Source organism: Giraffa tippelskirchi, chromosome 2 (genome assembly GCF_054371585.1).
Source record: "Giraffa tippelskirchi isolate mGirTip1 chromosome 2, T2T-mGirTip1v1.2.pri, whole genome shotgun sequence".
NCBI lineage: Eukaryota > Metazoa > Chordata > Mammalia > Artiodactyla > Giraffidae > Giraffa > Giraffa tippelskirchi.
Window position 1 is genome coordinate 83,497,687 of NC_137276.1, and position 144,179 is coordinate 83,641,865.

Consider the following 144,179-nt stretch of genomic DNA (forward strand, 5'->3'; position numbering starts at 1 on the left):
ATCACAACTAGAGAAAGCTCACATTCAGCAAGGAAGACCTAGTGCAGCTAAAAATCAATCAAAAAATAAATGGGTCTAATGGCAATTTTATTAAAGAAAAAAAGAACTATACACTGAGAATTACAAAATACTGGTAAGATAAAGACTTAAAGAAATGGAGAAGAATTCTATGTTCATGGATTAGAAGACTCAATATTGAGATGGTATTTCTTCCCAAATTGATCTACAGTTTCAATAAATCCCTATCAAAATCTCATCAGACATTGTTTTGGGTAGAAATTGAGAAACTGATCCTGAATTTTAAATGGAAATGTAGAGAACTTAGACTACCCAAAACAGTCTGTATCCATATCACCCTTAACGCAACTTATCTCATCGGATCTTGGAAGCTAAGCAGGGTCTGGCCTGGTTAGTACTTGGATGGGAGAATAGCCGAAACAATTAAAAAAAAAGAAGAAGAAATCTGAAGACTTAAACTATCCTATTTTAAAACTTGCAAACAACAAAGTCCTACTGAATAGCACAGAGAACTATATTCATATCCTATGATAAACCAAAATGGAAAAGGGTTTATATATACATATATATTTAAACATATACATATGCATAACTGAATTACTTTGCTGTATAGCAGTAATTAACACAACATTGTAAATCAATTATATTTCAATAAAAAAACAAGGAAGGCCTTTCAAAGGAAATAGAATTTGCTATAAAGCTACAGAAATTGAGCATATAGTATTTACACAAAGATACACATGTAGATCAATGGAACAGAATTGACAAAATTAAGGGTTATATTTACATTGTGTGGGTTTTACATTTATAATCAACCAATTTTTTACTAAGATGCTAAGATTCAATAGGGAAAGGGTAATATTTTCAATTGGAATCCATATGCAAAAGGGTAAATTTAAGCTCTTATTTCATGTGCACGCTAACTTGCTTCAGTTGTGTCTGACTCTTTGGGACTCCATGGAATATAGCCCGCCAGGCTCCTCTGTCCATGGAATTCTCCAGGCAAGAATAATGGAGTAGGTTGCCATGCCCTCCTCTAGAGGATCTTCCCAACCTGGGGATCAAACCCAGGGATTGGACCTATGTCTCTTACGTCTCCCGCATTGCAGGTGGATTCTTTATGACCAGCGCCACCTGGGGAGCCCTCTTATTCCATACTACATACACAAGTTAACTCAAAATGGATCACAGACTTAAATATAAAAGCTAAATATATAAAAACTCTGGGCGAGAACAAAGGAGAAAATCATCTTGACTTTGGAGTAGGCAAAGATTTCTTAGATTAGACTGAAAGAACATAAACTATAAAAGAAAATTTTGATAAACTATATTTCATCAAATTAAAATGTTCTACTCAAAATGAAAACAGCCTGAGAGAAAATATTTGCAATACCTATCTCTAATGAAAGATTGTATACAGAATACACAAAGATATCTTACAACTTAAATAATAAGAAACCAAAGAAGCTAATAAAAATGGATAAAAGATTTGTAGACACTTCACAAAAGAAGATATATTCATGGCCAATAAGCACATGAAGAGATGCTCAGCATCATCAGTTACAAGGGAAATGCAAATTAAAAAAATCACAGTGAGGGACATCCCTGGTGGTTCAGTAGTCAGGACTTCGTGCTTCCACTGCAGGGGACATGGGTTTGATTCCTGGTTGGGGAACTAAGATCGCACATGCCACCATGTGGCCAAAACAGAAAAAAAAGAAGTCACAATGAAATACCACTACATACTTCTTTGAAGTCTAAAATTAAAGAGTGACAATACCAAGTCCTGGCAAGAATGTGGAGCAACTGGAACTCTCAGTGAGAAAGTAAGACATGTAAACACTTTGGAAAACATTTTGGCCATTTTAAAAATCAACTGGACTATATATTTACCATATGAATCATTCCTGGGTATTTATCCAAGAGAAAAGAAAACAATGTATCCATACAAAGATCTGTACACAAATGTTCCTACAGCTTTATTCATAACAGTTCTAAACAGGAAGCAGCCCAGTTATTCTCTGACACTGAATGGATGCACTGTGGTGAAACTCAATGATGGAATGCTAATCAGGGATACAAAGAAATGAATTACTGAAAGAGCAACAAATATGAATTTCCAAAAATACTTCAACGAGCAAAAGAGGCCAGGTTCAAAAGACTAATTCTGCATAATTTCATTTATATGAAGTTTAAGATAAAGGAAATCTAAAATTTCGAACAAAAAGACCGAAAACAAAATCCTCCCGCAAACCCGAACAACAACAAAATAACAGCCTAGGGCAGGAGATGGGTAGGACTCAACTTCAAAGGGGCAGGAGGGAATTTTTAAGGTGATAGAGTTACTCTTCATCTTGACTGTGGTTGTGGTTATATGACTATGTACACTTGTCAAAACTCATCAAATTGTTTATTTAAAATAGTTTATCTTGCATTTTATTGTCTAGATTATACTGTTATGGAAGGATGTCCATGATTACTGTAGATTTGTAGAAAGCAAGGTGAAGAAGAGTATGTTTAGTATGATCCCATTTATGTTAAACACCCCCCCCAAATGTGTATATGCATGTGTTTCTTAATTGTATGAAGAGAAAACTGTTGGCAGAGATTAACTCTGCAGAGTAGGGTTGAGGATGAGTAAGGAGATTTAGATTTTATATTGGAGTATAGCCAGTTAACAATGTTGTGATAGTTTCAGGTGGACAGCAAAGGGACTCAGCCATACATTTACATGTATCCATTCACCCTCAAACTCCCCTCCTACTCAGGCTGCCACATGGCCATCTTTTGAATCATAGACCTGCCTCAGTGAAATCAAATAGATGAATCAATGAATAGGAATAATTTGTGTACAGCTTCAATGTAGTTTGTTCTAGAAAAGGAGCTTTTTCTTCCTATGGCCTCTAACTCACTTAAGTACAATGGGAACAAAAACATGGGATGTGGTTTTTTTCCATAGCCTGGAATCTAGTTCTACCACTAACCAGATCTGAGATCTTACACAGATTACAAGATCTCTCTCTGGCTTCTCTACACCTATTTCCCTATCTGTCAAATGAGCAAAATATTTGCTTTCCCAAGACTTACTAGGATAGTTGTGAGGATTTAATAAGATAAAGGGGGAAAAAGATTTTGTAGAAGGTGGTTCAACTTATCTAGGTGACCTCTCAGGTCCTAAAAATCACCTAATCTTTTCCTAGGGCTTTTGGTCGAGAAGTGCTCACTATGGGCCAGGTCCTAGTTAAGCAATGCATGTATTTCACCTTGTTTCATCCTCACAACAAGCCTAGGACTTGTTATCTCAGGTTATGTTTACAGATCAGAAAACTCAAAATAAAGAATGTGTTACCTATGTGCAAGCCCTTGTTCATTTATCCATTGAGTAACAGTATTAGGTACCAAAAGTACAACTAAGGCGAAGTCCCTCCTCGCACAGATCTTACCTTTGAGGGCAATCTGGCTTGAAGGTCCTCAGCTGTGAATGGCAAAGGAGGGATTCTCTTTCAGTTTTTTTTTAAAAAATTATGTATTTGTGACTATTTTTATTTTTGGTTGCACTGGATCTTCTTTGCTGTGTGTGGACTTTCTCTAGTTGCGGAGAGGGGGCGCTAGCCCCTAGTTGTGTGGGCTTCTCATTGTGGTGGCTTCTCTTGTTGCTGAGCACGGGCTCTAGGCACACGGGCTTCCATAGTTGCAGCATGTGGGCTCAGTAGCTGAAGCTGGAAGGCTCTACAGCATGGACTCAGTAGTTGCCGTGCATGGGCTTAGTTGCCCCTCTAGCAGGTGACAGCTTCCTGGCCCACGGGCTGAACCTGCGTCCTCTGCGTTGGCAGGCGGCCTCTCATCCACTGTACCAGCAGGGAAGTCCTCTCCTTCAGTTCCATACCACTCAGCTTCAGGCTTTAAGAACTGTAACCTTCCTGCCCCGTGGTTTTTGGATTCTTCACCTTATGTCCAGGGCTTCACAGGTGACTCTGAGGTAAAAAAATATCCGCCTGCCAATGCAGAAGACTCCGATTCGATCCCTGGGTGGGGAGGATCCCCTGGAGAAGGAAATCACAATCCACTCCAGTATTCTTGCTGGGCAGAGGAGCTTGGCGGGCTATACAGTCCATGGGGTTGCAAAAGAGTTGGACATGACTTATCGACTAAATAACAACTTTATATCCCACATGTTGGTTCCAGAACACTGATGTCTTTTCTTTTTCTCCCCCTGAGATTCCCCACCCTGTGCAAGCAACATTCTTGAATATCCAGGGGTAGAAGCCTCTGTTAACCAGTTTTTGTTGTCCACCCCTCCCTGCCCCCCACCCCCACCCCCAGCTCCCCAAGGTGTGATTATCTGAGCAAAGCAAACCTCCAGGAAAACTGCATTCCCAGATGAGTCAGCCATCATCACAGTGATTACCTAATGCTGAGCTGGACAGGTTCAGGAAGCTGAAGGCAGGGAAAAAGCCAAAACTCACAAGTTTGGAACTCAAGGTCACTGGAAGCCAGGGGTTGGCTGTGTTTCTGCAGCTGGTGCCATTTTTACTTGCTCATTCTCTCTGGAGAGCAGGATGGGGTAGCCTTCAAGAGTCCCCTTTAAAAAGATGCTGGCCTTTCTGGGAAGAGGTTCCTTCCTGATCTTTTCCAGAGAGCGTTTACCAAGGCCAGTCAACAGGGACAGAGTCAGGTGGGGAGAGGGGAGAGGAAAGGGCAAGAGGGTGGCGATAGACAGGAGGATGAGAGGAGTGGTTACTAGGAGGTACTTAAGCTCATGTCTTAAGCTGAAGTCTCTTCTTGTGTCCAGGGCAAGACCATAAGAATAATAAATTGATCCTTGTGAAGAGTCAAGACATGGTTAACAATGGCAATAAACAGAACACATGGGCACCAGTGTCGTTGATTTTTTTGCCTTGCTAGATGTAACGCTGCATAAGCTAAATGTTACCCATCCCATGCTGTGTTTCTTAGGAAACTTCCTGGCTTGTTGTCAGCTTGTAAGGAGAGTATTTCCAGTCTCCATTTGGCAGAGACTAAGCACACAATAACCCAGGACTCGTTTGTGTAACTCTTCTCCACAACCTGGGTCCTCAGGGCACCCTGACCTGCGCTCTCTGGCTGTGTATTGCTCTGACCCAGCCCCCACGCTGCCCAGATACGGGCCTCCTGTCTCTATTCCCTCAAGCTACTCTTGATTCACAAGTTACTCCCAGACTCAGCAGTAAAGACAAGTTTTCAGGTTGCTATTTCCCAACCTCAGCTTTTTGGGAGTTATTATTTCCTGGTGTCTCCCTACCAGCCCCTGAAATAGACCATCCCATGTCAACTCACTTTATTCTCTCTTCATCTCAGAATAAAATATCAAGGAAGTCTTCCTCAATCACTCATTTACTTTTTATTCCTTTCTAGATACTCAACTTATTATTTTGAAAACTGAGAAATAAAAGGAAAGAATTAAGTCCCTGACTTCCTTATATGAACTGTACCTCAAGGTCACTGAATAATTAAAAAGGGTAATTTTCTCTCTAGAGAAAGTGTTTTGCTAATGAGTGAGAAGGAACGAGAGAGTTAATAGGTTAATGGGTGTAGGTAATGCTCATCAGTGCTGCCAAAATCACAAATAGGGACAGCCAGATGTTATGTGATGGAAGTATACACCACTACTTATGAATTAATCTTGACAAGATATGAACCCAAATCTGATTAAGCTCCTAGATCTAACTAATTTACAGGAACTGCGGGGATCAGTGACTCTACAAGAACGTAATCAGGAAAACTTGGGAAAGTTGTTGGACAAACAACTCTGATTTTTAATTTCAAGAGAAAAAGAGGGGAGTGAGGAATCTGTAGATTAAAAGAGACTTAAGAAGCATGTCAACCAATTGCAACGTATGGACATTATTTTGATTCAAATTCAAACAAATGCACTATGAAAAAAATTTAAGATAAGCAGGGGAACATAGACATTGACTATTTTTAATGATATTAAGGAATTACTTTTGTAGTGGAATAATAGTATTATAGTTATTTTTTAAAAGAAACCTTATATTTTAAAGATGTTTTATTTTAAAAATATATTAAGTGTTACGGTATCTTGAATTTCTTTCAGTATAATCTGGAGGTCCATGGGGGAAATGGGGCGCAAGTGTAAATGAAAATCAGATAATGGTTTAAGCTGAATGATAGGTGCGTAGAAATTCATTATGCTGTTTACTTTTGTACATAATTGAAAATTTCCACAACAAAATGATAAAACCTGTAAGATAAACCCCTGGAAGAATGGACATGGAATGTATAACTTCCCAACCCTTGGAAGAGATAAAAATGAATAAGAAAACAAAAGGCAAGAAAAGGGAAAAAGTTGCGAGGAGGGGGAATCTAAAACACATTTCAAGGAGAAAACACAAAACAAGATGGCAGAAACATATCTAAAAGTGCCAGTGATGATAATAGATGGAAACAGCTAATTAATCTATTAAAATATAGATTGGGGAATTCCCTGGGGGTTCAGTGGTTAGGACTCATTTCCCTGGAGAGAGCCTGGATTTATCCCTGGTCGGGAACTAAGATCCTGCAAGCCAAGCGGGCTGCCTTCCCCCACACCCAAAAGACACACACACACACACACACACACACACACACACACACACACACACACACACACTACAAGAGAAACCCCTACACACACACACACACACACACACACACACACACACACACACACACACACACACACACACACACACACACACACAAGAGAAACCCCTAAAAGAATGCAAAGGAGGAAAATGAAGAGATAGAAAACTATCTACTAGGCTAAACAAATGATAAGAAGCTGAAATTAGGTAAAACAGTTCAATAAGATAAGAATGAAATGCACTGAAAGGAATTAGTAGCAAAGTGACCACTGGTGATCGTGACAAAAATGGTTTGGGGTCACAGTGGGGACTCAACCAGATTGTGTGTGACATGCAGTGAATGGGAGAGAAAAAAGGAGAAAGGCAGAAGGAACAGTAAGGGCAAGTGGAGGAAGTACATTCCTAGTTGGGAAAGAGGGGTTACTTACCATTTGTTTACCGATTGGAGCCTATGTAAATATTGATGCCATGAAGCCAGAGGAGAGAGCCAAGGAAAAGAAATGGGAGAGAACTGAGGGGAAAGCAATTGTGGGGAGCAAGGCTGAGGATGATAAGATCCAAAGCACCAGGAGAGACTTTACCAACAGACAAGAAGAAAACACCTTCTATTTTATTTCTAATTTATTAATTGGTCCATTACACAAACAATACATGAATGCATACTCAAAAACATCAAACATTACAGGTAAAGCTAATGCACTCCACCAAACTACTGTGAACAGTTTGGTTAGTACCCTTCCAGACCTTCTCTATACATTTTTATAATACATAATTAGGTACTTAAGATGTACACTATACAGTATTTGTGTGAAGGGGTTGTGGTATGTGTTTTAACATCAGTGGTACCACGTGTATTTCATGTATTATCCTATTTTTCCCGAAACTTTTAAAAAACTTAACATTGTATCTTAAGAGATCTTTCCATGTCAGTGTATGTAGGACTCTCAATTCTTTTTCACTGATGCCTAATGATCTATAACAAGTACCATGTATAACATGTACCATGCTCCATTCCCTAGATGCATATTTTGGTTTTTCCAGTTTTATAGTTACAACCAAAGGAACAACAGACATCACTGTAGAAGCTACATTATGAATAAAAGTGTGTAAGGTGTGTTTCATTAAAAATTAGAAATATTGGGTCATAGGGCATGTGAATTTAAAATTGTAATGGATACCACTCGGTTGTCTTTAGAAGCGGCTGTGCTAATTTATATGCTCACTGGTAAGGTAGGAATCCTGTTTCCTCACACTCTTGATTTATAATTTAAATATTTTGCCAATTGGATCTGAGATAATCTCTCGTTTTAATGTGCATTCCCCTTATTTAGCTAAAGTTGGGCATCTCTTCACAACCTATTTGTAAAACTTCTTGCTTATGTACATTTTCACAGGGATATTTCTAAATGTGTATGTGACCAAAAAGCATGAGTCCTGCTGGGATTAATTTTTGAGTTAAAGATCTAAAATTATTTTCTCCCAAATGGTTATGTTGTCTTAGTACTATTTGCTGAATAATCCATTCTTCCCTTATTGATTTGAAATGTCACTTTTATCATTACTCAATATGTGTTTCTTTCTGGATTCTCGGCTTTATCAGATTTAATTTTGGTATTAGATACCTGAGTTACTAACTTGGTTCACTGAATGGTAGCTGATTTTGTCAGCTAAGATAATGAATGTGCTGCTTATGAGACAATAGATGATATAATTCATGACACAAGAATTCTTTTTATTTAAATCAATTCTATTATCTACAAACTTAGAGTATTAAGAAATGTGTAAACTTCTCTTTCAGACTAGTTCCTTTCTTAGGGGATACCTTGCAGGCTAAATATACAGATGGAAGGTCTTTTTGCCAGGTCCCCTCTTTCTAGAAGTATTTGATGTTAATGCTTTTTGGTGATTTAAAGTTGTTTCCTGGTAATGTCAAAGGGTTTCACATGGCATGGCAAAATTACTGTTCATTTATAAGAAAGTTTCATTCAACAAATAAAATGAGGTCCACAAATCGTGAGATATATTTTGAAAAACAATGTGACGCTCCAGCTTTTACTTTTACATTGGACCATGAGCTCCTGAAGTGTTTTAAGTCATGCCTCATCTTTCCACTCCCAAACGTTCCATTCAGGCTGCAGGCAGTGCCTGGCTTGAACTAGAACTGAATTTCATTTCAACAGTGTTCCTATAAAATAAAAAAACAAAACTCAAGTTTCTCAAAAAAAAAAACTTTAGGGACATAACAAAGTTATGCATATTTATTTTTTTCTGTCCATCTGCCACCTGATTAAATTATATATATTTTGTAAATTTTTATTGTTTTCTTAAAATAGGAACACTAGAATTAGACACTGACCTGACAGTTCACACCCAAGTGTGAGAAAAATGTTCCCTTGCTGTTCATGGACTGCCTCAGGTATGATCTATCTATAGATACACTGCTTGCCTGCTAAATGACAGCAAGAACTGAGATCTGGAAAACATTCTGAATTGCAGTGGGCAAGCATACTTTATGGTTGTTATACAGAAGTATATCAGGCATGCAAAAGAATGAATTAAAAAGGTAAATTCAACTTTTTATGGGAAAGCAAAAGTATGACATTTGCTATATTTTAAAATGCAGTTATTTTTATGATCCAAGTTAGCACACCTTTTCCTTCTTTCAGAGGAGTAACTTTGGCTCTCATGGGTAATGCCTTAGTTCATAAACTTCAATGCTCTGGTTAATAGCTCAACGTAAGACATTAGACCTTGGGAAAATTTCCCAAACTATTTAATCTATCAGTTTCTCTTGATGAGAAGGAAAAATAAAGCAAACTCACACCATCCAAGAATGTACAAGTTCTGTGAGCCAAGTAGATTGTGCCAGTGCAAAATAGCAGCTTCTTACTTTACCATTATCAATCCTGAAAGGCTGTCTTACTTTTATTTTTGATGATCCTGTTAAAAACAAAAAGGACATCCAAGACCTTTAACTTTCTTTGTATAGTGCCTCCCTTAGCATTTTTATTTGTGAACACAACATGCCAGTCCAATTGTAGACTACTAAGGAAATCCTTAAGAAGCACTTTTGTAAGAATCTCTCTACTGATGAATATATGCTTATAAAAATTCTGTGACCTGCTAGAGAAATAAATGAAACCAGAATGCATTCTGGAAGGTCAAAAAGGGAAAAAATAGGATACAAATATACATCTCTAAATAATAAACTATTAGTATTGCTAAAATATAGAAACACGGATTACTAGCCAGGAGGAGGTGGAAGAAAATGTCATTTTGCTTAGGCAGGGCCTCATAAGGCAGAAAGAAAACTGAACTGAACTGTGTCAAAGAATGAAAGGCTATAGCCTAGCAGAACCCATTCTGATTTGGGTTGTCAAATGTCTGCAATGGAGGGAGAACCCATATTATCCTTTCTGGGGAGGAAGACAGCTCTGAGGGACAGACCTAAAATTCACCCTTCTGGGACACTCTAATCCCTAGTAACTAAAAAGGGCTAAATTTGGCTTACCTTTATGACTGGATTTACACAAAGGCATTAAAAGACAGCCAAGGCTGGTCTAGTCCCCCCTACCCTTTAAATCTTTGTAATTCCTTAAACAGGAAACAAAGACTTTCATAGAGATATACGGAAGCAAAAGTCTTACTCAAACTTTCTAAGACTTAAGAGTTCTCTCTGATCTTTCCTTGGAGCAAGAGGCACCTGATGCTGGGAATGGAATGTTCATCATGGAGGAAAAGATGATACACAAAGACTCATGACTAACTCCTTCACGAATGTCAGGAGATCGCCTATGTAATTTTGCCTATCCATCATTTCTTTTACGTAATACTATTGTCCTTCCTAAATTATGTCAGCTTCTAATTTTAGCCCCCAATGACCTCTTATGTACTGCTGGAATGATTACTTTTCCTGAAATGAAATTCTGATTACAATCCTGTTGCTTAAATTCACTAAATCATTCCTGCTTTATTAACTGAGGCCAACTACCCAGGTGAGTGAGGCAGTCACTGCCTGCCTGCCTCCTAGGAAACAAACAGTTCTGTAGCTACCCAAGCTTTGCTTATACTCTCCTTTGAGCACTGTTTTACTTCTGTGACCTTCAAGACTCAGGTGTCACCTCTTTGAGGAAACCTTCCCTAACAAAGCCATCCTTGGTGCATAACAGATCTTTATTATTGCCATTGTCTCTCTTGGTTTATCTATACCCTTAATTAAACTCTGAATGTTGAGGGGTGGGCTTTGTCCTTTTCAAAAGATTATTAAAGAGAATTGAGTCACATCACAAAGTGCCTGCCACTGAGCTATAACTACCTTAAAAAAAAAAGACTTCATCTTAAAAATTTGTTTCCAGAAAATCCAGTGGTATTTTCATTCTGGTTCTACAAGGAAGAATTTTCATGAATTTTCCCCCTTCCAGTTTTTTTTTTCAAAGGTCCAGAAGTGACTAGTGTTTGAAACTTGGAGAAATACCCTCATCTCTGACCCATGACAGAATAATGAGTTTTAATTATCCATCACTGAGGGCTTGATGATAAAGCATTCCTGTCTTTATACTTATTATGCTTAGTTCAGGACATTGGAAATAGAATTGGCAATATCCAGCTATTTTTGGACAAAAAATTATGAGCTAAAATAATCATGTATTTTATATCTCACAACCCCTTTTTGGGGGGTGTTACAGCAAGCTATAAAGTCACATTGTAGCTAAAGTAATTTTTTTGGGGGGCAATAAAGTTTGTACACATCGCCATATCAGAAACAAAATGTCCTATGATTTTGCAGTTGGCTTAACTAAATAAACAGAAAACTTCTGTGGTACCCTGGCCTATGAGCATTTCACTGAGAAAATTACAGATGGCATTCATACAAAGACTGTGCTCCTAAACTGGCATCTTAGTAAATTAATATTCCAGCTATTTGTAACTGGAGACCCTAAATATCAGAGGTAAAACTGAAATTTAAAGATTTAATAAATTGGAGGAATGCTTGATGTTGTTTTAAAATACAGTCTATCTGATGCAGACAAGCATATAGCTTTTCCACCCTAAGTTGTCCCTGACTTTGGAGTGGGGGACTTATGAGAGTAGGTATGGGTGTACAGGCTTCCTTTCACAGGTCCAAAGGCAAGGAAGGGGAGTTGGGAAGCAAACGACAGGCACTACTATAGTTTTGCATTTTTTGAACATGGCACCATTAATTATCTTCTCATGTCATTAAATTGAAAAGTCTGTTAATATTTAAGCCTCAGTACATTTTTGCCAACTTACTTTTTAGACGTTCACAGGAAGCTTGCCTTTCTACATTAGGTCCTGCTATTTAAAGACAAATAATTTTGTTAAATATTAATTTGTATTTCTTAGATTACTAGAGGTTGAACCCTTAGAAACTGCCATTTATTTCTCCTGTGAACTATTCATGTATTCCACTGTGATTTTTAAAAATTGTAATAGTAATAATTGCGTTTAATTACCATTTTAAACATATTAATCATTTCCTCTGTGACTATTAGGAATTATAGTGTTTTTCTACTCCCAACACCAAAATTGATATTTTCACAAAAATCCCAGCCTTTTCTAATACTAGTTTTTCTCCACCTGTATTAAATATACTGTTCGCACTTTAGGGGCACACCCGGCAAGCCTTTTGGTAAACATTCCAACACGGAAGTTTCACTTTCTAGCTCATCTGTTACAGCTCTACTTAGCAATCTCACTCCATTATCTTCGGGATGCTTCTTCAAGCCTAAGGACTTAAGTTCCTTTAGTTATTTCTATTAACATTAAAATTCTGTTTTTAGTGAATACATCCTGCAGCATAACTAGAATATAAAATAATTGCAAGTTCCATGTACACTCTGATTTTATGCATTTAGTTTGTGGCTTAAGTTTTTATTTTAAATAAAGAACATTTATCTTCTTTTAATGCAGAGAGCTAATTATTGATTCTCAATAACTCCTGATTAGCTAGTTGGCTATAGATATAGAGCATGTTAATTTCTACAGGCACCTTTCTGAATTCAAGTAAAAGTTTTGGTAGACAAGGATTTCCTACTTAAATGTCATTGACATAATATGAATATCTAGTACAAATATTGCTCACTGTTCTTGCATTCTTTAAATTATTTTACCTTGAAGATTTAAGAACCATCCTTAAGTCATTAGTAACAGGTTTTCATTGAAGGAATATTTGGAACTGTGAAAATACAAATCTAATCAAATTAAATTTTGAACACATATAGAGCCAAACATTTCAACAAAACTGCAGTTTAATTTCAGAAAATGTGTTAAAATATATATTTATACATCAATTTCTGACATACACTTAATGTGTTAGTATACACAAAATGATGCTTTCTCTTGAAACTGTATTTATGAAATGTACATTTTAATTTAAATACTCAGTATACACTGCACTTAATCTGCATGTTGCATTTATTAAATACATTAAAATCTGCAATGTAACAAAACGTTTTCTGCATACGAAATTCAAAACACCATTTTAAATGAACAAAAGATGGCTCACTTCATTTTTATTTTTACAACTAGTGTATAATACACTAGCTCAGCTCCACCACACTACCTGTTCGTTCTTTTTTATTTGACATTGTTCACAGACTAGTACATATTACAATAAGAGTGCTGGATAAAAACATGAGGTACGAAAGTGGTTCAAAGATTATAGGTCATGCAGATCATGCTAGACAGCAAAGAAAATTGTGACCGAGAAAACACTAAATAAAAATACATAAAGAATGTGCATTATAAAAAAAAAAAAAAAAAACTCCATTACACAGCTTTGCTTCTTTGGTTACAAAGTAGGTTGAACAATTTCACAGCTTTTTATTCCCACCCGAAAAAAGTCATACGAAATGTCAAAAAGCAGAGGAATCGTGGCAATTTCTCTATTAGAAAGTAGAAACAAATGAACAAAGTTTTCTTCATCAAAATAGCCCAATTATTTATTATATCACAATAACTGGTGACTACCTGTACAGTTGCACTATGTTCTTCATACTTACACTATACAAAATTTACATTCAAGCTGGGTCTTTACTACTGAAAATAAATACCGAAGGTAAATTGCCATTAGTGTTAGAAATATGCCAGGATTCTTTTGTTCAATTATTGCCTAAACGTTTTATCTATGAAATGCAATCCTGTCTTTCAATTCCTTTACTGATACTTATAATTATTCAAAAAAATTAAAAAAGTTCTGTGACATTGTTCATGTACATTATGAAAATAGCAGCCCTGTAATAAATAAAACACAAATAAATGAAAACTTATGTAGGCAAATGTTACTGATATTGAAAGAAAAGTGGCTCTTTAGATGAACTTTTATAATGTGATAGGAAGGCTCAGGGTAAATCCATGGGTAATAAGAAACATGGGCGAGCCACCAAAGCTCTTAAAAGACCCCGCTCGTGCGCACCAGGTAAAATGCAAACTCTGCTCACTTTAATACACCTCATCTATTACTCCCCTTGCGTACTGATGACAGAAACTGGACACCAACAGCGCTGTATGACATCTCAAAGAGAGGAAAAGCTCTTGTAGAATGATTGTCTAATACTGAAAGGGCCAAACACACAACCGAAGCATGGCTACTTGCTTTTGTATAAAGTGGGAAGAACACCAGTGGCACACAAGGGTAGATTGCTTTCAGTTTTTTTCTTAATGAGGCAAGAAAGCTTTATGCTGAGGAGACATTCGGCTGCTGTGGAGGTTGCGTTGGCTGCGGAGGCTGTGCTATCACTGCTTGCTGTTGAGAAGTGCTACCAGGATTGGCCTGTTGGGCTGGGAGTTGGGATAATTGATCATTGTTTGAAAGAGATTTTAACAGTGCATTTTCTCGTTCAAGTAAAGAGTTTCTTTCAACTAATTCTTTTATTTGTTCCTTTAGAACTTCCACTTCTTCTCTTACTGCATACATCAAATGGCTTTTCACCAGATCCTGTGAAAAACAAAATTAGGAATGTCAAAAAGAGTGAAAGGGAAGGAGTTGCTATCTGGTTCTCCCCTACCTGGTGCCTTAAAAACACAAGACGATTTCATGCTAATTTTCCTGCTTTTGCTTTTTATGTTTCTACTGTTTCCTGACCGACTCTGATGAAGATGGGGTGGAAAAAATCTAGTTCCCAACTGGGGAAGCAAGTCCAGAATTTTCTTTTCAAAGTCTGGAGTGATTTAAAAAATAAATACCAGCTCCTTAAATTGTCAATTAATAAAGCTTAGAATTAAAGTTTAAAATCATATACTTAGATGTCAGATGAAGAGAACAAAGGAAATTAAACTGATATTAAACTAGTTATAGTAATGCTTTAAGAAATAAAGTGACCTGCAATTCCCAACTTCAAAATCTTAGGATTAAAAAAAAAGCAGACTAATGGCCTTTATTTACAACCTATTTATGGTTTTAATAACTTGAATCAAAATATTTTTAATAATGTTGAGTAGAAATCTTTAAGAAAAACAGAAAAACTGATAGTAACAGCAGCAATCAGAACCAGAGTCAACAGAAACAAGTCTATTTATTAAAGCTGAGTAACACACTCTCTATCCACTGGACCACCAGAGAAGTCCAGGTCTCTAAATTATTGTTGATGCTGAGATATTCAGGGGATCAAATGCATGTTGATTATATATACCCCCCAAAATGGTCCTTATCAATAGTGTAACATGAAATGTGGTATTTCTAGACTAAAAATTCTCAACGGTTTGTCATTTTCAACTAAATCTTATTATTGAAAAATATACTTCGGTCATCTTGGTTTAAAGAAATTAGATACTTGTTTTTTAGGACTGATAAAACCCAAGAATGTATGAAATGAGAAGACTATAAGTTTTTACTTACCATTGCTTGTTCTATTTTGTTGTCAATGGCTACACCACCTCCCCCAGATGCACTGGAAAAAATTAGAATATTTCATTAAATTATTCTAAAAAAATGTAAGCTCCCTTCCAACTCTTAAAGTAAATAAAAACATTTGTATTTTGCTTAAAACCAAAACAGTAATTTAAAATAGACTATTAGTCTATTTTCAGAATTTCATACTCAGAGCTCTTATTTTGAAAATGAGTATCTCAGCAAATAGATGAGTTCTAAAAATCCTTTGTAGCTTCACTATTTCCAACTTGCCTATGGAACATATATGCTACTTTAAAAATCAACTCCCAGTTCTATTCAGTTCTCAAATCAGTGACCTTAAGATATATTTCAAATGAGCAGCATCTGCTCCACATCTCTTCATTTACTAACAATATATTCTAATTGCCTTTCATGCAGAAATTTCAGTGGTTACTTATTGCAGTAAATTCAGATGATTACTCCTCTTCTATAGATTTTTATATTTTTAATATCCGGTTTTTAAATTTTAAAAACTGGCTTGTAAAAATGATTCAGAGGGCTTTTGGGCAAACAGTACTTGGAGGGTTGGTTAACAAGGAACTCAACTGTCTGGCAGACCCGCATGCTTTGACTGTAGCTTGCTACCTGGCAAAAATCACCAACTAAGGTATGTGGTTTAGACCAATTTTTCCTAGAAATAATTGGAAACAGTCTAGCTGGTATGTACATCTCAAGTTCAAATATTATTTTAGCATTTACATGATAATGACACAGAAGGCTGAATAATTATCCTCTTTGGCAGTTTATATTTTCCTATGTATATAGCAAGGACCTATATCCTTTTCTTGGTGCTTTCGTAAATTTTCAAGAACAGTTACTAGATTTTCTTGTAAATATATATCTGATACATTAATCTACTGTATCAATACAGAAAAAGGTCTTTAAATTATTTTTATATAAAACTTGACTACACACTCTTCATTTATTATTTAGTGATAAATTTAGATGCTAATAAATCTGAAGACTATTTTACTTTAGATGTTGGGGATCCTCAATGTTATATCAGATTGAGGCTCAGAAATACCCTGTCTGATGTAGTGGTACCTTTTATATTGTAATCTAAGCAGATATGGTTACAATCTTGGTTTTGTCACTCACTACCTGTATCAGTAAATCATCTATTTAGCTTCCTCGGGCCTTAGTTTCCTCATCTGTAAAATGAAGGGGTTGGTGTCAATGCCCCAGTGGCCTTTGAACTTTTTAATCCTCTAAACTCTGAGTCAATGGAAAAACAAAAGCTTGTTTATCTAAGCATTAACAATATTAATTACAGAATACTACTTCACTTGCTGCTGTTGCTAAGATGAAAAGGAGCTTCTGTATACCTAATAACTGGAAAGGATATACAGATCATTAATACTTATATATGTTAGGCTTTAAATGCTTGTAGAGACTACGTATGGCTTAATGTAACTATAAACTACAAAACTATATAAACTTTAGTGTAAAGTTCAGTTCAGACACCATATGGATAAAGTCACCAATACTGGCCATAATTTGGCAAAAAAAATGGTAATAGGCATTTAGATTAGTATCTGCCTGAGAATCCTAGATTATACTTTTTTATTCTGTATCAAGGGACAACTGAAATCATTTCATGACTTAAATATGATCAATTCTTTTAACATATCAGTTTTAAATAGAATATTGTAAATGCTAACTTTAATATCAGTTTTACATACTAATGAGCAAACAAACAAAAAATCTAAATAAATCTCAAACTCTTAAAAGATTTCTTCTTCTTTTCTGATAATTAAAATAAAACCTAGTCAGTTTCCAAACCATTCCCTCAGCTAAGGAACAATAATTAGCATCCTACTCTTTGTTGATAAAATAACCTCCAGTCCTGACTTAGGTATCTTTTATTTCTACAGAGGAACAAGTTTGCAAAATATAAACTAAACAGGTTCATATTGAAGGTATGTGTCCTTTAGAAGGTATTATTATTTCAATTTTGTTAAATATTGTACTTTAACAGAATCAGGTCAGCCACAGATACAGTTACTATCACTATAGTCACCTCTGGCCACTTTGAAGGCTGTTACCAAGAATACTATAACCTATTGCAGAGGTTCTCAAACTTTACCATTGCACCAGTCATCCGTATGTATGTCTTGTTAAAAAACAGATTGTTGGGTTCCACCTCAGTTTCAGGTTCAGTAGGTCTGGGATGGGGCCCGAAATTATGCAGCATTTCTAACAAGTTCTAGGTGGTGCTGATTCTGCTGCCTGACAAACCATACTTCTGAGGAACCACTGGCTTACAGAGATGAAAGCTAGAAGGGAAATAGTTTTAAAAAAATCTAACTATTTAAAAAATTTCTTAGCCTGGTACACAAAACCCTTCACAAGCTTGACCTGTGCCTTCTACCATCTCCTTTTCTCTCATATTCTACTCGGCACATTGTGTCTAACATAACTATTTGAAGTCTGAGGAATATATTATGTGTGTGTGTGTATCCACTCAGGTTTCCAAGGCTTTTCAGAAACTGTTTCCGCAGCTGCAAATGCTCATAGTTCCAATTCACCTGGCTTTCTTTTACTTGTTTCTTAAGATGCTCACTGTCATCTCTTCTGGAATGCCTTCTAGTTTCCTAAGGTGAACCAATATCCCATCCCTTTTGTGGTTTCACTAAAATAATCACAAACTTTTTACAGTGCATAACCATGAAATTCTGGCCCCTCCATATACTCACTGTGAATTCTAGGAAATTATTTAACCTTCCTAGATCTCAGTTTTTTTTTTTAAAAAAAAACTTAAAATAAGGATGGTTATCTTCAGGATTCTTGCCTGGGAAATCCCATGGACAGAGGAGCCTGGCTGGCTACTGTCCACAGGGTTGCAGAGTCGGAGGTGACTGAGCAAGGAGCAAGGATTATAAACCAATTCACAAAACTCCTGTGAGGATTAAGTGACTTTAAATAATACTACCACTGTTAACTCTATCAGACTGAATTCTTTGAGTGAGGTTCATTATCATCTTCACCTCTATGAAGGCACATGGGAGCACGTAGGTGCTCAAGTGCGTACAGAAAGAGTCAATATGACAACAGTTACTGAATATATTAGAAACAATTACCGGTTCATATTAGGAAGCCATTATATATTTTTTTGAGTTTAAATAAATCAGCAGTTCTCAGTGTTGTGGTCCCTGGACCAGGAGCATCAGCATAATCTGGGAACTTATTAGAAATGCAAATATTTGGGTTCATTCAGATCTACTTTTGAGGTGGGATTCAAAAAATCTATTTTAATAACTCATTCAGCTGATATGAAAGAAACTAAAGTTTGAGAACCACTGCTTTAAAAACCTGCTTTTAAAATAAAGATACAAAATGGGCTTCCCAAGTGGCTCAGTGGTAAAGAACCTGCCTGCAATACAGGAGACTTGGGTTCAATCCCCTGGACATAGAAACGGCAACTCACTCCAGTATTCTTGCCTGGGAAATCTTGTGGACAGAGGAGCCTGGTGGCTCAAAAGATTTGGACATAGCGACTAAACAAGCAAGCACCAATATGGTAGTTTTAAATAAAAACAAATAGGAGGGTATTCTATTTGAAGATCCCAGAACATGGGATGAATGAGGGTAATAAGTTGTTTTCTATTGTGTTCAAAGTCAACACAGTGGTTTAGGGTTTATGCTCTTTTAAAATGAGAATGATTAGCTGCAGCAGAATGAATAATTTTATTTACTTCCTTGACCTAATGTTACAGTATTAGGCCTTGTTTTCTTTCTTATTGTATTCACCACACTATAACTGGGCGATTAATAACCAGTTTCTGAACTTAAGTTCCTTAAGAGGAGGCTTCCTAACACTTTGTAACTATTCTGATAAACTATACAGTGCTACAAAAGGGGATGATTTTCATAAAGAAACTTTCTGTTTACTATGGGTCACTCTTTTAGAATAAAATCATAAGTGGATTAGCATTAATAGATGAATAAAAAATTGTGGGTACTGAGGGAATGGACAGAAATATAGAACTGTGAGAAAAAACACAAGAATGACTATTACTTTTTTATATAATGAATGTTCGTTTCTTGGAATTGTGGCTCCCAAAAGAACCAAAAGGAGCTTGATAGTGCTCTAAATAAATTACAATCACATTCATGAGAAAAGTAAAACTTAAGTATCAGTGTAGGATGGATTTCCATGCTGTTCATATTTTAATTTACCCCAACTGGTTCCCCACCACAGGTTTTCTCCCCAGGCCTGCTTACTCTTATCACATTAGATTACTTGCAACCTCACTGAGAAGACAAGGGGCCAGATAGGAGACTCCGCTCCGTCTTCACAAGTGTCTTACATTTGCATCCTTCTTAATAGGCTAACTCTTTCATCCATGCTCTCAGCTCAGTGACTGCAAATCATCCCGTCTTTCCTCTCTAAAAATTAAAACCAGTGAAGGCAAAGTTAGGCTTAACTTGATCTCATATTTACAAAAAATTCCTTATGAGAAATCAAAATTTTTCTTTATTAATGTGGAGAGAGACATCATGACTACTGTTTATGATAAAAATAGTGCAAATTTCTTCACTATTACACTTTGACTACTGTTGTCTTTCTTCTCAATAGAAATGCCATTTTAAAAATTAATTATTTTTTGGCCACACTGTGCAGCATGTGGGATCTTAGCTCCCCCACTAAGAACTGAACCCGTGACCCCTGTAGTGGAAGAGCATAGTCTAAACCACTGGACTGCCAGGGAAGTTCCACAAATGCTTATTAACCAAGCAACAAGGTAGAGGAAAGGAACACAAATGACTGTTCACTTCATGGCAGCACACACACTTTAGTGAGTTCTTACTCCAAGCCTGAGTAATACTCTCATTTTACAGTTGAGGAAACTGAAGCCTAGTAACTTACTCAGACACAACCCTAGGGACAGGATTAAAACCTAACCTAATTAATGTCAAAACATGCTTTTCCTATCACAACATTAAGACTGTGAAAGGAAGAAAGCAACTATCTACAATGACCTAAAAGAAATACAGAGTTGTGTGCATTGTGAAAAGTGCTTAAACTTAGTTGTGAAACCATAAGCATGGATCCAACTATGTTCATAACATGCCATTTATCTTATCTAGCATATTCCTAGAAGAGGTTCAGGTCTGAAAATAAGGTAGGTAGCTTCTAGGAAAAGGCACTTGCTCAGTGATCTTTAGACAATCAGCATAGTTTGATTTCTCTACTAAGGACTAAATTGTTCTTTTGTTAGAAAGTTGAAGGTACCTTAAGACTATATAGATCCATACGCAGAATATTATTTAAAAAATTACCTTGCTTTATTCAAAGACCCTCCTAATCTTCCCTGCTGAATCAAAATACAATTAAAACAGTAATTCCACAAATCACAAAATAAAATGTTGTGTGATAACTTATTTGACTGAACTGGCAATCTCATACACTAAGGTTCAAGCACCCTTACCCAAACCAGGTAAAATCAATTCTTTTTAAACTTAAAAGTAGAAGCTATAGTCTTTCTTGGAGGCCAGTCCTCAGGAATCACATACTGTTTCCAATACATCATTTACAATCTTCATCCCCTTGCCCGCCCCCCACAATAAGCTAGTGCTAGAAATGCTTTAGTTCTAACCTGGATTACACTTTGCCTTCTCTCAAAGAAATGTGTGTTTTATTTTTAGAAAGTAATCGTTAAGTAGCTTATTGCAAAAAAAGAAATCTAATGAATCTACAGTTCAGTAAGCTTATCAAGGTTAAAAAAAAAAACAACAAAAAACTACCACCCTTTTTGTAAAAGGAATTTTAAAAATATTTACATTTTATCACAATTAAGAGCAAATAACAATCCTCCTTCCAAAAAGGAGCCTATGTAGATAAAAATTCATATAGTCTCTGCCTAAATGCAAACCTCTGTGGTTAAGAATAAAACTATTAGACAAAATTAACAGAAAATTAAGCTAAGAACTCAAAATTGTGTATATCCTAATTATTAACCATAAGTTCTACCAATGTAAAAACAATCTGTTCAATTTCATTGTTTAAAAAATGTAGACAAAAGGTCCCATGGAGATTTTTATTCTCAGTAACATAAAATAAGTGATTTCTGTGGGCCATAAAAGCTATTATTCATGCTAAGCAAGCAGGTAAAATGGCTATTCACAAAACTAAACGTTATCAAGTACTCAATCTTACTGTGAAAAAAGCTTTTTACCAAGGAAATATTAAAAACCCAGCTAAATATACAAAGATTGATATTTGTTTTTACCATCTATAAAAACCTTGCTCACCAATGCCCTTAGCATATTTTACATTCATCTAATTAATTTCAGGTCAAAATCCTGAAATTTTCTTCCAGAAAAGAATATTTAAAAAGAGGAAAAAAGGATACACACTGTGGATTATACCAATGTCAATTTCTGAACTTTAGGTGTTATATTATAGTCATGCAAAATTTTACCGTTGGGGGAGAACTGGGTGAAGGGGTACATGAGACCTCCCTGAACTTCTTTTTTTTTGGGCAACTTATCTATAAGTATTCCAAATAAAAGTTTTAAAGGAGATATAAGTACATGATAAAGAATAAATCAGTGAAAGGAAAGTGAAAGTGAAGTCGCTCAGTCAGTCAGTCGTGTCCGACTCTTTGCGACACCATGGGCTATATATAGCCCACCAGGCTCCTCCATCCACGGAATCCTCCAGGCAAGAGTACTGGAGTGGGTTGCCATTTCCTTCTCCAGGGAATCTTCCCGACCCAGGGATCGAACCTGGGTCTCCCGCATTGTAGGCAGACGCTTTACCATCTGAGCCACCAGGGAAGTCAAATAAATTCAGTAAGTACACACAAAAAGGTATACCATCAATATCAAGTCCCTCTCCTACCTCCTATCAGTGACCTTAAAGAAGTCCATTTAGGAAGGAATTCTTTACTGTTTTGGAGTGGGAGAGGCCTTTCTAACTATATGCCTCAAAATATATGAAGTACTTCTATAAATCTGTAAGACAAAGAAGCCCCAATAGAAAAATGGGTAGAATACACATGAACATTCACAAGACATTAAAAAATACTCTATATCTCATAATAAAAATATAGACTGAAACTATAATATGTGATATTATTTCCCTAAACACACTGGCAAACATATTTAAGTTTAATGCAAGATTAGTGAGGCTATGGGAAAATGGGCCTTCTCTTGCTGTGCTGGTGAAAAATGGTATAATGGTATAATCCTTATAGAGAGCAATTTGGTTACATCTAATAAATTTTGCACATACACACACAGTCTCACTCTTTAAGTCAGCAACACTACAAGTAGGTATTTATCCAACAGATATTTTTACATACATAGGAAAAATATATTGACAAAACTACTCATTACAACGTTGTAACAGCAAGGTTTCTGACTAGCAATAGGGAAGGGGTTAAATAAATCATGGTATAGCCATTCATTTAATACTAGCCATTTAGTAAGAAAAAAAAAAAACCCCACAAAGATGCTGTTCTGTGTACTGAGATGGAAACTATATGATGTGTATATATTATCATTTATGTGAAGAGGAAGATATTATGTATTTGCTTGTATACGCAGAGAGAGTGGAAACACACACACACAAACAGCTATCTGTTTGTGAAGGCAGGCAGAAGGCGAACAAGGACTGAAGACTACTTTCACGCACTTTGAAGAATACTGAAAAACATTTTCCAAAATGAAAATGACTCATAAAGGAGTTATTACAGTGTGAACTTAAGACATAACCAAATGGCAGACAGGAAACAAGAAAGGAAGAAAGGAGGGAAGAGGACCAACAACTCCACTTGCTTTTGGAACTTTTTCTTTCTGAAAGATTAGGTACTATGTTTAACACAGGAAACTATTAATATACATGATACTTGTGACTTGTAAAATTTATTTCCTTGGCTTAGGGTGAATTAAAATCACTTAAAAACATAACTCCCAGTATAGTTATTTCTGTTCAAAGTGATGCTGGTAACTAAATAGTAAAAGTATCTCGGATAAGTATCTAAGATACAACAGGCTACATAAACTTACACAGTGTTGCATTAAAAAATGAATTCTAAATAAAGTATTGGTAAGATCTTTTTTATTTTTTTTCCAGATTTCTTTACACTTCAAAGTTATGATATTTTGGTGGAATTATTATTTGATAGTAAAATTCTGATATAATTATATACATATTTTTCTTGAGCTACTCTAAGGAAACAACTTAAAAACTAGCCAAACTAAAAATATTTTTCTGTTAAAAAAGTCAAGATGGAAGATATAAAAATTCAGTCAGGAGACTTATATAAAAGGAAAACAGCGTAGCAATTTTACCATTACAGTCCAAACATTCCAATAAACTAAGAAAGTTTAACATTCTATTACTTCAAGTTAAATACTTAAATTACAAGAACATGAAATCATACCTACATAAGATAAATGAGCTTATGCACTAACTGTTATTTCTTATTAGACTAGCATTAGGCAAGGTTTGACACAATGAAAAAGTTATTTCCTTCCTCTGAGTCAGACTGAAAAAAGAAAGGGTGTGAGAAAGGGGTAGGAGGAGGGTAGCATTTTCCCCAATGTTGGAGTGCTTACATTTAAAGGAGACTCTCTTGAAAGAGAATTCATTTTACTGTTTACAAAGCAGCAACTGGTAATTTGGTGATAGCGTAATTACAGGGGAGTGAAGGACACATAACAGAGGTGTTTAAGCCTAAATTAAAAATTTGACACTATAGTCCTGGCTAACTTTACTTCCTGGAGACTGGGAAAATAACACACTGACAATTATCTAGACTGAGATGTACACTGGTATCCGAGAGTAAAAAAAGGAGAGAGACTAGGAAGGTATTTTTCCCAACTCATGTTCAGAATAACTAACAAAAACCTATTAACATAGTTATACTGAAAAATAACATAGTGGATATAGTTCCATATATTCATTTGAGATATTCTAAAGCCATTTCCTTTAGTCTGCTGGGATAGAAGCTGTTAGTTAATCAACATCTAAAAATATCAGAATTTAGTGATTAAAGTACCATATAGGTTAACCTAGTAAAAGTTCTATGGTTTCTGATACTGATTTTAAGAACTATCTTTCCTACAAAATACAAAACTTCAGTAGAAGAGAAAAATTCAATAAAAATTCTTAATATGAATGAAGACATTATAAACACATAAAAGCTCAAATTCTTCCAGCTGTGTTAGGAAAAGGATCAAGATTAAGAAAAAGACTTCCAGGGAAAGGACTATGTTTAACAGCCATTTTGTCGTTAAGATCAATTCTCCTTTAAATGGTCAACAATATGGCATTCCATCCCTTTGCGTATGAGGAAATAATAACACTGTCACCAACTAAGGAAATTTTCATGGTGTAAGTGTATGAAAATGAACAAAACTGGAGAAAGAACATAATAAAAAAGAATGTCAAGGGCAATAAAAACAAAAATGTAAAGCTCTTAAGATTTGCATTTCATTTCAGAGGCCAAGAAGCATTGAATAAATTTTTACCTAGCAGTGGGCCTATTACAAAAACAACCTTTTTATGTAGCTAAATTCATCTACAATTTTTAAAGTAACTTAGAATTCTTCAGCAATCACATACAAATGGGCCAAAGTGTGTGTGGCGGGGGAAGAGGGGGAAGAAGCAGGAACTAGCTTACTATATGCGTCTCTAACACTAACCTTTACATTATCCCACCTCACCTCCCCCCAACTCCAAATGCCTGCAACTTCTGAACTGAAAAGCCTAAACTCCTTAAGGTGCTCCGTGGTTTACTTTTATTCTCTTTGTTGATACTGCTTCTCATTCTCTAAATACTCTACCATTCTTTTAGAGCTTTCAGCTCAAATATTTTCTCTTCTGGAAAGCATTCTGTAACTCTTCCAGAAGCAATACAGTAAGTCATGCTTCACACTACACTCGCAGCACTCAGCATACAGGGTGTGTTCTAACCGTTTCATCAATCTCCTACCACACAAAAGCTCTAACAATCTACCATGAGGCTGGCAGACATTTAATAAAGAAGCTATAGAACTTAAGACTCAAAAACTGTATACCTGGAATTTGAGTCCTGAATACATTACCTGCTATGCTGACTCTGGGGCCTTTTTTTTCTTAAAGTTGTAACACAAAGTAGCTGTACTGGATCACCTCCAAATCATTTCCTACACTTAACAGCAAAACTGACTTTTTCCAACATTCCTTGGTATTTAATAAACTTGGGTAATGCTACTATTTTAACCAAACACAAAACAAATAATTGAGGAAACATTCCTTACTCTTATTTCTCATTTTCAATTTGAAACTAAACTTGCTATATATATGTTCTTGCTAATATCAATGAAATAATCCATATACCTAGGTAATTCAAATACCTTTGGTGGTAACAGGTCATAAATCCTGAACAAACTTCTGCCTCTTATTTCCTAATAGCCAAATCTCAGTAATGCTTACCTTTCTAGATGACACTTTTGTTAAAAAAATAAAATAAAAATCCAATCTGTCTCCTCTGCACACACACAATACTCAACAAATATTGGGTGGAAGAACATGAAGTTAGACAGTGTTCATCACAGGGAAGACCACTAGATGTGGAATTAGCAAATACACATTGCAACTTAGCCTCACCTCAGGTTTACTATGTCCAGAGGCAAATTACTCTTATTGGGCTTTTTTCCTTCATCATTTAGAGACTTATGACAACACTCTAACTACTCCAATGTGGTGGTGTGTGTGTGTTTGGGTGGGTAGGGGAGGGGAGGGAAGGGAAGAGGGGTGCAGATTCAGTGAGAAGAAAGGATAGTAACATTCAAGACAGGTCTTAAAAAAGTTACCCAAGCAAGTAAAGGAGTAAAGGGAATAGCTGTACACTGCAAAATGCTCGGTCACAGGGATTAAGCAAGGGAAAATGAAAGTTTTATAACTCAAGCACAGAGAATCTTTGAGAAATCAGAGGGGTGATAAAAATGAGGGTCACCTGTAACATAGAAAACACCAAGAATGACTGCAGTTTTTAGTACGGAGCAACTCAAGAGTGGGGAGATGGTTAATGGGTCATAAGAAAGATTATTAAGATTTTTTGAGGGGTGGGGAGTGAGTGGGAAAGAAACTTGCAGATGGAAATGAGACATTTTAAGCTACATTTGGGGCTGCTGAGTCTGAGATATAGATCACGGTGGAGAAACAAAAGTTGAGAAATAAGGTTACTAGAAATAGGTATGTAGAACTCTATAGAGTAATCTGTGGCAAGGAGTCTAGATTTGAGAGTTGTCAGAATGTGGTAGGTAGCTCAAACTGTGAGAGATGAGCCTAGCTAAAGAATGAAGACAAATAGGGCCAGGACATTGGAGAAGACCAGCAGGTAAAAAGTTACAGAAGATGGGCTGGGAAGAAACTACCTTTTCTTGAGAAAGCTAATTATTTCTTTCACTGAATAGCCTCATAATTGTCTCTTCCTTGTCAAGCATTCCACATACTAATTTTTTAAACTAAGCAGCTATTCTTGAACAAATCCTCTCAATCCCATTTCCACAATGAGGCCTAACCAAATGAGTCAAAATGAGACTATCCCCTTGAACATCAAATGCCAAATACCAGTGAAGAGGTCATAATTTTTGCTTGTCTTGCAGCTAATCTCTTCATTTATGCCTTCAGAGATGTTATTTTAAAAAGCTTCTATAGGAAAAGCATAATTCTATGAACAATATATTTGACAAAGTAAAACTGTATCAGGTTAACCATTAGGGTTATCTGACTAAAACCCAGCTTTTGTTCGCAGGTTAATAATTAACCTTTACCATATTATATCCCTTCCTAATCTGTCCCCAAAGTCCAAGAATAGTAATAAATAAGAATGAAGGTTATCAAGGAACTGTTTCAAAATAGGGATAAACCCAGAAGAATAAAAGTGAAAGTATTATGAGGTTTTTAAACAGATAGTTGCTTCATTATGAATTAGACTAAAGGGACAGCACCAAGCATGTGTCATTACCCTTCAATAAAATGAAGAGAATACTACATCAGGGGAAAAAAATCTGGTCTATTTTACTTTTAATAAATCAATGAATGTTTTGCATTTGGGATGTTTTAAAAATTTAGGTTGGCCTGGGTTTGAGCAAAGAATTAAGTTGCTCATCTTCAACAAATCTAAGAAGAGTACTGTGAAGGCATACCCTGAAGATTTACAACTGTCTAGGTTATCACTTCACTACCATTTGGCTTAACTGTCTTTTGCTCTCTTCTTCACTCTGGGGGTAAGACAGTTGACTTCTTAGCAGCTGCCTAAGCAAAAAGCTGAATTCTCCAAGAGTAATAAAGGGGTTTAAGAACATAGGCTTTAGAATTAGACAAGCTCGCTTTAAAATCCCAACTCCACTACTTACTAATGAGGTGCTCTTACCAAGTTAACATACTGAAACCAGTTTCCTCATCTGTAAAATAGGTCATGGTTTCTACCTACCATAAAGGATTGCTGTAAGAATTATATGAGACTTTTTACAATAGTAGTACTCAAAATTTTTTTGTTCCTTCTATTGTTTGGATCAATTTGGATTTTGACAGTGTTTAAGGTTTACTATCCCAGTGTATCTTGGATTAAAAATGAACCAGTAAGGTACAAATAAAAATTATGATTAGTATTAAGAAACAGCCTTTATGGTCTTTCCCAAAGAAAGAAATAATGCTAGTTATGCTTTAAATCGACTTGATTTCTTTGTACTTCTTTGATTACTTTGTACTCTTTGTTAAAGATTCACTGCAATCACAAAATATATGCTAATAAAAATTGTTTGACTTGAGATTTAAACTTACATCAATGTTTATGAAGCACAGCATTCCTGTGAATTGAACATTAGTAAAATTCTTTGATCTCTGATAGGATCTTAAAGTTTCATTGCTTAGATATAAATAATCTTAACTTACTGTAGGAAACTTTTCCAAAGGCCACTGAGATATAAAACTTAATCAGTTTAATCCAACATAAAAATTTCCAAAAACCAGTTTAACCAAAAATATCTCATGCCTTTCTTTAGTGTATGACATTTCAACAATAAATATTACTAAAAACTCAAAAGAGTGGGATAAAGTGTTGTTTTGCTTCTAAACTATATTTTCCTTACTTGAGAATCACTGCTTTAGAATTACTTAACTCAAAAAGGGATTCTGGGACAATAAAGAAAAGTATAAAGTAGCAGTATTATAAAATTTAAAAGGTTACAAGGTTTTCTCACTCTTGGAGAAATGTGCTCAAAAATTCACATCTTCAATGGCAAAAAGTCTTAACAGCTAATTACTTTTTCTCATTTCTTCTTTTTAACCTGGGCCCTCGGCAGTGAAAGTGCCATGTCCTAACCACTGGACCAACCAGGGACTCCCTGCTTTTTCCCATTTCAACCGAGATCCATGTCCTGAATTATTACAGGCAATAACAATTCTATAAAATAGACATGGCTAATGACAGAACTTTACAATAGTTTGTACACGTCAATTTATATAAAATTTTTATGATGGTTTCTAGATTTACATCATGATCTGAAATTTGTTAAATCAGTTTAAATTCTAGAGATAAGAATAAAATGAAATGGGATGCTTTACCAACATAATCTTTGCCCTCTCCCTTTCTTGCCAATAGGCCCTATCCCTCTGACTCTTCCATAAATAATTGTTTTTGTTGTCGTCACTGAATGTTCTTCCTTGAATTAAACCGTAAAGGTAGGAACTGTGTGCATCTCGAGGGTCTACTTATTACAACACTCTGCACATAATTGGTATTGAACATTTAACTGAATAAAACATATAGTATTTAATATATTATCTAATTATATTTTATAAGTTCAACATGAACTTATGGCAAGTTGAGCTTACTGTGCTGGGAAAAATTGTTAAGAAATTAACCAGTTACTTAAACTGTTAGAAACTAAAGATATCATAGGAACATAATAAAAACGAGAAGACTTCATTAGAATTTCTTTTCCTCCCTGACAAAGTCAGCTTAAATAAAAACCCAATAAACTTTTTTCTGATATTCCTTTCATCTGGTTGTTATTCACTGAAAAGGAGGAAGTGTAACAGTTTCTATATAACATAGACAACTGAAGTAGAGAAACTGTAAGTCTGAGGAAAAGAAAAGTCAGAGCGCTATGGATTTGCAGGTTACTTCTGACAAAATTATGCCAGTAAAACTTAGTTCTGTGGGGGTGACAAAGTCATAGTAGACTTTGTGGAAAATAAAGTTGGACTTTAAAATTCAGTCATAGGGAAGAAGAAAATGAAACCAAAATCTATCCTGAAAGTGGCAAGAGGAGTTCCAAGGCTTGCTGGTTTGGTCAGGTCAGAGAAAGCTGACAGCTCAAACTGTCATGTCTTTAAGTGTGCATCATGAACAAGTAAAAGTTCTAAGTGAAGTAGATCCAGGATTCTGAAGAAATTCAGATATACTTCACTCTTTTTATACTGGGGATCAATGCACATATAAAGGAGTCCCATGAAACCCTTGTATCACCTCTAGAATCAACAATTAGGAAGAGAGGAAACATCTCGCGATCTCGAAGATGTTAAGCAATGCCTCCTTATCCATTGAAAAAGAGCTTCAGAACTAAAAACCATGACTTATGGCCATGAACTGGAACCCATATTCTTGATTACAGCTGCTATGAAAACTAACAGAACTAACTACAGAATATTCTCAGTTCAATGTTTCCATAGAGTTTGTAGTACGGCTTACATTTTTACACAAACCTAACCTCTCTACTAAGTCTTTAAATGATTGCAAGGTATTTTTCTGCTTCACATTTTAGAGTCTCTGCTATACAAGAAGGGTTTATAAAAGGTTTAAACATGAAATGGAAAAAGAAAGAAGACCAGGAAGCTAAGATAAACATTACTGGAGGTGTTCGAAGGCTACATGACAACTTGGAAGGTATGCTGTAGACATAATTCAAGTATAAGGCAGAGGTTTGACTAAATGACCACCCCATTCCCTTCTAACTCAGATTTATAATTCTAGACTCAGAAGTGGTACCAAATAAAAGGTTTTTGCTCTGAAGTCATACCCAGGTTTGAATCCCCATTTGATTTCTTTTATGATATGACTTCACACCAATTATTTAGCCTCTCCAAAGGATAATAAATAGGACCAGATGCTCAGATTCAGTGAGATAATGCACTGTGTCTGGCACATGGTAAATACTTAACACGTTAACTACACAATTTGTATTAGTAAGGTACAGTTTCATTTGGTTTTAAGTAATATTACAAACACTTAAAAACAGGCTAAATGTTTTAAGGTTTGGAGTTCATCTGAAAATAAAATTAAACCAATGAAAAGGACTTGCACCAAGTAGTTGCTCAACAAAAAAATCCTGTTTTTGCAACCCCCCAAAAATAAATTTGTTACATAAATATTTAAAAAGTAAATATAAAAGAGGTTTCTTAATGGAATTATTCACAACTAAGGGCAAATGTGATGTAGCTTAGTAGGGGGTTTTACATTTGACTCATCTCCCTATCTCAAAATTTGCAACCTGAAGTAGCTTTTTAAACTGCTGATGGTGTTTCCTATTTATAGATCCTAAATATTAAAGGGTGAACTCCTTAATGGTTACACTTGGTATAATACTATTCCAGTAAGTACTAAAACTTTCTAATACATATACACTTATTTATAATTATAAGCATTAAATTTAAATGGAGGTTATTTTACAATGCAATAAACAATTTTAGATAGTAAGCAACCTATCAAATTTGTTTTTTGGCAAGTGCTTTAAAAGACGGTTTTATAATGAGGATGATCCCCTGCTACTAAAATTCAAAAGAAATCAAAATTATGTATTCATATCTTCATATAAAATGAAATTCTCCCTTATCTTATCCTTCAAGTTTTCCAGGGTTACTCTCTAGACCTGCATACAACTGAGAGCCCAGGTTCCACTAAGAAAGCTAGATCTGAACCCTAGTTTCACCACTTAATGGCTATGTGACCTGAGAAATTTCCTTAATCTAAGCTTTCACTTTCCTTCTCTATAAACTGAGGCTATTGATAGTATCTATACATCTGTTGTGAAAATTAAATGAAATAACAGGTTAAAAATACTTGGCATGTTATCATGTTGCATATTTTTACTCAGCAGTCTCTGACATATAGCAACCCCTAAGTAGCAAAACAACAACTACTCTGTGGAGAAATCCAATCAGCACCTGATCACAGCGACTGGAAGGATTTATTCTAAACTAAAAGCAATTAGGCTCTGATTTGTTCCATCAGTCTAATGAACACTCATAATAAACTAGCCTTGGATAAATATCAGTAAGAGTCACATATTAGTGTACTTATTAAAAATTTCTTTCATAAGTCACATATTTGGGTGTCTAACAAGGCCTGTTTCTTAGACACAAACATTCACTAGCAATGTTACCCAACTGTTTTTGAAAACCTGGCAAAGGCTCTGAACCTTTCACTGAAAACATACATAATGTTCTATCCAAAATTCCACAGGCTTCATGACCCTCTGAAGCCTACCCACTGACTACTAAATATAGATATCTTACTAAAGAAATTAGAACTTATTAAAAAATAAAAATGAAAAACATATATCGAATAAGGGACAATTGCTATTAGTTTGTTGTATTTCCTTCCAGACTACCACTGATAGCTATTACTGGTTTAAGAAACTTTTAAGTTTATATACAAAATATGATCAAAATGAAGTCATGGAATACTATTATCTGAAGCAATTTAGAATATAATTAAAAAGAATTAGTATGAATGTGTACAAAAGAATAACTTACTTCTGATTAAGAGTAAGCTTAGAAATAGATATCATAGTCTATTTAGATGATGCTTTTTCAAATATCTCTGACAGACTTACAGAATGTGTGTACCATACTTTAATGAAAAGTATTAATTCTAATATTTTCTGTATAACCTTGGAAATATATCTTAACATAGATTCTTTTTCTTCATATGCAAAATATGATGATCAGATTGAGGATTAAGATATCCTAAATCTAAACTGTATTATCCTAATCTAAACCATATTATTTTAAGAGTTCCCCTACAAAATACAGCTGTGTAAAACAAAGCAAAATTAGAAAGCATATTATAACACAAGTTTACAAATTTCTGCTTTCTAAGCAGAACACAATTCTGAAAGGAAATGTTTTTTCAGGGTATACAAATAATGTATAATGACTTCTGATATATTATTTTCATTTGATATTATCATCTTGCTATTGCTGTTGCTAAGTCGCTTCAGTCGTGTCCGACTCTGTGCGACCCCATAGACGGCAGCCCACCAGGCTCCCCCGTCCCTGGGATTCTCCAGGCAAGAATACTGGAGTGGGTTGCCATTTCCTTCTCCAGTGCATGAAAGGGAAAAGTGAAAGTGAAGTCACTCAGTCATGTCCGACTCCTAGCGACCCCATGGGTCTGCAGCCTACCAGGCTCCTCCACCCATGGGATTTTCCAGGCAAGAGTACTGGAGTGGGGTGCCATTGCCTTCTCCGATTATCATCTTAGGTATTCTCAATTAAGAACTGAGAGAATTTCTTCAGCTTTTATTTTTAGAGATAGCATGAAAAATAAAATCCTATAAGTAATTAATTCAAATTATATTTTATGAAAAAAGTGGATGTAAAACTTCTATAAAAGATTAGTATTTCTCAAATATTTATTGGGATATTAATTAGAAGGTATATGGGGTCCCTAATTATATTGTAAGCATCTACAGCAGATGCAATAGCAATATTTAAATAATCATATTATGATATAGGATGTCACTTTATTTTTTAAACTGTTTATTAAACACCACTGCAAAGATACGGCCTTCAGACTCTGAAAGGATTACATACTCCAAGTATTAAAAATTCAAAGTTTTAATGTATATATTTAATACTATACTCTTACGTTATACAATGTGCTCAGTTTGTTCATAAATACTCATCTCAATACAATAACATCAGGTATAATACATAAAATCTAATCCATTAAGTCTTACCAATTTATGACCTGATGAGACACTCTTGTGGACAACATTCAGTCCTTAGAAGCTAGAATAACCCTTCAACCATGTGAGGGCATCACAACTTTTAAACTTTCGGCTTTCGATCATTATTATGTCACATTCCTCCTCCGATGCTGAATTCTAAAAAAAATTCTAGCAAAGAGTTTAAGTAAATAAGTGTTTTAATCAAATAGCCTTTAAAAATCTTTTATAGCAAAGGTTTATGTTTTACCAAGATTACACAACTGATATTTTATACTTAACTTTTTTTTTTAATGTAAAATAATCTCATATTTGATCTGGATACTTCAAGCTTTAAATAACATGGACTTTCAGGCCATCAGGAATACTTGTCGGTAAAGAGTCAAGTAGAAATGGAACCCATCAAAGGTTTAAGATCATGATCCAGAAATTATGATTTAACACCATAACCTGGTATAGATAGCTTTATAGTCCTGCAGAATGGCACTTGAGTTATATTGTTTGGTCCACATCCATACCAGTTTCTAGACACAGGTGGCTGGATCAGTAATAATCTATATCAATCATTAAATGCTCAAGACAGCATTCAACTTAATACCTAAATCCAAGTCTATCTTTATCATCCCCAGTTTTAAAATTAGACAACATGATGGAAAATTTTAGTACATGTTTTATGTAATAGATATAACAATGTATCCTACTCAAAAGTAATCCTACTGCTCATCTGTGTATGGGCATGGAAGAAAATATGGGGATAGGAAGATTAAATAATTGTAAAAATTACTTCATTGAGAACATAATCTTAAATTTATTAAATGTTTATAAAAAAGCTTCAATTGGGCACCTGTTTTAATCATTGGAAAGTAATATTATCATTTTCTGCTTGAATTTTCTGTTTGATAAGAATGCTGATTTATATTTTTAGTTGGCAGTAATCCATAGAAAGGTAACCCACACATTTATGGGCACATTTCTGCCTACATTAAACCCCTAAATAAAATAGCATAATGGGGTAAAGGGGAGGGGGAAAGAGGAAAGCTCTTATTGAAGAAGAGTAGATGTGCAAAGTTATAAAAAAACTCAAAGACAGCATCGTAAAGGAAACTCTGCAGCCATCTCCAGAGATATTTGACCCAAATATAGGGGGCTGGAGTTATGTTGTTATAGATTTTAACTTTTAATGCTAAACTTTCTATTAAATACACACGGTCATTTAAAAGTCTTCTATGTAATCTGAAGATCTACTTGAATTTTTTCAGTTTACAAATATAATCTTTCCAAATGTAACCTGACAACACATTTGACTTCAACAAAATCAAAGATTTTATTTTCAAAGGACAGCCTTACAATGTAATCACCTGGTGAAGGCAAAAATCCATATTTATTAGGATAAATAATAGCTGAAGGTTGTGGTCATTTCATCAACATTACTATCAAAATGCTTTTAGAATGTTTTTACACAACTGTCCTATCAACCAAAATACTACCATATTTTAAAAAACAAAAGAAGTTACTTTAATGATTTACTCTTTTGAGGGTAAATCTTCTCCAGACCCATGAGAAGATACAATACACAGCCATATTTAGCAAAGTAAATGCTTCCTGAACTATATAATCAGTAATGCTGGTAAGTTGCTTGTCTGTAAGACTTTGATGAACTGGTCATTTAAATGGCCGACTACTCGGTCTTTTAGTAAAGGACCTACCAACAAAAAGCACTGTTATGATAAATGCCTGGAAAAAAAATCTCTGAAAGATAGAATTAAACCAGCCATATAAAGCAGATTTACTTATTTGTACTGTGACACTTATAAAAATGGTACTTTAAGGTTGCGTGCACCATACAAATATATGGGAAATTTACGATGTAAGAGTTGTACACATTAAAAATATATAAAACTTCTCTGTCAATTTTTCCTCAAGCATGCATTCTCAAAATTAGTTGCTACCAAGAACAAGGCTCACAACTGAAGAGTTTCAATCACTAAATTCTAACATGTAGGAAATTCTTATTAAAAATTTGAAATAAAATTGAGTAAATGAAGTGCTTGTAGATGAAAGAGTTAAGATTAATTAGAGATCCTTTAAAATTTAACTTAGAATTCTCCTAAAAATGAGTATTTATTTAGAAGTTATTCTAACATATCAATCATAATCTTGCATCTCTGGCAAGATTGCTATCAAAAACAAATCTTGAATATTTCCTATCATTATCATTTCATTCTTTAATTTTTGAGGAAAAAATTTCTACTGAACTGAGAATGAGCTATTAAATGTTCTTTTAGCCCAGCAAGAACCAGGCTAAAGTTTACCATCATTTAGCTAATTTTATGGCAAACTTATATTAACAGAATAAGAGAGTGAGCATAGGGGCAAAGAGGTAGGCCATTTGCAATTTCCAAGTCATTATTTGAAAACTTATAAGTGAAACCAGACAAACCTGTATATGAGTTTCTAAAGGAACTTGCTATTTGAATGCATGTGCTTAGCTTCTTTTGGTACAAAATTTCACTTTTAAAGTGTAAACAACAATTCTTTAAAAAGTTCACTACACTGTTCTGAGATATCCTACACAGTATAAAAATCAATGCTTGCTTCTCTAGCAAGCAAGCATTGATTTTTATACTGCGTAGCTTCTCTATAAAAGGTCAGAAATGCTTATTTTTTAATGGAGAAAGGGGGGATATGGAGCAACCCACATGCCCCTGATAATTACATACAGACTTTCCATATGTATAAGAGAAATCAGGCTAGAAATATCAAAGATAAACTTATAGGGAAAAAAATCGGTCCAAATGTACCTAGCAGAATAAGAACACTGGAAAGACAGTGTTTCAAGAAATCAACATATAAAAATAATATAGCTTTGGAAAAAGAGCTTTAACAAGATAGTTACAGATAGATTGATCATGTTTACTCACAATGATTTATACTTCTCTTTCAAAAAAAAGTTTGTAGAGGATACCAAAAAAACAAAAAATTGAAATCGGGGGTGGGAGAAGATAAAAATGGAAAAACAAAGTAAGTGGAAGCCAGCAATGTATTACTCAAATACATGCAATAACATTCTGCAGGCTTTGTTAACAGAAAGCTGCATATTTGACTTTGAGCTTTGTTAAGAACAGTTAACATAAAGCGAATAGAACTGTTCTTATTTAAATATCATGTTATGTTTAAGAGTTAACATCTAATTTCGTGAAACAAACTATGTTATGACCATTCCAGACACGTATTTAGCAACATTTTCTGGACAAAGTAATATCTAAGAAACAGCTGCTGTAAATACAGAAATTTTCTGAAGATTAATGGTTAATAGACACTGTGAACAGGAGTGGGATTAGTCAGACACAACAACTCTTTTTCCCTTCTTGTTCTCCTTCTAATAGTGCACAGGGCTAGAAGGAGAATACTTCTTTACCTTGAAATTACCACCAAGTAGACATGTAGAAAGATGTTTTTGGCTTCCAGGATATAGGTTACACCACCACTATTTCCGTGCCAAATATCACAATTAAATTAAAAACTGAAAAAAATACCATGAGCACCCTCCAAATCTTTTCCTATTTATAACCAAAATCTTTACACTTTGACAATAACCAGGAAACAAAAGAGCATAAAAATGCTGTTTAAGGATATTTATCAATGAATACATATTCTAAATTATTACCATCTAAATTTACTTGTCAAACGTGGAAAATATTTTAGAAGTCGTCAAGTGAAACTTAAACATAGAAGCTAATTTCTGGTAAGCAAATGCATATAGATGATCTATGGCAATCACAAAATCTAATACATTTCCTGATTTGCATGATTTAGAATATTAGTACAAGTACATGCACACACACAAAGAATGTCAGCTGGAATGGAATCAGTCATTTCTCTTGTCTAACTACCTACCAACCCAAATCTTACTGAAAATAAAAATATTAAAGTAATTCCACTTAATATTTCTTTCTTCCCAACAGGTTGCCAAAACTATCTGCAGGTTTCAGTATACAGAAGAGGTATGAATTCATATTTTTAAACTGTTAGGAACTAGAATGGAAAAAAACCTCCAAACAGATGTTGTATGTTTGATCTGGTTCAACAATTTCAGGCTATATTTGAATTTCCTTGTCATCTGAACAAATTCAGTAAGAGTCTTTTCTTAAAAAGCTTTGCTACAGAGTTCTAGATTCTGTAGGAAAAAAAAAGAGATGGGTTTAGCAAATTATACACACATTGTTCTGTTCAAGGGTTTGATTTACTTAAAATCTATTCGGTGAAAAGTTAAACTATTAATATCAACAATAATAAAGAGATCTTACCAACTATTTCCATGTTTTAAAACTGCTTTTCAAGTTTCAACCTAAAAATAACTATCATGACCTTTCAGAGTAGGTACGTTGTGGTGACTTGTATGGAGAAAATTTACTAACTAAAGAGGAAGGTGGTAAGCACATGCACAAAGAAGCATATTGTAATCGATGAGCAGTTAATAATTTCTCATCACCAATTCTGAAGTCCAGTCATGTGCTGAAAATAGTATCAGCATGTCAGGTGTCCTATTTCCATTACTCTCAGAAAAGCTGATAGGAGAACAAATGCTTAGGATCCACTGAAACACCACTTCAGACAATGAGATACAGATCTATGGTTAAAAATCTGGCATGAAACAATCCACCTTAGGCAACTATCACAATAAAACTAGGAGGATAAAACAGACTATAAACGACAGCAATCACATATTTTGTAAACCCAAGTGGTGAGTAAGAATGTCTTCAAATTATACTATTTTTCTCTACTTAATTAAAGTCCCAGCTTAATACATATGTATAAAAACCATAGTACACAAAAAACTGGTATATGAATACACCTCAATTTCTCTTGTAAGGGATATACCCTCATTAATATCCGCATGTTCTCCTTCCATTGCCACTTCCTACTAAACTTTAAGAAATATGACTCTTCTTAAAAACTTCTCCAATCCCAGTAGTTGTTTTAGCTGGATTCCAATCAGCACACCCCTTCATCTCTCTCCTTCCCAATCCCTGTAACACAGACTGTAAAAAGACATGCATCTGTAAAATGGCAGATGCATTTTTCCCTGTTATTCAAGCAGAACACTGACACCTCCTTTTTTAGTGACTATTTGAACAATCTTAAAGAAGACTGATACGATATTTATTTATATAAGACAGGAAAAAAGACAAATGTTTCATAATTAAATGTAATCTGTGATCTTTTTAGGCTCTTTGATCAGGTGAAAAATGGTCATGAAGGACATTACTGGGACAACTGACAGAATGTGTACATGAACTGTATGTTACATATTAGGTAAGTCTAACAAATCTGAATTTGGTAGCTATACTATTTTTACATAATAGGAAGTACATGCTAAAGTATTTTGGGATTAATGAACATGATATCTGCAAGTTACTCTTAAATGGTTCCTAAATAGTATGTTAGGGTGATAAAGCAAGTGTGACTAAATGCTAACAAATGTCAAATCTGGTAAGATTACTGAAACGCTTTTGTACAGCTGACTCTTGAACAACATGGATTTGAACTGTGTGGGTTCACTTAATATTAATACGTGGATTTTTCCAATAGTCATACTACAGCACTACACAGTCTAAGGTTGGTTGAATCCATGTATACAAAACCACAGATATGGAGGAACTGTGGCTATGGAGAGCTGACTATAAGTTACATGGGAATTTTCATGCATAGAAGGTTGGTTACCCCCTTATCCCCGCATTGTTCAAGGGTCAACAGTATTATTATAATTTTTCTGTAAACTTGAAATTTTTTCAAAATAGAGATTCAAAAATTTTCCCTTCTTTCTGGGTAAGAATTAATATTCTTAGAATCTTCTGGTCTCTAAGACCACTTATCTTCTTCAAAGTTTCCCTCGTTCTCTAAATGTAGATAGTGTTGCCCAAGGTCCTGGCCTGTCCTCTTTTCACTACTCTGCTCCTAGAAAACATGAGCCTTTCCTAAAGCCTGAATTCTAGAATAAAATGATAATATAAACAAAGAAACAAATAAATAAAAGATTCTTCAATCTCTTCTAGCCTTAACTTCTCCACCAAGCTGCAGGTTTGCAACTAGAGCTGTACCCTGAGTATTTCCACCTTGACCTTCCACTGGCTCTTCAGCTCAAAGCAAAATCCCATTACTATTTTCTTCTTCCCAAACCAATTACTTCACTAATACTAGTAATGGTACCACTATTCCTTCAGTTAGGTCTGACAAAGTCAAATTTGACTGTTTCCCTGTCATATCTTATCAGTAGCAGAATTCTTTAATTCTCACCTTCTGATAACCATTCTTTCTTCATCCTTTCCTTTCCTAAGTGCGAGCGCACCAAGTCACTTCAGTCTTGTCTCTTTGCAGTGCTATGGACTGTAGCCCACCAGGCTCCTCTGTCCATGGGATTATCCAGGCAAGAATACTGGAGTGGATTGCCATTACCTTCTCCAGGGGATCTTCCCAATCCAGGGATTGGATCTATGTCTCTAATATCTCTGGCATTGGCAGGCAGGCTCTTTACTGCTAGCACCACCTAGGAAGCCCCTTTCTTCATCTCTATTGCCTAATTCAGACCTTCATTACCTTCCTAATATCTTTGGTCTCTAACAAATCTACCATCTTTTCTCTGTTACCGTCAAATGTTTTACGCACCAATCAAATTTAACCATCCTTACCATATATTCCCACAGTGGCTCACAGTACTTCCTCTAACTGGAATGTGCCTTCTTGGTCTTTTAACTCTTCATGACCAAATTCTGGGGCTTCCTGGGTAACTCAGCAGTAAAGAATTTCCTGTCAATGCAGGATCGACCAAGGGTTGGATCCCAGGTCAGGAAGATCCCCTGGAGAAGGAAATGGCAACCCGCTCCAGTATTCTTGCCTGGAGGAGCCTGGCAGGCTGTATAGTCCATAGGGTCGCAAAGAGTCAGACACGACTGAAGGAAGCAACTGAGCATGCCTGCACAACTGAATTCCACCCAATCATTGGTTTCTCAATTTGTGGCCACAACTTAATTGTCTCTGACATGGGAAATCTCTCCTAATAGGGAAAGACTTTTATTAACCTTCCATTAACCTTCCAAAGGTCTGTTAAGCCTCCATTTCTTAAACAAATACACAGCTCTTTGAGGTTTTCTGAAACTAATGGGCAACAAAGACAAAACAGAATGAAGTAGATCAATTTTAAAACTTTTCTTATCTCTTTTCTTTCTTCCTTTAGAACTAAGCGGTGCAATAATACTCTGCACAGTAGGTATTTTAAAAGTAACTGGCTCTAAACCTCAAACATTCCTAACAGCCAGGAAGACCGCTTTATTATTTCCAGTGATGGCAGGGCTATTTCCAAGAGGACCCATTTTCTTTAAAAAAATAAGCTCAAGTCTTCCTACTGAAATACCCACCTGGCTGTCCAGGTGGAATATAAATTAGATTTTCTAGTTAGCTTTGTATTTAGAGGAACCAGCCTACAGAAATGAAGTACAGTAGGTCTGTCACCATCTTTTCCTATTTATTCTAGTTATATAAATATTGCCTCACATTACATTAGCTTTTGTGGCAGGCCTGTCATTTGCTAACCAGTAACTATAAAATGCAGCCAACTAGTGTATCTAGGTACTTTTTACTCTACCTACTCAAGTTTCAACCTTTCTGAATTTACATACACGTTCTTTCACTTTCTGAATTTCTGCATATAGACAGTTAAATTCACAAATGCTATCATCCAATAATAGCTATGACTTCCTGCTTTAATGTCATTTGAACATTTTATAAGTATGTTTTTGGATTTTCATCTGAGATCCAGTCCCAAGAAAGGCGACGTGCTAAGTCACTTTAGTCATGCCCAACTCTTTGTGACCCCATGGACTAGAGCCTGCCACGCTCCTCTGTCCATGGGATTCTCCAGGCAAGAATACTGGAGTGGGTTGCCATTCCCTCCTCCACGAATCTTCTCAACCCAAGGATTGAACCTGTGTCTCTTACGTCTCCTGCACTGGCAGGTGGGTTCTTTACCACTAGTGCCACCTGGGAAAAAGATGACAGACCATTAAAAACCTCCTCTAATTTTTAGCATCTCTGATTATCCTCTACTAGATACCCTTAATTGGAATTGGTCAAAATACAATCAGATAATAAATTATGTAAGTACTTAAAAGGTACAAATTATTAAGAAATGTATTTGGTGTGGTTACGACAGTTTGGGCTCATATCCTCAAAGTACTTACAGTGTAATTATCAAGAGAGCACACTAACCAGTTACAATCTCTAACAAGTAGCCCACCATGGTTAATTCTTTGAAACTTGATTTTTTTCCATTTGGGTTAGTAAGTGGGTATTAATGATGTATCCAAGCTTCCTGGAGGAGGACAGAACAAATCGCCTCATAGTTTAGTTCTGATTTACTCCTAACTTCAAAAGTGGAATCTCATAACCATAGGAAATGTTGGACACCTTTTCTAACACAAAACTTGTTGTTGTTGTTTCGTTGCTAAATTGTATTAGACTCTTCTGCCAACCCATGAACTGTATAGCCTGCCAGGCTCCTCTGTCCATGGGATTTCCCAGGCAAGAATACTGGAGTGGTTGCTATTTCCTTCTCCAGGGAATCTTCCAACCCAGCGATCAAACCTGCATCTCCTGCTTTGGCAGGCAGATTCTTTACCACTGAGCCACTTGGGATACTCCTAACACAAAATACTTAACATTATTTAATAAGAACATTTTAATGCAACAATTTAGAAACCAGATATAAACAGAGGAAAGTAAATAATCACTATAAAGACTTAACTGACATCATCAAGTAACCGAGTAAAAGACCCAAAGACTTATTCATTTTAAGCTAATAATTCATGTGTACTACTTTCCTTATTCATCTCTTTTAAATATTGGTGCTGTCATAAGGAAGGACAAAAAGACTCAAGCGGATGGTGTACCTAGCCACTGTTACTCTAATTTGTTAACTACATTTTAAGTATTTTCTTCATCAAGGCAGAAACATTCTTAAGTGTTTATCAATAAGGATAAATCCTTACAAGCTACCTGATTTTTTTCTTTAGTCTACCTGAGGTAAAGTCTCTTCCCTTTAGTACTCCTTTATCTTCCTGACTCGATATTTACAACAGGGTAAAAGTTGTTTGCTATAAATTCTTACCTTAGCTTATGCACACAAAGGACTCCCAGTGAGAGCCCATCCCCTTGTGATTATCAGGGTAACTTTCTCAACTAATTCTGTGATGCAACAAAGCAATGCCAATAATTAAGTTTGGAAAGTTGGTTTTTTAAAGAAGAAAAATAGGAAGTCAAATTTTCAAGTTACTGTTCTGAAATGCCAAAGGGATAGGCTATCACTAAACATTGGCACAGGGCTTAAAAAGTGAAACCTGGAAGCTACATTATTCATTTTAATAAAACAATCAATGCAATTAATTTGGGTTTCCTAAGAAAAAGTTGTATTGTTTTAGCTATTAGAATCTACTGTTCTTTATTTGGTGATGGTTTCAGCCGATTCCCTGAGGACTCTGCAAATGACAAATGGGGAAGACAGAAAATGATGGCACCTACAGGAGAAGGGAAAGGAAGGCTTGACAGGAGCTTCGACTTTAGTATAATAACTGAATAAAGCATTGGATATCAACAGAAAGGAAGTATCTAAATATAGGCAGAGGTAGACTGATGGAAAGTCTCTCAGCTTGCTAATTCTAATTTAAACAGTAGAGAAAACAAAAAGGCCACTGGATAGCTTTAAGTCAATGTGAGAAAGATATATTAGTTACCCATATTTTGATTAAAAGATAGTCTGCTAAAAGAATTCTAGGAAAAAAAGATTCCAGTCTTTTGAGTAAGGCAAACCCAAGGATCTTCATGTATCTAGGGCAGGTTTAATAAAAATTGGCACAGGGCTTAAAAGCTGCCCCTACTGAAAATGATTTCCAAGATTTCATAAACGGGAGCCTGAAATACCATATATATCCACACTGATAAGACAAATTTATACCTCTTAGTGAGTAAATGATGTAAGTAGTGTATAGCCCCTTAAATCCTTTAATGGGTTCTATTTAATAATATCATCCTTAAAAGCTTATAGATATCTGCCCACTGAAGCTGTAGATGGTTAGAACTAACAAAGCCAGCCACTACTCCTCAACTGAAAATTAAGCTAGATGAAAAGCTAAAAGGAAACAACTAGTTAGTTTCCACGGGGTTGAGTTTATCATCTTGGTACCAACATGTCAATTTACAGTGAAGAATGGCTGATCTAGAATAAAAGTTCTGATTATATTTTGGCACTAACACACTATAGACAACTATCCAAGTATCCATTACACTTCTTTGGCTCTGGACAAGAGGCTCCAAGGAGAAGAGAAAATATTTTCAACCCATGAGAAACCATAGATAAAGCAACTTGCCTCACTTCTGATACCTTAAATATTTCTAGGATCTAAAAAAGAAAACAGATAAGGAGTATTTAGCGGTAACAGATGATGAGGAGGCAACTTCTATGGCTGCTTTATAATGAAAAGAAATCTTTTAATTAGATCCAAATTATAAAAAGTAAAGTTCAAACCTTTCTACATCATTTTGATGAAAATAATAGGTATTATTCATATTGCTATCATGGCTCATGAAAGTTAGCCATTTCAAATAAATTATCATATATCTAAGAAACATTTTATAACATTTCTAAGAAGAATGTGATTTTTGCTTTCTCTAAGGGAAAAGTATAAAGTACATCCCCACAGCACTCACCCTGGCTACATTGGTAAGCCATCTGAATGATTAAAACTTCATGCTGTTTCATGCCACAATTTACTTTTATGTCTTGATATTGCTATAGCTGTACAATTTAAAAATTCAATCTATAAATACAGCACTATACATTGTAAACTTTTTGTTCTACAAGCAACCATTTAAAAACATTTTCAGTTAAGTAAGGAACACATTATCAAAAGGATAGTTTGTTAGAAAATATCCTGAGTGATACAGTAAATCAAGTCTAGGAATTAAGGACTGTTACAGACCATGTCTTAGCATGACATGTACATGCAAGCAGCAATACTTTATTCTAATAAGAGATGGAGTTGAGTCCATGAGTGTTATCCAAACTATGCCAAAGGACACAAATGCGCTGCCAGGCAGAGTTAAAATAATCTAACAAAGCTTTCTGTGAATTTTAAAAACATTGTTTGCACTCAACTTCTGTTAATTAGACACAGATTGATAGAGTGCTAATAAATATTCAGCAAAATAAGTGAACAGAGCATATACTATCTAAAATGTGTATTAAGCAGAAAGATAAACCAAAGTATCTTTTGCCATATGTGAAGTCCAAGACTTCAGTCTATACTTTAAAAAGTTACAAAAAAAAATTTAGACAACATTTCTGTGAGAAAAACTATTTTAGGGTTTATAAAACTGTAATGCAAATATAATGAATTCTAGCAAACAAGCTTAAGGTTAAAATTTCTTGCTAAGAATTAAACGATTGCTACTTTGATACCTTAGTCTTTTTCCTTCCCCAATTTCTTAACACGAAATAACATTCTGCTTTGAGTCACTAAGGCTTTTTAGAGAGAAATTATATAAAACAGCACAAAGTTAACTGTATTTTTTTTTTTAATAGAACATGTTTTTATATTAAACGCACATGGGTAAGGGGATATTTCATGTAATAAAATCCAATAGAGTAAGCCCTTCAAAAATATACTTTAAAGTGCAAAGAAAGTATGTTTATATTCTATTTAAAACACATATTGTCCTTTTGGTTTATTTTGCTGCTTTGTCTCATGCTAGATACCATGTGATTCCCCACCCCACCCCCAAATAATAAAGATCAGTTTTAACGATGAGAAACCAGTATACAGTGCAAAGCAATTCATGCATACACTGTTGCATGTATGCATTTCATATGCAAGTATTCATACCTATCCCAGAGGTTCTTTGATTCCTGAACCGTGTTCAAATGGAACGCTTGGTAGAAAGCAGTTGAAGGATTCCTGTGAGACCCAAGAATCAAATGGAAATGAAGTTGAGAAAGTACAGTAAAATCACTACTTTTCAAAAAAAAAGAAGGAATATTTTAGATTTCTAACACAGTGCAACCACTTTAATTAAAAAAAAAAACCCGCATTAGCTTGATTAAAAACATTCAAAAGAAATTTAAAAACTGGACAAAATCCAGCAGATCCCGACAACAATGCAGGAAAAGAAAGAGGTAATACAGATAAAATTAAATACTAACTAGCATCCAGTTGTGTGTGTGTGTGTATGTTTATATGCATATGAGTGTGATCAACTCATAGCTTAATCAGCAACTATTTTGTATCAGATGCCTTTATAAATCCCTACATATGTCAACAGTTTAACAAAGCTGTTCTCAGGTATAGTGTTCACATAAAATAAGTTAAACCTTCATAATATAAAAATTCTTCACAGGACCGACTTGATAGGATTTGATGGTGACCGAGTCCTTTTCTGGGTTGGACTCTGCACAACTTCCACCTTCAGAGTCCGTTTATGTGTGGTTTCCCTGGGTTAAGGCAAAAAATGGTACTGCAACTAGAGGGGAGCTTTCTAATTTCTCGCATTTGTACAGTGTCCCTTTAAGGGGTAAGAGCTTACACACCTTTATTATCATCCATTTCTACTATTCCCTGGAGAAATATTCCCTAGGGCTATACTATAGAATCTTAATGGGGCAAGCTCCCAGCATGCTTGTTGCACTTCGCATCTCAGAAGTTGTTTCTCAGGTGACTACCTTTCAACAAACCTGCTTTCTAACAGTTTCTCCGCCACTTCAGCATATTTCCATAGTCTCTCCAACCCCCAACCTGTACACTTGCCATGTCACTTCTATAATTCCTGATACATGCTGTAGCAGAGTAACAGCAGCAAGCTAAGAATAAGCAAGCTAAGTGCTTATTACATACCAGACTCTATTCTAAGTGCTTTACATTTATTAACTCAATACTACAACAGTCTTAAGAGATAGGTGCTATTATTATTCCCATTTCATGGACACGGAAACTGGATCAGAGAGAAGAACTTGCCTAATGTCAACAAAGCTAGTTAAGTGGCAATCTGGTCTCAGAATTTATATTCTTAAACTACTACGCTAAGCATACAGCAGAGTTAAATTTTAACCTCTCTAAGTCTGTCTCTTATCAGTTAAATGGTGATATTACCAGCTAGCTTTGCAGGGTGGTTCAAGAACTGCTGCTGCTGCTGCTGCTGCTAAGAACTGAGACTATATATAAAGTTCCTGGCATTCTGTCAATGCTCAGCAAGTGACAGCTATTATCTTTATCATCAAAATGAGCTTCAGATACAACATGGAAATTCTGAGATCCTAACTACTGTCTTAGGAGAGTCTGTAGTATTATTAGTACAGTAAGAAAACTATTTCCAAGTTCTACTGGAATAACAACCAAGTATCAACAAGTATCAATGATCATCAAATAAAACACTCAATAGAATTCCATGATTACAAAACTCAAGTTAAGACATATTATCTACTGAATTTAAAAAAAAAAAAAAAAAAGGCATTTTAAATTTTAACCAGGAAGGTACCTTTTAGATGATCTCAAACTAAGAAAGGCAGATAGACACTAGATGCCAGCATGTTACCAATGCAAATGTTTGATTAATTAGGAGTCTTCAGTATGAGTTCTTTTCGCTTTCAATACTTCAACTCCTTTCTTTTTACTATTTCTGCACTTTTCTCTTGACTAAGTCTAAGGCAATTGAAAGCACTGACTAGACCGACTAATATCAAGAAAGAATTAAGAGGTTGCTATTGTTTATTTAACAACTTGTACCCTCTCTAGATGTATTTACCATGGCTCTTTTTTTTTTCCACTGTACTTAGAAAATCTGTCTGCCAAATTAAATGAAAGCCAACTAAACCAACTGAAAACTCAATTTGGCTTTCTTTAGCAGTCTCACCCAAGATCATATGGGAACAAGTTTGCTATCTACACAGGTCTGTTTGGAGACCTTGGGTTTAAAATAAACAAAGTGACACAAAGAGGAAGGTAGTGAATACAAGAAAATAACAAAGAGTAAACTAGGAAGTTACTCTGCAAGTCTGGAACTAAAAATTCATTAAAGAGCATTTACAATATATTTTTAAGGGTGATTTCTTTAAAAGATCTTTAGATCCTGATTTTGGAAAAATATAAACATATATATTTAAATTAAATCCAAACGCAAATAAATTGGTTTTAAATAAAGTCACAAGACTTTAGTTATGAAATTCCAGCATTTTAGCATAGACACTAATAATGAAATGTTTCTCGTAAGTCAAAGGTAGAAGTGTAAAAGAATGTATCTGCAGTTAGATGTGTATCCTGGGGGCAAGAAAGAAAAAAAATCTGTGAAATACAATACCATAAATGTACTTAGAAGTCTTTAGAACATGTCAACAAATACATTTAGGTTGCAAGAGCTGGCAGTTAACAATTCCTTTTTACATATATATTCAAAATAAATAAGCCATATGGAATTATACAATCTATGCAATATAAAAATTTTTAAATAGTTGAGATTCCAGGGATAAACATTTAGATAGCCTTAAAAATATGAAATTTTTGGTTTCTGGAATACTTAAGCTGGGATGTTATTCATACACTGAGAGATTTTTAGCAAATAGCAACAATTAATCTCAAAACACTGATTAGCAGGCACAGATTAAAGGAGTCAAGTCTATGAAACCTACTTGATCACGAATTTCAAAAGGGCCATTTGTAAATACTGAAGGGCCAGATCAAAGACTTATGTTTTGGAATGGTGTTAAATTGAGGAAATCAAGAGTCCAAGGAAAACATTGTTAATGGGGAGCATTTCAAGTTTATAGTCTATGATATTTGAAGCTATCAAGAAGCAACTGATATTAAAAATTTGTTAGAAATACTGAATTTTATGGAGATTTGGTCACAAATGCTCTTCTGCTCAAGTAATAAAATTTGTAACCACTTTTCTAACATATTTGATGTCAATGTAAACTAAATATAAAGTATTTATATATAAATAGAAGATACTAATTTAAATATAAAGCCAAAGAAGCACTTCTTCAAAGACTGAGATGTGGCTTACTCTGAATTTATTTCAGCCTGCTAAAGGAAAACATTGTTTTCCTATTTGTAAAAAAATTTGAAAACCAACAGACAATAAACATTCTTTCTCTCTGAGTTTACAGACTGAATAGTCTGTCATAATTACCAAGTACATGAATGTAATACCTGAGAAAGTAAGTTAAACGTGACATATGTCTACCTGCTAAACTAAGATACTATCTCTATAGGGTTGCCAACTATAATAGCAAGGAAAACTTCAGAAATCTTAAATAGAAACCAGGGAAACACCGTAAGCAAAGGAACAAGGGCCATCTCTCCAACGTTATCACCTACAAACTTTAAATGATGTAAAAAAAACATCCTTTAGGTAAAACGTTACAAGACAACAGATCAGTGTCTACAGATGCTTTTCCTTTACCCTATCTCATAGCCAGGAAAGTAATAAAACTAACCCTGGGAATATCCAAGAGCTGGCTTTGGAGTCAGAAAGCCTGAATCTGACCCTATGCCTTGTGTGACTTAATAGCTATGTGACTCAAATCCTCAGAGCCTCAGTTTCCTTAATCCATAAAAAAGGGGGAGAAAAACAGTCACTACAATTGCTGAAAAGATGAAATGAGATTATGTATACATAGGCTCTAAAACAATTAAGCCTGGTCTGTGTTTAATACAGGGTTATGATTTTATCTGTTATATAAAAATCAACTTTTGGTAGAGTATATTAACATATACCAAATACTTTACCATTATTAAGGTACTACTGGGGCAAACAGAATACTTCAGGCAAGCAGAATACATAAACCCGGAGCCAGGTATATATCAAGTTATTTAGTCCATTCTATTGGCGAATTCTACCTCTGGGATTGAGACCTCCCCCAGGATTTCCTTATACACAACTTTATCACAAGATTTTAATTAAAAATACAATAATCACTATAAAAGAGTATTGAAATGGTTCCAAGATATATACTAATTAAACAATAAAAGCGTCAAGAAACATCTTTAACAGCAATCACAAACTTAAATGGTAAAAATCTCAATTTCTTTGTGACATTTAAGCCCTTCACTCTGGTTACTGTCAAATTAATCACATCATGTTCCACACCTGACAGTCTCACTCTTCCACACTGTTACACAAAACTGCCCTCCTACTTGGAAAATCATCTGCTTCTTTCATCAGTGACCCAATCTGAATGACTCTTAAGATTCAATTCAAGAGTTAGCTTTCATAGAACATAAAAGTAACAAAGGGTTGCTTCTGAGGACAGAAATTGGGTAGAAGGACAGAGGTGGCATAAAGGCTTTCAATTTATACTCACATATTTTGAATTTTGAACTGTATAAATATATTACCTATGCAGAGAATAATTTAAACAGAATCAGTCTAACTATTCCCTCCCTACACAAATCTGCCTTGATGTCCTAAATTGTTCCCATTAGTAACTTAATTATTCCATCACAGTCTACAATGAAGTATACAATTGGTAATTGTTTCCATAAATCCTGAGATCTTAAAGGAGAAGATAAGTCTTATTTCTGTATTTCAGTAAGTACTACTCAGAGAACACAGAGAAAGTTGAATGATTGACATATTGCCACTTCAAATGTTTTCCTGGGCATTCAACCTGCTTACAGAGTATTTGTAAACTTCATTTTTTGGTCACACATTAGTCTAAGGCAGGAAAAGGGTTTAACCAAGAGGAAGGTTTAAGTTCGCAGCTCTCTCATGTATGGACTTATACTTAGGGAATCTTAAAGTCTGACCAAAGGCTCAAATTTTAATTTTACTAAGGAGGAAAACCAAGAAAATTAAATGACTTGACCAAATAAATCAGCTAAATGGTAGAAAAGCCAGGATTAGAACACAAGTTCTGAACCATTTATTATATCATGACTTTTTCTGGCCTGAACCAATGTCTCCTTTTCTCTGACTATATCCATGCCATGCAATTACATTTTTGGATCAAAACTGAAGACTCTTGATTCCATCATCTGTAATGGTCACTCATATGATGTGCCATATAGTACATAAGTAAACACACTATAGATTATTTGATCAAGAGCTCCCTCTGTTTTCAAAAGCTAGGTAGACCACATAACTTGGGTTTGTTTTGGTTTATTTATAAAACCAGTTATTAAAACTGAATTCTAATTCTATTTTAGAAACCAGTCAGCCTTAAACTTTGAGTATCCTTCATACACAGATTAAACAATTTACTTGTGTAACAATGAAGATGGATAGCCTAAATCTTTACAAATAACATTTAAAACACACTAGCATTATTTACAATAATTGACAAATTAATCACAGTTTCTCTTCTAGATATCTATATTCTTTAATCAGATTTTATTAAGAGCTTATGGGAAAGGAGGCTTTAAGTAACTTAACATTTAGATTTCACTTATTTGTCTTGCCTACTCTGATGAGTATAAATTATCAGGACATTTACTAATCGTCTATGTCCATGGTGAATATTATTAACTCAATGATCTATAAAATTTTCACATAACCATCATATATAAATGTACAACTTAAAGAATATGAGTTCATTCTTTTTTAACAAAAGGTAGCTTGAGTACAAAGACATAAAACTAAAACTAAAAACTTTAATCTGACTTGAGGCTATAAATTTGAGTGGTAAGCAGTCCAAAGTAGCATAGATGAAATTTAATTCACCTGATTTAAAAGTAGAACCAATCACATACTTTTTTACTGTTTCTAAATCTTTACAGAGGAGTCCCAATTTTTACCCTAAGCAAAGCCAGATTAAGAATATAACAAATACTGAATAATCTGGTATGTTCAAGAATTATTCTGGTAAAGACCTAATTAATTATACAAATGACTCAGGAATGCATTTTCTTTGTGGACACAGTAATTTGTATTACATGATTTAAAAGAATAGCTTCAAATCACAAGACTACTGATTTAGTATAAAGAAAAAAACTTAAGGGATTTATTCCATTCAGAAATTTTGATACACATATCCCTTCAACACTGTCAACAATTAAGATTTCTTATTAAAAATCTGCTCTTTCCACTAATAAAAAGATTCCTTAGAACATTATTATTCAGGCTACATTTAACCAGATATACCTGTTTTTGTAAAGCCTCTCTTCTATTTAAAGAGTAATTCAATTAGGAAATAAACAGTATCTTTCTGGGAAAGGAAATACATACTGGTCTAAAACAATTATTAAAAGAAGAAATTAGACCACTGTTCCTTACTAGTAACATGGTATGGTTCCTATTCCTTTTGAGACCATATTTCACATTATTTCATTATATTTACTTCTGTCTTGGTTATCTGCCATTACTTCCTACTCCCTAAACCCCTCAGCTTCTACCATTTTAGGAAAAAAAAAGTCAAGATTCTTTTATACTCCCCTATCAAACCCTTCCTCAGGGAAGAGATTCATTTTGGTTTCTTTACCATCTGACTGGTGGGGAGCACTTTGTTACTAGAGGACTCTAGAGCGCCCTCCAACTTCTTCTGGTGCTGAGAAAGACTAAACTCCATTCCAAATTACCAAGTACCAGGTAATAAATCCAGTATCATGTTTTATTATTTCCAAATTAGTGCTATCAAAATCCCCAAAGAACAGACTGGTCTTACATTTATTCTCATAAGGGAGAAAACATATACCCCACTACCAGTACAAAAAAAAAGAAAAACTTCTCACTATAATTCAAGATACCCTCCATCCCTTCCAAGAAAAAGACTGTTAATAAATTAGTTATTTGGCAATGTATCTTATCCACACACATAAAAGCCCTTGTATTTTCTAAAAAGTTAACCAATGTTCAGTCCATACAATTTAGTTCACATAAATTTTTAAACAACTGTGTCACTGTGGATAAAAAAGGCCATATTCCTGCTGATACAATTCCTGGTTTTAAGAATTTCAGGCACTTTTTGATCATTGGCCTTTCTGGAAATCTATGTAATTTCCTTGACTTAGAGCCAGGTTTTATGACTAAAGCATACCAGTGAGGCACTCTGATGAATGCATCAATATCAGTTTTTATACTAAATAACAATGTCACTCATATGATGTCAATCAAACTTTGATTACAAAATCCTTAGTAAGAGTACTTAGGCATAAGATGGTATCTAGTATGTGATTTAAACATCAACTATAAAGCCCCAAGGCAAAATTATCTCCACAATTCAATATTGGTAAGGAACCATAAGCTCCCAAAGAAATACAGATTCAAGTAAGGAGCTTTCACTTTTAAAGACAAAATGCAGTTAAATTTTTTCAGAGCTCTGGCAAGTGACTTACAGGTTTTTAAAACAAAGGTAAGAGTGACAGTTTTGCCTCCTGATACACATTTACATAATTCTCTCTCTTAAATGTCAAGTTAAAAAAAAAAAAAAACTTCATTAAAAAAGTATATGTATATCTCATACACGTATCTATATATACAACTATACAAACAAAATCTGTGTTTACAGCACATACCAGGACACATCACTTAACACTCACAATTTATACTCTTTTATCAGCAGTCATTAGCAAACTACACAAATAAAACTATTAACAAGATATAAAGATATCTGCCACTAGAGGATCCTTACAATCAGGTTTTCAACAGTCTTTTGGTTGCAGTTGACAGTTCACAATTGCAGCCATTCATGAGTTCCTGGAATGTGGCCTACAGAGTTCACATTGGTCAGTTATCTATGGAAAACGATCTGTGCTGTGTTTCTTTTCCAAAAGGGCCAGTAATATTTTGCACCTCCCCCCTTTTACCAAATAGGAGTCTGTTAAGCCCATAGGTAGTTTAAAAAATTTTTGTAACATTTACTGTAGAAATGTCTATGCATTTTTTATGAATCATGTTTTCAACCACATATCCTCCAGTTTACACAAAATCAACTTAAGTAATCTCAACAACTGACCATTAAGCTAGAATGATATAAAATGTTATGCTAATTAACAATATAAGGTCAACAGGCAATGTTAACTGAGAACAACTTTTCTTACTTGGCATACAAAACCATCAGCCCCTTTAAAGATATGATAGTACGTAAGGTCTGATTCTTTAAAATAAATGGTCTCAAAATGAGCCAATACAGATCCTTGTATTAAGTAACAGAACCAATATCACAAGATAGAGTGTTTAATATATCAACTTAAACCACCTGAATCTTTTTATCTTCCATTTTCCTTCCTTTTCTCAAACAAATAGATTGTGTTTACTAACGTCTTAATGGTTTTTTAAAAGACAAACATCTTTTAAAAAAATATCTTCTCAGGATCTGAAATTTGTCAACCTATTAATAATTACTCAAGACCTCTCACTCCAATATTTTGTTTACATCTGAATAACTGCAAATAAAACTGTATGAAGATTTTAATTAAAGGCAACTTAAAAGCACATTAAAGTTATTTAATGTGATTTTTTTTTAGTACTATCTCCTCAACAGTACTCATCTCAGTAATTTAAACATACCACTGGAAAAATTGTTATTTAATTTCAAGCATACGAGCATACACCTTAAAATGTGCTCTCTTTTACAAAGGCTTTCCATTAAAAAACAAATTAAAAAAAAACCCAAACCTATTTCTATTTAATGGATTTATTCCTTCACCAGGTGTGTTGGTCCAGTGACAAACAGTCAAATGTGTAAGATTACATCTTGGAAACTGGCATGTTAAATTAGAAATCGATGAAAGACTATAGCAAAAATTAGAAATGCACATTTGATAAGCAATAAAGATTTTAAAAGACTGGGTGGGGGAGGGAAGTGCCACATTTAAAATAGGAGGATACACACAGGAAAACTCCTGCACTGGTTAACTGTTAAAATTGGCAAGAACACTGATACAGTAGTATCTGTAATTCAGATGGTCATATGTTTGGAAATAAGATTCTTAAAATTACCAACTCTTTTAATAAAGAGAAGAAATAAATGCATCTTTGAGGTCATATCCTAAAGAATACAACCCAGAGTTCCCACTTATCAACAGATCTGTTTCATACCATATCATCACATTAAAGTTCTGGCGAATGTAACTGCAAAAAAACTGAGAGGTGTGAAGGAGAGAAAAATATATTCAATTCACAGGTGTGCATGTGTTTTTGGGAGTGCTGAGGGGCTGAGAAACCAGTCATTATTTCTTGAAGAGATATGAGGTGGGGGGGTTGTACAACAGGAACAGAGAGGTAAGCAAATGGTTATTTACCAACCCATCAAAAAAATTGGCTTCTGGCTAGAAAAGGGAAGATGCCTGCTGACTATTACCAAAGGTGAACAAATAAACTCAAGTGGTGTTTCAGGTATGCACCTATGTGTGAAAAGTGAAATATGGCAGAAAATGTAGAGAAGGATTTTTCTGAGTGGCTTGTGGACTCAGTCTTTACTTGGTAGTTCCATCCACATAAAATTTCTGACTGACTAGCTGAGCTCACTTATGGACATGTGGTATTCTCTAACGGTTCTCAAAAGAAAGAAAGACACCACACAAGCAAATCTATAAAAAAAGATGAACTTTGAATTACAAAAAGCAGAGAGGATGAATTTCAGTGAGCATTTCAAACCCACAGAAGTATGTAACAAAAATACAAGGGTAATTCAAAATGAAAAGAATGTGAAGAAACTCAAAAGAAAATAGGAAGAAAAAGTTTTAACAGGTCTCATCGTATTCTAGATACCAATTACTCCAGAAATCTATAAAGGTACTTCTGATCCCTTACCACATATAAAATTAAACCTTTCTCAAAACAAAAACCCCAGAAAATAAATTTCTAACTGTGAAGTACCTGAAACTTTCTCTGTGATTTTTAAATGTAATTTTTGATAATAAGCCAGTTTTTTAAAATTTGCATTATACATATTACATCAGATTTTCATGTGACATTTCCTCAAAACCACTTAAAATTCTTATTAAACCATAACCAAACATCAACTGTAGTGGACTTGGTATGGCAATACACCAATCTGCCCTTAAACTGTTTAAAAAGCATCCCCCCTACAGAAGGAACCAGTTGTTAACGTTCATATTTTTACTATAAAATCACTCTAATTTTTAAGAACTACGGCTTTCCCTTCTGTCAGAGTCTCACATCTCCCCTTTCTACTGTAAAGATTAATGGAAAATAAGAACATCTTTCCAATACACTTTCTGCCTTAAAAAAAAAAAAAAAGACATCTTAAAAGAAGTCACTGGGAAGCCTCCTGACCTGTCCTCTTTTATTAAAGGGCTGAAGACAGGATCTTCAAAGCCGAATTTGACATTTCATCATTATCTCTCCACCCTTTCCAGATACACTGGAGATACCTTACATGGTTCTTTCTCTATTACAGGGCCTCCGGGTTTTCCAGAATGGGAAAGTCTTAACTGATTTTATGTCTCAGTCTCAAAACTCACACTGACAAAACACTCTGCCATGAAGTGTTCAAGTGTGATCGACATCTAATAAAGGGACAATCCTATGGGGCATAACCTACTAGCTACCACTTACAAATCGAGAAGATTAATATCCACCCTTTCGAATCAACAATGTTGCATTCCTATCCACTTTGGTGCTTTTAAACAACTATGACATTAATTCTATCATTTTTACATCAGTATCTAAAACGAATGTCTTTTCAAGAACCGATAAATCGATTTTATTAAATACAAACTATCTTTTATATTTAGAAATGTTAAGGTCCTCAAATTGGAAAAAACAAACAAAAGAATCTCCCACAGTTGCATCCTAAACTACAACGTTTGGTCAAGCATTCCCATCAAATATTTCAAATAAGATTTCCATACCTGTCTTCATCACCATCAACAGGAATAGCTATGCTGAATACAGAGGTGGCGAGACTGTTCATAGGTGTTAACTGAAGGGGGTTTGCCAGGGCATCTGCAACAGGAGGCTTCACAACAGGCTTATTTTCAGCAATGAGAGATAGTGGTGGTTGAGGTAGGGGTTCTGATTTTCTTCTAGTATCGTCAACTTGCCCGACTAAAGGCTGGGTCTGAGTCTGAAACTGGCTCAGGTCAGACTGCGGTAGACTCGTCGGGGCACTGGCTGTGCCGGGCGCTAAGGGCAGCCCCACGTGCTGGATGCTGCTGCCGCTCCTGCTGACCGGCGCCTGGCCCAGGGGCGCGGGGACATTTGGCATAGTAACAGAAGTGGTCGACACACTAGGCACGCTGGGAGCGGGCGCGGCTGCAGGCACGTTGGCAACTCCGGGCACCACGGCAAGAGGGCCGCCGGGCACGACCGACGGCGCGCCGCTGCCACTCATCTGCGGCGGAGGCGCGGCCTGCGGCTGCCCGGCCGCGGCGGGAACCAGGCCCGACGGCGCCGTGCCTCCCACGGGAGCCGGGGGCACTCCAGCCGGCTGACTCGGCGCAGCCGGTCCTCCGGGCGCGGGGCCCGACCCAGGGGCCACCGCTTCTCCGGGCAAGGAGGGTGCGCCCATCATCTGCGCGCCAGCGGATGCGGCGTTCTGGCCGGTGCCCGCGGGGAGACCGGCGGCCGCAGCGAGACCCGCTGCTGCGCCAGCGGAAGAGGGCTGCGCCGGGCTGGGCGTCTGCAGGCCGGCCACGTGCGGCTGCAGGTACTCACTCTGGCCGGCGGGCGGAACGGGCAGCAGATGGCCCGGCGGCATCGGAGGCTGAGGATACGCGAACTGCTGGGGCGGGGGCGCGGCGGCAGCGCCCACGGCCAGGCCGGGCTGCGGCAGGGTTACATTCGTCAGCGGCAGGCCCTGTCCACTGGGCCCCGGGGGCCCGGTGCCCTGGGCCTGGCTGGGCGGTGGGGCTGCCAACCTCTGCGGCGGCCCGGCAGCGGCTCCTGGGAACAGCGGCAACGAAGCCGAGCTTGGAGCCACAGCCCCACCTACGGGCGGAGGCGGCGGCTGCGGCTGCCCAACGCCAAAACTCTGCGGCGGGGCCGGGGCGGGTTGGCTCATTTTCTCCGACGGGGGTAGCTGTGACACAGCAGTCAAGGAGCTGTCAGTTCCCGAGTCGGGCCCGTGCGCGCCCGGCATGGAGGCCACCACCACCACCACCGACCCTCCGGTGGCGCCAAGGCCGCTGTCCCGCTCCGCAGTCTGGTCAAAAGTATTGCTGTGCCTAATGCAATCCCCGGACCGGGTCAGGACGCTGCTATCGGAATCCCGCTCATAGTATTCCATACACGTCCATCGGCCGCGTCTATAAGGCTCCCCGCTGCCGTGGTCCAGCTTGATCACGCGAAAACGCGAACTACAAGTGGTGGGGGGCTGTGATGAGGCGGCAGTTCCTGGCGTGGCGGACGGGCCCGTGGCCGGGGGGGCGCCGGGGGCCCCGGAGGAGGAGACTGAGGTGGCGGCCGGCGACAGGGTGCTGGCTAGCACCCCGGCCACGCTCCGGGCCGAAACGGCTCCTCCTCCGTTGGCCGGAGCGGCTGTCGCGGCCGCCAGCTGTCCGTCCAGGAGAAGGTTGGGGGAGACGGTCCCGGGAGTCTCCGCATCCCCAACATTGTTGAGCGTCTCTTCGGAGGAGCTGCGCTCGCAGACCTCCTCGGGGCCGTAATCCGTGGCCCGAGAAACGTCAAATATCTCGGAAGAAACGTCCTCTGTGCGTGACTCATCCGGGTCGTCCAGGCTCTCGGTGTCCTCGGTGATGCTAGTAGCCACCTGGGCCGTGGTGACACTGGTGATCTGGAAGCAGCTCTTCTTCTTGGCCGGCATCTTGGACATGGTGAGGAAGGCTGGAGGGCAGAGAGGCACGCCGGCTCCTCCGCGATCTTGCCGGAAACCAGGAAGGGCAGAACACTGGCCCCCAAAGACAAAGTCCGCGTCCGTGCTGGGGTCTGAGGCCCGTCGCTGTAAGAGTCACGGGCTGATCCGGGCGCCGGCCGCTCCGTGAGACATCCTCCTCCCGTTTCCTTATCAGAGTCGGTCTCTTCGGCTCTGCCCCCGTCTCACTTGTGCGGCGGCTCCTCCTTCCTTCTCAACTCCCGAAGTCGCGGCGCCTCAATTCAATCCCTTCAGTGGCGGCGAGAGCACGATCCCAGGGGCGGGTCGGCTGCTTCCTCCTCGCGTCTCCGGGCCGCCGTGGTCAATCCAGCTCGGCGCGGTCAGCAGGCCTAGGCTGGGGGTAGGAGTGGGAGGGCGAAGGGGAGGCGGCGGCGGCGTGAGGGGCGGTGCTGCCCCGCTGCGGCTCTTCGAACCAGTGCCGGCGTCAGCGCCGGGCTCTCGGACGCCGAGGGAAGAAGGAGTAGGAGTGGCGAGTCCGGAGCCAGGGATTCCTGATTCAGCCAGGAGCCGCGGGCGGGTGGCGGAGCTTCGGCGCGGGCGGGCGGCCCTCCCTCCCCGGCTCTAGCCGGAGCTCAGCCCCAGGGACATGTCGACTGTCTCAGGCGGAAACCAGCTCCGGGGGAGGGGAAAGCCGGCTCGGTCCTCCCCTATACAGGGGGAGCCACCCCTGCGGGCGGGCGGTGGCGGCAGTCTCGGCCTCCCCTCGCGGCTCCTGAGAGAGTGAGGGGCGGCGGCCGGCAGGCCGGCAAGCGATGGCGCTCCGGCTGTGCGAGGTAGCTGCGGTAGCTTCTTCGACTCTTCCTCGGTGCGCCCGGTTCGCAGGCCCTGGAGAAACTGAAATTCAAACTGCTGAAGCGGCGACTGCAGCTCCCTCCCCTCGGCCAAGATGGGGCTGAAATGGCCGCGCCAGGGATGCTGGGAGGAGCAGCAGCCCCGCTGCCGCCGCCGCTGCCGACTAAAATGCCGCCGCTGCCGCAGCCACAGCCAGGGCCGCAGCCGCCGCCGTTCCGTGACGCACCGGCGTCGTGACGTCACCGCCCCGCCCCCTCCGGTTTCCTGCAGTTTCGCGTGGAGGAGAGGGGGATAATGGGCGGGGCTAAAGGTTAAAAACGGGGCAGCGGTTTTTTTTTTTTAATTTAAAATTTTTTTTAAATTTAAATTTTGCCCGGTAGGTCTTTAAGAGTTGAAGAGCTAAAGACTCTTAAATTCCAACTCTAGGGACACTTACAGCCGCGCCAATTGAAGGTTTTTATATCAGTTTATTCCGAGACATTGGAAGACTGGAGGTCATGTGCTTGCTGTGTCTAATGTTTAGCAAAATCTTAGTGAAAGAAGGCGATAGGAATGGAGGTTGGGGGATTTAGCTAGGATAAAGAGGGAGACGGCTGGAGGAACCGAATCACTTATAAAAAGCCTTTCCTGAAAATGAGTGTTATCCATTATAGTCAGAAGAGTGAAAGGTTGAGAGAAATGGGGACGATTAACCAAGAACAGCAAGCCAGATTGAGTCAGAAAAAGGATCTTTCAGCCAGAATTTTTGTCTCCAACAATGGCATCAGGAGATGGTTACTTGCCCAGGATGAGGTCAGTTTAAAAAAAGATTAGAGGTTACCAACATATTCCTAATTTTCCTGAGTTTGTTGTGATTCCAGCATCGAAGAGTTCGTTTAAACATCTTGAGACTGTTTTTACTTTCAGCATGAAATCAGCTTATGGGCTCCATAAATGTGGAACCTACTGCGTTAAATAGTTGTAGTTCTTTCTTTTGTTTATTCTAAAACTCTTAGTTAGAGCCAGAGTGTTAGATCGTTTGGATTGGGCCATGAACAATCAGAGCAAGTTAGAAAGCACTCTTTCCTGTCCAGAAAGCAGCTATGCAAGTACTGGAGAACTTAACCATCATTTAGTTACTCTCTGGCAAAAGAAAATGGTAATGTCATTCTTTTAAATAGTTTTTAAAAAAAGAGGAAGGTGGCTCTTTGACACATCGTTTAGGTAAAACCTAAAGTGTCTTAATAGAATTCAAAGTTTAATATCTATTACAGCTTTAACAATCATATCATGACTGACATAAATCAAGGTAATCATTGTATTCAGTTGTCTAATCTTTGAAGAAGAGAAATTTTTTTATCCCAAAGGATCTTTTGATAATTAAAAATTTCAGAGAACTTTTTAGGTCATTAGTTGAAAATACAAGGATATGTCTACGTCATTCAACTTTAGGAGAAATTATGTATTCCAAACCCAAATGACTGAGGTCAGGATGTGAAATAAGACCACATAATAAAATCCATGCTTCTTAAGGGGGTGGGAGAGAGTAAATGAACCAAGGGTAACATGATGCTGCTATTGTGGCAAAAATAGCTAATGGAATGTTTCATTACTACATCTGTAATTTCAATCATTGTTAGAGACAGTTTTCCATCAATAAGTTAGATCAACTGGTTACACCAAATGTGAGTTTATAAAAACTTACCTTCGTTTTGGATTGATTTACTAGATTGTTAAAAGTGATGATCAATGGGTGATATGTCATGTGCAGCTTTTGGAAAGGTAAATATTGTATGCCTGCTTGTCCTATTACGTTATTTTATTACATCAACTTCATATATATATGTGTGTATCAGTTCAGTTCAGTCGCTCAGTCGTGTCCGACTCTTTGCGACCCCATGGACTGCAGCATGCCAGGCCTCCCTGTCCATCACCAACTCCCAGAGCTTACTCAGACTCATGGCCATTGAGTTGGTGATGCCATCCCACCATCTCATACTCTGTCGTCCCCTTCTCCTCTCGCCTTCAGTCTTTCCCAGCATCAGTCAGGGTTTTTTCAAGTGAGTCAGTTCTTTGCATCAGGTGGCCAAAGTATTGGAGTTTCAGCTTCAACATCAGTCCTTCCAATGAACACTCAGGACTGATTCCCTTTAGGATGGACTGGTTGGATCTCCTTGAAGTCCAAGGGACTCTAAAGAGTCTTCTCCAACACCATATTTCAAAAGCATCAATTCTTCTGCGCTCAGTTTTCTTTTTAGTCCAACTCTCACATCCATACATGACTACTGGAAAAACCATAGCCTTGACTAGATGGACCTTTGTTGGCAAAGTAATGTCTCTGCTTTTTAATATGCTGTCTAGGTTGGTCATAACTTTCCTTCCAAGGAGTACGTGTCTTTTTATTTCATGGCTGCAATCACCATCTGCAGTGATTTTGGAGCCCCCCAAAATAAGGTCTGCCACTGTTTCCACTGTTTCTCCATCTGTTTGCCATGAAGTGATGGGACCAGATGCCATGATCTTTGTTTTCTGAATGTTGAGCTTTAAGCCAACTTTTTCACTCTTCTCTTTCACTTTCATCAAGAGGCTCTTTAGTTCTTCTTCACTTTCTGCCATAAGGGTGGTGTCATCTGCATATCTGAGGTTATTGATATTTCTCCCAGCAATCTTAATTCCAGTTTGTGCTTCCTCCAGCCCAGCGTTTCTCATGATGTACTCTGCATATAAGTTAAATAAGCAGGGTGACAATATGCACCCTTGAGGTACTCCTTTCCCGATTTGGAACCAGTCTGTTGTTCCATGTCCAGTTCTAACTGTTGCTTCCTGACCTGCATACTGATTTCTCAAGAGGCAGGTTAGGTGGTCTGGTAGTCCCATCTCTTTCAGAATTTTCCACAGTTTATTGTGATCCACAGTTTATTTATTTGGCTGTGTAGGGCCTTGGTTGTGGTGCTTAGACTTGGTGGCCCCATGGTATGTAGATTGTTAGTTCCTGGACGAGGGATTGAACCCATGTCCCCTGCATTGGAAGGTGGATTCTTAACCACTGGACCATGAGGGGAATCCCACATCAATTTCTCGATTGCTTGTTATGCTACTCTTACATTTAAAGGAAACATTTAAGATGTTAAGTAATCCATAAGACTATTTCTCCTTAAAGGATATATTATGAAATGAAAGTGATAACAAAGGTAACTTAGAAGACATCACTAATGGGCTATATTTCTGGTAAGGACAGAGTTAAAGATGTTAAAGGCATCTTATCAAAAAATAAGATTTATAAAGTTAAAATTTTTATTTATCTGATGGAGGATTTGTGTTTAAACTAATAATATAGTTCTCTTGAAAGTAAGTTTTCTAAAAGCTTTTAAGGCCCTAGCTTCTTTTGTACATTTTCTATTTAAAAGTGTAAGGAATTCATTGCATAAAATTTCTATTAAGAAATGATAAGAATTCTGCTTTATGTAAATAAGTTTGAAATTTTATATAGAACAAAAAAATCATATAACTATGATGAAACTACAGAAAGCTATGTAATTTCTGGTTGGCCCACAAAAAATTAAAAGCCAACGTGTAACTAAAAGCAGGATATACATGCAAGTATGTATGTGTGTGTTGGGTGCGGGGAGCGCTTCCTGAGTGGCTCAGTGGTAAAGAATCTTCCTGCCAATGCAGGACCCATGGGTTCAATCCCTGGCTTGGGAAGATCCCCTGGAGAAGAAAATGACAACCCAATCTGGTATTCTTGCTTGGGAAATCCCATGGAGAGAGGAGCCTGGTGGACTACAGTCCATGGGGTGCAAAAGAGTCAGACATGACTTAGTGACTAAACAACAACAAGTGTGTGTGTCTGTGTGTGTGTGTGTGTGTAAAGTTCATAATAAGTAACTTGGTAGTATAACTCACTGGAACTGGGAAGCTCTCTGGAGTACCAAAACTTAAGACTAGCTGTATTAAGGCAACTATCCTTGTTTCTTGCCTGACCCAGAAACTGCAGGTGGAAACTGTGGGAATCCTTGGTTACTGCTCTAGCACTTCCAACTTGACTGTTCTGTGCTTGATTCTTCCCTCAAATACTTAATTTGAAGCAATGTATGAGAAGCACATTTAGGAAGAACAATGCAGGGGGAAAAATGACTTAGAAACTAAGAAGTATTTCCACTGATTGGGAAAAACAAAACAAAACATGAAACAATTATGGCAGAAAGATCTTTTCATCATGTGAGAGCATCATACCCCCAAATTTTACTAGGTTATCATCTCAGTTCAGTTCAGTTGCTCAGTCATGTCCGACTCTTTGAGACCCCATGAATTGCAGCATGCCAGGCCTCCCTGTCCATCACCAACTCCTGGAGTCTACCCAAACCCATGTCCATAGAGTCAGTGATGCCATCCAACCATCTCATCCTCTGTCGTCCCCTTCTCCTCCTGCCCCCAATCCTACCCAGCATTAGGGTCTTTTCCAATCAGTCAACTCTTCACATGAGGTGGCCAAAGTATTGGAGTTTCAGCTTCAACATCAGTCCTTCCAATGAACACCCAGGATTTATCTCCTTTAGGATGGACTGATTGGATCTCCTTGCAGTCCAAGGGACTCTCAACAGTCTTCTCCAACATCACAGTTCAAAAGTATCAATTCTGTGGCACTCAGCTTTCTTCACCGTCCAACTCTCACATCCATACGCGACCACTGGAAAAACCATAGCCTTGACTAGATGGACTATTGTTGGCAAAGTAATGTCTCTGCTTTTAAATATGCTATCTAGGTTGGCCATAACCTTCCTTCCAAGGAGTAAGCGTCTTTTAATTTCATGGCTGCAATCACCATCTGCAGTGATTTTGGAGCCCAAAAAATACAGTCTGACACTGTTTCCACTGTTTCCCCATCTATTTCCCATGAAGTGATGGGACCAGATGCCATGATCTTAGTTTTCTGAACGTTGAGCTTTAAGCCGACTTTTTCACTCTCCTCTTTCACTTTCATCAAGAGGCTCTTTAGTTCTTCTTCACTTCCTGCCATATGGGTGGTGTCATCTGCATATCTGAGGTTATTGATATTTCTCCCAGCAATCTTGATTCCAGCTTGTGTTTCTTCCAGCCCAGCGTTTCTCATGATGTACTCTGCATATAAGTTAAATAAGCAGGGTGACAATATACAGCCTTGACATACTCCTTTTCCTATTTGGAACCAGTCTGTTGTTCCATGTCCAGTTCTAACTGTTGCTTCCTGACCTGCATACAGGTTTCTCAAGAGACAGGTCAGATGATCTGGTATTCCCATCTCTTTCAGAATTTTCCACAGTTTATTGTGATCCACACAGTTAAAGGCTTTGGCATAGTCAATAAAGCAGAAATAGATGTTTTTCTGGAACTCTCTTGCTTTTTCGATGATCCAGCGGATATTGGCAATTTGATCTCTGGTTCCTCTGCCTTTTCTAAAACCAGCTTGAACATCTGGAATTTCACGGTTCACGTATTGCTGAAGCCTGGCTTGGAGAATTTTGAGCATTACTTTACTAGCATGTGAGATGAGTACAATTGTGCGGTAGTTTGAGCATTCTTTGGCATTGCCTTTCTTTGGGATTGGAACGAAAACTGACCTTTTCCAGTCCTGTGGCCACTGCTGAGTTTTCCAGATTTGCTGGCATATCAAGTGCAGCACTTTCACAGCATCATCTTTCAGAATTTGAAATAGCTCAACTGGAATTCCATCAACTCCACTAGCTTTGTTCGTAGTGATGCTTCCTAAGATCCACTTGACTTCACATTCCAAGATGTCTGGCTCTAGATGAGTGATCACACCATTGTGATTATCTGGGTCATGAAGATCTTTTTTGTACAGTTCTTCTGTGTATTCTTGCCACCTCTTCTTAATATCTTCTGCTTCTGTTAGGTCCATACCATTTCTGTCCTTTATCGAGCCTATCTTTGCATGAAATGTTCATTTGGTTCATCTACGCTTATCAATTTGTTGTTCAGTCGCTAAGTCATGTCTGACTCTCTGGCATCCCACGGACTGCAGCACACCAAGCTTCCCCGTCCTTCACTATTTCCCTGAGTTTGCTCAAACTCATGTTCATTGAATCAGTGATGCCATCCAACCATCTTATCTTCTGTCATCCCCTTCTTCTCAATCTTTCAATCTTTCCTAGCATCAGGGTCTTTTCCAATGAGTTGGCTCGTCACATCAGGTGGCCAAAGTATTGGAGTTTCAGCTTTGGCATGAATGCTTCTAATGAATATTCAGAGTTGATTTCCTTTAGGATTGACTGATTTGATCTCCTTGCAGTCCAAGGGACTCTCAAGGGGTCTTCTCCAGCACCACAATTCGAAAGCATTGATTCCCAGATGTAAAACTATTTTATAGTCACAAGATCTTGGGATGTAAACCAGAGATACTCAAGAAAACCTGACTTTTTTTTTTTCAATGAATGAATATTATATTTAAAATAGTAATAGTACATAATCTAAACACTCTGGGATAGAGAAAAGAAAGCTATACTTTCAGTAAAAATGAAGCAACTGACTAGGTAAAGAGAAGTAACTGTTTAGAATTAATGCTACAAGTCAGTGACATTTATTGAGCATTATCTTGTGTGAATTAGGAATTGGATGGTTTGTATTCCAGCAAAGAAATTTTTCTGGAATTTAGAAATAACTTGTATTTATTTTCTATACTAAAAAAGTTTTTTTTTTCTTGACTGCACCATGCAGCATGTCATACCTTAGTTCCCTGAGCAGGGATCAAACCTGCACCTCCTACAGTGGAAGCACAGAGTCTTAACTACTGCATTGCCAGGGAAGTCCCTGTTTTCTATAATTTAATCACTAAATTGTTAGAAAAACACAAAGTAGAGGACTAATTTTCAGGTTCCGGGAGCATTTGTTGGAAATAAATATCGGTTGTCTAATTAATAAGTACTTCATTTATTACTATGATTTACCTTGGGTCTCATTTCTGGAATAATATCTTATTAACAACCCCTGACAGTGAAGCCATTTTATATTATTTTCCAAAAAGGAAAAAAAAATGTAACAAAAGAGGACTAAGGCTAGTGAAATTCCATGAATACTTTTATAAAGAAAAATATAATCTGATAATCTGATTAAGATGTACAAACTTTGAGAATGAAGTATGTAAAATTTTCACATTTAAGAAAAGTTCTATTAGATACCCTTCTAAAGTTTGATATACTAGCAAACAATGATGTCCTTTTTAAATAGTGAAGATTTCCTTGAGTCCTAAAGATCTTTGAAGTTCAGGCAAAATATAGCAATTTGATGAAAGAAAAGGGTGTATCTTGAACTAAATAATAAATATCAGTTCAGTTCAGTCGCTCAGTCGTGTCCAACTCTTTGCAACCCCATGAATCGCAGCACACCAGGCCTCCCTGTCCATCACCAACTTCCAGAGTCTACCCAAACCCATGTCCATTGAGCCAGTGATGCCATCCAACCATCTCATCCTCTGTCGTCCCCTTCTCCTCCTGCCCCTAATCCTTCCCAGCATTAGGGTCTTTTCCAATGAGTCAACTCTTTGCATGAGGTGGCCAAAGTATTGGAGTTTCAGCTTCAACGTCAGTCCTTCCAATGAACACCCAGGACTGATTTCCTTTATTTTTTATTTTTTTAATTTATTTATTTTTTTTGATTTCCTTTAGGATGGACTGGTTGGATCTTCTTGCAGTCCAAGGGACTCAGAAGAGTCTTCTCCAACACCACAGTTCATAATAAATATAACATCCTATTAAAGCCTATTTTCTTTTATTATGGAACTTAATTTATAATGTAAAACATTAATTCTGTGGTTTTGAAATCTAGCTTAAATAAGAAAATCTATTAATGATATATCCCCCCCACCATTTTTTTTTTAACATTATCTTACCACTTGGAATAAAATTAATCTACATTACCTAATTGGAGAGAACTTGAGATCAAGAGTAATCTCCAGTTTTGCTATCAATTTGTTTTGTGATCACTGAGAAGTCTTTATTAATCCTTCAGTTTCCCTGTAACTAAAAAGAAGCAACATTGTGGTAAAGGGGTATTAAAATTCCAACCCCAAATTTGACAGAGAAAGAATGGATGGAAAAAGATATACATGTAGCACTGTTTTGGCATCTTTGGGAAGATAGTATCTTTGGCGTCTTTGGGGTCTTTGGGAATGTGATGCTATTGGTAGTAATATTTTCAATACAATTTGTTAATTAAAAGGAAAGTTATGAGATGTACCTGATTTTAGGAAGAAGACGTATTCTGTCACAGATGAGTTATTTATTTACAAATATTTAATAGCATATCCTTTGGTATGTGAATCATCACCGTCTATTCTGTCCTTGTGTATATGAAGTTGGTATATGCATGGTTATGATTATGTATCATTTCAAGTGATGATATGCCTATAATTTTAAGTTATGACTTTAACACTCACAAAAGAACATTGAAAAACATTGCTAGTTTCTAGACTTCTGGGTTATAGTTCCCTCTGTATGTTAATATTACCATCTTACAAAGTTTTTTTTAAATATGTTTGAGTAGAAACTTATATACATGTTGTTTGGATGTAAAGGATGGGCTAAGTGTTTCCAGGAGTCATGTATGGATGTGAGAGTTGGACTATAAAGAAAGCTGAGCGCAGAAGAATTGATGCTTTTGAACTGGGGTGTTGGAGAAGACTCTTGAGAGTCCCTTAGATTGCAAGGAGATCCAGCTAGTCCATCCTAAAGCAGATCAGTCCTGGGTGTTCATTGGAAGGACTGATGCCGAAGCTGAAACTCCAATACTTTGGCCACATGATGTGAAGAGCTGACTCCTTGGAAAAGACCCTGATGCTGAGAAGGATTGAGGGCAGGAGGAGAAGAGGACGACAGAGGATGAGATGGTTGGATGGCATCACCGACTCAATGGACATGGGTTTGGGTAGACTCCAGCCGTTGGTGATGAACAAGGATACCTGGCGTGCTGGGGTTCATTGGGTCACAAAGAGTCAGACATGACTGAGCGACTGAACTGAACTGAACTGAAGTGTTGTTGGCTAATAATCTGATGGTCATTCTAACCTGGCTGATGGGACTACTTTTAATTTAGAGGAACAAAAGGTTGAAAGGCACAGCTGGAATCTTGTCTACTTTGTATTTGAAGTTATGTTTTAATTCAAAACTAACTAGTTCTTTAGTCACTGGGAACAAAACACTTTTAGCATTTAACTTTAGAATACTTGAAATCCAAATTTGACAGCATTCATTCTCATGATCCATGTTTGTACAAGGATTTGTGTGTTACTTGAAATGTCCATGTAACAAGCTGCTTCTCTGCAAGTTAATACTTCTCTTTCCATCTGTTGCCTAGGATCTTTGGAAAAGAAGGGAAATTGGGGAAAAGTGCAAAATCAAGGTGAAATGCTAACTGAGAGGTTATTCCAGTTATGGCCATCAAATCCCTAATGAATAATCATAACACTGTTATTGTGGCATCCATTTTGTGGCACTTACCTATTTTTAAACTAAATTGACCAGATACAAATATATTTTCATCTTCAAATATTTAGGGTATTTTCTCCATCTTCACCCTGTCTTTTTTGGATTTTGGTACTAATTTTTCTTTTTTTGCATATTGCATACATTCACTGACTGATCTAATTCTAGATTTTTCGTTTATAAAAATTTCATTCTTACTTGCTGTATAGGTACTCTGTCAAGACAGCAGTTCTATCCTCAAAGGAAAAAATAATCAACATTTTCCACAAAAATGCGTATTTTCAAGAAAGAGAAATTATGTGGTAATGATTCACTCACATTATCCAAGTATTATCCACAATTTCTTTCAGCTTAATTACTGTGCTTAAATAGTTGTGCTTTTTAATATTTCATCTGAAATATTACATTTTCATGAAAGAAAAAAAATCTCCTGGTAGCATTCACCTTATATTTTGAACAAACAGCTTTAAAGATTTTTTTTTTTTTTAACGTGGACCATTTTTTAAAGCCTTCATTGCATTTGTTACATTGCTTCTGTCTTATGTTTTGGTTTTTATGGCTGTTAGGCATGTAGGATCTTAGTTCCCTGCACAGGGATGAAACCTGCACCCCTGCATTGGAAGGTGAAGTCTCAATGCTTGGACCACAAGGGAAGTCCCTGAATAGACAGCTTTAAATATCTATTTGTTTCTTCATTCAAAAAATATTTAGAAGCCCACTATATGCTGGCCTCTTCTCTAGACTTGGAGAAAACACTTATGAATTAGACTAGAAAAGGAAAGGCCCTTGTTCTAATAGGTCTTATGTTTTAATAGGGAAACAGACACTGAAGAGCAAAAATAAAAAAAAGTTGTAATTTCAAATATTTATAAGCGTTAAGAAGAAAGAAAACAATCATGGAAGGTAGGAGCCAGGGCACCTTAGGTGTGTGGCCTATGGAAAGACTCTTTTGAGTCAAGGGCAAGCTCATTGTCAATAGCCAGCATTTGAGGAGGAGAGACAGGTGCAGACAATGACCCTGAGAAACCAGTGTGGGGTGGAGAGGGAGCTGGAAGCATCTGCAGGGAGCAGGGGCCAAGCAAAAAACTTGTATTTTATTTTAAATATAATGGAAAGCCACGGGAGGGTTATAAGCAGAGGATTAATGTAACTCAATTTACATTTAAAAAGAAATCTTTTTGTTTTCTTAATCTCTCATAGTTTAGAATATGTTGTGTATTACGTATAGACAAAGCTAAGCTTCTCATTATATAGTCAAAGACAAGTTTATAGGGCTATCATATTGTGTCATACCAAAGTGGTAGAAATATCTAACAATCTACGTGACAATTCTTATATAGAGATTTAATAACTTTATATCAAAATGAAAGGTTAATACTCGTGAAAGAAATCTTTTTCTCAATGAGACCCTAACTAACTTAATTGCAGTGATTTTGATTACTCGAGAAGAATGTGAAATGCCCCATAGAAAGAAAAAGAAACCTGTAAACAATGGTGAAAAAGTTGCATTTTGCTTAAATGCAGCATTAGATAAGTGTGATAGAACCACCTGACAAGAAGAACTTCTAACAAGTAGAGCTAATTTTAGGGAGGCTCAGAACTGAGCCTCATTTTTCCAATGAGATAAAAATATCCATAGATAAATCTAGGGACACTTTGAAGCATTCAGTGAGTCGTAAAAGAGCCACAGAGGAGAAACTGTTCTGGAAGAGGTCGGAGGCAAGGCCATACATTTTGGTATTGCTGGGTTTAGTTTCTTTAAGAGATTACTAGCTAATTTCCCTTTAGGGAGTTTTACTTGGTTTCATGGGCTATTTCTTTGTTAGCAAGAGAACACTAAGATAGCATTCTTTAAGGAGGTTTCACTCTGGTGTATTAGTGGCCACAACTGGCGTGGCCGCTTTCTTCACCCCTTCCTTTGTCTTCTCCCGATTCCAGTCCTTTGTGTACGAAGGTTAAATTAATTCTTACCATGCATGTGAAAGTCACACAGTCGTGTCAACTCTTTGCAACCTCATTATACAGTCCATGGAATTCTCCAGGCCAGGGTACTGGAGTGGGTAAACCTTTTCCTTCTCTAGGGGATCTTCCCAACCCAGGTTTCCCACATCGTAGGCTGATTCTTTACCAGCTGAGCCACAAGGGAAGCCCCTTACTATGCATGCATGCGTGCTAAATCTCTTCAGTTTTGTCTGCCTGTTTGCGACCCTATGAACTGTAGCCCTCCAGGCTCTTCTCTGTCCATGGGATTCTCCAGGCAAGAATACTGGAGTGGGTTGCCATGCCCTCTTCCAGGGGATCTTCCTGTCCTTCCTGCTTTTAAAATCTCAAGAGGCAGGGGATCTTCATGCCCTCTCCAGGGGATCCAACCTGCCCCCACCCCCACCCCATCTCGTACATCTTCTGCGTTGTTGGCAGGCAGGTTCTCTACCAGTAGCCTGGGACGCTCCAGTTCTTACCATGGTAGACTCCAAAACAGGGCCATCATGTCAGAGTGCTTCCACAGAGATAGATGCATAGGCCTATGGAGCACCCAAAGTTCATCTGTCTTCCTAACTGGACATGGGAGAAGAAACACCTAGATGTTTTGCATTAATAGGCCCCTGTGTAAATGTGAACACACTGGTATAAACTTCAAACAAAAAGGAAAAAGAAAGTTTGCTTACCGTATCCAATACTTTTGAAACATACTATTTGTTATCTGATGGCAGTTTTTTTATTTATTGAAGAAAGAAATGGCAATCCACTCCAATGTTCTTGCTTGGAAAATCCCATAGATGGAGGAGCCTGGTGGGCTATAGTTCACGGAGTCGCAAAGAGCTGGACACAACTGAACGACTAACACTTTTTGTTTATTGAATTTAAGATGTAGATCATAATAATTTGACTTGCATCATGAAATGATTACCACAGTAAGTTTTGTGATCCTCCATCATCTCTCATAGAATTTGGTGTTTTAGAAAGTATGATTATAAAGAATTAAGACTAAAAAGAGGGAACTATAGTCAATATTTTGTAATAACCTGTAAGGGAAAAGAATCTGAAAAAAAAAATGTTTAAGAGCAGAAAAAACAAGAGTAAAAAGAGAGAAAGGGTAGTATGCCAAGGTTATCATGTAAATTCTTTAAAAGGGTTTCATATGTTTCAGTGTTGCATTTTTGTTAACTATTCTGAAACTCTTAAATGTTTTCACAATTTAATTATGAAGCTTATGAATATTGATCAAATTACTTTACAATAACACTTTGTTATTAGTGGAAAAAAGTCACCCAGACTCTTTAGCCTATCCTATTAATGAATTTTACATTTGGTTTACTTCTATTTTCAAAAATCAAAACCATTTTTTAAAAATTTATTTTTTAATTTAAGGATAATTGCTTTACAGAATTTTGTTGTTTTCTGGAGCTAGTGATAAATAACCCGCCTACCAATGCAGGAGACATAAAACCATTTTAAAGATGAACATTTGTCATCATTTGATATTTTTAAAATGATGGTAAAATATCAAGTTAAAAAACATTAAACGAAATTGTATCTCATCTTTGGGATAAAATTACATGTACACATAGGATAAGAATTTGGGGGAAAATATATCTGTACTTGGTGACTATCGCTGGGTGATGAGATTATAGGCTTTTTTGTTTAATTTTTAAAAATAGTTTCCAAATTTTCTGCAATGATCACATAAAATTTTCATCTCAGTGTATTACTATTATGTTTTTAAAATGTATTCACACACACCACCTAAACCAAAAGAGACTTCATAAAGGTATAAGAAGATATGAGACTACAGTTTTATATATGTGTTAGATGGTACTTCATAATCGCTGTCCAAAGACAAATTGCCTCTCATGAGCACTATATATTTGAATGCCATCAGAAGATAATAGTAGGAATGATTAGTGCTTTTTCAGATGAATTAAATTAATGCAGAAACATTTTAAAGAACAAACTTACGAGATAAAAAAGGAATTCAAAAAGGAATTAAAAGGACATGAACGGAAAAATATTTAAAATAGGAGAAGTAAAGCTGAATACAACTGGTGTGTCAGGACACCTTTGTTATTGTATGCACTGCAGCTTTCTTTCTGTCTAGCTATGTGTCCTTGCACAGGTCATAACCTCTTTGGGTCTTATATTCTTTATCTGTAAAATAATCAGGTTTAATGAGAGGACTATTTTTGGTTTTGATGACTTTCTGGTTTTAAGATTTTATAAATCTAGACTTCCAAAAACCAAGATTGGAGCCTCGGTTTTGCGTGCAACAGCCAACATATACATGGATCCACAAGACATTTTTGCTTTAGCTTTTGTGTTGTTCAGTTGCTAAGTTGTGTCTGACTCATTGCAATCCCATGGACTGCAGCACACCAGGCTCCTTTGTCCTCCACTGTCTCTCTGCTTTTTCACCAGCAGACACATCCACAACCGAGCATCATTTCTGCTTTGGCCCATCCAATTCATTCTTTCTGGAGCTATCAGTAACTGCCCTCCGCTCTTCCCCAGTAGCAAATTGGACACCTTCTGACCTGGGGGACTTATCTTCCAATGTCATATGTTTTGCCTCTTCATACTGTTCATGGTGTTCTCCAGGCAAGAATACTGGAGTGGATTGCCATTCCCTCCTCCAGTGGACCACATTTTGTCAGAACTCTTCACTATGACCTGTCTGTCCTGGATGGCCCTGCACAGCATGGCTCATAACTTCATTGAATTCCACAAGCCACTTAGCTGAGACAAGGCTATGATCCATGAAAGGATGCTTTGGCTTTGGCCACACTCAGATATGCTAGTTATTGGCTGATTCCCTCAAGGTACCCTTCTGAATCAAGACCTTTGCACTTACTGTACCTTCTGCTCCTCCTCTGAGATATTTGCATGTCTAATTCCTTCACCTTCTTCAAATCTTTGCTCAAATGTCATCTTTTCAGTGTGACTACCCTGACTCTTTAAAACCATAAGCTCCTCCCACATCCATCCCTATTTCCTGCTTTGTTTTTCTCTATTGTACTTATTCCCTTCTAATATGTTATTTACTTCTTTTATTTATTGTCTATCTTCCCACACTAAAATGAAAAGGGGAGAGGGCAAAGTCTTTTTAACCTGTCTTGTTCATTCTTATATTTCCAAGATCTATAATAGAGCCTGGCACATATTAGATTCTCAATAGATAGTGTATAAGAAAATGAATTTTCCATTTTTATAACATCCTACATTTTCATTCAGTATTATGAAAATAAAACAATATGCCTAAAATCATGAAACAGTGGGAAATTCCCTGCAATAACATTTATCTTTAAAAGAAAAAATATTTAAATTAGATAAAGATTTTTATTGAAGCAATTTTAATTTTTGCAGAAATTTCAGAAGATATGCAAGGTACATATATTGGATCATTTGTCAAAGTCCTTGAGAATACAGCATCTTTAGTATTCTGTAGAAAACAGAAGGTTGAAATTTTGATAAAGAATACACATTCCTTTGATGCTAGCCATTCTTAATCATATTTAACTCAAGGCACATTGAATTATTTTAAATATTTGGTATAATAGTTTAGTTTAAATAGCATTTCCTTTACATAGGAAAATTTAATAAATAGAATCACTCTAGGGGTTAAAAAGTCCTTATTTAGTTTTTAAAATATAGGTCTTATAGATATGTCACTATAGTAACAAACATTGGAAAAACAAGTCTATTTTGAATTCATAAAGTCTAAGTGTTATGGATTAATGAATACCTAGACTAAAAAAAATGTCTTTTTTATAGAGTCCTTGGGCTTTGTTTTCTTCATGTTTGGTTTGGCTGCTCTCATTTACATACTTGTTCTCATTAGGGTTTCAATTTCAGAGCTGGCCTCACTCTGCAATGGGAACAAATGTCTTGCCACGTGATACCAACTTTCCATTACATCCTGAAGCATTTGCAGTCCCAGAGGCAAAGAATTTATGGTTGGTACATGAGAGATGGAACCGTCACATAAAAGAAGCCAAATTTGAAAACATTTTTTCTCAGTGCCTATATAGTTTTAACATAATGAGAACTCAGAATAATCATCTAATGACCAAAAATGAATCATTGTTAAAACACTGTTTGGGGCATAAAATAGCTAATGTTTCTAGTTGGCTGATAATTTTCATAGCAACCAGTGTTTGGCATGTCCTAAACACCTTTCATTAGAGGCCTTCAGACCTCTTTGAAGCAGTTCCTTATACTCTGAAACAGTTCTGAGAATAAGAGAGAATAATCCACAAGTTTTGCTGATATTTTGTAGCTGCATAGAGGGCATCATGTAGCAAATACTGAAAATGCACTATGAGATTTCTCAGTAACTTGCTAGTCAAGTAGGAAATGGAGTAGATGCAGCAAGAGACATTCAGAATAAGTAGTGAAAGTCAAGTCCCAAGTTAGAGTTTGGTCAGAATTCCAAACTTAATTATTTTATTCTTTTTTAAAAGTTGAAGTATGTAAATTGTTTTAGTCTTAAAAAATAAATAAGTAGATGAATCATGGAGGCTATTTCAATAGCAGGGTCACTGTTAATATCCATAAAAATAACAAGGCACCATATTTCCAAGGAGTTCTGTATACTTCCCATTTCTCCTTATTCCTTACTATGTTTTAGAGGATTTTGGTGGCAAGTATTATTTTAATTTTGGCTAGAAAATCAAGAGAAAAGAGTATTGAGAATAGCAGTCAATAACTGTAAGAACTAATTATGTAACTGTTCACATCTCTGATCACACCGTGCACTCATTTTACACTTTATGGTTGTTAAACTCTTGCCATGTATCATATCATTTCACCCTTATAACCATATATCTGTGACTTTGGACAAGTCATTCAGCCCATGGCCATGCTTCCCAATTTTACCAAATGGGCTGAATTTAATAGATACCCTTAACTAAGTCTACAGGAATGATCCAGAATTAATAATAGAGTAGTCCAATGCATTATGAACTCTTTAAAAGAAAGATATTATTTTAAGTGGAAAGTATTATTATTTATCTAACTTGGGAAACTGAAATTTAGAGAGACCCAGTGAGTTGGCCTTAAGCATTTAACCACATTACTCCCAAGAAACACATAGAACCAAGGATTAACATGTTTATATTTTATAGCTTAGGTAAAAAGCATGAGCTCTTAATACAAAGGGCAAAATATTGCCTCTTAAGTGGAGAATAGTACTTTCCAAAAAACATAAACAAATATTTATTCTGAACCATGAACTAACCAACTTTATTTAAATGTATCAAACTGAATATGATCTCATCAGCTATTGATCAACATTCAGGCTACATACATATGACAGCTGATGACAAAATCAGTTTATTTGAGGGACTTCCCTGGTGGTCCAGTGACTAAGACTCCACACTCCCACTACAGGGGGTCTGGGTTTGATCCCTGGTCAGGGAACTAGATCTCGCATGCTGCAATGAAGATCAAAGATCCTGTGTGCCGCACCTAAGACCCTGCATACCCAAATAAATAAATTAATTTAAAAAAGAAGTATGAAGAAAAAAACCATTTATTTGAAAAGATACCCAATTTGGGTACCTACAAAATTATTTGTAGATAATTACAGAATTATCCTGTAATTATTCTGAGTTACATACACTGAAAGGAGAAATAGGTAATATTTTTGATAAAAATAGTATTTCCAAATATGTATATACATAATCAGAATAATAATTCATATGTAATAGTTAACTTCATCTGTGATTATAGCCTTACCAGAGAGTTGACATATTGGAATAAAACTTCCTTAAGAATATTGGATATTTATGTCTCAGTTTGAATGACATGATATTCTCTAGTCTCTAAATTATTAATCTTTTTAAAATGTATTATTACCCCAAACTACAGGGCTAAAAGATTATTTGCATTTACTAAACATTGCTAACATTCTCAAATGATCATTTTAAATTATTTTATTTAAAACTTTTTTATAATGGAGAATTCCAGTATATATAAAAGTAGAAAGAATTGTATAACAAGTGACAACAATTGCATATTTAGCAGAGTTCCTTGAAAATGGAGTTTAGCATGTGCCAGGCAGTGTGGTAAATGCTTAAATGTGTCTTCATGGAATTTCTACAACAACGCTACGGGATAAGCATTATCACCTCTAGTTTGGACTTAAAGATGTTGATCCTGAGAGAGATTGAGGATTTCCTCAGGGGTTTAGAATCAGAGCCACATTTGAACTGGATCTGAGTGCCCCTCAGGTCCATATTCTTGCCATGGCTCCATTTGATAATTTATCAGCCACCAGATTAGATGTTCCCAAACTTGTGAAGAGGAACTACTTTCTGGATTTTTGTTTTGTTTGGAGATCTCATAATGGTGAAAGAAGAGGCCAGGAGAAAGTGGTTAAATCTGTTATGGATGAATTTAAGAAGGGTTGCTGTTGGTGAGGTTCTTGAGTGGGGAGGGAAGTGGGGAAGAGGCAGCTCCTTACCAAATGAAAGAAGCAGCACGGGTTTTGGGGTACACCAGTCAATTAGGCTGATGTGTTGAGAACTTATGCTGAGGTTGAATAAGGCTCCCTAGATGACTTATTTCTGTTCAGTTATATTAAGGAGTAGAGCTTTTCTGATACGAGACAAATAATTTTATTTTTCTGTTCGTAAACAAAACAACTGGAGGTGTTGGTCTGTCATTCTATTTCAGTTAAAATGAAGATGCATCTTTAGCTGGAATGTGTGTGTAACTGTCTTGGAATTAGACTCTCCAGGGTCAGACTATCCCCACACAGCAGACAAGCAAATTCCCGGGATACCAGGCAATGTTTTCAGCAGGCTGCTGCTACTTCCTGTCCCAGAGAGGGGGAGACTTTGGTTCTAATCTCAGCTGTGCAACTGGCAAATCATCTTACCTCTCTGGGCCTATGTTTTTCCTCCTCTGAAAAATAAGTAGGCTGAACTGAACAATTCCCAGAACCCCTTCTGTTGCTTCTTCCATGCGTTTCCATGAAAAGAACAGAAATCACAGTTTATCCCTTAGGCCCTTTGGGGGAATAAAGCAACATGGAAGGAATTACCTTCCATGGTAAAACTCTCTGTTTGCTATACAAATTTTAGTGTCCAAAGATTTAAAGTCCATTAATCCTGAAGACTTTCTGGGAAGCAGGTCAGTTGACATTTCCATACACTTACTTGAATGTGTTTTGGTGAAGTTAAACATTTTTTTCTGTAGGCTGAATAGAGTCAAATTTAAATTTTTTTTTTGTAACATTTCATTTTGAAATGTAATTGACTTGTTTTGAGTGTCTTATTTAGGTGCTTTTAAAATCTCAAAGAATTTTGCCAAACACCCCCAAAACTGTGCTGGACCTTCAGAAATTATTTTAGGGAAAATTGCTTGCTCTATCAAATGAAATAGATGAAAATTTAAATGTTATACTATTTCAGTTATTCGAATATATATACCTTAATGATGAATACATACTAAATGGAAACATTTTACTATAAAATTACCTTCTGCTTTTGAATGACATAAAGTTTGTTAGTTTATGAATGGATGGATAACCTTGGTAAGAAAATGAAAAGACTTAAAATTGTGTGAAAATACAGATTCATCTTTCAGAGTTGTCACTTACTCTACACACTTGCTGATTTCCTGCCCACTTAATGAGCACTGCCTACTTGCTAACATTACAAAGATGAGTAGATGAGTAAGATATACTCCCTACTCCTAGGGAATCATAACTAGTAGATATTTGTAGTTTGTCTGGAGAAAAGGAGAGCTAATAAAGTTTTTCTATTGTATTACCTCATTTGAACTGATGAAGTAGTACTATTATTTTCTTCATTTTACTCATGAGGAGAGTGAGTCTCAAGATTAAGTCATTGTCATGGTCAACTTGTTATTTGCTCAGTATTTGTGGTTCTATTTAACAAAGGCTGGGACCATGTCTGTCCTTTTCACTCTGCAGCTCCAGTGCCTAACATAGTACCTGGACATAATAGGTCCTCAGTACACATTTGATGGATGAATGGATATTGGATTATTAGTATATCCAACAAATATTGGATTGTAGAGAAACATTAGTAACAGTAGTCCTCTTCCTCAAGTAAGTACTCTTTTACTATGCCTTGCTACCTCTTTAATTACATCTGTTTAGTATTAACCAAAAGAATGCTTCTGGAAAAAGAATTATGTACCACCTAATATTTTAAATAAGGTAAGAGATTTCCTTTGAAAAGCAGAAGCTGAATAACCTTGCAAAAATACCAAGATAAATCCCCCAGATTTAAAACTCAGCCCTCAAAGTATTCTTTATGAAGAAACAAATATGTATCAAGCTTTGCCATTGTTTGATGGCAAATCCAATTATTTAGAAATCTTTTGAAATTAGCCATTAGAAGAGATGGCTGCAAGTTTGAAAGTCTAGAAGTACTATGTGTACTTTATTTATTATAAATATGGATGATATTTACAAAGCTCAGTTTATAGTTGATGCTAAGAAACAGGGTTATTAACACTTCAGATTATAAGAATGGAATTCAAAATGACCTAGGCAAAATGCAGAGTTGTTAATCCTAAACAGGAACACATGTAGGTAGGAAAGACAGATGTACAATAGCTGCAATGTGCAACTGTGGCAGAAAGGAATTTAGAGTACAAATTCAGGAATCACAAAGTGATTCTTGCATTACATTCTCCAGACCATTACTAGAATTCTCCCATCAGTCTTGGGCCTACCAGTTGAAGAGATTTTTTTTTTAACAAGGTGGATAAGACTCAGGGGATACAGAAAATAACAAAAGACTAGAAACTGAGAAATGTAAAGACAGAAAACAAGTTGAATTTTGGTCATGTAAGTAATTTCTCAAAAATGTTTATCATCCTTACACCCATTCTCAGAAGCTTCTCCTGATGTGCTTCACCAAAATGAAGGGATGAATCAAGGTAGGAGATGACAGTGGATTCAGGACATAGGCAAAGGGAATTCCCAGGAGATAGGGAAGGGATAGCCTGGGTGGCCAGTATGCACCTGGTCCAGGACCATCCTTCTCACTGATGCAGGTTACAAGGTTCAAGGAAAGGCTTCTTTAAGAAGGTAAACATGAAAGAATTTCTAATGTGTTTGAACATCTTAAAAAAAAGAAAAAAAAAAGGTTCAACAAGCTGATGGAGAGTTTGGGGTTCAATTCGTGATAGTACACAGAATATTTGACAAAACACACAAAAACCAACTCCAAGGAAACAAGTTGGAGCCAAAAAGAAAGAAGTATAGTATATAGATGACAAAACTTATGTATAAATAACACTTATATACTGACACTAACATAGATACTAAGTATTAATCTAACCAAGATTATGATCTGGTGATATTGAATGGATGAAGAGACGAGGAGCAGAATGTGTGTGATGGGCAGGAAGAGGGTGGTAGAGAAAGCTTTGTATTAGATTCCACAGTAAGAGGTCTTAGCATAATCCTGCACTTCAAAAATCAAATTTTCCTATAGACAATCATAGCATACTTAAAATTGTGAGTGGTGGTAGTAGTTTTAGTTGCTAAGTCATGTCCAACTTTTGTGACCCCATGGTCTGTGGCCCTCCAGGCTCTTCTGTCCATGGGATTTTCCAGGCAAGAATACTGGAGTAGGTTGTCATTTCCTTCTCCAGGGGATCTTCTCAACCCAGGGATTGAACCCCGGTCTCCTGCATTGCAGGCAGATTCTTTATCAACTGAGCTACCAGGGAAGCTCAAAAGTGTAGGAGTAAACACCAAAAACATCAACCAACCAATGAATTCAAACAAATAAAACAAAATAGCTAAAAACATTGAATATGGTGTAAGGAGAAAGGTACTGATGGGAGACACAAGGGACTGCTGTTTTTCACAGCAAGCTGTATAAATTGGATTCTTTAAATTATGTACATGTGAGGATGAAAGAGGAGAGTGAAAAAGCTGGCTTAAAATTCAGCATTCAAAAAACTGTAAGATCATGGCATCTAGTCTCATCACTTCATGACAACTGGATGGATAAAAAGTGGAAACAGTGGCAGATTTTATTTTCCTGGGCTCCAAAATCACTGTGGACGATGACTGCAGCCACGAAATTAAAAGATGCTTGCTCCTTGAAAGAAAAGCTATGACAAACTTAGACAGCATATTAAAAAGCCGAGACATTACTTTGCGAACAAAGGTCGGCATAGTCAAAGCTATGGTTTTTCCAGTAGTCATGTACAGATGTGAGAGTTGGACCATAAAGAAGGCTGAGTGCCAAAGAACTGATGTTTTCAGATTGTGGTACTGGAGAAGACTCTTGAGAGTCCGTTAGACATCAAGGAGATCAAACCAGTAAATCCTAAAGGAAATCAACCCTGAATATTCATTAGAAAAACTGATGCTAAATCTGAAGCTCCAATACTTTGGTCACCTGATGAGATGAGCCAACTCATTGGAAAAGACCCTGATGCTGGGAAAGATTGAAGGCAAGAGAAGAGGATGACAGAGGATGAGATGGTTGGAAGGCATCACCAACTCAATGGACATGAGTTTGAGCAAACTGTGGGAGATAATGAAGTACAGGAAGCCTGGCATGCTGCAGTCCATGGGGTCACAAAGAGTTGGGCACGACTTAACAACTGAACAACAATTATTTTGATTGGCTTCCCTGGTGGCTCAGATGGTAAAGAATCTGCCTGCAATACAGGAGACCAGAGTTTGATCCCTGGATTGGGAAGATCCCCTGGAGGAGGAAATGGCTACCCACTCCAGTATTCTTGCCTGGAGGATTAAAAGAAACCAAAAAAGAAATCAAATTAACATTAAAATCATTAACATAAAAATATAGTTAAGAAGCTACCTAATAATATTTCCAAATGTGGGAAAATCTGTGTTTTCTTAGAGTGGTAAGTACTTGCTGTATTTGTGAAGTTAGGATTTTGGCTAATGCTCTGTTCTAGTAAGGGTTGATTTAAAGGAGTTTCTAAACAAATGAGGTGTTTTCTTTCCTGGAGCTGTGTGGGACTAACAATCCACACTCAACAGTCTGGCATGGCTTACATGCAGTGATGGAGTAAGGTCCGAGATGCATTGCCTTGGCTCATCTTCTGGGTTCCTTATAACTCTGTGGGCCTCTGGCAGAGGTGTGGTGTGAAGGACAGAACAATAATAATTTGAATCATATTATGATGGCATCTATTTAACTCATACAATCAAGAATAGAATTAAAAAATATATATGCATATGTATATATATATATATATATATATATACACACATACATGCACACACTCAAATATTCAAATTATTATTGCTCTGCACCTGTGAGGAGATTACTACCTCTGAAAGGAAGGAACTAAAACGTTTTGAATATCTTCCAAGTGCTTCACAAACATAATTTCATTTAATCACTCAGCACTGCTGAGGTGGGTATCACATAGCCCCATTTTACAGATGAGGAAATTACAGTTCAGAGAGGTTAGGTAACTTTTCTGAGGTCACACAAATAACATAGGATTGAGCTGGGCTCTGTGTCTACAAAGCCAGGGTTCTGTTTTACCTTTATGCCTATATGTTTGTTTTACTTCTAACATAATATAAAACAACTAGTTCTCCCACTCTGAATGAAGATGCTTTGAAAGCAACTGATTTGCTCAGATTAGGTAGCTATTTTGATGTCTTAAAGTTTTTTAAAAAATGTTTTGGTCACTCTGCATGACATGTGGGATTTTAGTTCCCCGACCACAGATGAAACTCACAGCCCCCGGATTGGACGCACAATCTTAGACACTGGACTGCCGAGGAAGTTCCCATTTTGATGTCTTGTAGATACAACTTGAGTGTCTGTGTGTTGCATGTGGCCTAGTTCTGTGAGAGGACTTCAGAAAGGCTCCAAACCTGTAGGTGATGGAATAGTCAAAACATGTCCCATCCAACCAGTCTCCCAAATTGCACTATAGCCCCTTGAGACCCTGTGAATCAGAGTTTATAAACAACTATTCATAGACACAGGTGTTTTCCTTAGGCTATTATTTATGTGAGGCAGCTAAAAAGTAACCATTTTTTCCTTGCTAAGTATTAACTCTAGCACCTGGCTCACAAGGGCAGAGGGGAGGGAGGGTGGAGAAGAATCCCCTTGGAAAGAGAATCTGAAGAAGCCCACTGCAGAGAGAGGATGGCAAAGAAAAGTCAGCCTTTGAAGAAAAGTCTTCCTAAGGAATAAGGACCAAGTGGTCCTGTTGTCCTCCATAATCTAGATGCCAAGAATAACTGATCTTGGTTGAAGAGCAACTTGCCACTTACTCAGCTTTGTGATTCCGCCTGAAATAGATTTCCAGTTGAAAGATTAAAAAACGACAACAAAAGCCATCTCTTTGTTGCTGCCTCTCAAATATGCTCTTAACAGATATTGACAGCTCACTGCCTATGATAGGAGTGCCTATTTTCACAATTGAAATGCTTCCATTCAATAAAGGTATAAATTTTTAAAATGTAGCCAGTAATTATTTTAATTTTTACAGAATTGACTCACAGTAAAATAGATTTCTCACCTTTAATATAGGTGAAATAGTTTCTACTTTGTATTATTGAGTTTCTATATTGTATTATTTCATTTTCCCTACCTCAAACAGAAAGAAAATTCCTTTTAACCATTCATCAATTAGATTCATCAATCCCTTGAATTGGGAGCCATTCTTCCCTGGTAGCTCAGACTGTAAAGAATCTGCCTGCAATGCAGGAGAGCTGGATTTGATCCCTGAGTCAGGAATAGCCCCTGGAGAAGGAAATGGCAACCCACTCCAGTATTCTTACCTGGAAAATCCTATGGACAGAGGAGCCTGGTGGGCTACAGTCCATGGGGTCGCAAAGAGTTGGACATGACTGAGCAACAGACACACTTGAATTGAGCATCAGGTGACTGTGACAGGGTAGCTGACCTGGAGGATCTCATTTTCTACTTAGGAATGATGGTGGAGGCAGAGAAACCTAGATTTGGAAGTAGATCATGATGACAGTAAAATTGTATACAAAGGTTAAGATAGCACAAAAGCTATTAATAGTCAGACTAACTCTGGGAATTTTCAGAAAGTCTCCCACAGATGAGGTGAAGTTCTGGTTTGGTCCTGAAAGCTTTGGGAGAGTTTGCCAGTCAGGCAAAGGGGACAATGAAGACATTTGTGAAGGATGGCAAAAGAATGGTATATGGTAAAGGAATAGAGTTGAGAACCAAACAGTACGTTTGGGGAATGGCATGAGGCTGCTTGTGGTTAGGGTAAGGAGTAAATATGGTAGGGTGGTGGAGGTAAATATGGGAGGTGGAAAAATAAGAAGCAGGACATCCCACAGTGTGTAATAGGAGTGAGAGGCTCCAAGATGGATTGTCAAGAAAACACTGACGGCAGTGAGGATGGGCTAGCGTGAGGCGAGAGGGTAGTTGGTTGCCCAAGTGGGAGATACACACAGAGTTCTTGAGCGTGTGATAATAAATCTGTCAAGGAGGGGATGGTAAGGAATCAGAAGTTATTTAAAAATGTAAAGCACTAGGACTTCCCTAGTGGACCAGTGATAAAGAATGTCCTCCTTGCAATGCAGGGCACATGGGTTTGATCCCTGGTTGGAGCAACTAAGCCCCTGCGCTGCAATTACTAGAAGCTGGGAGGTCTGGAGCCTGCACGCCACAGCTAAAGGGTCCGTGTGCTGCATAGAAAGATTCCACATGCTGCAACTAAGACCTGATACAGCCAAATAAATAAATACATTTTACAAAATGTAAAGCACTATGTTGTATTATAAAAAGATATTAATTATTGGTATTTATTATCTGTCCTAACTTGGAATGTGTTGTGACAAGCTATCTCTAGTTAAATGAAGATTTCCTGTGACCAATCTAATACACAATACCTTCTACAGTAAGTATGTGCTACCATCCAACAGTCCTCTCGTGACTCCCCAGAGTTTATCATGGAAGCTATGTGTGGAACCAGCTCGTTTTAGTATCTTTAAACATCCTAAGATAAACTTAGATCGTCCATTTGATTGTTAAGGATCCTGCAGAAGACAGTTAACTTTACTTCTAGCACATATGATCATGTCTATATAACTTGTGTGTAATTGGTAAAATGACGAAATTTAAGGATGCGAAAGTTAAGGCCTGTGATTTTATAAGCTTTTCACTCAGATGAATGAATTTATCACCTTGTTGCAACATTCCAGACTTGTGATAGAATGTAATTCAAGTTTCTTTTAGCCTTCATTTTAAGGAACCAAGTGGCCCTTGTGATTAGATGTATGAACATTGGTAAATATACATATTTGGATTTGACCATGACTTCACATTTTGACCAAATACCTATGCTAAATCCATCAGTGAGACAGCTGAGGAAAAAAATTTCTGGAAGAATTTTTACTGTTCTTCAGTGCTCCTCAGGCAGGAAGCCACAGGAAATATGTATTGTGGTGCATATTTCCCTGCAGGATTTGGTGTGTCATTCATTGTACACATTCTGCTTTCCAGCTGCCTGTAGTTCACATTTTTGTACTTGCTTTTCCCTCCAGGATAATTCGATGAAGTCAGTTCCTCTGAGATAGAAAATGTCTTTTTATTTTTTTTAAGGTCAGAGGTTTTTTTTCTTCCTTCCCAATTGAGAGATAAACTTGATTAAACAGAAAAGATTTAAGTAGTCAGAATTAATAATTTTGACATATGAAAAACTGTGATTGCAATTTGAAATAGTCATTAGATAATTTTATTAATCTAATAGGATGAGTGTTTTTTGGGCTAAATGAAAATAAGGTCTGTCAAATTTGGAGCAGTTTAAGATGTAATAAATTAGAATCTGGGATATGGAAGCAGAAACCAGCCTTTTCTGAGAGAACCTTACTGCTATTTTATTAGATATGGTTTTTTACTTTAAAATTTCTCTGCATTTCTTTTCTTCTCACTATCCTGCACCCATTCTTTAATGTAGAGTAAAATATTTTCCCCACTTTGAAATGGGAAGTAGAGAATAGAATGCTTGAAAATCAGAGTTAGTATTCTCATATTAAACAACTTTTAAAAAACACATTTAGCTGTGGTTTTTCGATCTGCCTGTGCATGAGAATCACCTGGAGTACTTAAAACAAACAAACAAACAAAAAACACAAATTTCACCCCAGAATTGCTGAATGGGGTTGAGCCTGGCTGTTCACATTTCATAAAATCTCTCAGGCTCACTCTAATAATGTAAGCAGAGTTGAGACCACTGACTTCTGCTTTTCTTTGTACAGGTATCCCCATGCTCATTTTCAACCTACTAAACTTGACTCCCCTATCACCAGCTCAAGGATGGCTGCTGGGAAAACTGACAGTCAAGTGCAGTGGTCTAGAAGAGAGGAGTCCAAGATGATTTCTTAGGCTATGAGGAAAACATGAGAACTTCTATCTTTATTTTTGAATATCATCCTCTAACAAAATCTGTTTTTAAAATGTTTTATGGTGCACGTATTAATACAACAAAAGTTTTTTTTTAAGTCTGCGGATGTATCATCAAAATCTTCCCAACCTTAGAAATACGCAGAACAGAAAAGACCCATTTCCCTATTACTTATGTCTCTTGATCCTTTATGGTCACTGAAACAGCTCAGATATTGGTTTTTTATGTGTCTATCAATTGCTGCAGAGTTTTCTAGAGCTATGTATGAAGTCTTGCAAGATGTTTGTCCCCTACTACATAGCCTAGAAAGGCCAGTATTATACGAAAACCTATCAAACACAGTCTTCTCTTGCTGGATCTTAGCTCTTTTCAGAGTTCCCGCTACAACTTCATTTCCTGGTCCCTTCTTGTGCTAAAACTTGTTCTTGTCCTTCTAAACTCTTCTAAAATGCTCAGTGCCTTTACATACAGCAACAGGAGAGACTTTAATGTAAAAATGCCTTCGAAATATCTCTTGATATTAGGAAATTGTTTTTAAGATATAATATTGATATTGTGGTTATTTAAAGAGAATAAAAAGAATCTTTTTTTTTAGAGATACATATGTAATCTTGAGAGTCCCTTGGACTGCAAGGAGATCAAACCAGTCAATCCTAAAGGAAATCAATCCTGAATATTCATTGGAAGGAGTGATGCTGAATCTGAAGCTCCAATACTTTGGCCACCTGATAGGAAGAGCCAACTCATTGGAAAAGATCCTGATGCTGGGAAAAATTGAAGGCAAAAGGAGAAGGGGACAACAGAGGATGAGATGGTTGGATGGCATCACCGACTCAATGGACATGAGTTTGAACAAGTGCCAGAGAAATGGTGAAGGACAGAGAAGCCTGGTGTGGCTGCAGTCCACGGGGTCACAGAGAGTCAGACATGACTTAGCGACTGAGCAACAATGAAATGTATATGGAATGTGCTTTAAACTAATATGAGAGTATATTTAACTACAATAAGGTGGCTCAGCGGTAGAGAATCCACCTGCCAATGCAGAAGATGGGGGTTTGATCCCTGGGTCAGGAAGATCCCCTGAAGAAGGAAATGACAACCCACTCCAGTATGCTTTCTTGGGAAATCCTGTGGACAGAGGAGCCTGGTGGGCTACAGTCTATGGGGTTGCGAAAGAGTCAGATAGGACTTAGTGACTAAACAACATTAAGTCCCCCCTTGTCCTTTTCATCTGCCTTCAGAATTTTCCTGTCAAATCAGTTTGTTCTCTTGCCCCGTTCCAAGTCCCCCTCAGACATCAAATACTCCAGTCTAGTCAGGGCCCTCAGATCACTTTCTCACTCCACAGTTTTGCCAGGCAGCCTGGCCACAGCACAATCTTACTCTACTGTTTTTCTGTTCCTGCCCGGGTGGGTTGACAGCAGAGCCAATAAGGTAGCTTTGCTCGTGTCTTCTGTGAGCGGATTCTTGATCTCTTGGCTCTGGTCTGAAGTCTCACCCTGGGTGCTCTGTGACTTCCAGCCTCATATGACAATCTTGCGTGGGGGGATTTCAGATATTTACCGATTGGGAGGAGGCAACCTTTCTGTTCCTTTCTCTGAGGCTCAGTGGAAACCACCCTACTCCTTGTCTCCGTGAAATGGAAAGTCTAGAGGGCAGCTCTCAGAGTTTCTGTTGGGGGAATTTCTGGGATGTCTATTTATTTTCCTGAGCTTTTATATTCTTTTTAAATATATGAGTTGCTCTGAAAGTCCCTAAAGCATTTATCTTCATAACTGTAATGAATCCCTGATATTTGGAAGGTTTTTGAATAACTTAGATATATGTAATCTCACTTGTCTGAGTGTCTATCATCTTTTGTTTGTTTTTCTGTCCTTTGTTTTTGTAGCGTGCAGGGCACCTGCTTTGCACTTTCTGTTGCTATACTGAGAAGGGCCACTCTTAGCCACTGGAGTACACGCTCCATCCCACTGTCTGCATCTTATTTCCTTCTTAACTTTCTGGTCCCCCACCCCCAGCATGGCCATTGGATATTACATCACCACTTCCCTTTCCCCTAATGTCCCGTGACCTACCACGTGAAAAGTGTTGGGCAGTGTGAACAGCTAGTGTCTCAGCATTCATCTCCCCTTAGAGCTGGGCCTGGGTTGGGGAACTGAGGGGGAGGGACTGGAGCTGGGAGAGGGAGAAGAAGCTGAAAATTGTTCACTTTCTCTTCTCTCTTTGCACTTCCAATTTTAGAGTGAGGAGAGGCAAATCTCCCGCTCAGCTGGGGTTTCAAGGACACTAGGATAACAAAGCTTAGGACCCATCTGTCCCGTTTGCACCCCCAGGACTGAGACCAAACTGGGAAAGGGAGGAAAGATATGAGACACCAGGGCAGAGCAAGGCAGTCCCAGGAAAACGGGAAGAGAGGGAGCGGGCTGTGGTATGAGAGACAGTGGCGGAGGGGAAAGAAGGTGAGGAGGAGGAAACATTTACTCTTTCATTTAGTTCTTCTTTTAGAATGAAGCTGAATTATCTTGTGCCTTACAGCATTAAAAATGCATTTCACTGGACCTCTGATGAGATATTTGAAATGTCCAAATGGTAGGGGAGCTATTGATATACTAGGAGTTTATGGGCAAAATGAGGCAATTTTTCAGATACTCCCTAAGGCGAGAAGTTCCTGACTTTGAAGAGAGAGTCATTTGTTGACCACGTTTATCCACATTTACTTCCAAACTCCTCAATAATATATTTCATATAATACACATTTCCCATCAGGTTGATGTTTTGACTCCATTTTCCAGGCCTTTAATAGTGATCGCCAAAGACTCCTGCTTTTGTCTGTATAGACAAGGTCTGTGTGTTGACAAATTTGATTTATTCTTTTTGTATAAATCCGGGCAGGGGTGTACAGATAACACTTATCTTTTTTTTTTTTTTTATCACATTGATGATATGTTCACTTAAGGAAACTCAGAAAAACTACCAAAAAGAAAAACAAAAGGACCAACCCTCAGAGAGAATTGCCTAGTATTTGGTGCTTATCCATCCAATCAGCTGCTATCCACACATGTATTTCTTTCCCTTTTCTTCCCCAGTAGGGATCATGGTGATCATTCTACACTGAATCCTTCTTTTTATTTAATACTACATCACAGCCCAGATGGATCAGCGGGAAAGAACCCGCCTGCCAATGCAGGAGATATGGGTTTGATCCTGGGGTCAGGAATATCCCCTGCAAAAGAAAATGGCAATCCTCCTCCAGTATTCTTGCCTGGAAAATCCCATGGACATAGGAGCCTGGTGGACTACAGTTTATGAGGCCTCAAAGAGTTGAACACAACTAAGCACACACAAATACACACATACACACACACCATAGACCTATTACTATGTACACTTTAGGATTTTTAAAGTATAAATTTTATTGCAGTATAACATGCAGAAAATTCACAGATTGTAAGTGAGCAGCTTGATGAATGTTCACAAAGTGAACACACCCATGTAACCAACAGAACACAACAGGCACCCCAGAAACAGAACATACCAGCACCCCAAAGCTTCCCTCACGCCCCCTTACAAGTACTGTGCTCCATCTCAAGTGTTACTGCTATCTTGACTGCTAAAACATAGACTTCCCCACCCCTCCCAGTTTTGAACTTTATACAAATGATATATTTATAAAATATATGGTATATTTAAAGTATTTATAAGAACTGCAGTATGTACTTTTTTTGCTTTTGTCTACCTTTTCATATCATTATGCTTGTGAGATTTATTCCATTTTGTGTATGGCTGTAGTTTGCACATCTGAATTGTTGTATAGTATTGCCTTATATGCCTATACCACAATTTATTGAACCATTCTATTTTTGATGGGCATTTGCCCATTCTATTTTTGATGGGCATTTGCCCCTCCTGAGGTATGATAAATAGTGTTGCTATGAACATCTTTGTATGCAGCTACAGGTGACATATGCACTCTTTTCTCTCTCTCCAAAAAAAAAAATAGATTGTTGGTTTATAGGTAAGGCATATGATAAGCTTTATTAGATAATGCCTAACAGTTTTCCAAAGTGGCACTTCCAATTTTTCACTCTCTTCAGTAATGTCTGAGTCCACTTATTTCATATTCTTGCCAATACTTGGTATTTTAAAAAGTCCAGGCCATCGAAGGTAATTACTAGAAACTCTTCTTTTGCCTAGACAGATAAGGCCTATATATTTGTTCTTTTTGTGTATATTCTCCAGAATCATATAGAGTCCCTCTCTTGGAAGGCAAGGAGATCAAACCAGTCAATTCTGAAGGAAATCAACCCTGAATATTCATTAGAAAAACTGACGCTGAAGCTGAAGTTCTAATACTTTGTCCACCTGATGCAAAGAGCCAACTCACTGGAAAAGACCCTGGTGCTGGGAAAGATTGAAAGCAAAAGGAGAAGAGGGTGACAGAGGATGAGATAGTTAGATAGCATCACTGACTCAATGGACATGAATTTGAGCAAACTGCAGGAGACAGTGAAGGACAGGGAAGCCTGGTGTGCTGCAGTCCATCGGGTCAGAGTCAGACACAACTTAGTAACTGAACAACAATAGCAGCAACAAGTATTTATTATTATTATTATTATTACAATAGCAATATGTTCACTTAAAGAAATCCAAGCAAATTTTGGTCACTTGGGTAGATGGATAATAGTCTTTTACTGCAGTTTTAATTTTCATTTCATATATTTACCAGCCATTTGAATACCCAGTTTTGTGAAATGATTGTTCAAGTGTTTTGCCTATCTTTCTCTTGGGTTGTCTGTTTTTTCATGTTGGCTTTTAGGAGTTCCTTATACCTTTGGAGGTGTCCTTTGCTGGATGTGTCCTACAAATACCTTCTCTGTGACTTGCTTTTTCATTCTTAATGATGATTTTTTTATGGAATAGAAGTCCTTAGTTTTAATATAATCCAAATTATCACTCTTTTCTTTTATGGTTAGTACTTTCTGTGTTCTGTTTTAGAAATCTTGGCTTATTTTAAGGTCATGAAGATATTCTCTTACGTTTTCTTCTAAAAGCTACATTATTCTACCTTTACATTTACATCTATAATTTTTACATGTGGTTTGAGGTAGGGAATCAAGACTTTTAAAAAATAATTAGGTACCTATGTATCTAATCGATCCAGTGTCCTTTATTGAAGGTACAATTCCTTCCCTAAACAATGTGAGTTTTACATGGGTTCATGCCTGCCAAGGAACTTCCCAGGTGGCACTAGTGGTAAAGAACTTGCCTGCCAGTGCAGGAGACATAAGAGAACTGGGTTCAATCTCTGGGTCAGGAAGATCCTCTGGAGGAGGAAATGGCAATCCACTCCAGTATTCTTGCCTAGAGAATCCCATGGGCAGGGAGCCTGGCAGGCTACAGTCCATAGGGTCACAAAGAGTCAGACATGACTGAAGTGGCTTAGCATGCCTGCCATATCTAGATATGCCGTTTAACCACTTGGGAGAGCATTTTGATTGAGCATTTTCTTGCATATTTTTCCTTGATATATAGCTTGAGTAACTTAAAAAAAAATTACTGGTGTGAGTGTTAGAGTACTTATAAAGAATATCAAGATGCTGAAAACAGCCAAGCATTTGTTAAAATATGGCTAAAAAAACTCTTAGTTATAATTTTGAATTGACCATTACGAGCCAAATAAAAGGTTAACTTTAAAAAGTGAATTTTGACTGCTTGTATAAATCAGTATTTTCTGGGGCTTGGGTTGATTTTAGTTAAAAATGTACTGATTTTATGTTGAATAATTAAGCTTCTCTTTTATTATTTTGAAGACCAGTTTTGGGAATGTAACAAATTATTTGATATTTACCTGAGGAAACTTAGTCTGAGAATGTGTGTGTGTGTATGTGTGTGATTAGTCATGTCCAATTCTTTGTGACCCCATGGACTGTAGCTCACCAGGCTCCTCTGTCCATGGAATTTCCCAGGCAATAATACTGGAGTGGGTTGCCTTTTCCTACTCCAGGGGATCTTCCAAACCCAGAAATTGAACCCAAGTCTCTTGCATCTCCTGCATTGGCAGGCGGATTCTTTACCACTGTGCCACCAGGGAATTATACTATTAATATTTATTGTTATCACGCTATTAGCATTCATTCCCTCAGTGACTTATTTTGAAGTCTCAGTTTAATTTGAGATGGCTCATAATTTTAAAGGTATTACAAAATGGAAACTTAATGAAAAGCTATTTGACAAACATAGCCATAATATTTAGGAAGTGGGTTCTGTATATTCTGATGATACATATGTGAACTGTATGATTGAAATTTAATATTTTATATGTTTGTAACAATTATTTTACACAATTATATTTACTAGAATAAATCTAACCAGGAATATAAATTCAGTTTCCCAAATGGACTTTAAATATAATATAATACAGCCTGATATTAGAGAAACTTGCTATTAGTCTTATTTTTAGCCACCAGGAGAGTGTCACCATTGTTAATTAATCTTTGACATGGAATTTCCCCCCCTCTATTAAGTATCTATATTATTATAAAATCTGATATATTTGATTTTTAAAAATTAATCTTAAAATGCTTAATAATTCTGCCATTTAAAGCGGTTGTAATCAAAATAAGGAAGATGGATTTGTGATGAATAGGCTTAATTTTTTTTGCACTTGGCTGAGCAGAAGTTAATTTTAATTTAAAACATCTAACTAAGCCTCAGGGCATAAATGAGCGTTCAAATCGGATTTTAACCTTTAGTAATTAAACTTCTTATTTTTTCATAGAACTTGTATTAGTATGTATTTACACATATTTATATTTATATGTATTAGCTACTTGTAATTCTGTTGAAATTATTTTAAGGTAAATAAATGTAGTAAAATTAGATTAATTGAGACTTTTGCATTTTTTACTTTCACACTTGCAAACCGAACTATCTGTTGTATCTTTTAAAAAATCGCATCCCTGTTTTTATTTACTGCTTCCACTGAACAGGATGAAACTGGAAGCTAGGAATGACCACAGCAAGGCTTGTGGGTTGTGGAGACTGATTTAGACCAGAGCTTCCCAGAATGTGTTTTACAAAATACCCGTCCACAGGATTTAACTTGTATTGTCTTAAAACAAAGCAACAAAACAGATACAGTGGTTAAATTAATTTGAGAAACAAAAGTTAACCAAGTTTTCCAAATGCTGAGCTTTTCAGAGCCTTTAATGTGCTAATATGCATTGTGATTGCCCAGGTGGTAGAGGTGTAGAGAGTGGGGAGAAGCAGTGTAAGAGAAATGTTTCCCAAACTGGAGACTTCAGCATGACTCTAGGTTGACTACAGCATCTAGTCCAATGTTTCTGGAACATTCTTCAGAAATGTTGATTTATAGAGACCTACTTTATGCTAAGGTCACCAGTTCAGCCAGCTCCTAATCACTCTCTCTTACCACCTCTGCACCAAAAAAACCCCCAAAAAACAAAAAACCTGTCTAAGCTGTATCCGATAATATTAGTGCTTTTGTTTGCCTTTTGTTCCTGTACTGAAAAGTTAGTATATCCTGGTTTCTATATGGGAGGAATTTGAGTCCTCTTTACATCCTTGAGGTAGATCCCTACCAATCCCTTCTTTCCTTCTACAAACATTTATAAGCTCTTACTCTTCCTTTCGCCTGGAACAATCTTACCCTCAATATTCCCAGGAATCACTGGATCCCCATTAGTTTTTTTGCACAAATACAATTATTAGACCACTTTATCTTATGTTAGGCCATTTCATAAGCCTCATAGCGCCTATCATTATCTGAAAATACTTATGCATTTATGTAAATTACTTTTTGGCCATGCTGCACTCCTTTCAGGCTGTTAGTTCCCTCAGAAGGGATGGCGCCCACAGCCTCAGCGATGCAAGTGTGGAGTCCCAACTACTGGGCTGTCAGGGAACACCCTATGTATTCGTGAACTGTTTGATTTACCTCACTGGGCCAGGAGTCCCAAGATATCAGGGACTTTCTCTCTCTTGTTCATTGTGTTTCCAGTTCCTACAATTGTGCCTGATATATGGTGGATCCTGGAAAGGGCCTGACCTCTTCCCAAGGTCAGGGAACACGCATTCTAAAGAGAAAGTTGGGAAAATATGGAATCCCATGTACTACCAACCATGCTTGAGGTAAACGTAGGCTGATCTGGGACCTCCAAAAAGGGATTCTGCTCTTGGATAGCAATGGTGAGAGGGGCAAAGCATGGCATAGAAGATTTCTTACAGGCAACAGCTGAGCTGAATCTTAAAGGCCAAGTAGGACATATTACTGTTTTGAGCCAAGGTAACAGCCCCTGCAAAGGGCCAAAAGTGAGTTAGATGATTCAGATAAGTGTGAGTGTTTGAGGGAGGGCCACTGGCAGAGTGGGGGAACCAAGGCTGGCAAAGATGGCAGGAAGAAGTGGCAACAGGACTGGAAAGCTGGGCTAAGGAGTTGGGTCTTTGTTCTGAATTTGATGTGCAGCAGTGAAATTGGAAAGATTATAATCAAGCTTGAATAAATGTTTTATTTCTGGCAGCAGCAATGTTGATGGATAGGAAGTCATGAAGCCACAGGTGGGAGATCAATTGGAACCCTTTGAAACCAAATAGAGGGTCTTCCCTAGTGGTCCTGTGGTTAAGAATCTGCCTTGCAATGCAGGGGACGTGGATTCAATCCCTGGTTGATGAACTAAGATCTCACAAGCTGGAGCAACTAAACCCAAGAGCCGCAAGTACTGAATCCATGAGCCACAAGAAATGTCCTGTATGATGCAACTAAGACCTGATGCAATCAAATAAATAAGTAAATAAATAAATATATATATATAAAAGAAACCAAATAGAATTAATTAGTACTTGAGACCTGCTACACAGGTTGCCCTTTCCTTCTTTCGCTCATAGCTATTGCTTTGGTGGAAAACATCTTTTCTTTCATCGTCATATTTTTTTAATTTATTTTTATTTGAAGAATAATTGCTTTATAATATTGGTTTGATTTCTGCCATACATCAACATCTAAGGCTACCTATTGTTCAATGCTCAGTTTGAATGAATGAATATTGACACTGTGGGCCAAAGAAAACCAAGTATATAACCCTGAATTTGTTCCTGAGGGCACATGGCAAGAGATCATCCTGATCATTCATGCAGTTGTTCTGGGTATTTAGGACTATATAGACCCATTCAATATTTTATTGTTTTCTACATGGCAGATACTGTGTGAAATGCTATATTTATAAGAATTATCTATTTAATCCACACAACCACCTGTACACTAGGCATTATGATTAGCTTTACATTATGGATTAATGAACTGAAGCACAGCTTTGTAAATAAGGTATTCAAAGTCAGATCACTATTAGTCAAGATTAAAAGTGGGATCTTGGAAAATTGGGACTAGAAACATAATAGCATTATCTTATAAGGAACCTTAGACTAAAAGTCAACAGAGCAGGATTATAGTTAAAAATTAAGTTACCATATATCCAGTTCAACAATCCAGTAAAATAGGTGTTATCATCCCCATGTTAATAGTAAGGATACTGTGGATTAGAGTGTTTAAATTAATTGTACAAGGCCACATGGCTTGGGATTTGAACTCAGATCCATATGATTCCAAAGTCAACAAATTTAGCCACTTGGAAATGCTCTCCCTGGCAGCTCTGGTAGTGATTCATTTGAATGATCTGTGACTTTAGACTCTGAGGTCCCAGATCTGTCATTTGTGAAGTGGAAGAATTGGACTGGACGACATCTGTAATGCCTTCCACTCTATGATCTGTGATCTACGAGCATCCTGAAGCCCCCACTAATTTCTTCCCTTTTACTCAGCTTTACCACTTTGAGTTGGATTTACTCCTTTGAGTAGTGAAAGAAATATGAGGACTTCCCTGGTGGTCCAGTGCTTAAGAATCCACCTTCCAGTGTAGGGACGTGGGTTCGATCCCTGGTTGGGGAACTAAGATCTCACATGCTGTGGCACGTATAAGCCTGAGTGCCACAACCAGAGAGCCCTTGAACCTCAGCTACTGAGCCTGCATGCTCTAGAATCCGTGCTTTGCAACAAGAGAAAGCCAAGCGCCACAAGTAGAGAAGCCCTCGTGCCGCAGTGAAGACCCAGAGTGGGCAAAAAATAAGTAAAAAGGAAAAAATATGAATAAAGATGACCTGGATAGGTAGCTTGCAAGGTGAGCATAGGATAGAGAGCAGAGGGCTGGCTCCCAAGCAATTGGAAACCAAAAACAGAATTGAGGTGAAAACCTGAAGGCAAGCCCCACACAGGCAAAAGATTGAAGGAAAACAATGGGGAAATGGGTACAAAATGTCAAGGTTGCTCAGAGGCCCTGTGAGAATCATGAGGGAATAACCAAAGGTATGTTAGCAACTACTGCATGTGGCATGTGTGGTGCAGGCAGAGGAGTAAGAATGGAATTCAGTGGAGAAAAACCAGGACTTAGTGGATTGTCTGTTGAGACAACATTGTGTTGAGAATAAAGGTGGAGAAAAGAAGGTCAGTTGGGTGACACCTGATCAAGGCAGCTTGTCTAAAATGAAAAGATCACATGCCATCTGGGGACATTTCCTAGGAAATGTGTTTGGAGAAAACCTGAGTTTTAGTAGATCAATGGCTGGGAAAGCTTTCAGGAGAAAAGATGCAGGTCATGTTTGCCTGGCTCGTTACACGTATTTGGGGTTTTTGAAGGAATGCAATTAGCAATTTGCCTTTTTAGAGTTTTCACATCAGGGAAAACAGAGGTGTAAAAGATGAGAAACTGCTACTGCTACTGCTAAGTCACCTCAGTCGTGTCCGACTCTGTGCGACCCCATAGACGGCAGCCCACCAGGCTCCGCCGTCCCTGGGATTCTCCAGGCAAGAACACTGGAGTGGGTTGCCATTTCCTTCTCCAATGCATGAAAGTGAAAAGTGAAAGTGAAGTCACTCAGTCGTGTCCAACTCTTAGCTACCCCATGGACTGCAGCCTACCAGGCTCCTCCATCCATGGGATTTTCCAGGCAAGAGTACTGGAAGGGTGAGGCTTTAAGGGAGTGAAGTGGGGGGGGGGGGGCTTAATTGACACGTGATAAAGAAAAAAAGTAGGAAAATAGAAATCTTTATTGTGCAATCCCTGGGTAATACAACTGCAACAGATCATTAGGAGGAGGCTCCATTCCTGAGTCTTGCAGGCCTCTCTACAATTGCTTAACTGTCTCTGTCTGAAATATTGAAGAAAAGTTTTCTTGTTGAAGAAAACAAGTTGTCATAGACCCAGAAATATTTTTGTTCTGAAATCTTCTACATTGAAAATGTGATGAGATTCAGTTCTTTTTAGAAGGATAAAGCTAATCAAACTTTCAATACTGGGGCCTGATGATTAGATTTACTCTTCCACTGGGTGGGGAAGATCCCCTGGAGGAGGAAATGGCAACTCACTCCAAGATTCTTGCCTGGGAATCCTATGGACAGAGGAGCATGGCGGGCTACAATCCATAGGGTCACAAAGAGTTGGACATGACTGAAGCAACTGGCATGCATTCCATTATCTTTTGGTCTTGTTTTCTCCATGTAGCGGTGGTCCCCAACCTTTTTAGCACCAGGGACCAGTTTTGCCAAAGACAATTTTTCCATGGAGGGTAATGCAAGCAGTGGGGAGAGGTGGTAAGTATTAGATGAAGCTTTGCTCGTTCACCTGTCACTCACCTGCTGGGTGGCCTGTTTCCTAAAATGCCACTGACCAGTACTAGTCCATGACCCAGAGGTTGGGGACCCCTGCCATATAGAATAGGGCTCATTTAAGTAAGGTATGCTACACGTGCAGTAGAGGAACTGCTTACAAACTGATGAATGTAAAAAATAAAAATTGGAGATATTTTGACACATAGGTGAAATGATAAAAAGTTATCATTTACAATTCTAGAATCCTAAATGCTATGCAATGTTCTGAAAATATGACCTGTCATAACAATGTGACCAACCAAAGTTCTGTGTCACAACTAGAAGTCTGGAAGATTAAAATAGGAATACAGAGGCTGTTTTAGGGTAAATGATGATATAACATAAGTAGTTCTCAAGAGGCAAATGCATTAATAATAAGACAGAAACTTGAGACTTCACAGATGTTCAAGTATTTAGGAAAATATGGAGGCTTCCTTAAGCAAAGGAACACAGACAACATAGTGCCTGATTCTCAGTAGATCCTCAGTAAGTCTTCCTTTTTCTCATTTTCTCTACTCCTAACTAGTGAACTGGAGTAGGAAATGGCAACCTACTCCAGTACTCTTGCCTGGAAAACCCCATGGGCAGAGGAGCCTGGCAGACTACAATCCATGGGGTTGCAAAAGAGTCAGACATGACTGAGTATCTGAGCAACTAGTGAGCATGAGAAAAGAGAGACTTTCTCACTCTTCCAACACTTTCCTTGAACTGAAATCAGGTTCATGTGATATTACTACAGAGAAGAGTCTGTAGAAACAGGATAAATTCTCTGAGGGCTGAGGCAAGCAGATTAGCATATAGTATTTATTCAGCACCTATTTTGTTCCAGGCACTTTACTATGTCCCACTGATTTTATTTTGTGCTCACAACAGTCCAGTCTCCCTTTTGAAGGTGAGGAACCAGAGAATCAAAAGTGTGAAAATTTGCCCCAAATCACATAGCTGCTTATGATGTAAAATGTGAGATTGTTTCTAATACAAATTGCACTCTTTCTTTAACTATGTTTAAGAAATTAAATTACACTCAGTCACTTCAGCCCTGTCCGACTCTTTGCAACCCCATGGACTATAGCCCACCGGGATTCTCTGTCCATGGGTTTTTCCAGGCAAGAATACTCGAGTGGGTTACCATACCTCCTCTAGGTATCTTCCCCACCCAGGGATCGAACCTGTGTCTCCTGCACTGCAGGCAGATTCTTTACCACTGAGCCACTGGGGAAGCCCTTCTTGAACTAGCCAACCCTTAAAATCATCATGTAAGTCCTTAAAGGGCAACTTTAATGATGCAAGATGTAGATGGTGGTACAGGAAGGTCACCTGGCTGATGTGCTTTAAGGGTGAGTAGAGACATCACTTGCTCCTCCACTACATGGCCTTAAGTACAGCAACAATGTTTTGCTGTTGTTGTTGTTCTACTTGCAAAGATAATACAAGTTATTCACACCTATGGAAAAAGTAAAAAGAAGAAAACAAAAGTCACTCAGGAACTTTTCTGGCAGCGCAGGAGTTAAGACTCTGAGCTTCCAGTGCAGGGAGCTCAGGTTCCATCCCTGGTTGGGGAACTAGGATCCCACATGCTAAGTGGCGTGGCCAAAAAAAAAAGTTACCCAAATCCTGCCACCCAGAGATTAACAGAGTTAATATTTTTATCTCTCTAATGCTTTTTTGTGTGCTTGTGTACATCTAACCCTTAAACAACTTGGGGGTTAGGGGCCTGTCCCTCAGAGCAGTTGAAAATCCATGTGTAACTTGACAGTCCACCCTCTCAATGGAAGCTTCTGCATCTATGGATTCAAACAACCTGGGATTGTGTAGTACTGTAGTATTTACTATTGAAAAAAATCTGCATATAAGTGGGCCCACACAATTCAAACCTGTGTTGTTCAAGGGGCAGCTGCATTTATAAATATTATATTTGTACAAATGTACATTTTATTGAAAGTGATCATAATGTACATAGTTGATTTGCAAACTGATTTTTGCTCTCTCAACAGATGACATGTGAAAGAAGTTTCTTTATCTTAAAATTATTAGGACTGGTTATTATAACAATATTTTGATCAACAACTCTATTTGCATTAATGAAAGTGTTACAATATTAATTCAATTTATTAAGACTGACAGAGAAGAAGTAAAATGAATGAGTGTTAATGCTATTTATATCCACTGAAATAACATTCATTATGTGAAGCACAATAGCCTAATCTCACACAAATTTGATGTCCAATGCTAATACCAGTGCTGAAAAGGATTGGGTATACAAAACTAACTATGTTTCCTTTGAAACTACAATTTTTATACACCTTCAATCAGCAATGAAGAGCACAATAGTTAAGTTCTTTTCAGGCATTATGAGACCTCAAATTATGTTATTACATTAGTCTGGCTGAGAAAAATAATATTCAGAGAACACTAAGTAATATACTATTCATCTTCTCCTCTAGAGTACTCAAAGTTCTATTTTTGGATCAAATAATATCTTTAGGCTCTAATGTATTTATATATCTCTTCTTTTTTTATTTTTTTGCTACAGCGTGCAGCTTGTGGGATCTTAGTTCTCCAACCATGGATTGAACATGTGCCCCCTAGGGAAATTCCCTATTTATATATCTTGAAGTCTTTCATTGACTTTAATGACAATTCCTATAAGAAGCATGTATGTGAAATTCACTCTTTTTTTTTGCTGTAGTAATGTCCTTGAGTGTCGAGTACAGTCTACCACCCTACTTCATACTTCCAATATTAAACTCTTTGAGAGAATTTGTTTTAGGCTTCAGCTCCAGGAAAAAATGTCTTGCTGAGAAACTCATATGCTTCTTCCTTCATCATAACAGCAATTTGAATGATTGTAATTCCTGACCTTCTCATCACCAACCAGGAAGTTTTAGAGTCAAATTAGATGCCAAATCAAATAAATTATGTTAACAACGTCAACATGTTTGCATTTTCCTCTTTTGAGGTATTGTTTTCTATTTCCATTTTGTGACCCTTGGGTTATATTAGTATTTAAAGGACAATTCTTTCTTTTCTCTCTTTAGCTCAGGGAGTTAAAGCAAATATCTTTTTGTTAAAGGAATGTAATATAAATATTGTGTTTTGCCACCTTACTAATTTATTTTGTTCATTTCAATTTGCTGTGTGTATGTAATCTTGTAGGATTTTTCCTGTGATCCTTGGAATTTAGAAAGTGTGACAGGATGTAGCTAAGTGTGATTCTATTTTCAATAATCTTATGTAGCTATTAGCGAACCCTCTGGACCTGAAGACTAAAATCTCTCTCACCCCAGAGAAATTTTCTTCTTTTGTTTCTCTGATGATTGCTTCCCCTTCATCTATTCTCTCATGAGCTAACTTTTGGAATTAAACCCTTGTAAGGTGGCAAACTCATCCTGGTATGCCTGGGGCTTTGCCAAGTTTAGTGCAAACCAGGACAGTTGGTTACCCTATACTTAGCTAAGCTATTGTGTCCCTGGAAACAGTGTTTTTCAAACTATTTATAGTGACAGAGGAGATATACATTTTTAATTTCCTATCTATTGTAGGGACTGATTTTTAAAAAATATGACAAAAATAAATACAACAAAAATGAAATAAAAAATACCTACAAAATACAGGTCCAATTTAAAAAACTATTATTGGATTAAAAAACAGACAATCACTCTGTCAAATTTCTCTAAAAGTTTCACACGCTTTCTCTCATTTTCTGTAAGTAGCTTGTAAGATCTGGTGTTACCTTGTGGACGACAATTTGAGTAGCTCTGCTCTAGAATTTTTCTAGTCTGTTCTGATAGTCCCTTCCATCTCCTCCACTCCACTTTCTGTTCTCTCCAGCTTGCACTCAATGCCTCTTTTGTGTTCAGATACCTCATTACATTAAATTGTGTGCCCCTTAAAGGAGAAGGATTGAATCTTACATATCATTCTACACTCAGCATCTACTGCACTGCCAGGCAAGGAGTTCATTAGGTTGTTGTATTCATTCTTTATTGAGACTGGAAGAAATTTACAGAATTTTAGTTATGGTTTTTTTAGGGGGAGGGTGAGATTGTGGGGTCTTCTTTTTTTATACTTTTCAGTATTTCCTAAACTTTTTCTAACATGCATCTACTCCTTTTTGAATGAGAAAATTGAATAAAATTCAACAATTTAAAGTTGTTAAAATTATTTTAACAACTGATATTGTGGAATAACTGATGCCTACCTTGTAGCTTGTGGTCAGTAAAAAAAGTCTGCTTTCATAGTGTAGCTGAATTGTAGGACAGAAAGCCAGCTTGTGTTAGAAGAGAGAACAACACTGAATAATTCCTGTCTTCGTTGAAGAACAGGATCCTATTCTCATCCTATTTGGATTGGGGAAATCAAGAGATTGAAATGACTAATTTTAGAATACAGTCGAGGAAATATTGCACAAATTTTCCCCTAAAAATAGAGGATAAAAAGTGTTTTCTTTTTCCATGTTCCTTTTTTAAGTGGCCTCTGATGTTGTGGAGCTCAATAACCACCTCATTTGCATTGTTCAGATGCTGACATAAATGAATGTGATCATTGAAACTATGAGTGATGGGCCCCTGACTTCCCTCATTAGACAATGGTGCTGTTTGAACTGGCAGTTAATCACAGTTGAAAAGTGACTTATCGGTAATGTACAATGTGACTAATTTAGTAGCTAAGCAGTTTCATTGTGATCTTGGTGTCAGTGGAATTCCTGTCACCTATCCAACAGTTAAGTCATATTGCATAATTGTTGAGTGACATCACCAGGCTACAAGATTATTGGCTGAAGGAATAAAAAAAAAAGTTTCCTGGACTGTCAGCCTTTCCGGTATCTGAACGGACAACTTGTACTGTGACTGCAGTACAGCCAGAGAGCAAAGAAAAAGTGTGAGTTGAAGCGGCAGGCTTTTGGTGTCTCTTTGAAAAGCACAGTCTGTAGCATACGAGGAGACTCTCCTCGTATTAGACTCCAACAAGGCTAATGATGAGATGTAGTCCATTTCTGTGAGACTCCACAGTGCCAGTCACTAAAGAGTGGAGTGAGAGGACTGAGACCATGGCACGCTTTTGTCATGAGGGTATTTAATTTTTCTGAGAACTTTACAGTCTTCTCTTTGGGAGGAATAGTTGAAAGAAATGCAGCTCACCATCTGCTATTACATAGACGCTGAAAAGATGGTCAGCTGGGATCCAGTTGAAAACCGTTGATGGTGAAAAGCCTGGCTTATTTCCAAAGGAACTAGTAGTTCAGGTTAATCGCCACAGAACACATAAACTTTAAGTCTATTTAATTGCACACAATATCCAGCTTTAATATTACCCACAGACATGCATAAAAACTGGAGCTATGGCTTATTGGAATTTATGCTAATAATGGCTCACGTTTATTCTTTATGGTGCATCAGCACTATGCATTTTGCATATAGGAATTTATTTCATCTTATGAAGTAGATACTATTATTATTTCCAAATTACAGGTGAGGGAATGGAGGCTATGGGATTGTGCAGCTGGTAAAGAGCAGAATGATGGTCTGAACCCAGGTCATTCAAAACTAGAGGACACAGTCTTGACTGTTGCCCTCCACTGAATCTTTTATAATAATAACAACAACAACAAAACAACTGCTCCTGCTATTTCCATCAACTGAATGTTTTTGATGTGACAAGCACTGTATTATAACCATCCATATCCTTTCATCAACTCTGTCAGATGGAAACTATACCTAATTATTCCCATTTGATAGATTTGTTAACTGAGGCATAGAGGAAACAAATCGCACTGAGAGTAGGTAATGAAACAAAAATTCGAACCCAGACAGTCTAGATTCAAATTTCAAGCTTTCAACCACCAAGCTACATTGCTTTTCATTGTTGTTATTTATCTACTAATGTGTGATTTTCACAATACCTGTGATCCACAATAATACCTGTATTGTAGGTATTATTATCCCCAATTTATAGAGGAGGAAATTGAGGCTACAAGAGATTGCATAACTTGTCAGCTTCTATGTAGCAGAGCTAGGAGTTTTCCAAGTCCATTGAATTTCATGAGACCCTAAGGTAGAATCCACACTACCTCTCAAAACTCAAACCTCCAAGTCTGATGCAGTGTGACAGATTACATGTCGGGGAAAGGGCTGGAATCTCAGGAGTCACTGAGTGTGAGGAGCCAGAGCTAGGCCTGAGCATCCTCAGTGGGTGGGAGCTGATAAAGAGATGCTAGAAGAGGCCTGGCAGTCAGAGGTACCCTTCCTTGAGTGCACTCTCCATTTGGGGGTTCTGAGGGATCTCCTGAATGTGGCCAAACTCCCCTCCCTCCCTTAAATTCCCTTTCTCTTTCCATTAGCCTCAGTATTTCCAAAACTGCACTTCTCTGGCTCTTCTTTGTGCAGAGCTTTGCATATGCTCAGTTCTCTTGCCTTGTAAGGATTTCCTCCCCACTCCCAGCCTCCTTTCCTTTCACAGCACATATTCAGTTCTCTGGAATGTGGCCACTCATAAGCATGACACACATTTTCAAAGGGCTTTAGAAATGAATGTGATTAGTGAGTTCAATTTTGTTAAAGGAGAAGCATATCAACACTGCACACGTATAACCTGTCCTGCATTCAAGAGTGTAATAACTTGAAAAAATCTGAAATCACAACAAAAAGAAAAACCAAACAACCTAAAAAACAACCAAAGTTTGAAAAAGTTTGCATACTGCAAAAATATTTACCTTAGAGTTTTTAAGAGTAAAGAGCTTTTTAAAAATGGTATTCTATTAAAGGAAATCAAGAGTGTGTGTTGAACAACAGCATGTGTGACATGTCCTGCTTGTATCTAAATACTTATAAAACAAACTCAAATGCCATATAGTGAAACAAACTATCAGATAGGGTTGGTCCAATAAGGAAGTAAAGTCTCTAGATGAGAATAATCAGGGAAACTTCTTTTTTTTTTTTTCAGAGAAACTTCTTAAAGGAGAAGAGTTTTGGCTGGAACTGGAAGAACTGGTAGAATTACACTCAGTTTATACGAGAAGTTGAAGAAAGGACAGTCCATACAGGGAAGTGGGGTAACACAAAAGGTTAAAATGAAGTTAAAAGGTCATGAAACCTTCTTCAGGGTACACAGATTCTAAGTAATGTCAGAATCTTCTATAAAAATCTGTAGAGATGGCAGATTTTATACCAAAGATTAGGATTTAGTGGGAAAGTGTGTCTCATAACAAAATTAGAAAAGGAAAAATTTTAACATATTGATGTGCTATGAGTTGACCATTTCTTGGACCCATGAATCACCTTTGAATGAAGAGAGAACAACAGCATTCTAAACAGCTGGACAGCATTCAGATGTGTGAGACTCTAAAACTCATGCTGGTTATTCTCAGTAGACAAGGAGTCTTTTCTTGACCTTCTCAGTGACCTCAGGTCAATCACCCCATCTTCTTCGGTCTGAGTTAATTTTCCTGAAATACGACAAGGTCCTTCTATTCAAAAAGTGGGTGAATTACACATGGGGACCTCTTTCAAGTGCTGTTTGTGGTCCTAGTCAGTATCTGGAGATGACTTTATTATAGCTAAGGCTGCCTTAAGATAAATGAGTTCATTTTGGTTCTTCGATTACTTTGGGATATGGTTCAGAGGAGGTCACTTCATTCATTCATTGATTCATCCCTTTAGACATTGAGTAAGTACTACTGTGGCTGTCAGCCTCTAAGAAGGAACCCAGTGATCCCTGCATCTTGGTATGCATGCCCTGTGTAGTATTCTTCTACGTTTACCAAGGTTGTTCTCTGTGACCAATAGAATACAGCAACAGTAATGATATGTCACTTCTGAGATAGATTATAAAAAAGTTGTGACATATGCCTTCTTTTCTCTCTTGGACTACTTTCTCTGAAGCAAGCCAGTTGCCATGTTATGAGGATAGTTAGTACTCTATGGAGAGGACCATGTGAGGAATTGAGGCCCTCTGCCAACAACTGAAGAAGAATTGAGATCTTTTGTCCACAGTTTTGTGAATAAGCCATCTTAGAAGATTCAACAGCCTCAGTCAAGTCTTTGGATGACTGCAGCCCTGCCTGACACCTAGATTTGAGCCCTGTGAGACCCTGAGGCAGAACCCACTCATCTAAGCTACTTTTGGACTCCTGACCCTTGGAAACTGTATGATAATTATAATGAAACTGTTGCTTTAAGATGCTAATTTTTAGAGTAATTTTTTATATAGCAGTAAATAACTAATAAGCCTACCATTTGTTTGTTTCTGTGCCAGGTGCTGGGAATGAAGATGGCTTAGATTTTTGCCCTCTAGAAGCTCATAGTTCTCAGAAAAACAACACAGCAATGCCAATAACAACAATAGATACGTAAGCATCTACTTAAAACACAACAATGCTGCAAGGGAGATCCTTACCAAATGCCATAGGGAAGAGGAGATGTAACAATTATCTCTATTTGGAGAGAAAAAGAGTCCAAAAAGCTTTCCAAACAGATATTTGCAGATTAATATACCAGAAAAATCAGGACTTTTCTAGCAAAGAAAAGGGAATGGCATATGCAAAGGCCTGGAGTGGGGAGACCTGTGTCATGTCATAGGGAGTGTGTTCAGTTCCATACAGTTTTGGCCAAGCATTCGTGTGAGGAGTCCTTGCTAGGAAAGATGGATTTATTCTAAGATATGAAAAGCTATTGACAAAGTTTAAGCAGGAAATTGACGTGATCAGATATATGTTTTAGACAGGCAGCGGTTGAGGATTTCATCATGTGGGCATAGTAAAACTAGAAGCAGGGAGAGATGGAGGCCATAAAGAAAATTACTAGTTCTTTTTCAGTAGCTACTCCTGTTAAAGATTAGTGAGCTTCTGACTGACTATATCAATCATATTGCTTTTCACTGATCCTTTAATTTGATATATATTTTCTCATAATAATTTAAAATTTTTATTTTCATTTTGAAGTATTTCAGATTTAACAAAAGCTTGCAAAATGAATACAAGGAATTCTTACATACTCTTCATCCAGCTTTTGCAAATGTTACCATTTTATTTAGCCACAGTGCAAATATCAAAATTAGGACATTAACATTGACCTAACACTTTACACCAGTCTACCAACTTTATTCAAATTTCACCAGTTGTCTGGTTAGTGTATTTATTCTTTTTCTGGTTCAAAATCACATCTTGTTTTTAGTTGTTATGTTTCCTTAGTTTCCTTTCAATTTTTCAGCCCTTCTTTGTCTTTAATGACCTTGATACTACTGAAGAATACTATCCAGTTATTTTGTAGAATGTTCGCCAACTTGGGTTTAGCTTATCAGATGTTCTCTCATTATTAAATCTAAGTTATGCATTTTTGGCAAGAATAACACTGAAAGGGCATCATATTGGAAGTCTCATGATATTGAGACTCATTATTGATGTTGTTAGTGCTGATAACTTGGTCAAGGTCGCATTTGCTAAATCTTTCTACTGCAAGTTATTATGATTCACTTTGTAATTGTTAAGTTGTTTCATGAGAAGATACTTTGAGACTATACACATTTCTTTTTTTTGTTGTTTTTTTGCCATGCCACAAAGCTTGCAGGATTTCAGTTTCCTGACCAAGGATTTTTCCTGTGCCATGGCAGGGAAATTTCCAGATCCTAAACCAATAGACCACAAAGGAACTCCCTCTTATTTGTTTTCTTAATCATACTTTCAGTTATTTTAACATTTTTTGATGCCTGAAATAACAAATAACTTTGGTGGTGGTTTAGTTGATAAGTCTTTTCTGACTCTTGTGACCCCATGGACTGTAGCCTGCCAGGTTCCTCTGTCTATGGGATTTCCCAGGCAAGAATACTGGAGTGGGTTGCCATTTCCTTCTCCAGGGGATCTTCCTGATCCAAGGATTGAACCCATGTCTCCTGCATTACAGGCAGATTCTTTACCAACTGAACCAGTGCTTGCCAAATGGTGACAGTCAAGAGCTTTTAGACTGTGTTGTGTGGTGGTTTTAAAACATGTCCACAAGTTCTTTGGTATTTCATCCTTTGAGATATGGAGCCTGTTTCCCCTCTCCTTGTATGTAGGCTATTCTTAGCACCTCTATTCCAGTGAATACAAAATGGCAGAGGTGATTTCCAATGCTAATTTGTAAAATGCACTGTGATTTCCTCTCTGCTCTCCCTCTCTTGAATCACTTGCTTTGGGGGAGGTGAGCTGCCATGTCCTGAAGCACTCAAGCTGCCCTATTGAGGCTCCATGTGGAGAGGAACCAAGGCCCTCTGCAATGGCCCTCACTAACTTGGAAGGAGTATGAGTGAGCACCTTAGAAGTGAATCCTCCAGTCCCAGATAAGCCTTTAGATGACTGTAGCCCTGGTAGACCTCTTGAGTACAACCACAGGAGAGACCCTAAATCAGATCCTAAGGCCTTCCTGCATTCCTGAGCTACGCAAATGAGTGTGTGAGATTGTTTATTTGTTTTAAGCTGCTAATTGTGGGTATAATTTGCTACACAGGAGTAAAGGATGAATTCATGCTTGTAGATAGGAAAGAAATCATTAGAAAATATTAAGAGTAAATACTAGGAAAGAAAGTATACCCTCAAAATGGGCTAGGAATGAGAGCCTACCACTCTCCAGATCAGCTAAAATGTAAAAGTCTGACAATGCCAGGTATTGGGGATTAAACACTGTTGGTCAGAAAGTACATTGATAGTCATTTCAGAAGGTAGTTTGATATTATTTAATAAAGGTGAAGATATACATACCACCAGATAAGTTATCATAATCCCACTCCTAGACATATATGTAACAGATATAGGTGCACATGGACACTGAAAGACATCTACATGAATGTTAATAGCAGTATTAGTCATAATAGCCTGAAACTGGAAACAACCCAAGTATCCACTCACAGTAGAATATATAAACAAAGTATGGATCATTCATTCACTAGAATACTAGATATAAATAAAAATAAAAAACTATAGCTACAGGCAATAATGTGACTGAATCCAAAAAATAATGTCTAGTGGAAGAGATTCAGCATAAAGGAGCATAGATTATATGAGTCTATTTATGGCGAGTTCAAAAGTAGATAAAATTAAACTGTTTTTAAGAGATGTATATTTAAGTGGTAAATCCATTAGGAAAAGCAAGAAAAGTAAATACCTTAGGAGTCAGAATAATAGTTTCTTTAGTAGAGAATATAAGAGTTGTGATTAGAAAAGAATCATGGGTGGGGATTTTCTGAGGTGTTTATAGTATATTATTTCTTTTTATTTTTCCTTTAAAAATCATTCTTATTGAGGTTTAACTCACATTTAATGAAGTTAATGCAACACTTTACATATTCATAATGTACATATGTAAGTAATGTATAATGTAAACTTATGTTAGTGACACAGATGTTGACTTTACAATAATGCATTAAACTGAACATTTGTGTTCTATGCAAAATAGGTGCTATATTTTACAGTTAAAAAAGGTAAAAACAGAATTTGAGTACAGCAGAGGATCTTAGAAATTAAGCTGCATCAAAGGTGAATATGAACTAGCAACTAGGGCTCTGTTAAAAACAATGAACACATGTTGGAAAATAAGAATGAAGTAGACAAGAAACTATTCTTGCAGCTTATGTGTAGAAGCATCACTGGATGATGCCAAAGCAGGTATTAAACTTGTGCATTATGTTGTTGTTTGTGTTTGACTCTTTTGTGACCCTGTGTACTGTGGTCCACCAGGCTCCTCTCTCCATGGGATTCTGAAGTGGGTTGCCATTTCCTTCTTCAGGGGATCTTTCCAACCCAGGGACTGAGCCTGCGTCTCCTGCATTGGCAGGTGAATTCTTTATCACTGAGCCACCTGAGAAGCCCTTCTGGTCATATATTCATATCCAAAGTCAAGTCAAACCTAAGACCAGATGTGCTTATGTCTAATCAGCGGTGTTTCTATCATACCACAGAGGCCAAAGGTGTTTGTACCTTAACCTTTATCTCTGATTATGAATGAAAGCTTTTGTATCCTATGAAAGAAATTTCTGTCACTAGTGACTGGTTGCATGAGGTGTATTTTGGGTGGAGTGGGCCTTCCTGCCCCTGAAGTAGCACACAGTAAGCGCTGATATGGTATGTCTTGGGGAGAAGCTGCCAGTAACTGCAAAAAAATCACCCCAGGTGATTCAGATATGACAACCTGTATCCTGTATGACAACCTGCCTTCTCTCCACACCCCAACTCTTGCTGAGAACCACCCATTTCCAGGAAGGCTGCTCACTGAGCAGATACAATATCTATCCATCCAGCCAGCCATTCATTCATTCAACAACTATTTCTTAAGCTCTAACATGTGTCTGGCCCTGGGCTAGCACTGATGATTCAGGATTGAACAAAAACAGGCATGGGCCCTGCCTTCTTGGAATGGTTTAGTACAAGACACACTTTAATGAAATCAAGCAGATAAATGTAAAACCACCAGTCAGGTAAGTGTTATAAATCTAGATTTACTCATTGAGAAGAGAGGTGAACTGAGGAGTAGCTTAATAATTAGGATTTTCAAATATAAGATGAAGAAATTATATGGAGACTGGATAACTAGTTTACATTGAGAAAATACATAAAATTGATGTTAGAAAGGAGATTTGCTGTAGCATAAAGAATTTAATGTAATAACTATCTTTATCAGAGGGGCTGCTCTGTGCCCAGCAAAATGTTAAGTGATGTATAGCTATGTATATACATTTATATGTATGTATATATATAAGCATACATAACATGTATATGTATACATTTATATATATATATATATAACCATACATAACATGTATATGTATACATTTATATATATATATATATGTGTGTATATATATATATATATAACTTAAAATAGTGATTATATATGTTTGAGTAAGTAAGTTCTTAGTTGCTCAATTATGGCTGACTCTTTGCGACCCCATGGACTGTAGCCCATCAGGCTACTCTGTTCATGGGATTTCCCAGGCAAGAATACTTGAGTGGGTTGCCATTTCCTCCTCTGGGGAATCTTCCCAATCCAGGGATCGAAACTGCATCTCCTGTATCCTGCATTGCAGGCAGATTCTTTACCCACTGAGCCATTGGAGAAACCCATATATGCGCATAAACATCAGATTACATATATATATTTATTAAACTTATATCTAAATTATATATATATAACCCTCACAGAACCCTACAGAGATAAGAAATTAAGACTCAGAGATTAAATAAGTTCACACAGCTAATATATATGGTTTAATAATACTTCATTGATATATAATTCACACAGCATAAAATTCATTAAAAACTGTGTGCTTTTTAAAGCACATAGTTCAGTAGTTTTTAGTATATTCACAGTCATAAACTTCTACTGTCTAGCTTTAGATCCTTTTCATAACTCCCAAAAGAAATTCAGTGCATATTAGCTTCCACTCCTTATTCCTCCTTGTCCCAGCTAATCTCTACTTTCTTTCCATCTGGATTTGCCTATTCTGGACGTTTCATATAAATGGGATCATCAGTAAGACCGATGTCTATGTCATATGAGAACTCTACTTCAACCCTTTGAGAAATCGTTGGACTTCTTCCATAGTGGATGTGCCTTCCATCTAACAACGTATAAGGGTTCTAACTTAATACTATATATGATATAATAGATTTTAAAAAAATGTGAGATACCACTACTTTCACTCATATATGAAAACCACAAGACTACACCAAACTGATAGTGTGGGTATAGCTGAGAAATAGGATGTTCATTTCTTAAGTTCTATATTCCACCTTGTTAATTTTTATAACGGACTACATTTCTTTTATAATTAGAACAAAACACAGTTAATAAACAAATAGCAAACAGAGACACAGACCATCTCCCTCTAACCCTGAGGTGCCAGAAGCAATTCTCAGTCACTGTGCTTCTTTCATCTTGTGTCTGAAAGTGCAAGCAAGTGGAGAAGGAGGATGGTTAAATGATTTCCTGAGCTACGTTTTAGAATTCATTTCCTCGTGGTAATAATGTTATAAATCATGGTGCATTTCCAAGACTAGCCTATTCTGTTGTAGGTTAGGTATAGGCTTCTGAGGCTATCTTGTAAACCCAAGCACCAAGCTTAATATTGAACACGCACGCGCGCGCGCACACACACACACACACACATTCCGTAAAGCCCAAATGCCCAGCTTCAGGGATGCATCCTTCCAATCAGCAGAGAGCTGCCTAGACAAGTAAATACAATGAATAGATACAAGATTTTGACTGTGAACGTGGCCTGTTATGGCAATATGTTCAATGTTTATCATTTTCTTTCACCATAGAATTTTTGTTTTTGATTTCTCACTTGCAACCAGTGTAGCTCAAGAAAGCAATTACATTCTCACATTAGTACTGTGAGAAATAAAATCATAAAACTTCTGAATGTATAGTACTTTCTTATTTTTGAACAGATCAATTTTTAGAATATGAAAAGAATAAAACAGTTCTTTTGGAAATGGACTTTTTCCCCATCAGGTGTTTATCCTGAAGTGAATATTTATAGTCTAGATAGAATCCCCTGAAAATAGAAACGTTATCACATTCTTGTCTATATATGACACCTTTTTTCATTACAAATGGCAGGAAATGCTAATTTAAACTAACTCTTAAAAATAAGTTCAGAGAAGCTTAGTTTAGAATTAATTTATAGCTTGAACACTTTGAGGGAATATTTGGGTCAATTTGTACTCACTAAAACTGTTGAAAATGTATATGATTATTCTGATTCTATTTCTAGGCAAAAGGTTACTTTCAATGGAAAAAACACCTGGCAATATCTAAGGTTGTTGAAATGCCATGCATATAAACATCCAGGCTCCTTTTACAGTTTGCATATGTGTATGGGATATGGTGCATGCGTGCGTGCATGCCAGCACACACACACACACACACACACACACACAACATTCCTTAAAATTATTTGGATTATTAACAAATAATATCCTTCCCTTCCATGTTAGTGCAGTAATATTAGTCAGGTGGATGGTCATTCCATGAGACTCTGCAAGCATCTTGCTAATGACTAGTTTTAGATCTTGACTCCACTGTTTGGGGCCCACAGCAGTTTGCCCACATTCAGACAGTGAGTTAGTGACAGGCTCTATGGAGAACAGAGTACTTCTCTGTTAGAAGAATTCTGGGTACCAGAATGGACACATATGCACTGTATACTCTGAGTATTTTTCTATGACTTAGTATAAATGTATACATTCATAGCCTCATGAGCACATGTCTGTAAATAGGAGGCCGTCAATAGCCTCATGCAGTTTGCTCACCAGCCAGTGAGTTCTCCAGTGTGTTTTATAAATCCTCTGCTATTACTGGATAGGAAGTACTAAATTTCTGAGGTTTTGAAAAATACCGTGTTTCACTTAAATAGCGTAGGAATGATCTCAGAGTTAAGTAGATTATTTTTTAATGTTTTTTATTTTAACTTTTATTATTAAAAAAATGACATATGTCATGCATATTCATAGTGAAAACATAAAATCCAAGTAAGCAATAATAAAAAAATAGCATATTTGATCCCAGCATCTGGAGATAATAATAACCATAATAAATTTGATGTATAGTTCTTTAGATTTTTTTATGTACTATGCCTTTATATACATATATAATTTTTATAAAAATAGATTATCAAGCAGATGTCTTAAAAGCTTCAAACACCACTTTTGAAATTTAACATACCATAGATACATTTCCATTTCCAACATAGTATTTAATAACGGTGAGCTAAGGGGATTCTAGTTCCATGGGACTGGGAATCCCTTGCCCCAATGATGTCAGCTCACTCCAGGGCCTCATCTCCTGAGGGGAGTGGGCTGCACCACCGTGGTATCATAAGGTAGACACAGGGCCAGTTGTTTTAGGTGGCTGGATGTCCATGTGAGTGTGTGTGTGTGTGTGTGTGTGTGTGTGAGAGAGAGAGAGAGACTTCACAGTGTGAAACTGAGCTGAGAGCAGAAAGAGGTATGGACCACAGGTCAGGGGCCAGGGACCAAGGGTGAGGATTTGGGGTTGGATATCCCCACACTACCATTGACAATCAATGGTATGGGAAGGATCTGAATTCAAATCTGAATTCAATCCTGAGTTCCAAACAATTTTTAAGCTACCTTTTTCTAGGTAAAGAGAATACATTTAATTTAATATTTGTGTTTGCTTTTATAACATCAAAATATTCTGCATATGGTAGGTATGTGGCCTTCCATTTGTACTCAAGGTGGGTCCCAAATGTGTTAAGAAAAGTCCTGAATATACATATTCTATGACTTCAAAGTTTCTAGGATGTATATTTGCTTTGTTTAGCAATTACCTTTTTCTGATGGATTAATGGTAGTAGTATCTATAAGTGCTCACTTACTGACGACATAAGATTCAGCTTAATATGGCATTTATTAAAGCATTAGCATATTCCACACTCCACTAGATACAAGGAGAAGAGATAAAGACACATAGCTAGACTCTATGCACTCACAGTCTCCTGGGATCTCAAACATAATAACATGCATCAGTCAACACAAGAAAAAAAAATCTGCAGGCCAGGGTCCTGTGATCGGTTGATTAACCTGGCTAACTGTAACTCCACAGAAATCTTCAAAAGTGTAGAATCCATTCCATCCAAGATAAAATTGCTGTAAACTTTCTAAATAGTTTAAATTTTTTGTTAAATTTGGTCAATTGGTCACTTGACACAGTAATCATTCAGGAATTCCCTTTTGGCAAATGATTTCTAACTAACTGGCTCGCTCCCTTGAGGGGAAGCTCTATTCAGGCTGAGAAATAAAGAATGCATAGGAGTTTGAAGGGGAAGGAACTTGGAGAATTGATGAAAAAAAGATATTCTGTGAAGAGAGAGCAGCACATGGGACCTCTTGGAGGCATGCAGTGGAAAGACATCTTCTGAGAATGTAAGTATTTAGAAGTGAGGTGGGGAAGCAAGAGTGGACAAAGCTGGAGAGGAAGAAAGAACCACTGTCTTGGAGGGCTTTGTGGCCTCAGGTCTCCATGGAGTTTTATCATATAGAAAACAGAAACTGTCGAATGGTTTGAAGCCAGGAATGAGAACATTAGATTTGCATTTTAGACAGATCATTATGGCAACAGAGGAAGAACGGACGGTGGGGGCTTCCCAGGTGGCACTGGTGGTAAAAAACCCACCTGCCAATGCCAGAGACATAAGAGACACAAGTTCGATCCCTGGGTTGGGAAGATCATCTGGAGGAGGGCGTGGCAACACAGTCCATTATTCTTGCCTGGAGACTGCCATGGACAGAGGAGCCTGGCAGTCTACGGTGCATAGGATTGCAAACAGCTGGACATGACTGAAGCAACTTAGCATGCATGCAGAGTCTGGAAGGAGGGATTCCACTGCTGAGAAGGTAAAATGTTAATACATTAGGGTCATGATAAGAGAGAGAATTCTGGATTCAGACTGCTGAGATCCAGCACCTGCTTGTCTATCTTAGCAGCTGTGTGTTTGGGCAAGCTTTTTTGGCCTCTCTGTTGACCTGGTTTCCTCATCTGTAAAATGCAAATTGTGATAGCTGTGAAGTTTAAAGGAAACAACACCTATAAAGTACTCAGGACAGAAGCTGCCATCTAGAAAGCTCTCAGTACATGGCAGCTATTATTTTTTTGGCCTCAAAAAATATTTATTGAGTTTTTATTGTGTATTGGATAGAGCTCCAGACTTTACAATTACAGCCATGAATAGCACATACAAAGCCATCGGCCTTGGCTGCCCGCTCACCACGTGGTGATGCCTGGCAAAGCAGGTCAAGCACAGTTCCTGCTTCATGACAGCTATTATTATTAAAATATTACAATGACAGTCCTTCAGTAGTTTATAAGAAAGATGATGATGGTCTGAACCAAAGTATAGGCAGTGGAAATTATGAGGAGGGATAGAGATGAGAAGGGTGAAGAGTGGATTTGACAGTTTAGGTAAGAAAGGAGGAGGTTGCCAGTTGAATGATGTAATGGAGGGTGTTGGAACCAAAATGTAGGGGAAGGTAGGAGCAAGGACAAGTTGGGTGGTAGAAGATAATGAATACTGTTTTGGTGATGTTGAGTTTTAGATACTTATGGGTCAAGAAGGTAGAAATGTCTAGAAGATAGAGGGACACACAGGGTTGGAGCTCAAGAAGGAGGGGTGAAGGCCACATGAACTGAATCCAGGGTAACAGACTCATGAACCAGAAATAGCTGCACTGATGTACAAAAGGTATTTCATTCCCTTGACCCTTGATGCATGACTTTTTAGTGCCCAGAAGGGAGGGCACCTTGATAGCTATGTCAGGTGCAACCTCCATCATAAAATCTTTTTCTGATCAACCCACTGGGTAGTGTCTCTTTACTCTGAGACCCCTACGGAGTGAATGTTTATGTCTCTTCAACATTCATACCTAGAAGTCCTAACCCCTTAGTGTGATGGCATTACAGATGGGGCCTTTGAGAGGTAACTAAGATTAGATGAGGTCATGAGGGTGGGGTGCTGGTCTGAGGAATTGGTGCACTTATAAGAAAAGACACCCGGTAGCTTGCTGTCTGTCTCCACATGTACTCAGGAAAGGCCATGGGAGCCAAGACAGCTGTCTACAAGCCAAGAAGAGAGCTCTCACCAGAAACCAACCCTGCTGGACCTTGATCTGGGACTTAGAGCTTCCAGAATTGTGAGAAAGTAAACTTTTGATGTTTAAGCCACCCTGTCTATTTTGTTATGCAGCCTGAGCTGATTACAATACTCTTGTATAAAAGATTCTTTGTATTTCTCCTTTGGGTGAAATAATGTATGTTTTCTAGTACTTCTTTTAGATATATGCAGCTTGAGTAAGTCCTTTGTCATATTTATGGTCCCTGCTGTGCCCTGCACAAAGTTTTACTCCTGGTAGCTGTTCAATAAACATCTAATGACTTGAGGTTAGCTTGGAAAGACTCAATATCAGGCAGCAATTTGCATGAAGAGGGTCACAGAGAATGGGCTTAGGTCAAGGTACTAAGGAGAATCCTGGGGCAAACTCAAGACTGGAGTTTAGGTGAAACTAAAGGTTTCAATATGATATTTGGAGATGAGAAAGAGAAGATAGTGTTTCCCAAAAATCAGTTCAGTTCAGTTCAGTTGCTCAGTCATGTCCGACTCTTTGCAACCCCATGAACTGCAGCACGCCAGGCCTCCCTGTCCATCACCAACTCCCAGAGTTTACCCAAACTCATGTCCGTTGAGTCGGTGATGCCATCCAACAATCTCATCCTCTTTCATCCCCTTCTCCTCCTGCCTTCAATCTTTCCCAACATCAGGGTCTTTTCAAATGAGTCAGCTCTTCGCATCAGGTGGCCAAAATGTTAGAGTTTCAGCTTCAACATCAGTCCTTCCAATGAACACCCAGGACTGATCTCCTTTAGGATGGACTGGTTGGATCTTCTTGCAGTCCAAGGGACTCTCAAGAGTCTTCTCCAACACCACAGTTCAAAAGCATCAATTCTTCGGTGCTCAGCTTTCTTTATAGTCCAACTCTCACATCCATACATGACTACTGGAAAAACCATAGCCTTGACTAGACGGACCTTTGCTGACAAAGTAATGTCTCTGCTTTTCAATATGCTGTCTAGGTTGGTCATAACTTTTCTTCCAAGGAGTAAGCGTCTTTTAATTTCATGGTTGCAATCACCATCTGCAGTGATTTTGAAGCCCCCAAAAATAAAGCCAGCCACTGTTTCCCCATCTACTTCCCATGAAGTAATGGGACCGGATGCCATGATCTTAGTTTTCTGAACGTTGAGCTTTAAGCCAACTTTTTCACTCTCCTCTTTCACTTTCATCAAGAGGCTCTTTAGTTCTTCTTCACTTTCTGCCATAAGGGTGGTGTCATCTGCATATCTGAGGTTATTGATATTTCTCCCTGCAATCTTGATTCCAGCTTGTGTTTCCTCCAGTCCAGCGTTTCTCATGATATACTCTGCATATAAGTTAAATAAGCAGGGTGACAATATACAGCCTTGACGTACTCCTTTTCCTATTTGGAACCAGTCTGTTGTTCCATGTCTAGTTCTAACTGTTGCTTCCTGACCTGCATACACATTTCTCAAAAGGCAGATCAGGTGGTCTGGTATTCCCATCTCTTTCAGAATTTTCCACAGTTTATTGTGATCCACACAGTCAAAGGCTTTGGCATAGTCAATAAAGCAGTAATAGATGTTTTCCTGGAACTCTCTTGCTTTTTTGATGATCCAGCAGATGTTGGCAATTTGATCTCTGGTCCTCTGCCTTTTCTAAAACCAGCTTGAACATCTGGAATTTCACGGTTCACATATTGCCGAAGCCTGGCTTGGAGAATTTTGAGCATTACTTTACTAGCGTGTGAGATGAGTGCAATTGTGTGGTAGTTTGAGTATTCTTTAGCATTGTCTTTCAGTGGAATGGTGACATGGTTAACATGTCCACATTAGGCATATTTTTTCTGGACCATTTTGCACTATGCAAGCCATTATGTAGTATTACATTGTGGATTGGTTGTTTCCAATTGACTGAAAAATCCTTTGAGTTAGAACTTATCTAAAACAAATGTGTTTCAAGTTTAAAATCAATAATGGTGTAGGTCCCTAATAATTTGATACAATTCTCTCTCTCTTTTTGGTTAATTAGTTTGTATCTTTCTTTGGCTAGTTGATTCTTCTTATGAATATAAACCAAAGAAACCAAGGATCCAACAGTCATTTCCCTCCAAAAAGGTGAAATAACACCAAAAATAAAACAAATTTTGTTTTTTGCACTTCAACTTCTCATCAACTTTACTGGGAATCATTTCAATTTTAGAAATGAGTCCCAGTGATCCTGGGAATCATTTCTGAATGTTCTTTTGAGATTGGGGGTGGGGAGATGATGCTGTGAGTCTGTGTGCTCTCTGTGGGATGCCATGATTTTGGAGATCATGATAGAAAACACAAGAAACTTGCCCCTAAATGTCTCAAGACACTTCTCTATGAGGATGGGAGAAGTGGAAAGGATTTATTTTTTTCTGTAGCATCTTCCACTACCATCTTGCTAATCTCCTGAGTGCTACTAGGAGGGACTTTCTAGCATCAACCTCTCTGAAGCCCAACAGTACAGAGGAAGAAAGTGGAGTATATTTGTGTTGGCCTATAACCTAAGTGAAACCAAAGTTACGTGGGTCAGTGGACATTACTTACAACCTGGGGCTTCAGGAGCTCTTAGACTTGAACTCTCCAGTATGGGAGCCATTGACCACATGTGGCTCATGAGCACTTGAAACTGGGCTAATCTGAATCGAGATATGCTGTGAGTGCAAAACACACACCAGATTTCAGTGACTTAGTTTAAAAAAAAGAAGTATGTCGCTCATTAGCACTTGCTCACCTGGATTACAGGTTGAAATGATATTTTGGATATATTAAGGGAAATCAAATAAATTATTACAATCATTTTTATTTTTTCCATTTTATGTTTTTAATTTGGCAACTAGAAAACCTAAAATTACATACGTGGGTCACATTATATTTCTGCTGGACAGAGTCTAAGCCCTATACCTTCAAGAGGTAGATACATATCCTGGTCTTGACAGGATGTAGAACTTTCAGGAATTTGTCTCTTCTCACTTGAATCAAGCCCAGCTGTTTATAGGTGCAATTTTATTGTTTGTGTAATAGCCCTCTGCACATCCAGAGAGTCTTTCATCCGAAGATCTCATATATTAATTACTTCTCATTGAATGGCTGCGGAAGACTGGTATTCTTAGTTCTATTTTACAGATGAAAAGACTGATGCATGGAGAGATTTAAGTGATTTGCCCTGGGCTGCCCAGGGTGAACTGGCAGAGCTCAAAATAGAAGAGTGAGTCATTATAATTAATCATACATCTAGACAGCAAACAAAATTTTTTTCTTCCTGATTAGGTGAACTTCCTCAAGGTAGATGCCATGCTTTGAAAATGCTATTTCCTGATGCCGTTTGCAGCTACGTGGATGGACCTAGAGATTACCATACTGAGCGAAGTGAGTCAGAAAGAGACAAATACCACATGCTGTCACTTAGATGTGAAATCTAAAACTGCGACACAAATGAACTTATTTACGAGATACAAACAGATTCCAATACTTTGGCCACCTCATGCGAAGAGTTGACTCATTGGAAAAGACCCTAATGCTGGGTAGGATTGGGGGCAGGAGGAGAAGGGGACGACAGAGGATGAGATGGCTGGATGGCATCACTGACTCGATGGACATGGGTTTGGGTAAACTCCGAGAGTTGGTGATGGACAGGGAGGCCTGGCGTGCTGCAATTCACGGGGCCGCAAAGAGTCAGACATGACCGAGCGACTGAACTGAACTGAACAAACAGACTCACACACGTAGAAAACAAATGTATTGTTACCAAAGGAGAAAGGGGGTGAAGGAGGGATAAATCAGGAGTTTGGAATTGGCAGATACACACCAATATATATAAAATAAATAAGGACCTACAATATAGCACAGGGAACTATACTCAATATACTATAATAAACTATAATGGAAAAAAGGATATATTACCTGTGTATCTGAATCACTTTGCTGTACATCAGAAACTAACACAACATTGTAAATCAACTGTATTTCAATTAAAAAATCCTATTCCCAGCTAGCAAAATACTGAATGCTCAGAGAACATTACTGGTAGTAGTCATTACTACCACATTTACCAAGTTTTGGCATTAATAATTAGATGAAGTACAAAAGAGGTAACTAAGAGGCCTTTTAAAATTGTATGCACTTTTTCATACTCTGGAGGAATGAACTGTTGTTACCCCTTACTTTGGAGGTGGATAAATAAATCTCACCTGTGATTAGTTTATTTGTTTTTAAAACTAGATTTCCTAGATCTTACTTTGATATTTTGAAGAGAAGGCACTTTGGGCACGTGCATGCTGGTCTTGAGTTGAATTCCAGACTGGTAGAAGAGGAGAGGGGCTTTGGAACTCTTGGTGCCCCTACTTACATTCTCCTATTCTCTTTCATCTGATATGTTCTCCTTTTATAAGCTCAGGCACCAGAACTCCAGAAAGTGACTTTTCTCAGAAGCATGTACATTTATCAAACTTATTTTGGAGGGAAGCCCATCCAAAACAGGCATCAGACTTCCCAGGCAAAGGCTTCATGAAGTGGACAGTTTTTTTTCCCTAGTCTTCATATTAATTTTTATTATTTTATTAATTCATGTTAATTTTTCTTGTGCTAAGTAGAGGAACAATAATAAAATCTCCTACCTAGAGATTACATTTCCTACCACCTTGTTATTACATTCTCTTTAACTGAGACTGATTTTCAATGTCACTCTAAAATAATATACCAATTAAGTATATGAGTTCAGGACTAAAGTTGAAGAGTTCTAGAAACCTTTATTTCATTTATTCAATAATAGGCACCCCCTTTTATATGTCAAAAATATTTATCGTGAGTGCGTGAATGAAAGGTTTCTACATCTCTCTAATTCTGTTCCTTGTAAAAATTATTTGAATAAAATGTAATAGTTTTCAAGAATGGTTGAAGCGTGTTCATTTTGGCTGACACACATATGTGTATGAGGGGGTACGCTCATACCATGACCCCACTGCTTTCATTGCCTACAGAGTTAAGTCTGATCGGTTCTCACTGTGTCATCTTGCCCTTCTGACAGGAAACATGACTGGAGTGCTGAAGGGTTTTTAATTATACTCACAGTTGCCTCAAATAATGATAGCCTACTTGTGAGCACATGTCTTAGAGGAGAATCATAGTCTGTGCTCTGTGCATCAGATTCCTTCACTTCCTTTGCCTTTTGCTTGAACCAGAAAAAGGGCTTAGAGAAATTCATGCACACTTCCCTGCTGTCCCCACCCACGATGGTGAGGCTGAGTCAGTGGGAGAAGAGTGTTAAGACCTTTGGTGTCTTTGATATTCCAGGCTCAGGATGGAAGGGGGTGAGTGAGAGAAGAGAAGTGGAAAATTCTGCAGACTCCAACCTGAACAACCCTTCTGCACTTGGAGTTTCTGCTCCTTCAATGAACGAGATGAATTCCATTTTGGGGGGATGAGGGTAGAGGGTGGGGGGCAGGTGAAGTAGAGCATGTGATATGTGTATGTTGAATCCTTTACAGTTTTTCTTCCAAAATGGCTTCTGCCAATCTCCTTGGTCACCATGTCCTGCCACTCACTTTGCCCAGATGTTTTCCTTCATTTTTTGATTGCTGCAAAGCCTTTCAGCACTTCATCACCAAAAGCGTGATGCTGATTCTAGCACATCTCTGCTGGCAGAGAAATCAGGAAGATTCTTAAAAACAGTGATCATTTAACTTTGCAGTAGACCTTCGTAGCTGACTTCAAAGTTTTGCACAAATCTGGTTGTTAGGCGTTCAGGCCAATGAGAAAGCGAAAGAGAGCTTTCAAATTTCCTCCAGGGATTTCAATACCTGGAGGAAAGAGGGAGTCATTTCATGGACAGATGCCTCAGAATCCTCTAGTCTGGAAAAGGACTATAAAAACAGAGTATGTTTATTCTTCCAGCAGCTGGGCTAAAATCTATAGAGGCTAACCTTCCAGGGAGTATTGTCTCACTGATGATTCAACAGACAATGGGAACAACTGCTTCCAACTGAAATCTTTATCTAACAAAGCTTCATGCGAAATATAAAGTTTCAAGTGATGATAAATGGAGTAGTGAGCCTATAACTATACTAAAGTGGGGTTAATGCGTTGATGCTATTTTGCTGCAGGGGAGGTAGGGAAGGTGTGGGAAAACAACAGACGCATGGAATTGGAGGGTGTTTTGAATTCAGAAAACAAATGCTTCCCCCTTCCAATGGACTCTCTAGAGACAATTCTTGGAACGTGGCCCACTAAACTTCTGTAGGACGGCAGCCCTCTCCCCTCTCCAGAAGCAGCAGGACAGGGCCCAGCCCTGGGTACCAGCAAGCGTGGCGCCTTTTGCCCAGGCTCTAATGCATGCCTGCAGAATAACAATCTGCTCTCGGTGCACCAGGCACAATGAAGGCCCTCTAAGCTGCCACTCATGCGGGGCCGGCTAACAGTCTGGGCCCTTGTTTCTGATTCTTGGCATTGTCAGGGAAGGGAGTGTGGGGAGCGCTGCACACTTACATGCTGGGAAAGGCAGGGCCCCTGGCGGCCCCAGCCAGTCATCAGATGGCCTGGACGACAGCAGCGGCCAGACAGGCTTGAGCAGAGCTTATACCTCCTGGCAAACTTGCCAAACATTCAGGAATTTGGGATTGTGGTTTCGAAAAGTCTAGTCTTGGTTCTCTCATCTCCCAACTCAAAAACCCCCCCAAAACAAAACCGTCATTAAAAATGCTCTTGGCACGACAGACTGCTAGAAAGTCTGATCCAGTGCTGACATCTTTCTAACACCCTTCAAACAGCAGAGCTGACAAATTTCCAACAGTACTGGGGCAGCCATCAAACTATATAATTCTGCTTTTTTTTAAGCTGCTTGCTCCACCTTCCAAACTATATAATCTTGGCACGGCTGAATAAAATGGGGCACTCTGGAAGGTGACTGATTGGGGATTATGATAGGTAGACAGATAACATGGGGAGTTATGAGAACTAGCAGACTTATTGCTACTCACAACTCTAGGCAAAAGAGTGACAGGTGAGGGACTTTCCCGGTGGTGGCTGTGACTCCACCTTCCAGTGCGGGGGTGTGTGACGGGTGTGGGTTCCATTCCTGGTGGGGGAACTAAGATTCCACATGCTGCAGTGTGCAGCCAAAGAAAAAAACAGTGACAGGTCAAAAACACCATGCACACCATACATTCATTTTGTGTGTGTGGTCAGTTGTTCACTTATGTCTGATTCCTTGAAACCCAAAGGACTGCAGCCTGCCAATCTCTTCTTTCCGTGGGACTTTCCCAGCAAAAATACTGGAGTGGGTTGCCATTTTCTCCTGCAGGGGCTCTTCCTGACCCGGGGATCAAACCTGCATCTCCCGGATTGCAGTCAGATTCTTTAACGCTGAGCCACCAGGCTTCCCATATATTCATTACTGTTGTTATTGTTGTTCAGTCACTAAATTGCGTCTGACTCTTTGTGACCCCATGGACTAGCAAGTGTGCCAGGCCTCCCTGTCCTTCGCTATCTCCTGGATCTTCCCTACTGAAGGATCGAACCCAGGTCTCCTGAATTGCAGGCAGATTCTTTACCATCTGAGCCACCAGGGAAACTCCTGAATATTCATTATGTGTGTGCATGTTAAGTTGCTTCAGTTGTGTCCAACTCTTTGTGACCCTATGGTTTGTAGCCCACCAGGCTCCCCTGTCCGTGGGATTCTCCAGGCAAGAATAATGGAGTCGGTTGCTGTGCCTTCCTCGAGGGGATCTTCCGGACCCAGGGATGGAACCCGTGTCTCTTATGTCTCCTGCATTGGCAGGCGGGTTCTTTGACATTAGCGCTACCTGGGAAGTCCCAGTATGTTCATTATAGGAGGGAGTGACCCGTTCTTCAACTTGCAGTGTCATTGGACATCAGAGGTCGTCTCAGATGCCTCAGAGCTTGTCTCAAAGCAAAGACTGGTGTTCATCCCAGCCAGTTTAAGGGGAAAAGGGACCATGGAACTATTTGAGGATAAAAATAATAGGGACTACTTTTGGAGCACTGTGTCCCCAGATTTTAAACACATTAGCTGATTTAGGCCTAATGGAAGTTGGTCAGATAGATATCATTGTCTCCCAGTTTATATAAAACTGAGGATTCTGGAGCCCAGGGCAGTTAGGAAAGTTCTACTTGATCTCAAAGCCAGTGCTTTTAGATTGACTATATTAAAGTGCCTCTGTGGGATTGCTATATTTAAAATGGGTAACCAACAAGGACCTACTGTATAGCACAGGGCACTCACCTCAACGTTACATGGCAACCTGGATGGGGTGGGAGTTTAGAGGGAAAATGGACACATGTAAGTATGGCTAAATCCCTTTAGCCATAAAGGGTTCACCTGAAACTATCAAAACATTGTTAATCAGCTATGCATGCATGTGAAGTCGCTTCAGTTGTGTCTCTTTGTGACTCCTCTGTCCATGGGATTCTCCAGGCAAGAATACTGGAATGGGTTGCCATGCCCTTCTCCAGGAAATCTTCACGACCCGGGGATTGAACCGAGGTCTTCTGCACTGCAGGCAGTTTCTTTACCATTGAGCCACCAGGGAAGCCCCGTTAATCAGCTGAACTCCAATATAAAATAAAAAATTAAAAAAAAATGCCTCTGTGGGGCTAAAAGGAGCCACAAACTCATGAAACAAATGGGCTTCTTCCCTAAAGCATTCCAGGTTTTTCTTGAGCTTTGATTAGAGCTTTATTTTAAAGAACTAACTATAGCAGCTCAGTGCAGACAAAGGACATCTAATATTGAGAGAAACAGTATTTCCATTTCTGCTGAATGGATCAAAATGGGACCAATGAAATCTAGGCTTTGTGACAGTTCTTTGTCTCCTCCTCGGCCAAGAATGTCTGGACACTGAGTCAGTCGGGGTGTCAGCACTCTTTCGACCTGGCACACAACTTACCATGAGTCACTGGAAGGATCTGAAACTCAGGGCTAGGAAAAGCCATTGCCATTAAGTTGCTGCAGCTAAAAATATTCAGGCGTCAACCTTGGATTGTAGCTTGTTCATTCATCTATTGTTTATTCCTTTAATAAACATCTATCGGAATCTATTAAATACAACATACAAGGTAAAAATTTCAATTAGTATAAAATAATAAACAGTGACAAGCAAGTTTCTCATCCCCAGTCTCCTAGTTCCTTTGCTTAGAGACAATCACCATTATCAGTTTTTTTGTGTGGATCTTTCTAGAGACATTCCAGGCATAAATGTATCTTTCCTTTGGTTTTCATAATTGTTATTGAATCTTTGCTACAGCCTGGGCACTGGACTATCACTGGTTCAAAGTGATGGTTAAGACTTGGCCCCTATCCCTGGGGCAGAAGTAGACACAGAAACCAATTGCTATCTTATATTTGATTGATGTGTGCCCAGTTGGAGGTATTTCTGGGAGTAGTGGTGGGCTGAGTGGATCAGGGTTGAAATATCTCTGAGCCTGATCAACTGTCACAAGTAAATTATTGTTAGGAATAGTGAAGTGCCAGTGTTTGCAAATTGTTTTAAAAAATAGATTGGAGCTTATTCTTGTGACAATTAACTTCATCTGCATTCTAATTTGCCTTTGTGAGTAAGAGCAAAAGACATGAGGATAAAGCTGGTTTACTGAGAAGTGTGTGTGACCCTGAGCACACCCAAAATGTGTACTTTGTAAATGTGATCTGGTGCACATTCTGGGGGGTTGAAAATTCCAGACATCCAGGAGGAAAGGGGGGCATTATTTCATTTCTTAGGAGGCCACTTAAAAAGCTTTCCCTGAACAGTATACACCTCCCATTCAGCTGGGATATTGGCCTCCTAGTTGCCTGGTTTCAAAATATTCATACTTGCAACAGAAGGGAAGTCAGGAAGTCATAAAGCCGCTCATCTGGATTGAATACAGTCCGGGACAGTAGTTTGTGCACGGTGGGGCAGATAACGTTTTGCAGATTTAAGAGACAGCCGAATCTGATGCATGTGGATGCAAGCTACTGGTGGAAGGCTTGGCTCAAATCTTCCCAGCGCAGCTGGGATTTATGGGAACTACTCGGGAGTTCATAGGCTTTAAAGAGGGGCGTACAGTGGTGATTTGGTTCACAAAGAACCCGTGTTTACTTCGGTTCACCTGGCTTCTCACCCTCTATTGAATTTTACTTCCAGCATGATTGTAACTAGCTCCAGATTCAGATGCAACCTCTGCTCAATGTCTGATAGGGAGTTTAAAGAGAGAAAATAAAAAATGGCATAAATAAGTTTCACATGATTTCCAATCAGAGCAATGAGCTCTGTTTCACTCAATCAGCCAGGGGCAGAGAGGATTTTGCAAACTTCTGTGACCCTGTCAGAAAGCTCTGTCTACATCCTGCCTTCAGGAGGAAACCCAGAACCGGTCAAATGTGCCCTGTTTGCTTTTCTATGGCAGCTTGCCTTGTAGCTGTGCTGGGAGAGAATGTGGCCCAAGTACACGCTCTTATTGATCTTCCAAAAGTGCCCCTCCAAGGGGCGAGAAGTTTAGCTGGTTATTATGACACATGAGGCAGAAATGCGTCTTGAAATGAAGCACAGCTGAATTGCTGAGGGCAGGACTATAAAATACTTTTCCAAGGATTTCCTTCCCCGTGAGCTCAAATGGCAGCACAGCTTGACAGCAGGGTCTCCATGCTGACTTAAGTTTTCAAATCATGTCAGAAAACTATAATTACAATTTTCTTCACTAAAGAAATCTGAAACTCAAATGTGTACAATTAGTCAAATGTTAGTTGAAAAAATACTGAGATATATCATTACCCATTTAGAAGTCCACTGTGAATGCTGTAATACAGGGTATGGGGTTTGAGAGGGGTTTTTTCCCCCTCTACCTCCCTCCTCCTTTCCTCCCTTTCTTCTTTACTTCCTTCCTTCCCTCTTTCCTAAAAGTAATAGGAAGCAGAACTAGATCTGAGTGGAATCTTGCCTTTTTACTCAGTTTTTTTTTTTCCCTCTCCTAGCTGACTTAAATAAAGCACAACAAGAGTGCATTTTCCAAGTACCTTATGGGATCCTGTCAACTTATTTCTTCCCCCTTGCTTTGAAAATGACCCGCAAAGAGATAAAATTACTTGCATTGATTCCTACAGAAAAGCAGCCAAAGTTTTATTAAAAACACTGCCCCTCGTATTCTTGTGTATTTTCTTTCCCTCTTTAATATGGAAGGATATCAAATATAACGGAAATACAAACATAAAACACTGCTCCTTTCATCTTTGCTCACTTTCCCAAATCTTCCAATATATCACCTACTTTTCTTCTTTAAACTTTAAAGTGGAGCAAGTGGAATGTTACATTTGAATTTTGAGGGCACAAGGGACTTGGGACAGGCTATCTGCATTGTGTCATTCATTAGATTCTAATAAGATCTTCTTATTCTGAGGATGTGGGAAAAAGGAAACCCTTGTTACACTGTTGGTGGGAATTTAAAGTGGTGCAACCACTGTGGAAAACATTAGGGAAGTTCCACAAAAAAACTAAAAATAGAACTATATGATCTAGCAATTCCACTCCTGGGCATAAATTTGAAGAAAGAAAACATCAATTTGAAAAGATACATGCACCCCAATATTCATAACAGTATTATTTATAATAGCCAAGATATGGAGCCAACCTGTGTCCATCAACAGATGAATGGATAAAGAAGATGTGGAAGACACACACACACACACACACACACACACACAGACAATGGACCGCTACTCAGCCGTAAAAAAGAATGAAATTTTTATATTTGCAACATCATGGAGAGTATTATGCTCAGTGAAATAAGTCAGACAGAAAAAGACAAATACTATATGATACCCCTTATATGTGGAATCTAACAAATAAAACAAATTAGTGAATATAACAAAAAAGAAACAGACTCACAGACCTAGAGAACAAACTAGTAGTTACCAACGTGGGGAGAGGGAAGCAAGGGGGGGGGCAAGATAGGGGAAGGGGATTAAGAGATACAAACTACTATGTATAAAATAAATAAGCTACAAGGATGTATTGTGCAGTACAGGGAATATAGCCAATATTTTATAAAAACTATAAATGGAGTTAACCTTTAAAATTGTGATTCACTAAGTTATACATCTGAAACACATAATATTGTAAGTCAACTATATCTTAATAAACAAATATTGGGACTGGCCAAATGTTTGTATACCTTGGGGAACACATTCCAACCAACTAGTTTCCCATAGAACTCAGAATTCTGGGAGTTCACCCTCCTCCCTGTCACTGGATTCTTCAGTTTTTAAGAAAAAAGGTAAAGAGTCATTGAAACTTGGCTGAATAAATAAACTTTAAAACAAGTTCAGGATTTCCCTTCAAATATACACAATGTACTAACAAATGTTGCTTGAAACTGCAATACTCTGAAATACACTTGAAAAATAATTTGATGATGAACTACAATGATGAAAAATAATGTAATGAAAAATGTTTGATGACCTGGATTTCTTTCTTTACTTTTTTTGTAATTCCTAGCCTAATTTTGTTCACTAAAACCTGTCCTTGTCAAAAGTCACCTGTATAAAACCTATCGTTATAAATAAAGTCGATTCTGTAGCAAAATGGGGACACACTTGTAACAGGTTAATAAAATATTCAAAATGTTATTTATAAAAAAAAAGGCTAAAAAGAAACACACCAAAAGAACAGCCTAGAATAATTTGTTGTATTTTTCTTCTGTTTTTTTTTTTTTTTTCCTTTCTGCAATTTGGGAAACTACTTTTCTAACAACAATAACAAAAAGATTAACCATAATCCTTGTATTTTGAATGGGTCTCATTTATCCTGAACCAGCTTGCACTTGCAGATGTAGAGCTCTGACTTTTAAAAAATATGTACTTTAAACTCTAAAGAGCTCATCAGAAAATGTAATGCTGATAAAAAAAATCTCAGCTTTAAAAAGAAAAAACACTAGAGTGGTACAGTACGTGCTGGGATAAACATTCTGAAGGCAAGTGAATAATGAGACTACTAACTCAGTGATGAGCACACCTGAGTTTTGATAAACATGACCCAGTTGCACGTGGTGAAACCCTCAATTCACAGAGAGTGTCTCATCTTTACTGAACGCAGCAGGATGAACATTTTGTCCCTATAAAGCAATGTGCAATAAATCAGGGGAGAACAGCAGAGCCCGTCAGACCTGCTTGCATTCCTTTCCCCTCAGTGATTCCTTAGTTCAAGAGGGTTCATCCTTTGGGAATGTTTTAACACCCTTTTGGAAACAATGCCAAAATCCAGGGCTTTGACAGCTTGATAAAACCTTGTTTTATCCTGAGATAGAGAAAAGCCTGACTCTGAGCAGAGCTGAATTATCAAAGGCAGTACTATATAGCTGCAGTAAGTTAACTGGCAGATCTGGGGGAGCTGAGAGTGCCTTTGAACTTGCTGGGAAGTTTAGTCCTGGGAGAAAATCTGTTACTAAAAGAAGATGAACTAAGTAGCTTTCCAGCTGGACACAAAAGCAAGAAACGGAATCCATCAACTCAAGAACCCATGTTCCATTCTCATACTAGCAGAAGAGAGTCAATGCAGAGAACATTATGGGATGGTGTTGAAAATAGATGCCAAAACAAGGAATTGGGAAGATTCATTTTCCTTTAGTACTGTGGATGAGGATTTAAAATATCAATTTGAACAGGGAATTCACTGGACTTGGTGGAATGCCGAGTCAGGAGTCATCAGGGAACCTGGTGATTTGCTGATGCCAAGGCCAGTTCTCTTCCTGGGGACTCTTTGAAGTCAGGGGATGTTGGGAACACAGGGGGCCAAGTGGGGAATGGGAATTAGAGTAAGAACTGGCTTTGTAGTTGTAGCATTTTCCCCAAACATTTACTACTCTCCCTTCCTCATTCATTCAGCGAGTACTTCATGACTTCTCTATGCCTGGCATTTTACTGGGCATTTGGGATTTGAAGATGAATACAGGAGAATTCCTTCTCTCTTCTTTTTTTTCTTTTTTTTTTAAATTAATTTATTTATTTTAGTTGGGGGCTAATTACTTTACAATATTGTAGTGGTTTTTGCCATACATTGACATGAATCAGCCATGGGTTTCCTCTTAAGAAGTCTGGACGTAATTTCAAATACTGACCCAAGGTAAGCATTCCCATTAGGAGGAGCAGTTCTGAAGGAGGGATGTGCTACCCCATGTTTCCGTAACCTTATGTCTCTAATTTCAAGGCATTTTTCATTTCACGGCATTTTACTCTTTTAAATAAAAGTGGTTCATTAAATGTAGACAAGGGGGTTTAATTTTATGCTCTTTATAAGACTTTTTCACCTAAATGAATTAATTCATTAGAAAGGAAAACCCCAAGTCACAAACCTTTCATTCTGATTGTTTTTTTTTAGCAATATGGTTTCTGTGTTGATTTCATGAGCCTCCATGTTGGAATCCATGTATAGTATTAGAGATTTGATCTGCTGAGGTAGATGGATTATTTTTTATCAGTTAGGCATCTAGATGGGGCTTCTTCAGTGGCTCAGTGGCTCAGAATCTGCCTGCAATGCAGGAGACTCAGGTTCAGTCCCTGGGTTGGAAAGATCCCCTGGAGAAGGAAATGGCAACCCACTTCAGTATTCTTGCTTAGAGAATCCCATGGACAGAGGAGTTACAGTCCGTAGGGTTGTAAAGAGTCAGACATGACTGAACGGACTGAGCACTCACGCACAAAGGCATCTAGACGGTCTTAAAAAAAACCACAATAGGGTTTTTGTTTGGTTGGTTTTACCTCTGAGAAAATTAGCTAACAGCCGTACAACCAAAAGAAATCTTTCTGAAAAAAAAAAAATCTCAATTTTGTCCTACCCAGTCTTCTCTGAAGAGAGGGGGAAAAACTTCTGTAACTTTCCAGGAAGTGAAAGCCAATGAAAAGTTTAAAATCACATTACTCTTATTACCAGTAATATAGTAAGTTTTTAGAAGAGCCATTTCTCTTTTTTTAATTTATTTTTGGCTGCACTGGGTCCTCATTGCTGAGCGTGGACTTTCTCTAGTTGTTGGGAGTGGGGGCTACTCTCTAGTTGTAGTACACAGGCTTCTCATTGTGGTGGCTTCTCTTGTTGCAGAGCATGCAGGCTTCAAGAGTTGTGGCATGTAGGCTTAATTGCCCCTTCATGTAGAATCTTTCTGGACCAGGGATCAAACCCATGTCCCCAGCATTGGCAGACAGGCTCCTAACCATTGGACCACCAGGGATGTCCTAAAAGAGCCATTTCTGATCAGACCCTGAAAGGCCCTGATGCTACAAAAGATAGAAGGCAAGAGGAGAAGGGGACGACAGAGGAGGAGATGGTTGAATGGCATCACCGATTCAATGGACATGAGTTTGAGCAAGCTCCAGGAGGTGGTGAAGGACAGGGAATCCTGGTGTGCTGCAGTCCACAGAGTCGCAAAGAATCAGACACGATCGAGTGACTGGAAAACACTGATTTCCTTGAAGGGCTTAAACTACTTTGACAGTTTTGATATTTCTCATTGTGTTGGACATTTTGGACATTTCTAGTCTCTCAAACATGCCATGGGGAGGGGACAAAGGGCCCCTAGTGTTCTCTGTCTCCAGGTATTTATGCCCCCATAGTCCCCTCCCATGCTGTAACAGGATTGGTCTGTGTGACAAAAGAATCTGGCAGAAGTGATGGTATGTCCTTCCCTGGGAAAGATCATAAAAGACATTCTGGCTTCTGCCTCTCGATCTCTTTCTCTCTCTCTCTCTGGTCATTCCCTCTGGGGGACACAAGCTGTTGCCTTGTGAGGATACTCAGGCAGCCCTGTGAATCATCATATGGCAAGGTGCTGAGGCCTCCTGCCCACAGCCATATCAACGAGCCATCTTGGAAGTCCATCCTCTGGCCCTGCCTAAGCCTTAGATGACTGCAGGCCCTGCTGACAGCTTGTCTGCAACCTCATGACAGACCCTGAGCTAGAACCCTCAGCTGAGTCACACTCAGATGCCTAACCCATAGAAACTGTGTGAAATAATAAGTGTTTCTTGGGTTAAGCTGCTGAGTTTGGGATAATTTGTTATGCAGCAATAGATAACTAATACTTGGGCCATTTCAAAACTGAGATTCACTGATTCTCTGGTTCTCACATCACCCTGGTAATATCTGCCATGTGAAATATTCTTACTGACTATCTTGGGAAGTTTTAAATCTCTTTAGTTCCCTGTACATTGCATGCATTAATGAATACATATATTTATGTATATATACATATATATATATAAAGCTAACACATTTTTTCTAAATACTTTTTGAAGTTCATTTTCTGTTTTAAAGGAACTACATGCTTTTTAAAGAAAATGTGGAGGGGGAAGTTAAAAAAAATAATTATTCATAATTTTAACACCCAAAGAGAACCATCGTTAACATTTGAGTGTATTTCCCTCTGTTTTTCTTTCAGAGTATTTAAAAGAGGTTGTGACACATGTGATATGCCATGCTTTCGACACATGAAATTCATTTTCCTTAATAAAATCCAATAATGTTCCTTGTTTATTCTTGTCCAGCTCCCTGCTTGGGATGACAAGTTCCCAGGGAAATCAAGTGTGTCTGTGCCCTGTGTGTGCACCAGAGTGTCCTGTGGTTGGAGCCCAGCTCTGACAGGGAGTGATCAGTGACTGGGGGTGTCAGATGCATGGAAGATGACTTATACCAAATAGCAGTCACTTCTGTGTGTTGTTTTTTTTTTCAGAACTAACATGTGTAAAAGGCCTCTCCCTGCCCTCAACAACTTCCTAAGGGAATCTACACCCCTTTATTCTCTCTTCCTTTTCCAAGAGGGCTGTGGATTTACTGGGATGCTGATGAAGCATAATAAGTAGCAGAGCCCTTTCTAAGGCCCAGAGAGGGATGCTGGCAATGTGTTCATATGGTCCAAGGTTTTTACAAAATTTGCAAAAGAAAGAAACTTTAATCACAGTTGGCAAAGACTGCCATCTCTTTCCGCTCTGCCCCCGCCCTGCAACACCAATACTTTCCTTCACACAGGGTGGAGTTGACTGATGGTGAGCATTTTAATTTTTCATACATTTTGTATTCTTTTTCTCAATGGCCCAAAAGACTGAATTCATTTCAGGACCTAACATGTTGGATATACTTCTTGGTTTCTGAATTGCAAACCATATATACAGTTAAACAATTTTTAAAAATTGCTTGGTACTTACATAATATTGTACGTCAACCATACTTCAACAAAGAAATAAAATAAAACAATTGGTTTGTACCGTGACCCTAATTTATTTGTTTTGCATTCGTCTGATCTGTTAAGTCATTAGGAAACTCAGAGCTATGAAAGTTACAGAAATAGAGGGCACCCAGTGAGCTCAATCTGTTCCCAATGGTTGTATGTATTAATAATTTCCAGGGCTATTTCATCAGAATTCACAGGTTCTCAAGAGGCCCTTCTTTTTGTGCTCAGGAACATTTTTCCTTAACTAGTGGATGCTTTTTGGAGAAAATGACTGCCTCTCCAGCATCCACCCTGACCCCTCAATTAAGAAAGAACCAAATAAATTTAGTTTTATTTGTTGTTGTTTAGTGGCTAAGTCATGTCCTACTCTTTTGCGACGCCATGGACTGTAGCCCACGAGGCTTCTCTGTCCATGGGATTTCTCAGGCAAGAATACTGGAGTGGGTTGTCATTTCCTTTTACAGGGGATCTTCCTGATCCAGGGTTCAAACCCGTGTCTCCTGCTTGGCAGGCAGATTCTTCACCGCTGCTCCAGCCGGGAAGCATGCAACACGATACTTTTGGACAAAAAGCGAATGCAAAAAATCTGTAATACCAATCAGGCGGTACTGATGATCAGGTGAATGGCTCTATTTAAGGATGATGCAGTTCTCAGAATGTTTACTCACTTCACCTGTTGATCAGAGGAATTTATTTTTCTTTCAAAAACTTTTTGAAATTTAAAAATCAAATCAACGTCTCCTGTGGGTGCCTAGCCGAGTGACAAGCACAGCTGCCACGACTTTGGAACCACTGGCACTCACGCTGAGCCCCGCCCCTCTGGGCAGCCAATGACTAAACACTGATGAGCTACGGGATGTGCGTGCTGGCCCGTCCTGCCTGACGTCGGATTCCTGGAACCAGTGACTTTTGCTGGGACACTCCCCATCAGCCTGGCAACTATTTCTCAGAACTTTCTGGATTCCAAGGCTCTTTCTCTCCAATTTTTTCTTCCCTCTCTTCTTTCACAAGTTCGAGTGTGATCACAGTCTGCCTGCTCTTCTATCTATTCTTCCTCCCTCCTTTCACCCTTCACAGGCTTTCCTCCAATAATCTCTCAACTATCAAAGCCCATCTTAGCTTCTGCTTCTCTGAGCATCTGAACTGTTGTACCTAATCCAAAAGGGCTTATATTTAGAGCAACAGTTCCCTGCTCTCCCGCCTTGGTTAACCCTGTCTCTGTATTTCCTCACGTGGGGAGCAACTTCTATTATTTCATTTTATTTAGTTCCCTGACCAGGAATTGAAATCTTGTCTCCAACAGTGAAAGCAGGGAGTCTCAACCACGGGACCACCAGGGAAGTTCCTAGCGAACAAGTGTTTCTTTTTTTTTTTTGATTGGAGGGTAATTGCTTTACAACATTGTGTTGGCCTCTGCCGCACATCGACATGAATCAGGTATACGAATGTCCCCTCACTCCTGAACTCTCCTCTCACCTCCCACCCCATCCCATCCCTGTAGGTTGTCACAGAGCACTGGGTTGAGCTCCCTGTATCACACAGTAAATTCTCACTTGCTATCTATTTTACATAAGGTAATGTACACATTTCCATGCTATTCTCTCAATTCATCCCACCCTCTTCTTCCCCTACGGTGTCCACAAGTTTGTTCTCGATGTCTGAGTCTCTATTGCTGCCCTGAAAATAATTTCATCAGTACCATCTTTCTAAATTCTGTATGCATGTGTTAGTGTACAATATTTGTCTTCCTCTTTTTGACTTACTTCACTCTGTATAATAGGCTCTATGATCATTCACTTCATCAGGACAAACTTAAAAAATACATTCTTTTTTTTATAGCTGAGTCATATTCCACTGTATGTATGTACCACAATTTCTGTATCCATTCATCTGTCGATGAATATCTAGGTTGCTTCTATGTTGTAGCTATTGTAAAAAATGCTGCCATGAACATTGGGGTACATGTGTCTCTTACAATCATGTTTTTATCAGGGTATATGCCCAGTAGTGGGATTGTTGGGTCATATGGTAGTTGTGTTCTTAGCCTTTTAAAGAAATCTCCATACTGGTCTCCATAGTGGCTGTATCAATTTACATTTCCACCAACAGTGCAAGAAGGATCTCTTTTCTCCACATCCTCTCCAGCATTTATTGTTTGTAGATTTTTTAGTGATGGTCATTCTGAGCTGTGTGAGGTGATACTTCATTATAGTTTTGATTTGCATTTCTCTAAAGCATCTGCCTGCAATGCAGGAGACCTGGGTTCGATCCCTGGGTCAGGAAGATGCCTTGGAGAAGGAAATGGCAACCCACTCCAGTATTCTTGGCTTGGTGAATCCCACGGACAGAGAAGCCTGGTGGGCTACAGTCCATAGGGTTGCAAAGAGTCGGACACAACTGAGCAACTCACACACACACACACACACACACACACACACACACACACACACACATGATGAGAGAGGTTGAGCATCTTTTCATATGTTTGTTGGACATCTGTATGTTTTCTTTGGAGAAATGTCTGTTTAGGTCATCCACCCATTTTTTGATTGGGTTGTTTGTTTTTCTGGTAACGAGCTCCTTGTATATTTTGGAAATTAATCCTTTGTCAGTCAGTTCATTTGCAATTATTTTCTCCCATTCTGAGAGATGTGTTTTAATCTTGTTTATTGTTTCCTTTGCTGTGCAAAACCTTTTAAGTTTAAGTCCCATTTGTTTACTTTTTTAATTTCCATTACTCTAGGAGGTGGGTCAAAGAGGATCTTGCTGTGATGTATGTCAAAGAGTGTACCGCTTATGTTTTCCTCTAAGAGCTTTTTAGTTTCTGGCCTAGGGAACAACTTTTAAGTTTCTCTTTTTAGTTCTTTTGGCAGTTACCTCCATATCTCTAAAATAATATGTTTATGCCATATTGTTTATGATTTATTTTTCTTGTTTATTTGTTATATTTTAACGTTTTATAAATATCGGCTTCCCAGGTGGCACCAGTGGTAAAGAACCTGCCTGCCAATGCAGGAGACGCAGGAGACATGGGTTTGATCCCTGGATGGGGAAGATCCCCTGGAGGAGGGCATGGCAACCCACTCCAGTATTTTTGCCCGGATAATTCCATGGACAGAGAAGTCTGGTGGGCTACAGTCCATAGGGTCACAAAGTTGTGTCGTTGGACACAACTGAAGTGATTTAGCATGCACACTGCTGCTGCTGCTGCTAAGCCACTTCAGTCATGTCCAACTCTGTGCAATTCCATAGACGGCAGCCCACCAAGGCTCTGCCATCTCTGGGATTCTCCAGGCAAGAGTACTGGAGTGGGTTGCCATTGCCTTCTCCGAGCACACACACACGCATGTACAAATATATACATAAATATATATAACACATTTGTTATTTTTTATTATCATAATGTCTATGCCATATCTTTTTTTCCTTTTTAGCCACTGAGATATAATTGACATACAATAAACTGCTTATATTTAAAGTGAACAATTTGTGTTAACATTTGTATATGCCATGAAACTATCACCACAGCCAAGATAGTGACCATTACATCACACCTGAAAGTTTCCTCATGCCCCTTTAAAATCACCCTTCCCCTTCTTTGTGCAGTCCCTGATCTGCTCTGTCACTACAGATTAGTTTTATCTTTCTATAATTTTAGATAAATGGAACTATACAATAGGTACTAGTTTTTTTGTGGCTTCTTTGACTTGGCATAATTAATTTGAGATTCACCCATGTGGTTGTTTGTATGTATACTTCATTCTTTTTCATTGCTAAGTTGTATATTCCATTGCATGAATGTAGCACAATTTGTTTATTCATCATCTTTTCATGGACATTAGGAGCTATTACAAATACAGTTGCTATGAATATTTGTGCACAATGCTTCTATGGACATATATTTTCTTCTCTTTTCCCTCTTTCAATGATCACTGTCATTTATTGACTAATGTCCAATGTCTGGGGTGCTATTGTTTCATATATTTTGTCTGCTATTTTAATCTTTTCAGAGAGGATAGTAAATCTGACTCCTCTACTCCATTTGACTGGAAGTAGAAGTGTTGTATATTTCTTTAACATATTATAATCTTCCTCTAAGTGATGTTACACCATTTTATGTATAGTGTAAGAACCTCCAAGATAACTCTATTTTTTCTCTGTTGGCCTTTGTGCCATTGTTGTCATATATTTTGCTTCTACCTATTATAAATCCTTCAGTACATTACTATTGTTTACGTATTTCTTTATTTAACAGTTTTAGATATTATCTGTTGATTTCTCTGATGATGGATATGGATTTAGCCCACTGATCTTTTATCTCTGGCCATCCTTTCTTTTACTTCATTAAGATTATGCCACTATTTTTAGATTCTTTTTATCAGTTGCCTTTGTAACTATGTAAAATATAGCTTTGTACAGTGGAAACAGTGGCTGACTTTATTTTGGGGGGCTCCAAAATCACTGCAGATAGTGATTGAAGCCATGAAATTAAAAGGCGCTTACTTCTTGGAAGGAAAGTTATGACCAACCTAGACAGCATATTAAAAAGCAGAGACATTACTTTGTCAACAAAATTCCGTTTAGTCAAGGCTATGGATTTTCCAATAGTCATGTATGGATGTGAGAGTTGGACTATAAAGAAAGCTGAGCGCTGAAGAATTGATACTTTTGCACTGTGGTGTTGGAGAAGACTCTTGAAAGTCCCTTGGACTGCAAGGAGATCCAGCCAGTCCATCTTAAAGGAAATCAGTCCTGGGTGTTCATTGGAAGGACTGATGTTGAAGCTGAAACTCCAATATTTTGGCCACCTGATGCAAAGAGCTGACTCATTTGAAAAGACCCTGATGTTAGGAAAGATTGAAGGCAGGAGGAGAAGGGGACAACAGAGGATGAGATGGTTAGATAGTAGCATCACCGACTCAATGGACATGAGTTTGGGTAAACTCTGGGAGTCGGTGATGGACAGGGAGGCCTGGCATGCTGTGGTTCATGGGGTCGCAAAGAGCTGGACACAACTGAGCGACTGAACTGAATTGATACTCACCTCCTCAAGTTTAATTCCATTAATCACTGACAGTGTCTCTTGACTCTATGCTTAGTGAGGTGAACATGTGAATGTTCTTACCCTTTTCTTCATTGTTGTAGGCCTTCTTATCACAATCAACTGCTTAATTTTAACTCATGATGTCAAGAAAGAAAACAGGGACCTTGTTCTGCAACCAGATCCAAGTCTTCCTTTTGTCTGGCTTGTAGGTTGATTCCAGAAGCTAAAAATTGACCAACAGTGTTTGCAACACTATGACTATGTAAAGATTGGTCACAGCTCAGCTACATAGTATACTATGATTGCATATCCTTTTTAGTAGTTGTGTGTTTCTTGGAATTTCTAATTGTTTCCTCCTCCCCATTCATTTCCTGCATTGCTGAGTTGGTTTTTTTTTTTTTTTTTGCAACTCTATGTTCAACTTCTTAATGATAGTATCAAATCTGTGAATTCATTCTGCCTATATACATTCTCTTCCTAGACACCTGTCTTTTGGAGGCCTCGTTCCACCAGCTCCAGATAGGACTCTTATGCCCTAGATTTGATGAAAAACTGTCGCTCTTAAGTCTTCCTTCTATTTTCTTTCTGATTGGCTTATTTCTTGAACTTCTCATTTTTTGGTTTACTCTCTTACTTTGGTGGAACACATTCTTGAATCACTTCCATAGAAAGGGGATGTGGGAGGTGAATGTATTGAGTTCTTCTATGACATAGAATATCTTTATTCTACTCTCAAATTTTCTCTCTGAATTTTGAAGTGTTCCATTTCTCATAGCATACAGTATTGCTAAAGAGTAGTTTGATGCCATTCTCAATTTTAAAAAATACAATTTGTTTTTTCTCTCTGGAAAGTTCTTGGATGTTAAAAAACTTTGATGTTCTGAAATTTTACCATTCTGTGACTGAGTATCAGTCATTTTTCATTCAGTGTTTCTGGCATTGTAGTATTTTTTCCCTCCTTCTTTCTTCAATCCAGACAATCATGTTTTTCAGTTGAGAAATCTTTATGATTTCTTTCTTTATATTCTCCTCTCATTTTGTCTGTTCTCTCTGGAGCTTCTATTCACCGTACTTTAGCCTCTTGGATTATACTTCATAATTTAGTCTTTCATATTTTCAATTAATCCTTATTTTCTACTTTCTTGGAAACTTCTACTTTAACTATCATATTTTTAATTTCAGAGAACTCTTATTAATTCTTGGGTCATTCCTTTTTTATAGCATCCAGTTTTTGAATTATAACCTTAGTTTTCTTTCTGAGGATACTTTATAGTTAAAATATTATTTTCTACTAAATGTTCTTAAAATGTGCAAGTTTGTATATATGGACAATGAGTCTGAACACGTCCATGGACATACATTTCTTAAGTGTTGGCATTGTAATATCTAGCAAGAGACATTATTTTTCCTCTTGGTAGATGTAAATTTCAGTATGAGCTGAGTTTTCAAAATATGGCATGCACATATTCAGAGTATGTATTTCCTCACTGAACTAGACCAGGTACTGCATTGAATTAGTCTCAATGAAAGTTGTTTTTCTCGTTTCAAAAATTTGGGGGGGAGTCTTTTCCTTTTTACTGTTCATTTAGTCTGCATGTTAGTAACTCATCTGAGTCCAAGTAGCCAATATTGGAGTAATGTTTGATTGGAGCCAAGTGGGGAGATTTAGTAGCCAGGACAGAAGTCTTGAAAGAGTTTGGAAGTTGATTGGTGTAATCCCTTAGAAAACTCTTGAAATGTGGGTGCTGTGGGAAGAGGTAGGGGGAGGTCACTATCTTGGTATTTTGCCCTTTCTGCATCTACCTTTCTAAAGAGACTAGTTGGGTGATCTGATTGCACGGTTATTCAGTTTTAAGAGTAAACGTGTATTGACAAACTATGCATCAAAATGTTAGTCATGTTTATTTCTGGATTTCAGGATGTGAGGCATTCTATTTCCTTTTTGTTTTAAAGTACATATTTGTATTTCTAAATTTTCTACAATAAGCACAATTACTTCTGTAGTAAGAAAATATTGGTGGAATGGTGGTCAAGAATCTGCCTGCCAATGCAGTAGCCACATGAGATGTGGGGTTTGATTCTTGTGTTAGGAAGATCCCCTGTAGGAGAAAATGGTAACCCACTTCAGTATTCTTGCCTGGAAAATTCCATGGACAGAGAAGCCTGGCAGGCTACAGTCTAGGGGATCACAAAGAGTCAGACACAACTGAGCACACACATACACACAATAAGAAAACAATGTATTTTTCAGTCTTATTATGTAAGACTTTCTTCTGAATCTTCATTTACTATATTTTAAAAATAGCAGGGAGAAGGCAATGGCAACCCACTCCAGTGTTCTTGCCTGGAGAATCCCAGGGACGGCGGAGCCTGGTGGGCTGCCGTCTATGGGGTGGCACAGAGTCAGACACGACTGAAGTGACTTAGCAGCAGCAGCAGCAGCAAAAATAGCAGAAAAAATAAAGTAAAAAAAAAAATTAAACCCCAGGACTGATGGCTATACCTAAGGTGAAAAAACTGAATTCTACTTGGCTTGAGCCTACATCCTTAGACCAAATATGTCATGAAGAAGAGTGAGTGAGAGAAGTGAGTGGGGGTGAGAATGATGAGAGGATATAGGGAAGGAGGTGGGAGAAGAGAGGAGAAGGGTCCTCAGTTGTACTCTTCTGCCTTTCTCAAAGCTCACAAATAATGGAAGCGTGACTTTGGGGGTGGGGAAAAACAGCCTGGATTTGCAAATGGAATATAATTGAAATTGGACATCTGAACTTTGAGGATCACTGTGGTGCATGCTAATGAGCTAGGTTTCTTGACCTGGTATAATACTTCGGAAGTAAGTTACCCATGTGGTTGGATGGTATGTGCGTCACTAACTGCCCATTTAAACAGGCAATTTTCAGGTCATCCATGCCACCCAAGCAGTCTGTGCTTTCAAGAGGGCTTTTGAGAGGAGGCTGACTTCTCCCTACTGAACATCTATTCATCTGTAAAATCAATAAATGCAATGGGACCTGTACTGAATTTTTTACAGAGGCCAGACTTTTAAAATGCTGTCAAGACTGAACAGAATGTATAAACCACATCATCACAGAACTGCATTCATGAATGATCTAGGAGATGAACTAAAAGTAAAATTTTGATGGGTTCTCAAGAGGATAAGAGCAAAACATTGGGAGCTGACTTTTTACATTTTCCCCTTTGTTAAAAGAAGGATCAGTGTTACCCATCAGAGAGAGTTCTCTCTTTTGTAAAGATGCTTACAGTTCAGGGATTCGCAACTCTTGGCATTACTAGAAAACACTTAATGGCTTTAAATCTTGTACCTTGAGGGCTTGTTGGGCTACATTTCAGTCTGTTTGAACTACACAACCATCAAATGGCCTCAGAGACTTATTTTTAAATTATAACTCTAGACTATTTTAAAAGACTCTGAGCCAATCTCTGTTTCAGAAAGGTCAAATTCCAGTATTTGCAAAATTCAAGTCTTTTATTGTACTTTTGAGTTAGTGATAATCACCAGAAATGAATTAACAATACCTAGTAATTAATCAAAGGAAAATGTATGACATACCCCTCAAATTGAGTCATTTTCAAGCTTATGATGAGCACAATGATTCTCTGTCTCTTGTCCTGTCTTCTTTTGTATAATCAATGTTGGGAACTAGCACGTCTTTCATTTGGTTGTATTCTAAGATCAAGAACTGAAATCACCCCTACCTCTCCTCAGCTACTCCCCGAAAACATCTATACTGGAATAGCAGAATTTTTACCAACTTATTTTTAAGGATGGGTCACCTTGGTATAACAACATTTTAAGTTGTATAATACCATCAGCTAATGCGTGCTGCAGTCCATGGGGTTGCAAAAGTCAGACACAACTTAGCAACTGAGCAACAACAGCAAATGTTTTCGAGTGCTTATGCTGTACCAGTGACTATTGTTAAGTGTTTGACCTGTATTAGCTAATTTAATCTTCACAACAATCTGATCAGGTAATGTGGTTATGAGTTCAATTGTGCTCCCCTCCTACTGATACACTGAAATCCTAACCACCCCCGACAATACCTCAAATGTGACCTTATTTAGAGATAAAATCTTTATTGAAGTTATCAAGTCACAATGAAGTCATTACAGTGGGCACTAACCCAGAAAGGAGACATTTGAACAGACACAGACACACACAGAGAAAGACAGAGTGAAGAGACACAGGGAAAAGGCTGTTATCTATCAGCCAAAGAGAGATCCTTGAACAGAGCCTTCCCTCACAGCCTCCAGAGGAAACCAATCCTGTTGACACCTTGATTTTCGGTTTTTCTAGCCTTCACAACTCTTAGACAATAAATTTGTGTTGTCTAAGCCACTCATGTTTGTGGCATGCTGTTATGGCAGCCCTGGCAAATGAACACACTGTCACTATCATTATCACTCCCATTTTATGGTTAAGGAAACTGAGGGGCAGAGAAGTTCAGTAACTGGCCCAAAGTTGTTCAGCTGGTAAGCGGAATAGGGGCCCAGACAGTCTCTCTCCAAGGAGTCTGTTCTTGTAAATAAGATAGTCAACCTTTCTGAATTCAATTATTGCAGACAATGCTCTTGCTTTCATTGCTCCTTGGCCACCTCCTTCCACACAATGCAGGGCACCCTTATGATGAACCATTGATTAAGGTGCACACCAAGTGAAACAAGGGCTTCCCTTGCGGCTCAGCGGTAATGAATTTGCCTGCTAATGAAGGAGATGCAGGTTTGATACATGGATGGGAAGATCCCCTGGAGAAGGAAATGGCAACCCACTCCAGTATTCTTGCTTGGTAAATTCCGTGGACAGAGGAGCCTGGTGAGTTATACTCCAAAGTGTCGGAAAGAGTTGGACACAACTTAGCAACTAAACAACAACAACAAGTGAAACAAAATAATATAACAACAATCACAAAACGAATAATAAACCTTTGTACCGAGCACTAATTACGAGTCAGTTGTCATTCCAGGAACTGATTCTATTATAAAGAGTTTGGGTTTGTAGCTCAGGAGCCTGGGATCAGTGGGGGAGGCTGCCTGAAGGCCCAGAATCAGGAAACCCAACTGAGGCAGGGGTGGAAAACACATATATATCTGGATCTTAGTCACATTTGACCTTCACAGTATTGGCTAACACTGATTGTTGTTGTTGTTCCGTTGCTCAGTCGTATCCAACTCTTTGAGACCCCATGGACTGCAACACGCCAGGCTTCCCTGTCTTTCACTGTCTCCTGGAGTTTGCTCGAACTCATATCCACTGAGTTGGTGATGCCATCTAACCATCTCATCCCCTGTCGCCCCCTTCTCCTCCTGCCTTCAATCTTTCCCAGCTTCAGGGTCTTTTCCAAAGAATCAGTTAACACATATAATCAGCAACTTTCTAATAATATTCAGGATTTCTATCTTCTCTTTTAAAAAATTCCAAGAATCTGGCAGCACTAAGCCAGTATTTCTATAGGGGCTGTCCCCTTGCTTTATTAGGGGACACCTCTCTGCTGTGGTTACAATAGACCTGATCATGTAAACAATCAACTTGGCAAAACTTTGTTTCTTAGTTTCACATCAAAATCTACATGTTGATGTA

At 37.9% G+C, this 144,179-nt stretch overlaps 1 protein-coding gene and 2 long non-coding RNA genes across 6 annotated transcripts; 2 read left to right on the plus strand and 1 right to left on the minus strand.

Moving 5' to 3' along the window:
* Positions 1–12,892: 12,892 nt before the first annotated feature.
* TSC22D2 (TSC22 domain family member 2) lies at positions 12,893–61,819 on the minus strand. Of its 4 annotated transcripts, XM_081569442.1 has the most exons (4): positions 56,361–61,819; positions 45,441–45,512; positions 15,499–15,550; positions 12,893–14,598 (listed from the first exon to the last, which is right to left on the minus strand). In XM_081569442.1, the coding sequence occupies exons 1-4, from the start codon at positions 58,280–58,282 to the stop codon at positions 14,338–14,340; spliced, it is 2,307 nt and encodes a 768-aa protein (XP_081425568.1). In that variant the 5' UTR covers positions 58,283–61,819; the 3' UTR covers positions 12,893–14,337. The 4 variants fall into 4 exon arrangements, with proteins under 4 accessions (XP_081425568.1, XP_081425569.1, XP_081425570.1 ...); XM_081569443.1 differs by lacking the exon at positions 45,441–45,512; XM_081569444.1 differs by lacking the exons at positions 12,893–14,598; positions 45,441–45,512 and adding an exon at positions 19,863–19,941 and having other exon boundaries at positions 15,535–15,550.
* LOC145538064 (uncharacterized) lies at positions 59,401–85,688 on the plus strand. The gene is made up of 5 exons (XR_014076618.1): positions 59,401–59,510; positions 59,788–59,926; positions 74,437–74,537; positions 78,524–78,661; positions 84,399–85,688. It is a non-coding gene; the product is annotated as an uncharacterized LOC145538064 (long non-coding RNA).
* Positions 85,689–102,437: 16,749 nt separating this feature from the next.
* On the plus strand, positions 102,438–120,172 carry LOC145525205 (uncharacterized). Its single transcript, XR_014068090.1, has 4 exons — positions 102,438–102,559; positions 104,621–105,822; positions 105,932–106,025; positions 119,602–120,172. It is a non-coding gene; the product is annotated as an uncharacterized LOC145525205 (long non-coding RNA).
* Positions 120,173–144,179: the final 24,007 nt, after the last annotated feature.

Excerpts from the sequence above, each read along its gene's own strand:
- TSC22D2 (XM_081569442.1), bottom strand. The coding sequence starts at position 58,282 with ATGTCCAAGATGCCGGCCAAGAAGAAGAGCTGCTTCCAGATCACCAGT. Across the intron at positions 45,513-56,360 it reads GTTGATGGTGATGAAGACAG|GAATCCTTCAACTGCTTTCT; the intron begins GTATGGAAATCT and ends TGGGTCTCACAG. Across the intron at positions 15,551-45,440 it reads TCAAAGAACCTCTGGGATAG|TGCATCTGGGGGAGGTGGTG; the intron begins GTATGAATACTT and ends AATTTTTTCCAG.